The sequence below is a fragment of the Pleurodeles waltl genome, chromosome 10 (genome assembly GCF_031143425.1).
Source record: "Pleurodeles waltl isolate 20211129_DDA chromosome 10, aPleWal1.hap1.20221129, whole genome shotgun sequence".
NCBI lineage: Eukaryota > Metazoa > Chordata > Amphibia > Caudata > Salamandridae > Pleurodeles > Pleurodeles waltl.
The window spans coordinates 37,599,668-37,732,221 of NC_090449.1; the positions used below are offsets into that span (position 1 = coordinate 37,599,668).

Here is a 132,554-nt window from a genome sequence, read left to right on the forward strand (position 1 = left end):
CATAAAGTAGGGTCCACAGAAGTCACAAGGTTGGAAACCACTGCTCTAAGATGCTAGTGCCTTCTCTTGGTTTTAGTCTTACGCTACTAGCCTAAGGATCCGACTGCGCTCCTCTCTCTGTCTCTTTCTTCTGTCATGCGTTTGCTTCAGTTAGAGGTATGTCTTCGTTTGTTGGGAATGCGTGTGCAGTTATGCACTCTTTGCATCTTGAGTAGCTTTAGAGTTGATTCTGTACTCTGCTTACCCATCAGACAGTGATCCTAGGATCCAGGTGCCTCCCACAGCCTTCTCAGATACAGTGCTTTTCCTCTTCACTATGGGCCACATGTACAAATGTCAGGTTTTGCGACTCGCAAAATGCGGGTCTTAGCGTCTCACAATTTGCGAGTCACAAAACCTGATGTGCCACAGTGTCTCGGACACTTAGCGATTCCCAAATGGGTCAGCAAACCACCAAGTCTGTGACTGCTTTTTATATAAAGCAGTTTTTTGAAAATGCAAAAGGAAAACGGGATGTATTTCAAAAATTAAAATGAAATGTTTCAGTTTCATTTTTCAGAGTAGGCATTGGTCAGTGGGACCACTGCCTACTCTGAAAAAATGTTTGCACCCCTATTCACAAAGGGAAAGGGGTCTCTTGGGGACTCCTCCCCGTTTGTGAATGGGTAAACACCAGTTTGAAATTGGTGTTAACTGTGATTGTTTTGTGACCGCATTCACAGTCACAAAACAATCATACATACCACTGCCACCCACAATCAGGAAGGGACGCCACTGGCACGCCCTTTCCTAATTGCGACTCATAAACCTGTTTTTTACAACTCAATAAATAGATTACCGAATCGGAAAATAGCATTTTTACATATCAAAATGCTTTTGTCTGTGCGCAAACGGCCTGATTCTGTCCATTTGCGCACAGAAAAAAGCTTTGTACATCTGACCCTATATCTGAGGAAATGTGCATGCCAATACCTCTAGAGACAGGGCCTTTTCCTTCCACTCTCTCATTAAAACTAACAGTCAGTGCTATGGACGTATTCATGTACGGTCTTTGTAAAGTGTTCTGCTATCCTGCAGATAGGGTGTCCTGGCACGAAAGAGGATACTGAGGCAAAAAACCTTAAGGATAACAAATAACCTAGGTGGTGGAAGAGAAGAAAAGAGTTGGTTTCAGCTGATTCCTCATAGTGAGTACATTAGAAAGCAGAGATGTGGTGAGAGAGTGCCAGGCGTTGGCCATAAGCACTGGGAGGGATCTAACCCCTGGGCCTACTAGGTGTAGAAGTGTTTTAATTTATTAGAAATGAATGATTAATTTAGGGGCATTAGTTAACATCACTAGGCCACACATTTGCTGCATTACAAATCATTCACTTTTACTTAAGAACAAAAGTGGCTGTTTATTTTAGGTATAAGAGCTTTCTACGTGCATGACACTAAGAAATTAAGTGGAACTACAGTCTCACCCAGGGACTCTGTATAAAAATAATTTGTTCTGTTCTAGAAGGAAGAGGGATGGACGTCTCTTGTAACACTGTCAAGGCCACTCAAAACTTCTGGAGCTTTTCACTGTAATTAAATCAACGTATTGTTCATAATGTGTGAGCTCATCCTCATAATTAAGTATGCCCTACCATTACCAATGAGATTTAGTAGGAAGCAGGTGTTACATGGATAATTTGATTATTGTGATTGAAACATTGCTTCTATGTAAAATCATGTTATGAAAATCATTATAAAAGCATGTGCTATTTGGAGACGAGCCAAACTTTTGACTTCAGTCTTTTAGACATATCTATATATTTTGCTATGTGGTCATTGCTCTGAGACCTTTGACTTGAGATTTACTGCTCTGCCTTTAGAGCTGTTTGAGCTTTTCTTTTGAGGCAGACCTTATGTCAGTCTGTTTGCTAATCTATTTGATTTATTAACTGTGCTGCCTTCTGTAATAAAACTACATTTTTTAATAAACACACAAGGTGATAACTGTGAAAATCGTGTCACGTACATTTAATAACACCCTTGGACTTGGTCTTTGAGAGGCTTAGGTAGACCCATTCCCGCGAATGGCCCTTTTAATTTATTAATTATAGTATCAACCCCATCATTAGGGATGAATCTTGGCCAAATTAACTTTAGATGAGATTAGTAGATATCTGCTAGGAGTATACTGAAGAGGTTATTGATTAGGTAGGATGGAGAGGATCCATTAAGTACTTTGTGACAAAGATAGAAGGGTGAATATACAGGCACTTTTTATGAAATGCCACAGCACTATCGATTCCCACAGCACTCGCTTCAGCTCTACCCCAACCTTACAGCGCCTTAGGAGTTATCAGTGCAGTATTTGGCTACTGCATAGACTTCTTCAAAGCGCCTCTCAGAAAGCACTCCAAAGGCACAGTCTGTCCTGGAGAGATGGGCTGCCTACGTGAATGAATGAATGAATAATACGTATAAAGCACAAACATCTTCCCCAACAAGGGGCACTTGGCACTGAAAAGACTACAGTAATCAGGGAAAGGGATAAAGTAAATTTAAATAGCCAGGTCTTAAACATTGCTTTCTTCCTGAAAAAAACATAAGTAGGAAAAAAGTCTGAGAGAAGGAAGAACAGAATTCCAGATTTTAAGTTTTTATTAGAAAAAGATAGACCTCCGATGTGGCTTCCCCTGACGGTAGCAACCTACAAGACAGTGGCTCAAGATGAAGGAAGAGCACGAGCAGGCTTGTACATAGAGACCTTTATTCTAAGATAGATGTGGCCTTCACTCTTTGTTGCTCAATAGGCCAAGTTCAGGCCCGTATTTATACTTTTTGACGCTAAACTGCGCTAACGCAGTTTAGCGTCAAAAAGTTTAGCGCCGGCTAACGCCATTCTGAAGCGCCATGCGGGCGCCGTATTTATTGAATGGCGTTAGCCGGCGCTAGCAGACCGGCGCTGCCTGGTGTGTGTGGAAAAAAACCACGTACACCAGGCAGCGCCGGCGTTGGGGAAAATGGCGTTAGGGCGTCTTAAAATGGGGCAAGTCAGGTTGAGGCCTCAACCCAATTTGCGCCATTTTTAACGACGCCCAGACGCCATTTACATGACTCCTGTCTTAGTAAAGACAGGAGTCATGCCCCCTTGCCCAATGGCCATGCCCAGGGGACTTATGTCCCCTGGGCATGGTCATTGGGCATTGTGGCATGTAGGGGGGGCACAAATCAGGCCCCCCTATGCCAAAAAAAAATATTAAAAAAAATAATAATTATACTTACCTGAACTTACCTGAATGTCCCTGGGATGGGTCCCTCCATCCTTGGGTGTCCTCCTGGGGTGGGCAAGGGTGGCAGGGGGGGTCCCTGGGGGCATGGGAGGGCAGCTGTGGGCTCATTTTGAGCCCACAGGTCCCTTAACGCCTGCCCTGACCCAGGCGTTAAGAAGAGGCGCAAATGCGGGTTTTTTTGCCCCGCCCACTCCCGGGCGTGATTTTTGCCTGGGAGTATAAATACGACGCATTTGCGTCGCAGTCATTTTTTTAGACGGGAACGCCTACCTTGCATCTCATTAACGCAAGGAAGGCGTTCACGCAAAAAAATGACGCTCATTCCTCATACTTTGGCGCTAGACGCGTCTAACGCCAAAGTATAAATATGGCGTTAGTTTTGCGCCGAATTTGCGTCGAAAAAAACGACGCAAATTCGGCGCAAACAGAGTATAAATATGCCCCTCAATGTTTTAAAGGTGCATCTTTTTGATCCAGAAGCCCACGTAGGCTAGGAAGAAGATGACGAACAGGCATTCTCCAAGAAAGGTTGAATATCACTTGTGCAGCACCATCTTGAATGGCTTACAAACTATTTAAAAGGCAGATAAGAAGAGCAAGACATGAAGAAGTTGTACAGTCCAGACGGGAAGTAAAGAGTGGGCTGCGGTTTTCAAACTGACATGAGAAGATATGGAAGAACTTTGCAAACTTACTGCAACTAACCAAAGGACTTAAAAGCCACTGCAGAAACTCAAGGGGTGAAGGAGAGACTGGAAATAAATAGCATACCTAGGCCCATATTTATACTTTTTTAGCGCCGCATTTGGGTCATTTTTTGACGCAAAAGAGGCTCAAACTTACAAAATACAATTGTACTTTGTAAGTTTGCGCCGCTTTTGCGTAAAAAAATGACCCAAATGCGGCGCTAAAAATGTATAAATATGGGCCCTAGATTCCTAGTGTGAGAGGTAGGGATGGGATTTGGTCTTAACACTGAAGACCATCATTAGGAACACCAGCTGGAGATTTTAGAGCCACATAGCAGTGTAGGAAAGTTCCCCTTTTTGACATGATCACCCCCACTTTTTACAAAATATTTGATGCAATTTTTACCTAAAGTCCACTGTGTTCCTGCCAACCAGGTCCCCAGTGCCAGATCTCTTTCCCTAAAACTGTACAATTGTTCCCCAATTGGCAATACCTTTGCCCCCCCACATCCGCCCTCCCCGGTAAGTCCATAGTAAATGGTATCCCTGGTACCTCGTGCATGAGTACCAAAGAGGGTCCCCAAGGGCTACAACATGTATTGTGCCACCCCCAGGGGCCCCTCACCTAGCACACACAGACTGCCATTGCAGGCTGCGTATCTCCGTGCAGCTAAAAGTGAAAACATGGCATGGCACACTGCCTGTGCACCATGTCTCCTAACATTGAGTGCAATATATGTAAGGCAGCCTTATCGCAGGCCTTACAACCCTAAGACAGAGTGCATTATATTACATGTGGGAACATATCGGCATGAGCAGATGAGCCCCTGCTATGTGTTTGTTGATTCTTAGACATAGGGGCATATTTATACTATGTTTGCACCGGATTTGCGTAATTTTTTTTATGCAAATCCGCCGCAAGCTTAACTCCATATTTAGATTTTGACGCTAGACCCATCTAACGTCAAAATATTGGAGTTAACATAATTTTTTGCCTGCGGAAAACTACCTTGTGTCAATGAGATGCAAGGTAGGCGTTCCTGGGCAAAAAATGACTTTAAGGCCTTTGCGCCTTATTTATCCTCCCGTGCAAAAATCACGCATGGGAGGAGGAGGGCCTTAAATAATGGCGCTAAGCCTGCTTAAAGCCATTATTTAACGCCTTGGTCAAGGCAGGCGTTAGGAGACCTGTGGGCCATTTTCTATGGTCAGACATCATGGAAACAGCCCACAGGTGCCCTTCTCTGCACCCAGGGACACACCCCCCACCCCCACCCACACCTGGAGGACACCTAAGGATGGGGGGGACCCATCCCAGGTAAGTCCAGGTAAGTTTCTTTGGACTTGGGCCCCCCCTACATGGCACTGTGCCCAATGGCCATGCCCAGGGGACATATGCCACTTGGGCATGGCCATTGGTCAGGGGGGCATGACTCCTGTCTTCACTAAGACAGGAGTTATGTCCATGGGGGTTGTGCGTCAAAAAATGAAGCTAGTCATTTTTCTGACTCTAACCTGATTAGCTCCATTCTTTGACGCACAACCTGCTGTTTCCCCTACGCCTCTCCCACCCGGTTAGCGTCATTTATTTTGATGCTAATCGGGCCTTACCGCTGGCTAGCGTCATTCCTTAAATATGACACCCGGCTGGCGTCCAGGAATGGCGCTAGCCTGCGGTAAACTTTTTGACGCAAACCTGCGCTAACGCAGGTTTGCTCAAAAAGTATAAATCAGGGCCATAGTGAGTGAGCAGGGAAGCCCGTTTAAGTACATGTGCTGGACACTGGTCAATACGAGTTCCCCAGCTACATCATGGTGTCTCTGAGGATAAGGATCTTTAATACAAATATATTGTATTAATAAACCCTCACTGCCAGTGATGGATCTATTGATACATGCACCCAGAGGGCACCTTAGAGGTGCCCCATAAAAACATACCGACTACCCGTGTAGGGCTTGACTAGTTTGAGCCAGCCTGTCACCACCAGACACGAGTTTGATCCCCTAAGAAAAGAGCCTGTGCTCTCGGGCAGTCAATCTCTAAGCCTGCTCGGGAGAGTGGTGTTTTTAGCACCACATCCAAAAGGCAGGGGGCTTCAAAGAGGTCCACTACTCCTGTTATGAAGATCTGGCTTCACTCACACTCAGAGATGCTGACCACTGCTCCCCAGCCCATTTGGCACCTGGACCAGCGGGAAATTCCATACTCAGGGAGGTGTTTCCACTCCCTCAGGTCAGTCCCATCCCTAAGGTTAGCTGCCCAAGGTGAACATAACTTTTAGAAATCTGCCATCTTGGTGTTGGCAGATTTAGATCTGGGATAAGATTATGCCCCCTTCCCACAGGAAGTGGTCATACAGGGGGTGTAGACCAAGATCTGAGTATCGAATGCACAGTACATGCTACAGAAGGCAGAAGATCTAATCATAGCTGCCATTGGGATGATGCAGACATTAAACAGATTGAAACTGAGGGAAGATCCTTGTGGGGTACCTTCAGTGAAGCAGAAGTGCTCGAATAAAATGGTACAAAGTTAGCACGTTAGATTATTCAGTCAAGAAAGATTTGAGTCACCACAGAGCCAAACTAGAGGGAGTGGTATTCATGAGACATTGAATAAGTACAGAATGAAAGATTGTGTCAATGGCTGCAGGGAGATCAGGTAGGCCAGAGCAGCATATCCACCCTGGTCCAAGATAGTTCTGAGATCATCAACTACACCTAAGAGCACGACCTCTGTACAGTGAAGTGGTCTAAAACCAGATTGAGCCTCATCTTGAGAGTGATTAGCTTCCTAATGAGAGTTACCACATTTTCAATGAACTTGGTCTGGAGTGGCAATAAAGAGAGAGGCCTTAACTTAGAGAGGACACTAAGAACTGCAAAGGGTTTCTTGGGAAGAGGAATGACAAAAGCATGCTGTCAGCAAGCAGGGATTTCTGTCATGGTGGGTGACCTATTACAAATATCTGAAAGCTGCTCTAGCCCAAACAGGAACACCAGGTCATGGGAAACAGCCATTACAATGCGGCCATTACCACGCATTGACATTACAACGCAACAGTTACAACATGAGTGCATTACCATGCAGAACATTTACCACGCAGAATTTACAACGCATATGTCTTTACCACGCATGCCTTTACAATAAATGTAATTGTAAAGCCATAAATGGTAAAGGCATATGTTTTTTTAAAGTAAGTATTAGGTAAGTACATTTATATTAGGGAAATGTTCTTTTATAAAAGGTTTACGGTGGGCATTTTTAGGGTTTAGGTTGGGTTTGGGTTGTGTTTCAAATGTAAGTATTAGGTAAGTATTAAGCAAGTATATAAATATATACATATAGTTTATATATACATTGTTTATATATATATATATATATATATTAGAGAAATATTTGTTTAAAAGCGTTTACGGTTGGCATTATTAGGGTTTAAGGTGGGTATGGGTTTTTGGGCGTCCAAGGTAATTGTAAGGTTAATGGTGGGAATGGGTTTTTGGATAGCAAGGGTAACTTTAGGGTTTGGGTGGGTGTGGGTTTTTGGGTGGCAAGGGAAATTTTAGGGTTTAAGGTGGGTATGAGTTTTTGGGTGGCAAATGTGATTTTAGGGTTTAGGATGGTTTGGGGTTGAATAGTTGTGGGGGTTCTAAGGATATTTGTGTATATATATATATATATATATATATATATATATATATATATATATATATATATATATGTACATGTATATAAACACACACACACACATTCTTATGTATTTATGCATGTGTAAATATATATAAAGATAGATAGATAGATAGATAGATAGATAGATAGATAGATAGATAGATAGATAGATAGATAGATAGATAGATAGATTTTATAGTTACCTGTAAAATACTTGCATTTACTGGTGAAACCTTTACCACGGATAAGCCTTTACCATTCATGCTTTCATATTGAAATTCGTTGTGAAGGCATGCATGGTAAAGGTATGATCATTGTTAAAACATGCGTGGTAAAGGTTATGTGTGGTAATGGCATTTGCGTTGTAACCGCCGCTTTGTAACGGCATGCGTTACATCAGAATGCGTGGTTCCATCATAAAACCTCACATCATGTCTGAAAGAACACAAAAACAACTGCAAGCATATTTTCGCTGACACTCACCTGGCATTGCTTCCATTCTTGTTCCCTGGCAGATTTCAAATGATGATCCATTTACTAAGCAAGAACACAAAGAGTAAATTATGTCACAGTCAATCTGATCTTGAATTATCAGATATTGGGCCTGATTCTAACTTTGGAGGACGGTGTAAACCGTCCCAAAAGTGGCGGATATACCACCTACCGTATTACGAGTCCATTATATCCTATGGAACTCGTAATACGGTAGGTGGTATATCCGCCACTTTTGGGACGGTTTAACACCGTCCTCCAAAGTTAGAATCAGGCCCATTGTGTCTGGGAATAGTTAGAATGATTTTCCTGGTGGAAGATGTCCTAATTGCCTCAGAACTACTGTGGGGGAATTAAGGAAAACTTAGAAATGCTTCCAAAGTTAAAAAAGAGGTTGACGAAGTTGTGAGTTGAGAGACTGCAGAACTTTCGCACACCCCTAGTTCGGTGGTGATGGTACTGTGGAGCAGGTGCATTTGCAGTGGTGGAGAGCCATAGCCCTGAGCGCGAGAGGGGCTACTACTGAGTCCGTACCAAGGCTCAAAGTGGGCCTCACCTACCCTGATGTGGGTGGTTTACAGGGCTATTATTTCCTTCTGCTCCAACCCCCATATCTGCCATGGGACATCAGTGGCTGCATGTCCTGATAAGGGAGTGGAGACCTGTACTGTCCCCTGCACCATGAGCAAGCAGGAGTGGGCGCTGCTTGACTCACTCGCTAATTGAAACTAGGGCTCCACTCTCCCACCTACATGTGCACCTCTGTGCACAGGGACCTACCTCCCACATACAGCAGTCACCTCGCCTAGTAGACCCTCGCCTTCCTGTAGCGGTCATTCTGGAGCATACACAGTCTGTGTCGATGAAAGCCTCGCAGTAGGTACCACACCATTGCATCAGCTCTTTCCATTGACTTCCACTCTATATGGTCAAGGGCTCTTGCAGAGGGTTCAGCTCCTCAGTGATCACTGCCCCCTGACCTGGTACTTCAGTGGGCACAGGCCTCCTCTTCCGCCTTGTTCACTACCACCCCACAATAATACACGCACTATTACTGATTATGTATTTTGGCAGGGAACACTAAGATACCCAAGCACTCAAATAGTATTCCAAAAGTATTTGTAAGATCAAAGAGTAAGGATTCATAGATGATGAGTCCAATCAAGTGAGGTTTAATGAAACGTGGAAGATTCCATACACCAAATTGCAAATATCATCACCACAGCCGACACGTGTGACGCGTGTTCCGTCACCACCAGTTACTTTTTCAAGGCTAAAAGTATATAAAAATACAAATAGCAGTAATGGATTTCAAAAGGTTGATTCACAGTAAAGCTTCCAAGTCTGAAGTTATGAAGAAAACTCATAAAACTCATCAAGGAAAAATCATCTGCGACTGAGGCTGTATGAATGGTGTTTCCAGGAGTTATTGGATAGTCTAGGTAAGTAGAACGATGGCCAAGATAAGGACCATCTTCCAAGAACACGCGATCCCGATAACACAAAGTAAATCAGCGATGAGACCCTGATAAGTCCTTTCCTGTCTCTCCAAACAGTCAAAGCCATGCGGTGTCCAAAGTCATTGGCAGGTTTAGTGCCCTGAGGTCACCCTGGTCACCCGGGTCACCCGGGTCACCTGGCCACTAGCCACACTGCTGATGCGACCATGGTGCCAGGTGGAAGGAACTTCTCGGCTGGGTTTGACCTTTCACAAAGACATGGCGCCCTCGAGCTGCTCTTGTCCTTTCGCCACTGATGGCACCACTTAAGATGCCAGTGAAACCTTCTTGGTCAGCACCCCGGCCGCCTGTGTGCACGCTCGAGCGCTCTTGGCAGGGCCCAGCTGTGAGTCAGAAGCGAGGCACCGCAACAAAAACCAAGCCAGTGTGTCTCCAGAACTAGCCTCGTTAGCTGCTGAAGTGGAAAGCATCCTCCTTTCTCAGAATTCAGAGCACAACTGCATCTACCAGAACAATAGATTTTCTTTCAATTTGTGAGCGAGCTCTTCAAACTTGAATGAGTTTCATAGCAGGGGTTGGTAAAGAGATGCGACGCTAACCCTCTAGGGCATTACTTCTACCGTGTACTCAGAATATATATTTAATTTACATTAGGGATGCCTGTCACGTGCACCTCTCGGGTCCTGAAATGATTGGATCTATGCTTAACAACATCATAAAATAAAATGATGATCTGGTGGGGTCTGAGACGGAGTCTTTCCTCCCAGGTGGGAGCCTCTGGATGCTGAGGGGAAGGATGCTGGCCTCAGGCCTTTGCACCCCTAAACTGTGTGACCTGGGAATCAACAGCAAAATCCAAGAAAAGGTAGGATTCGGGAGAATTAGGGCTCTGTGCAGCGCCACTTTCCTTGTGCCCCTTAGCGCTCCCCTACAGCCACCATGTGTGTGCTGTATTTAAAATAGAGTGCAGGGTAGCGGGCAATAGTGTAATTTTTCATGATGCTATTGATGTACTCTGCGGGAGTAGTGCCAAAATATTGGCGCTCCTCCTGCAGAGTACATAGGGCTCCATTCTAAAGAATGGAAGGCCCCTTTTAATGCCTGCTCTTGAGCAGGTGTTAAAAGTGCCCTAAAAAATGGCTTAAGGAAATCTCATAAACTTCCTTACGCCATTTTTCCGGCTCCCCTAATGGGGGAACGCCCCTTTGCATTCATTATGCCTGGAGCAGGCATGATGTAGCGCAAAGGGTTACAGAGTGGCGCAATGCATGCATTGCACCACCCTGTAAATAAGGTGCGGGTATTTGAGCCTTGTTGGGTCACATTAACGTCAAAATCAATTATGCTAATGTGGTGCAAGGGGGCGCTAGGGCACTATAGATATGCCCCGTCGTTTTAACTCGTTATCTCGTATAAAAGCCCATAAAATGTCCGTTCTTGTTGGGAAGTACATGAGACTTGGCTGTGTGGCTGGAATCTTCTGGGGAGGTAAGGGGCGGATTCATCTTCTGGGGAGGGAAGGGAAGGGACAGCTAGCTGCCTGAAACAGGCTTGAATAAGGAGCCAGGTGGTCTTCACTGCTTTCATTGTTAGTTCTCCAAAAAAATATTTACAGGTATCATTTACATCTGATCTTTCTTTCACTAGTGTAAGGGCGCACACAACCACCAAGTTGAAATGTGTGTGGCCAGCTGGTAGGGGACAGTCCAGATTACAGGTAAAACTATCAGCCTCACCAGGTGAGGACATCCCACTAGAGAAGCGAGGAGGTGACTTACTTCCTAAATGCTGTTGAATGGAGCTGTAGCAATGTTGAGATGTTTGGCAGACGCCTCAAAGGAAATGGAAGAAGGAAAATAGTAGAAGGACAGTGTTGAGTGTATTTTGTGAGTCACTGTGAATGTGAGCAGTGGGTCCAACAATTATTACTTGTTTTCTTCCCTGTCGGGGAGATCCTGGGGTCTCCAAGCTGCGAAGTCAAAGGCCTATATCTATGAAAAATGGTGCAAGCGCAGTTGTGCGTCATTTAATTTAACACGAGCTAACGCCATCCATGCACCATATTTAAGAAATTACGCACGATGGTGCTAAAGAATGGCTAGCATTTCAAAAAAGAAGGTAGCCGGTGATGTATGGCATTGGGGGAAATGGCGCTAGTGGGTCAAAAATGATGATAGGCTGATCAGCTGCAAAATATCTGTCGCTAGTTAGCCTAGCGTCATTTTTTGATGCACAAGCAGCCAAAAAATTACTCCTGTCTAAGTATAGACAGGAGCCATTGCCACAACCCCAGTGCCCACCACAGGGGACCAGTTTCCCCAGGACAACCCCAACATACCCAGTGCCAGCCAGCGGGTCCCATGGAAGGGGCCCTCAGTTGCACACCACACTTACACACGTACACTTACCTGCCACTTACCTGTGATAGGCTCCCTCCTACTGTAGTGTCCCTATGGTGTGGGTGGTGGTGATGCTGGGGGTTGGGGTGGGCATTTTTGTGCCCATTCCATGGTGTTTCAGCACATTAACGCCTGGTCTGACCAGGCGTTAAATAATTACGCTAATCGGACTTAGCGCCATTATTTAGGTCCCGCCTTCTAGGTGTGCATTGTTTCAGCATCAGGAGTTAAAATGGCTCTGGGGGGCTAGGAAGGGAACGCCTACCTTGCATCTCGTTGTCACAATGAGACGCAAGGTGAAAATGGCGCTAACTCCAATATTTTGATGCTAGACGGGTCAAGAACAAGATGATTCGCTAAGTAAACAGATGGAGAACAGTACCTGAAGTAATGAGGGACCAACTCATGCACGTACGGAATTGTGGAATATTGACAGCATAGAACCCATAGCATTCTCAGAGTACTGTTCATCATTGGTCTTCACTTCAATTTGTCTGGAAGTTAAGCATTTGTGTAGATTTGCATGTTGTCACTAATCTATGTGTTGATAGGTGATTACTTACTAACATAAATTATTTCCACTTCTGGCAATGCAAGAACCTTTCCTGCCCAAGCTCTCCATCAGACATTATCAAATTCCTCTGCATTAAGACTCACATCATCTCACATCTTCTGTAACACACCAGGATTACGCATATGAAACTATGCTTTTCTGTTTAGCCCTTTGAAGATTGACAACAGGCTATGATGGTGATCCATAAAGGCATTTGTCAGTAAATTGTATTTGGTGGTAAAAACAAAGAACACACCATGGCCCATATTTATACTTTTTTGTGCCCCATTTGCGTCACTTTTTGACGCAAAAGCGGCACAAACTTACAAAATACAATTATATTTTGTACGTTTGTGCCGCTTTTGCGTCAAACAATTACGCAAATGCGGTGCAAAAAAGTATAAATATGGGCTTAAATACCATAATTTGATATTCAGCAAACTCGGAGACTAAGAAATTATGGCCCATATTTATACTTTTTTAGCACCTCATTTGCGTAATTTTTTGACGCAGAAGCGGCGCAAACTTACAAAATACAATTGTATGATGTAAGTTTGCGCCGCATTTGTGTCAAAAAGCGGCGCAAATGCGGCACTAAAAAGGTATAAATATGGGCCTATGTTCACAAAAAATCCAACATAACAGTAAATAATGTGACCCATGTTAGCCATGTCTATTTCGGAGAGGGAGAGGATTAAAAAACGCAACCACTAGTTTAGTCAAGGCAGAAAGTGAACCGGTGTGATCCTGCCTAGAGATGAGCAATATCTATTTGACTTTAGCACTTACCTCTGCCAACAAGATGAAAGTTATGTGGACATTACTGATAAGTGAATACTTTTTAGTGTGATGAAATATATCACAGTTCCTTCAAGTCTCTATAGAGGGATAGCTGTGAAGCACTAACCAGTGCTTAATTTGTAAATGAAAGAGTGCTGGTGCCCAAAGCTTCTTCGTAGAATTCCACCGCTGGTGCAACTAAACGTAGACCTCGATAATTCACTACCAGGCACTCCATGCACCTTCATCTGACTCTTGCATGTTCCTGCTTTCTTCCTTTGTGATGGTTTCTTCATCTTTCCCTTCCTATGTCTTTCTGATTTGTGTGTTTTTCCCTCTTTTGCTTTTGGAGAATATCTGATGTGGAAAAATAAGTGCCTGCTAAGGATGCACCACATTGGTCTATCTGAAACATTCCAGTGACCACTTCAGTCCCAACCTCATTAATTTCATAGCAGTAGGATAATCTCTAACATTCTGCCCAAACAACGGTGCCTCATTTTGTGATCTCGATAGACACAACTCAATGCTAAGCACGTAAGGTGTCTCCATAGTTTTGTGCTGTACATGGGCCTGATCTGCACATGTCCAATCACTAATCTTTGGGACAGCAGCTTTTCTTCAAAAGCGGTGGTTGAAAAGCTGACGCATGGACCATCACAAATGGTAGAGGTGACTCTACAAATGCTAATGTTGGTAGATACCTATGTCAAAATGACAATGCATTCTATTTGAGATAACATTTTGGTGATCGCGACAGACATCAAGTCCATTTAGTCAGTCATATGCAATTTTCAATTCAGGATGGATACAGCAGAGAAAAGAGTGATCACCTTGGAGGACCGCATGCAGTGCATTGACACTGGAAAGGATCTTGGGAGGAATGATGGTACTTGTGGCAGAAGTCCAAAGAAATGGCAGAAAGGAGTTGTGGAACTATGCCTGGTTCCAGGGCATTCCAGATTGACCGAAAACATATTATATGTGTTCCTTCGTCCAAAGTGTCCTACTGGAACCCATCGATCACCATCTAAACCCTCCATTAGAAGTCCAGAGGGTCCACTGGTATGCTCGAGGAATTCCAAATCTCAAAGCATACCAAGACCTGTGATAGCTTGTTTCCCTGCAACACCAGCAGAAGCGTCACACAATTACCATGGCTAAGAAAAAGATCAGCCCTCTCACCTAAAAGGCCACAGAATCATAGGGACAACTGATTTCTCCCAAGACACAACAATGAAACAGAAAAAAAAATTGTTGTCCCCTTGGCTTCATAAATGGTTCATCTGCTATGGTCTGCTAGAACTAACCATGATGTTGCTGACCAGGTCCGGAGATCTGGAACAATTCCTAGACAAGATAAACTCGTCGGCTATGGGCACCTCTAGACCTTTCATTTTAAGGAATGCAAGAACACCTCCAGTGGAGGCCAATACATGCCTCGCAAACTAGTAGCACCATCCCTATCTGCAATGTTGCAGATGTCAGAAAGAGAAAGAATGGAATCTGTCATAAAGCAGTGGATAGGCAGAAAAAAGCAGCGACAGATGGTCCTACGTGAGCTGGATAAGTCCAGGTCACCTTTGAAAACCTGAAATGCATCTCTGCTAATGATTATGCCAGGAACTAACACACTCATTTTACTTTGACAAGGCACTTGGAGAGACAGATCATTAGCCTTTCTGTAATGTCTAACATCTTTTCTAGAGTGGTACAGATCCCTGCTGTAGCTCATCCCACAATAATAAGCTGATTACACAGAAGGGCTACTGTTTTACTCTGCTCTCATGAGAGTGTGAAGGTTGGATGTGGGCTGTACTCGCCTGTTTAAGTTAAAGTTAGAGTTAAAGTCATAAGTATAGTCTCCAGGTGGATCATTTGCTACTAACGTTTGCCCACTTTTTATCACTTGTTGTCCTCTCTTTCTCCCTCCCTTCCCAGGTGCCCCTCTTCAAAGGTGTTTATTGACCCACGCTGGACACAGATACCCTTTAGGGGGTCCACAGCCATAGCAGCATTGCGCACCATGCTTTACCATATGTCCCTCAATATGGTATCCATAAATGATAATGGTATGGGACATAATGTGATAATTATCTTACCTGGCCACAATATCACTCTCTCCATGACTTAATCAGAGAAAATGAAAAGAGGCTGGGTGGGGAGAGTGATTCTCTTCAGTAAGACACCCCATTCACCTCGGACTGAATCACAACATTCCTCCTCTAAGTTTTGTGTGGTAGACATCCTCATCCAAACATCTCTACTGCATACAGTCTTGATAACCTGCCCTGATCCCTTAGGACGATACTTCTTAGTTAAGGTCAATGCTCGCCATTGTGACTACATCCTTGGACTACATCCCGGGCTTGTGCCACTCTGATTGCCCCTACATTCTCCTAACTATGGAGGAAATCCTCGGCGCATAACCCTTCTTGTTCTATCTGCAGATGACAGGGCACTTATAGGGGTGAAAACATGAAGAAGGAAATTGAGAAGGTTTTTCATAGCTCCCATAAGGCAAAGTGCCAGGTGGCGAAGGTCTACAGGGTGTGTTCTACACGATGACCAAAACACTGAGATCCCTAGTATTGTTCGAAGTGTTCAAACAGGATTAATCTTCATGAGAGATTTGTAGGGAGATCAACCAGGCTGTTATCAGCCTCAGTCCATAATCAGGCATAGACCCACTGTATCACATAGGACCATCCACTTATGAACTCTGATGTCATAAGTCTGGCTATGGTCCTGGCTAACAGCTTACGAAGAGTCATTCCAAGATCCATGACTTGCAGATGGTTTCGTGCCTTGACATGTGTTTAGAAACCACTTGTGACATTCGTCTGTGATTTAATGGGAGGTGAAAGATAAGCACAAAGATGCTGTGGCAGTATCATTGATGACGAAAAGGCATTTGACTGCATCGGGTGGCCTATCTCTTTCACACACTGGAAAGAGTAGGAGTAGGTCTCAACTTTCTGGCAACAGTGAGGTGGCTATAGGATGAGCTGATCGCCCTAATGGCCTAGAGAGATTTCTTGTTAGAAACCCTTTTCAAATGCCAGAGGACAAGATAGGTTTCCTCTTTATTCCTCTTCTTGTTGGAACCAATGATGGTGCCGACTAGACAATCTGAGGGGATGAAAGAAATAGACCCATTTACTGGTCACTCCAAGTTACTGCTATATGTACAGGAAATGCTAACCACAGACATAAGGGAACATCCATTCCTAATATGATAGCCCTTTAAGATTACTCTTCCTCAGTATATGGCTGTAGGATTAACTATGATACAGAGTACTGTGACTCGCTAAGAGTTATAACTAAATAGAAGTGGATGGGCTGGGTTTAAATGGCAGACCTCACAGCTGAAGTAACCTCGGAATCCTGGTCAATAGGGGGCTGGGTAACATAGCCATAAACAATCTTCAACACCCAATAAACACAATTTCTCACGATTTTGCTTCTCACAATTGTCATTATGGGATAGGCTGGTGGGAAAGAAGTTAAAATGGTGGCCGCTTAGAGGTACAAGTTATTCACTGGCCATGAGACCACCCACAATCCCTACCAAGGTATTGAAGTCTATAACTGTGAGAATTAGAAATTTCATGTGGGTGGAAGGAAACAGAGACTACCCCCCATCCAAGCAACATGAAGCCACTATGTCCCTAGGCTTGAGACATTCTGTTATGTACTCATAACACTTGGCTCACCAATAATCCCAATTTCCGCAGCTTGACCAAGATTGTAGAATTCCATCCTAATGGGAAACCATTGAACTGGTGTACATGGAATGTCTCCCTGGCTATCTGTGCCTGTGGTGAAAGAGAATGGATTCAGACCCACCTTTGCCTCCATTGGTCCATGCTATGATGGCATTACTGGGTACAGTGTACAAACGACTCAAGAAGAGTTGCCACATGCAATGTTGGGCCCACCTCATGAATAGATTTCATGATTCGAGGCATTACATTTAGGTGGCAAGAATGGGAGTCTCACGGCACACACACACAATGGATGACCACCTATAGGGAGACTTGATTAAAACATTTGAGGACCTTAGATGGGAATTTTTTTCTCACTCCAGCAGAGGGATGGAAACACCAGCAACTAACGCATTGCTCAATGGTAGATGTGGGAGAGGGCCGGATACTCCTCACGAGTTGCCAGGCCTTTCCTATTGTATGAAGTGGGAAAAAGCTAAGGGCCATATTTATACTTTTTGACGCACAACTGCGCCAACGCAGTTGTGCGTCAAAAATGTTACCGCCGGCTAACGCCATTCCAACGTGCATTATTTATGGAATGACGTTAGCCGGCGCTGCGGACTGGTACGTGTAAAAAAAAATGACTCACACCAGGCAGCGCCGGCGTATGGGAAAATGGGGGTTGTGCGTCCAAAAATGGTGCAAGTCAGGTCTGAGGCAAAAATCAGGCCTCACACCGGACTTGAGCCATTTGTTTTGACGGCCAACCTCCATTGACATGACTCCTGTCTTAGCAAAGACAGGAGTCATGCCCCCTTGCCCAATGGCCATGCCCAGGGGACTTATGTCCCCTGGGCATGGTCATTGGGCATAGTGGCTTGTAGGGGGGCCCAAATCAGGCCCCCCTATGCCACTTAAAAAAAACAGAAAAAAATACTTACCAGAACTTACCTTTCCTGCCCTGGGATGGGTCCCTCCATCCTTGGGTGTCCTCCTGGGGTGGGCAAGGGTGGCACGGGGTGTCCCTAGGGGCAGGGGAGGGCACCTCTGGGCTCCTTCCGAGCCCACAGGTCCCTCAACGCCTGGCCTGACCCAGGCGTTAAAAAACGCGCCCATCAGGCTGTGTGCCGTTTTTTAAGGCCCACCCCCTCCTGTGCATCAAAATGACGCCAGAGTATAAATAAGGCACACAGGCCTTAAAGTCATTTTTTGGAAGGGAACGCCTACCGTGCATATAATTAACGCAAGGCAGGTTCCCCCTTCCAAAAAATGACGCACATGGTGGGATTTTGACGTCCGCGGGGTCGGGCGTCAAAGTATAAACATGGGGCAGGGTTTGCGCCGAATGTGCATCAACATTTTTGACGCACATTCGGCGCAAGCAGAGTATAAATATGCCCCTAAAGGTTTTGTTTCTGGTCTTTACAATGTCGTAATTACTTACCTGCATTCCAAAGTGATGGAACAAAAAACCTGGCTCAGAGGGCAGAACAGATTTCAATTGAACTATACATCTGGAGAATCGGCTTTCTTATTCCACGCCCACATCAGAATTTTGATAGACGTGCATCTTAAATGTACATACTTTAAAATACTCCATTTCTGGCATTGGCCATCAGCCTAACATCACAGAGAGAAACTGTCTCATCTTCTCATCTATGCTGGAGGTGTGGTTCGGCGAATTGTGACATGCTCCATTTACTTTGGGGATGCCCAAGGCAGCCATCATACCGGAAGAAGGTTTATCAGTTCCTGCCGACCACAAATTACTGTTCCATTCAACCATCGACAAAGATAGCACTACTTAATGGCATTTCTGATTGGGTGGTGAGATCTCCCATCTGCACAAGTGGATGACCATATACCTATCAATCGCCAAGATCTGCATCCTAAAAACTTGGCGAACAGCTGGCAGACTAACACAAGCAGAATTGCTAAAGGGTCTTCCGCAACTTGGATCACATGAAGGTGCAATATACAGACTGAAGGACCAGGTGACACTATTTCCCCACGCATGGGTCCCTTGCATGGACTCTTGCCGCAGTCCCTGTACCTAGAAATGAATGCCATGTTATGTTTTGTCCTTCTTCCCACCCAAAGAGTGGCATCACGTGTTGTGGTTCCACATCCAGGGACCAGTGGTTAGATGCTGACAGAGCAGCGGATGAAGGATAGTCGGGTTAGTCACTTGTCCTCAGTGCTTTGACTCAAGTACTGATACACCACCATTCACCATGTGCTGACACACTTCCTTCTGTATCATGGGCCATATCCAGTCCTGACCGGCGACTGACCCATTTACTCTCTTCTCACCCCAGGACCACCACCCACCCCTGCCATCCTGTTTTTGACAAGTCTACTTTCCAGGCGGTTTTCCAAATCCAGATGGCTACTGAGCCTGCGCATTCCTTCTAAAAACCTGTACAGTACCAGGCAGACATATACACATGTACTAAGATTCCTAGATTGGATCCTTACAGGTTTGCGTTGATGCTATTAATCCTATTCATGACCCATCATTGCTGGTGAGCAGGACCACAGGGATTATGCAGCAAGAGAGAGACAAATTATGTGGCAGGATTAAGTAAATTAGGCAGCAAGAAGAGGCAAATTTTGCAGCATCATGTGGCACATTTTGTAATAGTATTTCTTCATTATTTTGTCATTTTGAAAGTTGTTAACATTGTCTATGCATTAGTTGCACTTCATTAGTATCAGTTTTGCACCTAAATATAGCAATAATCTATAGATAGATGACCAGTGTACCTTTGCAAAGGGCCTTCCACTGTGCAGGAACATGTGTTGCTGCGTTTTTAGTAACTTTTGAACTATTTGAGATAGAAACAAAACTTTCTTTTGTTAAAATTTGCAGATTATGTGGCAGGCGATGGATTAGGGGGCAAACGCGGCAAATCTACAATTATGCAAAAATCGCTGCACTATTGCATAATTTCAGTGGCCTTGATGGTGAGTGTACAAATGTGCATAATTCGGCACCCTGGTTATGTAAACACCAATAAGGAAACATTTTCTTAAAATGAAGTAAAAGGATCTGGGTTGAACTGCACATTGTTTATCCTGCTGGCGAGGATTTAGGATTGATCCACATAACTAGGCGAGAGGAAAAACTATTGAAGAACTACAGATGGAAATCTGTTAGAAGCATCTCCCTTTTGGCCTTCCAAGGTCCTCTAAGGAACAGGGGATAAATGGGAGGGACGTTTTGGGCTGCTGGACTCAGAGGGCGGTGCACCACCTTTGTGGTGAAGGAATGGGAGGCAGAGGCCTGCTGTCCTGGGAGGTGTGGGATGTTTTTCATGGGGTCAGGGTACTTCCTCAGACAGAGGGATGTACAGGGCATAGACAGTGAGGTTCTATTACCCATAAGTCAAGACTCAGGAGTCTTTGGTTTATATCACACTGTGGCAAGAGGTCGTGTGATTGTGTGGAGCATCTCAGTGTTAGATGAGGTTTACAACCCAATAAAATCCTAGCCTGACCTTTTAGATTTACATACTAGACCCGCCCACTGTTGTTCACGCATTGAGAATAAGGTTCCTCCTTTCCCTGACAAAAAGAACAATAATAGCCATCTTGACATCTGCTTGAGTCAATGCTAGACTGAGGACTTACTACAAAGGCTAGAGACGTCAGCATCTTGAATTGACATCCAGGGTGGGTGGAGTCTCCCGCTTAGGCCCTGATTTAAGGAGAACTAGTGCCACTTTAGCGCCACCTTAGTGTGATTTATTTTTATGCTTAGGCGGTGCTGAGGTGGCCTTTTCCCTGCGCCATATTTACAAAGTGGTGCAATGCATGCATTGGGCCACTTTCTAACCCTTTGCGCTACATTATGCCTGCGCCAGGCATAATGTATGCAAAGAGGGCATTCCCCCATCAGGAGGGCCGAAAAAATGGCACAAAGAAATCAAAGAGATTTCTTTGCATCATTTTTTCGTCTCTTTTAACGCCTGCTCAGAGGAGGCGCTAAAAGGAGGCTCCCATTATTCATGGTGGGCTTTGCAGGATTAGTGTCAACATTTTTTACGCTAATCCTGCAAAGCTTCAAACTAGCGTCAAAAATTTGGACGCTAGTTCCCTAACTACTGCCTTGGTGCACCATATCTTAGATACGGCTCAAACATGGTGGCGTTAGGGGAGCGCTAAGGGGCGCATGAAAAGTGGCTCTGCACTAGGTGTTGCACCACTTTTCTTAAATTTGGCCCTTAATGTGGTGCCTGTATGCAAATGGAACTATTACTTCTGGAGAAAACAATGGGACTTATTCACAACGGTAAATATGTACGTGTTGATTTACTACAGAAATCTCTCTAAGGAAAAAAAGGGACAATTGTTAATATTTGTTACTATTTTAAAAAGGTCAAAGTATCTTAATGTATATTATGAAAGGAAATTAATTTGAAATATTCATTATTAAACTAGAACTAATAAATTGAAATGTTACAACTCACAATGCGTTTCAAATAATTAATTTAAATATATACATTTGATTTATAAATAGTTGTAAATATTACAAAGTTCCCACCTCCAAACATTTTTATTTCATAAGTAACACATTTTGTTAAAATGTATGTGCTGAATTAGTTTAAATCATTTACAACTTTTTAAATAAAAGTTTAAATTAATTACTTTTTTAAATTATGTTCATTAATACATTTTAACATATAATTGTATCTAACTTTTAACACTAACATAATATATATATTTATTTAAATAATTATTTAATTAAACATTAGTTCCTATGGTGTGCATTTTATTTCCCTGCCTCCACTGTTTCTAAGGGAGTGTGTTGCCGTAACTGTGAGTGGCCAAGTGTGTTGCTTGAGGTACTCCAAGGCTAGGCTGGAGGACATTTGGGCCTGATTTATATGCCTTTAGGGTTGTGCAACTTTAAAAGTGCAGTTTGTGCATGGAATTGCTCCTATTGAGTGTGTGTTGTATTAGCATGTCCCTATCCAACACCCCTCCTTAAGTCTCTGTAAACCCTTTAAATTTAAGAAGCAAGTATTGCTAATTTACCAGTGACTCGATCTTATCACTCTGATATTAATTACAAAAAGGTTTTCCTACATATGTGGAGTCCCCATGCAGAAGACAGGAGAGGTGGAGCCCTCCAGTAGTAAGGCCCATATTTAACTCGGTTTGCGCTGAATTAGCATCATTTTTTTTTTACGCTAAGTCAGCGCAACCCTAACTACATATTTATAGTTTGCCACTAGATACGTCTAGCACCAAAGTTATGGAGTTAACGTATTTTTCTGGATGAGAAAACCTACCTTGCGTCAATGAGATGCAAGGTAGGCGTTCCCATCCAGAAAAGGACGATATGGCCTTTGAGCCATATTTATCCCCACATGCTAAAATCCAGCACGGGGGATGGGGGCCTTATTTAACGCCTGGGCATGGGCAGTTGTAAGGGGACCTGTAGGCATAGTTCCATGGTTAGAGACCCTGGAAATTGCCTACAGGTGCCCTTCCCTGGCCCCATGGACACCCCCACCCACCCCCACCAACACCAGGAGGACACCTAAGGATGGGGGACCCATCCCAGGTAAGTCCTGGTAAGTATATATATTTCTTTTCTCCAACACTGCTCGGGGGCACTGAGGCCCACATTTATACTTTTTGACGCACAACTGCGCCAACGCAGTTGTGCGTAAAAAATGTTACCGCCGGCTAACGCCATTCCAACGCGCCATGCGGGCGCCTTATTTATGGAATGACGTTAGCCGGCGCTGCGGACTGGTGTGCGTCCAAAAAAATGACTCACACCAGGCAGCGCCGGCGTATGGGAAAATGGGGGTTGTGCGTCAAAAAATGGGGCAAGTCAGGTCTGAGGCAAAATTCAGGCCTCAAACCGGATTTGTGCCATTTTTTTTTACGCCCAACCTCCATTGACATGACTCCTGTCTTAGCAAAGACAGGAGTCATGCCCCCTTGCCCAATGGCCATGCCCAGGGGACTTATGTCCCCTGGGCATGGTCATTGGGCATAGTGGCATGTAGGGGGGCCCAAATCAGGCCCCTCTATGCCACAAAAAAAAAAAAAACGAAAACAAATACTTACTCCAACTTACCTCAACTTCCCTGGGATGGTCCCTCCATCCTTGGGTGTCCTCCTGGGGTGGGCAAGGGTGGCAGGGGGTGTCCCTGGGGGCATGGGAGGGCACCTCTGGGCTCCTTCTGAGCCCACAGGTCCCTTAACGCCTGCCCTGACCTAGGCGTTAAAAAACGGCACCCATCAGGCTGTGCGCCGTAGGCCTGCCCCCTCCTGTGCGTCCAAATGATGTCAGAGTATAAATATGGGGCACAGGCCTTAAAGTCATTTTTTGGAAGGGAACGCCTACCTTGCATATAATTAACGCAAGGCTGGTTCCCCCTTCCAAAAAATGACGCACATGGTGGAATTTTGACGCCCGCGGGGTCGGACGTCAAAGTATAAATATGGGGCAGGGTTTGCGCCGATTGTGTGTCAAAAATGTTGACGCACATTCGGCGCAAACAGAGTATAAATATGCCCCTGACTTGGGGCTCCCTGCACGGCGCTGGCCCCAATGGCCCTGCCCAGGGGACATTTGTCCCCTGGGCAGGGCCATTGGAGTGGTGGGCATGGCTCATGTCTTTACTAAGACAGGAGCCATGTCCATGGGGTTTGTGCACCAGGAAATGACGCTATACTGCCTAGAGGCAATTTTCTGCCTCTGAACAGTGTAGCGCCATAACTCGGTGAACGAGCCCCGGTTTCCCCTACACCACCCCAGCCCTGTTAGCATCCTTTCCAAGGACGCTGACAGGGCTTTAGCGCCACTCCATAAATATGGCACTCGGCTGGCGTCTTGGAATGGCGCTAGCCGGCGCTATACTTTTTCATGCAAAACTGTGCTAACGCAGTTTGGCGTGACAAAGTATAAATCTGCCCCTGAGTTTGCAAATAGCATTATGTGGTACGTGAGCAGTACTATTGTAGTAATAATTTACATACTAGAAAGTGCAGTCTGTGAATCAGACCCTTTGGCTTTTTCCCTTTGAGGACTCAGGAAGTCCTGTGGCACCAATCTGAGAGAGACATAAACTTTACGGATTGAGAAGATGTCTTGTCCTGGTTAAATGACATCCCAGTCTGTGAAACCTGTTCATCATTTTCTCCTGAAACTATCATTCTAAGGAATGGGCATGAGTCTTTGGCATGGCCCACTGCATGTATGAAAGACTTGGGGACTTCTCAAGAGAAGAACCAATGGGGGAAAGCACAAGGAGTATGTGGTTACTTCTCAACAAGCATTTACTGTTAAAAGGCAACTTCTCTCAGCAGGGCTTATTGACACTCTAATTGGACAAGTGGAAGGCTATTTACTACCACATTCATCCAAGCCCTGCTGGGAAGTTTAGCTTCATTCTGAAGAATATTTTAAAAGGTACAATATTTTATTGTCCCTAGATGTATCCAACTATGTGCACTCCAGGTTCAATCTAATATGAACCCTACGTCCCAATGAGTTTAATTAGAAAGCTTTGCAATCCCTTAAGAATATTTGACATCTATCATTGCCTTCTGTTGAATGGGTATGTGCTATTTATTTCTATAGACGTAGTTATATTCGTTTTATAAATTTGGCCCTGAATATCCCCCTTTTCTAACCTTTTGGTATTTAGTTCATACTATTTTAAGCTTTCATTCTAAATTTGTTTAGATCTATGAGTTCCTTTTTTCTTAATGGTATTATTGGTTGATGCGTTGTGACTTAACGCGTCCCTGGCTTCTCTCTTGAGTAGTCTTTGTGTTCGGCCAAGCTATGAAAGGTGGTCCACACAGTGCCCTTAGGGTGCAAGAGGTATCCTTAGTGGGTCTCATCCAGTGGTGTGGGCCCATCCATCCTCCGCCACAGCTTCCCTAATGCTGACTGCTAAATTACATAAAATACATTTCATCCTGGTATTTTTTTTATTTTTTTATTTCATAGTTTTCCCTCTGATCCTGCCCATGCTCCCTGGGTGATGGTGAAGTTACACATGCTAAGAAAAACATATTTCAGTGTGCAGAGATGAGGATTACCCACCGGGATGAACAAAGATACAGAAGCATTGCTGTTGAAGTACACTATGGGAAAACAGATTTAATTGTAACAAAATACACATAACAGAATTAAAGGCTTACATCGATCCCGCTTGTTTTCAGCATTTGTCTGCTCTAAAAAGGCAGTACACCCAAAAGGCTAGTTAACTCCTCCATCTTTCCACATTCCCCAACTTGTACACTGAAGAAACTTAGATGCTTCTTCTAACTTTTAGTAACTTTTGCAAAATAACTTACAGATGAGCAGAACCTCACATGGTGATTGAGGGAACCCAAGGACATTGACATTGCAGGCCAAGTTTTTTTCTGGTTATAGATATTTTATCTTAGAATCAAAATAAAGATGAGATGTCTGGAAAGAGTCACATGACAGTGGCTCTAAAAGGCCAGTATGGCTAGGGTGGACACTGTCACGTGTCGCAATGAGCCCAACCTTATTGGCTTTTCACATGGCACGGGCATGCAAGGACTTCTTCTGACATGCCCTGGCTTTCCAGGATTAAGGCTACCAGCTCAACCATTGCAGCCTATGGCAGATCTAAAGAATATACCAACAAAACAAATCAAACTCACCTTTCAATTAGCAATTTTAAAACTTGCAAACAGCAGATAAAACCATTTACACCGACATTTTGTGGTGTATTTAGCGCAAAAAGCAAAGCTACAAATTGACATGGCAAAAGTAAGGATATTCTTCAAGAAACAACACAGACTGGCTGGAAAATGTGCTTAAATGTGAAAAAGTGGTGCACGACACCTTGAGCAATGGAATCCTTGCATTTATTGTGGAACAGGTGTGAACGCAGAACCTACAGCATATGGAATGGGCCGCACACTACTCATCGTGTCACATTTTCACTGCTGCCTCCATAAGACTCAAAGCATTACAAAATGAACATAAAAAAAATCAAATTCAGCCCCTTCTCCCCTGCTCACAGCTCCTTGTTTTACATCTTTACTGATTCAGGTGGCTGATAACATCACATGAAGTGTAATACATTCAATAACAAGAGCTTTCGTTCTTCTCCTGACCTATATATATAGAGAGATTTGTTATATATATATTTTATTTCCCACCCTCCCTTTAAAGAATAATTTGGATCAAGACCCTCTTCCTTCCTGACCCCATGTTACTCTGGCAGATACTTCAGGAGCTGCTCGGAGTACTCGGGGTCAGAGTAGCCGGCGAATCGCTTGCTTCGGGCAGGCTTGGTTGGCTCGTCGCCCATCTCGTCGGTCCTCTTCACGCGCTGCAGGCCTGCCTGGAGCTTGTAGGTGGCGTCTTGAAGGGCGGCGGCGTCGGCCAGCAGGGCTTCATCACCCTCCCCCAACCGCTTGACCCTTAGGAGATTGGCTTGGTCTGGGCGGTCTTCATCCAGGGAGCGCCGCACGCGCTTGGAGCTGCTTCGATACTCAGGCCGGATGTTGGAGAGGCCAAGGTCCCGCCTGGACAGGCGCTGGGGGCCTCCTGCCTCACTCATGCCAGTCAGGATGCGACCGACCAGGTATCTGTAAGGAGAAATGCAAGTCACATGGTCAAAATACTGAGGCTGCGGGTAATTTATGGATTTAAAGTAAGATCTATTCTACAAAAGCTTTACCGAACCGCTGATCATGCTGACCTCATACAGGGTATTCTCCAAAAATTCTTCTCCCATCCTATTTAGTCCCCTACATCTTGCCCCAGCCATTCCTATTACCATGATGGAGACTGTAGGATGCCCGGGCTAAAGGTATCCTTAACTACAAACAGTTCTCCATCCACTTTCATGCTGTGTAAGACTTAGGAGCTGATTATGAGTTTAGCGGATGGAAACATCCGTCCGCCAAACTGCGAAGAGGTTGCCGCAGTGCTGGAGACCTCCCTGCCAGCCCCATTAGGACTTTCCCACTGGGCTGCCCGGTGGAAACGAAGGTTTCCGCAAGTCAGCCCAGTGGGAAAGGTGCAGCAGCATTGCGCCAGCTCATAATAGAGCAGGCGGCAATGCTGCCACCCACAGGGGGCACCAGCACCCTCGAAATGTGCACTGTCTGCACCAGGCATAATGGCACAGCAGACAGTGCGCATTTCGAAGGTGCTGGGCAGGGGGACCCCTACACTGCCCATGCCAAGGGCATGGCCAGTGCAGGGGCCCCCTGTGGCCTCCTGCACATGTTTTCTGCCAGCCTTTTCATGGTGGTCAGTCCACCATGAAAAGGCTGGCAGAGAAGAAAGTAGTAACCAGCAGGATGGTGCTGAGTTCAGCGCCCCCCGGCTGATTACAACCAGGACCACCGTCAGCCCGTCGGGATCACTGATCCTGGCGGGGATGGTGGTAGGTAGGCAGGTCTGTCTGCCAACCTCGTAATGTGGCGGTCGGACCGCCACTGCCAGGGCGGTCCGACCGCCACGTCTCGTAATAAGGCCCTAAGATCTCTGATTTCAACTGGGGAATGTCTCAAGAATTGTCCCTTCAATGGAACCAGAGCTGACAGCTAAATAACATTAAGACATTTGTGTGCTTGAGCTCAGTTGTTCTCACAAGGAAACATAAATGTCCCCATCATTTTGATGTGGTTACATTTCTGGCAACCACCACATTTCTGTTGCCAGAATGGTCCCACGTACCACCAGGGATTTCTGTTTCTAAACGATTTAATATGTGTGATTGTCAAACATTAATCTCAAATCCCCTTCCAATGAACTGTGGTCCTCTAAGAACAAAGACAATTTCACTCCTTAAGTCTAAATAAGTTAAGCACCTGACCCTTCTCTTGATTCACCTGGCGGCAATTGGCAAACTAACAACTTCTTTAGTTAAGACAGGGCATGTACATTCTACACATGTCCCCTTTCTCAATCCCTTATAGATACCCATCAGAATGGTGGCTGTCCATGTGCATTCTGTACTTGAAGCTGGTTCTAACTGTTCTGGATCCCTTAGGGGGACAAGGTTCCTCATATGTGTATCCTACACAAGGCACCTTACCCTACCATTCTAGATTCTTTTTGATGATGGGGGACCGTGCGTGCACATCTCATGCTTGAACCCCATTCTAACTCTACTATATTAAACATCAGACCAGGGGACCTCACATGCACATTTTACACTTATGATTTTGTTCCTCCTTCTAGGTTCCTCCCTAACATACAAGCAAGCATGCACAATCTAGATTCCCCATGAGGACAGGGATCTGTAAATGTATATCCTGCATAAGGGTCTAGGCTCTGCCCCCTTCACACCCGCCAAGATGACTGGGGACCATGAATGCGCTTCCCATACTTTTGTCTGTCTAATCGTACTAGATGGGGCATCAGACCTTGGGACTGCGCGTATACAGTCCACACTTGTGTCTTCTCTCTACACCTTACATATCCTCCTTGGACTTTAAAGAGTGCTCTTAGAACTGGATCTAAGCCTTCCACATCCCACCTCAGAAGAGGGACACATGAGTATGCATCCTACACGTGGGCCCTGGCTCAATGCTGTTTAGCTCTTCTTGGAGGTCAGGATACCACACACCTGCAGGTCACACCAGGGGCCTGACACTACTTTATCTCAAAACCACATAGGAACAGGGGCCTGTGCACGCATGGCCTACACAAAGACTGACCGCATACCCCCGCTAGCTTCCCCGTGCGTTCAGGGGGTCCTTGCAATTGCATTCCACAGTTGGTCTTGCCTCTTCTAGTTCCCTTGTAAATATCTCTCTCTGTTCTGTCCTTCCTACCAACCAATGAGCACTTAAACCTCTGCCGGGGTAATGCCATTTTTATGTAAGCAGCATTAGTCCTGGGTTCTACTTTATTTCTTCTTTATCCATTTTCTCTTCTCTTCTTGAGGGAAATTGTTGCCGCAGAAAGCTACTGTTCAAGCCATCCCTGCAGTAGGAAGTTGTCAATCAACTAATACTCATAAAGTCTGGCTAGTTTTACATGATCACCTCCCTTGTCAACCATCTCCAGAGAATGAAAGGTTTGACACTTTTTATCAGGAACAAACAGGTGAAACCCATTAGGGACCATATGCATCTGAAGCTGGTATAAGGTTGCAGTTCCAGTTTTGAAGGCTTCCTCCTCCCTAGTAGGCTCACAGGTCAAACACTTAAAGGCACATTTAGGCTAAGCCTGATGAAACACGGATGTAATTTTATCCTCCTGGAGCCAGAGGATTTATTAAATCCAAGCACAATTTTAAGGTCTCTGTGGGATGGACATCCAATAGAAGAAAATGGTAAATTGGCCCAGGGTTAACCAACCTTCTCCGGAGACCAACCAAAGGAGGTCCAGGCAATAGCCAACATCTCTAGAAGGCTCTTTGCCGGTATCTGCTCACATATCTTACAGAGGATTCTGCAACATCTCCCGTCAACATCTGGGCTTCTGCAAGGCAGAGCCAAGTCCTTCAGAAACTGAAGCCGTCCTTTGCTCACAAGAAGCATGCAGCAATAAAAAAGGAACTGCAGTTAAAGGCAGACTGCTTGCCCTGCGCAGAAAAGTGGACCTGTATAAGTTGCGGTCGAAAATTGAGTATGCCGATACAATAATTTTTTCAATATACTTAATTTGCCTGCCTACGTAGATACTAATGTAATCCTTAGAAGCATAATTAATTTCATAAGGTTTCATTTTGGCCTGATTAAACCATACAAGAGGATGGGCACTTGAGCAGGCATTTATCTATTCCAAAGATTGCTCCCATTTTGTGATTTACATGAGAAGAGCAAATTGTAAATTCTGGGAGTATTTTAATCATGCTTCTGAAATGATAATTTGAGGAGTACTTTCATCTATGCTTCGAATTCAATTGTTTCAATGCACGGTGTGCTATTTATGTGCTGGAAGATTATAGATTTTGGGTCAGATTTATGGAAAGGGGCAGCACCACTTTTCCTGCCCCCCCCATCCCCCCACTGCCACCATGTGTGAAAATACGGCACACCATGGTGCAGGGTAGGCGGCAATAGCGTCATTCTATGTGATGCTATTGATGTACTCTGCAGGATTAGCGACAAAATGTAGGCGCTACCTCTGCAGAGTACTTAGGGGCCCATTCAAAATAATAAAAGCCCCTTTTTACCGCCTTTTAATGCCTGCTCATATATTTCCTTACGCCATTTTTGCAGCCCCCCCTAACGGGGGAACACCCCTCTTGCATACATTATGCCTGGCGCGGGCATAATGTGGCACAAGGGTTTACAATGTGGCACAATGCAAGCATTGCACCACTTTGCACATATGGTGCGTGGGAAATGCCACCTTAACACCACATTTGCATTGAAATAAATGCCGCAAATGTGTCTCAAGGTGGCGCTAGGGGCTCATAATTATGGCCCTACATGTTTTTGAACAGAATATGAACTATTAAGTTGAGTAAGTTAAGAATGACTTGAGTAGTCACTTAAACCAGCAAGTCTTTTCAGAACCTCTAGGTGGGTATTTTGAGTTTGGTGGGTGTGGGACATTCATCAAAAGTTGTTGGAAGTCTAGTCAGCCCTATTTAGAGTACACAGCCATGTATACTCTCTAATAGGGTGGACAGGACATCAATCAATCTGGAAATGTAGTTGGCAAATTGCAGGAGCACTAGATTTCCTAATTTAGGTAAGTAACCTGTGCATTTAATGATAATGTGGGTGAGTGATGCATTCCCTTAATGCTAATATGGGCAAGTAGCTACTGCTCTTAATGCCAACATGGTTAAGAGATGTATGCTCCTAATGCCAACGTCAACAAATTAACTCCTGCGGTTGATGGTAATGTCGATAAGTAATTCATGTTCTTCATGTTAACGTAGGTAACTCATGCTGTTAATGCTAATGTGGATTAGTAACTCATGGTGTTAATGTAGAAAAGTAACTCATGTTCTGGATAAGTAACTCACGCAGTTAGCACCTGTTTTTAATGCTAATATGGGTAAGTAACCTATGCTTGTAATGCAAATTAGTGTAAGTAACTCATGTTCTTAATGTTAATGTAAGTAAGCAACTCATGTCCATAATGCCACTTAGGCTGGGCCACTCGTGCTGTTAGGTAAAATGTGGGTGTGCCCATGCTGCAGTTAAACCCAATGATGATGGATCCCTCCTGCAGTTCATGCTAAAGATGGTGCATCCCTCTTTCTGTTAATGCCAATATAGGTCTCTCACATTGTTAATGCCAATGTAGGTGAATTTCCCACACGGTTTCTATGCACATATGCAGTATTTTTGTTGCAAACCTCACCAAAGGGAGGAGAGCACCATACAAGTCAAAGACAGAGATTCAATCAGAGACTGAATCTAGGCAGTTTCTTCGACCTGATAGGGAAGGTGATTGTAGCTAATCCACCTTTTCTGAATGGTCACACATAGGTTTTCACCTTTTTCTAGACCTATTTTTGCTGAAAACTCTGCACTTCACCCCCGGTAAACAGGAATAAGATGTCCGCGTTTCTCCCTTAAACATGGTGATATTGGCTTACACGTGATTTCCATGTTAACTTGCCTGTAAGTACCTAATGTATGGTGTAGGAAATACACACAGTATCTGGAAGTTAAATGCCACCTGTGGAGTGCAGCATAAATAGTGCCATTCACAGGGTTGGCTTGTAAAACATGGCTTTAGGCCTACCATTAGTAGCCTGACTGCATCAGCCTAAACCATTTTTGACTTGTGTGAAATCCTACTTTTAAATAGTAAGATGTCACACCTAAGTACACCTTTTTGCCCGCAAGGTAGGGTGTCTGATATTTAAAAGTGGAATATGTGCAACATTAACTTTGGCATGTTCCTCCAATGACTAGACTTCAAAAGCTATTCTCATTGGCAGGGCTATAGTTGAATCCTACATAATGTCAAAGAACAGCCTACACACTTTAATCTATATCTTTTGACAAGAAACATCTATAATAGCCATTCAAAGACTAGCAAGACTAGATTTCTAATAAATATTTTTTTAAAGTAGCTTTTAGTAAAGTACTTTTTCCCCTCCCTGAAAGGTTACCCCATTGGTTTGGGAGGAAACAAGTGTCACACCCATCCACTAGCTAGTGCCAACCATAAATAAGGCATCCCAGGACACTCTTCTTCACACATTGTGTTGATCAGCAGTAGAGCAGACGTGGACGTGCTGCCTGCGACCTGAGAAGAGCCCTGAATGACTAAACCTTGTCCCTCTTGTACACCGTGGACTCCAAGGGTCAGTTGGCTGATCTCCTTTGTAGCTACAGGGACACAACAAGCTGCAAGAGACCTTTTTCTTAAGTGGCCAGTAGTTGACCAGTACCAACTGTACCTAGACAGGACCATGCTGGTGGCCTCTGCTCAAGTGAGTCCTGGCCCCTAAGTTCTGTCCCTGAGGTCCTTGGAGCCTTAGAGGTGACCCAGAGGAGCTGCTACAGAAATCCTGAAACGTTGGGACTTAAACCATTTATGGACGTGCAAGACCTCCCAAGCCACCAGGCTGACCACACAACAGAGGTGTCCAAGTTTGATGTACCTTCTTTGGATATAACGTCAGGCATGGTCTTCTGGAAGATTTTGCACTTCATAAAAAAGGTGGGGTCAGAAGTTAAATCTTTGACAGTGACAAACCCACTTGCTGTATTCAACCCACACTCCATCTTGGTTGGCCTGAAATCACTCCTAGATCATAGCCTACTGCTTTCATAAGTTTTTACTTAAAACTTTAAAAATTCCTATCTACGGTTCCCCTTATATGATTTTTGTGATTTTGGTTCTGTTTTGTTTATTTCATTTTAACTTTAGTTTTCTAATTCAATTTGGGATTTTTATGGTTTGGTGTTTTACCTTTAATACTGTTTTGGTATTGCATCTATTATTTACACATTGCCCTAAGTTAAGCCTGTGTGGTCTGTACCACAACTACAAGGCTGTTGAGCCCAAGTTGCTTTAGTGTCTTTAGAGTTCACCCGGACAAGTTAATGTCATTAATCCTGAGATGGGCAACCCCCCTACCCCAAATAATAATCCACTTTTCCCAGTGAACTATTAATTTGTTGCAGTGTGTTGTTCTTTAAAGTCAATGCAGAAGGGTCCCTCTTGTGTGGATCCCCCTCACTGCTAATGCCATTCCAAGTAGGTACAGACAGCCCTTGCCGCTCGAGCTCGTGACCATTGTCGACTCTCTACTTTTCTAGCCTGATGCTGCTGGAATGGGAGCTACAATTCTGGAGAGGAGGGAAAACGCAGAGATCTGCCTTTGTGATCTCCAAGGTTGCAAAATAAGATGTACGACCCTGTTTGGCAAAGCCCTGGCTGTCTTCTTTCACCAGCAAGCTCAGGCAGCAGGGGCTGCTCCAACAATGAAGAGGATGAGGTCTGCAATACCTAGAGAGAACAAACATTCTGAAAGATTGATCTGCTTGTCTGATGAGCAAATGCTTTCCAGGTGTCACTGACAGATCTGGGGAGAGATAATAAAGTTTTGAGGTACCCTCCATAAAAAGTCCCATGAAGAATTTCTCTTATCAACTGAAGAGGGGATCGTGGCTGTTCGTCATTGAGTAAAGATGTGTAACTTCACAACTCCTATGAGAAGCAACATCATAACAGGTATGGTCTTGTTTGCCGTGTGCTTATAGGGAATATTTGTGTGATGCTAAGGAGTAAGGTGTAGTGTGAGTGGGATGTTGGGAGCAGTTGGTAAGCTAATAGAGGTTGGAGAGATCTGACCTAGAGACTTAATAAAACACTTATTAACAGTTTCCGGCACCGGATCTCAATTACAATAATCTCCTGTAATACGATGAATGGCCATACCTTCCAGTGAGCATCCGACTTCTGAAGCCACAGCTGCACCGCAACAACAGCCCGGGGTTGTGAGGATTGTAGGAGAGAGGTGCCTCAGAGCTGGGACACAACAGTCCAAGATGGGAGGTCCGGGTGGCCATTTTTAGAGTGGGCAGAGCCACCGGCCCCCAAGAAACAGAGCTATGCATCTGTGCGGAAGAGTCAGGAACTGAGAGTAACGAAGGCAGCAGTCTTGCAGCCTTCATCAGGCATGAAGAGTACATGAGTGATACAGGGTGATCTGGGCCTCCATCTTCACCAGCACCCATTCATGCAAAAGGTGGCAGCTGTATCAAATAGCAGAAGTAGTGGAATGTCCCAGTGTGGTGCCAGAATATAGTCAGAATAGCCGCTGAAAAAATATCCTTTCCTTAGGGCCTCATTACGAGACTGGTGGTCCAAGGACCGCCAGCCTCGGGGAGACGGTCGGACCACCGCAACTGTGGCGGTCCGACTGCAATCTTATAACCCTGGTGTGTGGACCCGCCAGGAGACCGCTGTTCCCGCCGGGAACATTTTTCCCAACGGGATGACGGCGGTCTGAGTTGCACTCAGCCAGAGCGGTGCTGAATTCAGCGCCACCTGGCTGATTTCAACTCACCTCACCGCCAGCTTTTCATGGCGGTTACCACGCCACGGAAAGGCTGGCAGTAAGGGTGTGTCGGGGGCACAGGGGTGGCCCCTGCCCGCACCCTCGGAATGCGCACTGTCTGCTTTGCAGGCAGAGCTCCTTCCGAGGGTGCTGTTTGATACGATATTGGCCTTGGCTCCCTTAAGGGAGCAAGGCCAATATCGTATCACTGTTACTGCCGGTCAGCCCTGCGGAACATGTATTACAATGTTCCCACAGGTCAGCCAAGGAGGAACATTGTAATACGCTCAAGGGGGACATCACCGCCATGGCAGTGGCGCCCTCCCCGCAGATTTGGTGTTGCCGTGGTGGGACCGCCAAAGTCGTAATCAGGTCCAAAATATTTTTTACAGAAATATTTCCCCATAGGAGTAAATAATAGAAAATCTACACCATGTCATATTTTTCTAAATTATATTTAGGGCACAATATTTGTACCAGACTATATTTCTGTGGATGATTTTCTGACATGCAACCACAGTTCCAGAATAAGGTTGGCCCACATCCAATATAATTCACTCCTAAACCATTTCCAGCACAATGAAACGTAAAGTCCACAGGCCACCTCGACTCTTATAAAGGAGAATTCCAGAACCAAAAGAGTGCCGAGATTCTGAAACCACTATGGGACCTCAGAAATGGTACATAGGAGCTAGAGAAATGCATATAGCATTGACTTCAACAGGCATACTGTGTATGTTTTACCAATGCTGGAAGTGCCTCCTGAATAGAAAAACAATGGAAGAACCAGACTACAGGATACCACATGCAATACAGAGTGCAACATTCCAAGCAGCACTACAGGGGACATCGATTGAACTACATAAAGACTGATACAACAGGGTTACCAGACAAACAGGGTGCCACATCCAGGCCAATTCCAGACCATTGGGTACCATGTCTAAACCATTGCCAGACAACAGGGTGCTACATCTCGAGCACTTCCACAGGCATACCAGAGAACAGAGTGCAACATCCAGACCAAAGTCATACGACTGGTGACCATGTCTTGCATTACTTTCCATTAGAGAGGTGTTAAATTGGTGAAGCTTTTGCGTTCTTGTGCATTCACCTATGGATTTAGCTGCATTCCCAGATTTACTAAAGCTATTAAACCTGGGAATGCATTGCAATGCTGCTCCTCCCTGAACCAGATGTAAATAGGAGAAATATATTTATGTCTCCTTGTTACTTCTTTCTTTGTGTGTTCTGCAGCATGCATAGAAAGAGGAAAATGCCTTTAAGGTATTCCTTGCTGCACAAAAACAATCCTGCCTGCAACACAGGTACCCTTGCACTATGCTGCATGGCCCAAGCAGTTCCACAGAAATACCAGGCTACATTAGATTAACCACATCCGAGCAAATACCACAGTAATAGTGCCACATCCAGACACATCCAATGCCCTAGGAGTATCTGCTTGCATTAATTTCAGCCACTGGTAATCTGGCTTGTTAGGCCTTATAAGTGATGTGCATCTTGAGTCCAATGCCAGTGTACACAATCTTAGGGAGACTCATGAAGACTGCTAAAAAGTGAATTTTTGAGTGGGTGACCTAATGTCAGCTAATGATAATTACTCTGGGCCACAGTACAGGCCTCAGGGTGCCCATCCAGTGCAATATTAAAGGACCAAAGGGTGCAACAACTAGGCCAATACCATACGACATGTTGCCACTACCAAGCACTTCCTGGGGAATAACAGACAATACTGGGAGAACCAAATCTTGAGTAATAGCGTACCTCCTCTATATCGCATGTGTTATATTGCATAAAAATTGTATCACTTCCATTGCATCAGTCTAACCACTACATTGTAGGGTTCTGCAGGGGAAGTATAGACAAGTAGATATGAAGTAGTAATAGCGATTATATATTTACCCTATGCTGCAGTGGTTATGTCAATGTAGCGGATGCAATATTATTGTATGTTGATATTAATAACATAGATCATGTATGATACTACCAAAGAAATACCACAGGAATACCAGACCACTGAGTGCCCACCAGAGAAGCACCAAACGAACGACTGCTACATCCAACCAATAACATTGGAATACCAAACCACAAGGTGCCACACCCAATCAATAACACAGCAATACTAAACCACAGGATGCCACGTCCAATCAATAACACAGGGATACCAGACAGAGGATGCCCACCAGATAAATACCAAACCAATCAGTGCCACATCCAAGGCAAGTATATTAGACCACAATAAAATACATGCAGACAAGCACCACAGGATTAGCAGACCACAGTGCTTACATACCATAAAATGAAACAGGAATACCAGATCATCGTGAGCTGCAACCAGTCCAATACCACATGAACATCAGTAGACAGGCTGTATTTGTGCACCAAGCAAGAAAGCATTTCTTACCAAGCAAAGTTAAAAAAATACAATACAACAGGGTGTTGCATCCTGACTAGTACTACAGAGATGCCAAAATAAAAGTTGCAATACCCTGATCAGCAATAGATGAACAACGATCAACCCCACAAGAATAGCAGACCACAGGGTGCCACATCCCAATCAATAACACAGAAATACCCAACAAAAGGATGCATCATCCTGAGCAACACCACAGTGATACCAGTCCAGAGGGTGCCACATCAGGTCAATGACACACGGATGCCAAACCACAGGGTGCCACATCCAAATCAATAGCACAGAAAACCCAACAAAAGGATGCAGCATCCTGAGCAACACCACAGGAATACCAGTCCACAGGGTGCCACATCCAGTCAATGACACAAGGATGCCAAACCACAGGGTGCCACATCCCAGTCAATAACCCAGAAATACCCAACAACAGGATGCAGCATCCTTAGCAACATTGTAAGAGTACCAGACCACAGGGCGCCACAGCATCCTGAGTAACACTGTAGGAATAGCAGTCCACTGTGGCCCACATCTAGTGTGAATACCCCAGGAATACAGCACCACTGCAAGAATATCAGACAACAGGATGCCACAGTCAATCAATAACACATACCAAACCACATGGTGAAACATCCTGACCAACACTACAGGAACACAAGTCCACATCTAGAGTCAATTCTAGAGGAATACAACAACATTACAGGAATACCAGAACACAGGGTGCCACGTCCCAATCCACAACACAGGAATACTAAACTACTGGGTATAATAACCTGAGCAACATCGGAGGGATACTAGACCACAGGGTTTTACATTCAATCAATTACGCAGGAATACAAAACATGCAACATCATTATCAACATAACGAATGCCAGACCACAGAGTGCCACATCCTGATCAATTACAAAGTAACGCCAATCAACATTGATTGAACCACACAATCAGGGCAGTAAAGTGGGAATACAAGACAACAGAGTTCTGCATCGGATCAGGGTCAGAGTCAATACTCTAGGAATGCCATGTGACAGTGCACTCCATCTAGAGTCAACACCACAGGGACACCAGCACAGAGTAGGCCACATCCAGAGTTAATATCACATGAAAGGCAGCACACAGGGTGTCACATCTAGAGACAATACCACATTAATCCCAGGCCACTATGTGTCATCGGTGTGGTAAACACCACAGGAATACTAGACCACAGTGTGCCACATGGATGACCAACACCACAGGGATAGTAGACCACAGTGTGCCACATGGATGGTCAACACCACAGGAATACCAGACCATAGTGTGCCACATCTAGGGTCAGAACAGCAGGAATGCAAGTGCACAATGTGCCACATCCAGAGTCAATACCACAGGAATAACAGTGTACAATATGCAATAGTCAGAGTCAATGCCACAGGAATACAATACAGCAAGAATACCAGTGTCACATCTTTAGTAAAAACATAGCAGTACTGGGCCACAGTGTTACATCCAATTCAATTTCACTTGATTTAAATGCTACTGTTGAATAAATAAAACACTTACAATCAACAATAGCACTGGGGTAAGAAAATCAATAGAATATGTTAATGAGTCATTAAAAGACTATTGTTCTTGAAATGTATCATTGAAATATCTCATACTATTTCTTACAAACAAGATCACGCAGAAAGGCAAAAAAACACATTAACTTTCTAGCTGTCAGGGGCCGTGGAGCCTGCAATTCCAGATGTTCCGTGAGCATAATGTGCTATGGTGAATTGTAAAAAATAAATTTGTTTAAAAGCCCATAAAAAGCTTTTTTTAGGCTATGCCCATGTAACATCACATCATGTCTCTGACAACTAGATCCTGAGAAGTGAATCTAAAAACACATTATTGACTTGTCTCTCAGTGCATCCATTGTGCCCATTCAGGGTGCTTACTGCACAGTGGCAACTTCAGTTAACACAGCCCACCACAATAAGCCAACAGCTGAACATTACTCCAGATTCAATGCGAGAGACGTGTTAGACCACAGTGAAATACAACCACAGAAGCATCAGGCTACACCGTGTCACAACCAGAGCTTAGCAAAGGAATAGCAAGTGTGAACCACGCCCAGGGCACTAATACTGGGACACTAGAGTGCAGCCCAGAGCTAAGCAGATGTATATTAGAGGCCATTTCAGTGGGACTACCACACCACGCGGAATCACTACCAAACCAACATCACAGAGAGCCGTATTATAGAGCACCATATCCACAGGTAATGCCATGGAGATACTGGACCAAGGCGTGTCAACATCCATAGCAATGCAGAGAAATAATAAATGTGAGAAGGACTCAAGCAAAGGAAAGCCACGGGATATCAGACCACTGTATGCCACACCCACAGGGATATCAGACCAATTCACACCACACCTGTAGGAATACTAGACCATTGTATGTCCCACCATCAGGAATACCAGACCACTGTGCACCACACCCACAGGAATAGCAGACCACTGTACGCCACACCAACAGGAATACCAGGCCACTGTATGTTACACCAACAGGAATACCAGGCCACTGTACGCCACACCAAAAGGAATACCAGACCACTGTACACCACACCCTCAGGAATACCAGACCACTGTATACCACACCCGCAGGAATACCGGACCACTGTACACCACACCTGCAGGAATAGCAGACCACTGTACGCCACACCAACAGGAATACCAGACCACTGTATGCCACACCCGCAGGGATACCAGACCACTGTGGGCCACACCAACAAGATTACCGGATCACTGTATACCACACATATAGGAACCAGACGACTGTATGTCACTGGATTCAGGAATACTAGACTTATGTACGCCACACCCACAGGAATACCAGACCACTGTACACCACACCAACAGGAATACCAGACCACTGTTCACCACACCTGAAGGAATAGCAGACACCGTACGCCACACCAACAGGAATACCAGACCACTGTGTGCTACACTAACAGGATTACTAGATCACTGTACGCTACACCCATAGGAATATCAGACCACTATGTGCCACACCAACAGGATTACCAGACCACTGTACACCACACCTATAGGAACCAGACCACTGTATGTCACTGGGTTCAGGAATACTAGACCACTGTACGCCACACCCACAGGAATACCAGACCACTGTATCCTCAGACACATTTGCTTTCTGAAATTAGGACCAATGGCTTGATTTGGAGAAATCGGTAAAGTATAATTCTCCAAGACTTACCGCCTTTGATGGACTGTCATCCAGATGTACTTGAGTTCTCAGTCCTTGCTGGTGTAACCACTGTGATTATTAAATTGGTGAATTTGTATTGAGCCACTATCATTTGAATGCAAATATTACTTTATGAGGAATGTTATTGAGCTTTATCAAAATGTGAAATGTTCAGAAATTAAGGAATGCTTGACTTGATTAGACCTTACTGGATATGAGCCCACACCTTCCCCACCCTCATCCCTGGTACCTCCCAATACAGGACACACTTTTTTTCTAAGCCAAACATCTGAGAGTTTGTCATATTCAATAACAAGTCACTCTGATGTGTACCTTAAGACTTCCTCATCCATTTGCCCATCTTCATCGTTGGGTTCTTCCAGGTCCATGCGAGAGGGTGAAGCTTCAAAGCCGCCTTCTTGTCGATATCTGTTGAGGAGGGCCTGGGCCATCTGCGCATTCAGCTGATTTCTAGAACTGGGGGCCTTGACCATGTTGGATGCCAGAGCCGTCTCGTCATAGTCAGGGTAGCCACCTGGGAAGCTATTCTCTGCCTTGGGTGCCCTGGACTGCCCCGCCAGCTGGTCATTGTAGCCTCTCGCCTGATTCATGTCGTTCCAGTAACGCAGTAGATTGGCCAGGTAGACCGCCTCCTTGTCCCTGCGCCTCCCCTCTTCCATCATCTGCTGCAGGGCTAGACGCTCCTCCTGCTCCCGTCCGCTTGGTGCCAGCCGCTCCATGCCTGCCTCTGTTCTGCCTGTACCACCTAGCCGCTCCAGTGCCTGGGCCAACCTCTCATCCTGCTGCAGGCCTGCCAGTCGTGCCAACATGGCCTCGCTCATCTCCGGGTAGTAGGCCTCATTGGTTCGCATCGCTTCTGCCGGTGGATAGGCCATCAACTCTGCCTCGTAGGGCAGGCTCATCTGGAGATCACGCCGGAAGCGCCGGGTGGCTCCCACATCTTCTTGGCCAGGACTCCGTGGCCCATTTCCCAAAGGCTGTGGAGCAGAAAGGAGACATTGTCTAAGAAATGGGCAAACAGGTACCATCTTTTTAAACAATACAAAATTTAAGGATCTGAGGTGTTAAGACAGTAACTTTTCAACAGTGGTCAGAACACAACTTAATAACTAAAGCCCTCACTATACGTGCCCCACTACATAGGGCTTTGTTTTCCAACTCCTGGAGTTACATTGGGTACTGGTAACTCCAGAGTGTAAGGAAATTCTAGCCCATTATGAGTTGGAGCCTAACTGTCCACTAAGAAATGTATTTCCATATAATTGATAATTGCAGCTCTAATACCTCTGATAATTCCTCATTTTGCTCCAAAAGTAAAGACAACCGCAATGTCCCGCAAATCCCAAGATTCTGATGGGAAAGGCTACTGCAGCTTCGAAGCACTGCCATCACATATTTGTGTATGTGTTAGTATTGTGTTGTTACATTTCTGAGTAGTGTTTCTTTTACCTCTTTCTCTTCATGTATTTCTGAATAAACAGTCCAACCTCTCACCCTGGGATGAACAACACCTTTGTTCATGAGTCATTATTGTTTGTTTGAAAACACAGTTGAAACAAAGTTATGGTTGTGAAACAAAATATAGCGCCTCCCCCCCAGAAAGAAGTGGCCAGATATTGTTAACTACACAACCCATATTTCACAACCCTGACTTGCACTCCTCGTGATATCACACGATATCACTGAAGACATCTCAAATTAAATCATTGATGACGTCAAAGATCAATATAGAGAAGAATATCTGTGGGTTTTTAAAGATCAGATTCATTCTGCCTTGTTCCTTCCACTAGATTTACCCCAGTATGCTTCTGCCTACATGCTACTCTGACTGGTTTCCGGATGAGACCTTATCCGGATTTGGGAGCTGAGAAAAGGACTTCTTGTGAACCCCCTGTGCTCTGTTCTGAAGCTTCCAGTCTTTGACAAGATCTATAAGCCAAATTGTAAATGTGGACCATGAAATGGGCAGAACATTTCAATATCACGTAATTCACAAAGGGAGCCAGAGACAGAACTAAACTGGTCGACACCCTGAATTGTAAAAAACAAAACTGGTTTTCTGGAGATCCATGATAAAGAGATTGAAGGAAAAACATATATAGAGCATTTGACGGGTGATTATTTGCCTTGTCTATGGTCCTTAATAAGACTGGTTTCACTTAAGCAGTAGCTTGGCCACTGGGCAGCACTTCCTGTCTGCGTTAATTTCAGGCCTGGGTAGCACTTCCTGTCTGCGTTGATTTCAGGCCTGGGTAGCACTTCCTGTCTGCGTTGATTTTAGGCCTGGGTAGCACTTCCTGTCTGCGTTGATTTCAGGCCTGGGTAGCACTTCCTGTCTGCTTTGATTTTAGGCCTGGGTAGCCCTTCCTGTCTGCGTTGATTTCAGGCCTGGGTAGCACTTCCTGTCTGCGTTGATTTCAGGCCTGGGTAGCACTTCCTGTCTGCTTTGATTTCAGGCCTGGGTAGCACTTCTTTCCTGATGTGGTTTCAGCACTGACGGTGCTCTCTGAGGTGTAGTTACAGCACTGCACGGTACACTTTGCCTGTCCTTTTCAGCACTGGACAGCGCAGCCCCTGGCTGGTGTAGATTCGGGCCTAGGCCGCACTTGCCGCCTGCGGTGAATTCAGCACTGACGGCTGTTATTCACTGTAGTAATTGCTTCACTCAACACCACTTCCTGAATGGAGTGATTTCAGCACCTCACAGCACTTTTTGCCTAGTGTTGATTTCAGCGATGGATGGATCCCTTGGAAGGAAACTAGTGTAAATGTAGAACTCGTCCGTACTTTCTGCCTAGTGTGATTTCAGCACGGCACTTCTTGCCTAGTGTTGATTTTACCACAGATAACGCTCCCCACTGCTGTGATTTTAGCACTGCACATGATTGCTTGGCTGGTGTGGTTGCAGCATGAGACAGCACTTCCTGGCGGGTGTGGATTCAGCACTGGACAGCGCACCTCCGTGTGGCTGTGGGTACAGCGCACTTCCTGGCGAGTGTGGATTCAGCACTGGACAGCGCACTCCCTGCCGGGTGTTGGTTAAGCAGTGGACAGCGCACTTCTAGGCAGGTGTGGATTGGACTCAGCACTGGACAGCGCACTTCCAGGCAGGTGTGGATTCAGCACTGGATAGCGCACTTCCAGGCGGGTGTTGGTTCAGCACTGGACACCGCATTTCCAGGCGGGTGTGGATTCAGCACTGGACAGCGCAGCTTGTGGATTCAGCACTGCACAGCGCACCTCGGGTGGAGGTGGATGCAGCGCACTTCCTGGCGAGTGTGGATTCGGTGTGGATTCAGCACTGGACAGCGCACTTCCTGCGGGTGTTGGTTAAGCAGTGGACAGCGCACTTCTAGGCAGGTGTGGATTGGATTCAGCACTGGACAGCGCACCTCCGGTGGATGTGGATGCAGCGCACTTCCTGGCGGGTGTGGATTCAGCACTAGACAGCGCACCTCCGGTCGGTGTGGATACAGCGCACTTCCTGGCGGGTGTGGATTCAGCACTGGACAGCGCACCTCCGGTGGGTGTGGATGCAGCGCACTTCCTGGCGGGTGTGGATTTAGCACTGGACAGCGCACCTCCGGTGGATGTGGATGCTGCGCACTTCCTGGCGGGTGTAGATTCAGCACTGGACAGCGCACCTCCGGTGGATGTGAATACACCGCACTTCCTAACGGGTGTGGATTCAGCACTAGACAGCGCACCTTGTGGATTCAGCACTGCACAGCGCACCTCCGGTGGATGTGGATGCAGCGCACTTCCTGGCGGGTGTGGATTCAGCACTGGACAGCGCACCTCCGGTGGATGTGGATACAGCGCACTTCCTGGCGGGTGTGGATTCAGCACTGCACAGCGCACCTTCGGGGGATGTGGATGCAGCGCACATCCTGGCGGGTGTGGATTCAGCACTGCACAGCGCACCTTCGGGGGATGTGGATGCAGCGCACTTCCTGGCGGGTGTGGATTCAGCACTGGACAGCGCACCTTCGGGGGATGTGGATGCAGCCCACTTCCTGGCGGGTGTGGATTCAGCACTGGACAGCGCTGTTCATACCTGCACAAACTGAAACTCGGTGCTTTTAGCGCCTCCATCAACAACCTTCCTCTTTTGTAAAAATGTGAATAAAATACTTATTTACGCTGGCCTCTCTGGCCACGGGAGGGCTGTTTGTTTTTTCTAACACTGCGCATTCGGTTGTTCGTCCCTGAACCGCTGCAGGGTTTTATTTTTCTCCGTATTTTGTTTATTTCTTCTTTCTCTGGGATTCATGTTTTTTTAATGTATAATACTGCACTATTCATTGGATCTGCAGAGCGTTCCCAGGCCACCTGGGGTTTCGCTTTATAAATTGTCAAATAAAACAAAATAAAAAAGAATACGCCTTGCGGGAAGTAACCGCACAAAGGCACGAGAACAAGGCAGGAGACGGAGCCTCCGGGGAAACAGGGCTCGGTCTGAAAGCAGATGGCAAACACGTGTGTTCGAAGTGTTGTGGGGTGTCACGTGCACAATGTCTTTGTGTTTTGCAAAAGGGGGTGTCGCTAGAGGTCGTTGTGTTTTGAAAAATGGGGTGTCACTAAAGGCCAAAACTGGCTTTTCTGTTAAATATCTCGTTCTTGCAGGAAGGTTAACGACGGGGTGGTGGGGGGGGCGGGCATCTCGCGAGCGCGACGCGTGCTCCTGGGGCTGCAGGGGGCGCTGTTTCTATGGTAACCATGGCCACTGCTGATGGGCAGGTTGTGTGCATAAAAGAATGATTTCCCTCATTAGCAGGCGATGTTAACCTGGAGGTGCTGGGCAGAGGACCGCGCTCATTAATGGGGACGTCACTGTTCTCTGTCTAATTTCGTTCGATTCCTTAACAAGCTAACTTGAGATGACTCTTCCCACAATGCTTTGCAGCAGGGGCAGACATGCCATCATTGCTGCTTCTGGATTTCTCCTTTTCAGAGAGGACGAATGGACTGTATCAGGGTCAGAGCTTGGCCGATGCACTTAGGACCAGATGCATGTAGTTTAATTTTTCTGAGTTGCTATTAGGATATCGCAATCTGTGATGTATGGCAGTGTGTTTGACACTGTTAGTGATTCATAGTGGGTCACCAATGGACCTTCTTCATCAATATTCATGAGGCAGGTTGCAATTTGCACCACGCACCTTGCACTTATGCTGCTGGCTGTGGAACTAGCAGCTCTCCATTTACGCAAGGCACATCTCACAAACTAAGCGTACCGCCATTGGCTCAAAGCATGGCCAGCAGGGGCGATTACCACGACAAACCAAAAAAACACCAGTGACATAAGAGCTTATTTTAAATCCAACTCTAGTGTTTCTTGGAAGCGAAGAAATAAGTTATCACACCACTTCGCAGAAGTTATGTCATCTGATTTTCCCCAGTATTTCCTCATTTGCCCCCAGATTTTCACACACAGATTTAATTTTGTTGATTTGAGCAGCTCAAATCTCTATGCAGAAATAAACAGACCCTTGGACTTCATAGTTTGATGGGGCCGGTCACACACACCTGCCGCTTATACAGCTCCGAAAGAGCAAGCACTTTTAATAAACAAATGAAAAACAAGGTATGTCCATTCTATGCACAAGTTCATGCCTGGTGAGACTCGGGGAGGGGGGGGCTAGTTTCTAGCCAAGGGGTGCTAGCTTGAAGGAAGCACTGATTGTGGCAGTTTGAGGCATGCTCTTTTAGACAGAGTCAGGGCATTTGCTGGAGTAGAAAGCATTCCCCCCATTAGAAGAACAAGGAACATCTGGATTTAATATTACCACACAGGAGACCTGTGGCATCTCTTAGACATGCCAAGCTTCCGTAAGCCTTTTGGTATTACCACACATTTGTATGAGTAACAAACCAATTAGAAAGATGCAGTGCTCCTTCTGTCTTCCCTACCCGCCCTCCCCTGATCAGCAAGCCCCCAGCTACAGCCTGCCCCCTCTAATTAATTGATAAAACAAAGCCAGCTGAGAGTGACAGTGCGGCACCACTAATGAGCGGCCGTGGGAGGCTGTGAGTCACACACTGCTTCTGGGTCATGAGGAAGGCCCCCTCTGCTGGTAGGTGGAGGAGGTGCACATTCGCTTCAGGGTTCTGAAAGACAGCAATGAGAGAAAACTAAACAAGACAAATAAATAACTTAATGGCAAATGACCATGGTTTTAAAAGTTTCCAATCTTTCAGAATTGTGGAGTTTAAGGAAGTTTGGGTTCCAAATGCTTTGGACTGCACTGAGAGGGCCCGGCCACCTACACCGACAGCTGGCATAAAGAACGCAGCTCGAAAAGCTAGGTAGGCAGGCCAAAGTGAATGTGCAGGCCTGTGCCAGATACAGTTGGACACCATGAACTCTAAAGCTTCAGAATAGACTGGTCTTGGGCAGCAGTCTGTTGCTCCTTTGACACTGCAAGCAAAGGGCGAGCAGTTCCTTACCCATGTCACAAAGTTGCTGCTGGCATTCAACTACCCCATGACTTTCACCCACTGCTGACAAATATTGGCAAAGAAAATAGGTGTTGCTTTTTAATCACAATGCAAGCCTGCCTATTGACTTTGCCAATGCTTGTTTCCATTCGCCATGTCCGCCCACAGTGGTGAAATTATGTTGGAATGAGGCACCATGGGGCAAATTTATGAGGCCCTTGTGCGCCACCACTGTGTCACTTTTTGTGATGCAATGGTGGCACAGACCTTGAAATGATATCTATGAGGTCACGCTAAGCAACTTTTCCACTCTTTGAATGGCTTTATAAATATGGAGTAAGGTAAGGCAGCGCAAATTGATGCGTTGCCTTACTCTGTGCAAGGGTGGCATTCCATGGGCATTGGGGTAGCTATTCCCATGCAACACCCATGGATTTTGAACCATCCCTAGGTTTGACAAGGACTTGTAAAACTGGGGATGCGCCAAAACCTTACACCTCCCCAGAGAGGAGGCGTAACAAGGAAAAATATTTTTTTTCTCCTCGTTTTTTTCCTCTTTCTATTTGTGCTGCAGAATGCAGCACACATAGGAAGAAACAGTCTCACAGGATTGTTTTTGTGCAGGAATGTGCACCTTCCAGCACAAAAACAATCCTGCACGCAACGCAGGCACCCTTGCACTATGGTGCAAAGGTACATGCATTGGCGGTGGGCAGCCCATTGTGCCCAAGCACAAGGAGAAAGGACAGGAATGCACCATATGCTATACAGTGCATGCCTGCCCTTTCCTTTTGATGCAGGGCTGCCCTGCGCCAAAAAGCCCATAGATATGGGCTTTTGTCAATAAGTGCGCTAACATTACACAGCAATGTTGAGTAAAACAACACAGCATGGTGAGACACTTCAAAGGACTCTTGGAGAGGATGTACCTGTTGGGTAACTGTTACCTGGCCGGAGGACCTGGGAAGACTGTCAAGTGAAGCTAGGAAGATAAACAAAAGAAGACTAGGTCCTAAATAGAGGATTTCAGTTCCACCACCACTTAAACTCATTCACTTTCCGTGTATCTAAAATGTCTTCAACTTAGAGAAGGGATAGAAGGGCGAGTAGCCTTTCCCTGCAGTCTTTAAGCCACATGGGGCCATATGTACGAACACTTTTTCCCATAGACACAGAATGGGGAAAAACCTTTGCTACATCTGGCCCATACTCTTTACCCCGCAGTCTTTACCATGCAGGTAGGTACCAATCAGGAAAATATATTTAATGGATTTTTACCTTTACCCCACATCCTTTACCATTTAAGGTTATGGCTTTTAAATAACATTTGTATGTTACTTAAAAAGTGGGATTAAGGTGTGGGTAAAGGTAAAGAAAATTAAGTGTGATTCTAGGGGTTAAAATTGGGTAGAGGTAAAAGAGAAGGTTTTTTAGTGATCAGGTGTCTAGCAGTAGAGGAAGGTAAGGGATTTCGCATGGTTCATACATGTGTAGAGGTAAAGGGTCACATTTACTTAGGGCTCAAGGGTGGGTAGAGGTAAAGGGAGGCAAGGAGATTTTAGGGTACAGGTAGGCAGAGATACAGGGGATAAGGCTTTTTAGGGTTCAGGGAAGGGTAAAGGGAGGTAGGGAAGATTAAAAAAGGGATGCTAAGGGAATTACCCCCAAAACAGAAAAAATTGTGTTTATGGGGTGACCACCCAAAAAAGTATATCTGCATATATCCTGTATTGTAAAGTCTGATACAAAAGCCCTGTGTTGTATTACAACACATTGCAAAGGTCAATGCATTGTAAAGCCTGCGTGGTAAAGGCATGAGGGGTAAAGATCCACTCTGTAACGTCTGATATTCGCCCAGATAGATGTATGGATGGAATCAAAATTGTACTTTTGATCACCAGGTCTATCAAATCTCTTAAAGTTAGGAGGGCATTTTCGGTCCTGGCCTCTAACGTTTGGACCCAGTTGCCTCTGGAGCTAAGGTAGACTCATTTTGTCTTTTAGTAAGAAGCTTAAAACGTAATTTGAAGTCAAAGCCTACCAGATCCCTGCTCTATTGACACTTTAGGGACATTTGGAAAGCTTCCATAGGAATGCATTACACCCAACGCTTATCATTGATTTTATGGTTTGTAACTCACATTTGCTTGCTTTATACTTGCTGGTTTTATTTGTTTAAGGCTGTTCAGCTTGAGTTCATCCCTTCCCTTGCGCAAGCCCTATTTACTGTATTTTTCGACCAGTACTGAATTTCTGTCTGTTAACAAGCCTTTAAATCTTGCAGGCCTCGAAAAATCTATTCACCCACTCACTATGGCGAGTCATATTTTATCATGTTGAGCTATTTTTAGGACCTACTCGCCCCTTCTGGCGAGTTGACAAAGAACAGGTGCTCTGTTCAGTCAGAAAGTTAAGGAGCAGTGGTTTTATCTTGTTTTCTTGTCATATTTGCTCTGTGTTCAGAGACCAAGGTAAAAAACTAGTTTGTCTTCTTACAATTAATTTTCCTTCTGACTGCAGAGTTCCACGATTTTGTAAGGTGAACTCTCTGACGTACTGTACTAAGAGTGTGAAATGAAAGGCTCTAAGGTTTCAGGTTTTTCCTAACATACAATATTTAAATAAATAATTCAACTGTACAAACATTTCTAAACACATTTCAGTAGTTGTGAAAGCCCTTTTTTTGTTTCTACTTTTGTGTGATGAAAAACATTTTTTCATAGGATGAAAACAAATCAGAACACTTTACTTGGTGATGTGCAACCCAAATTTCACAGATTCTTGTTAATACGCTATATAGTTTTATCAGTAAAGCTGCTTGTTAGTGGAAACGTTTTTGGACATTTCTTGGAAATGTACTGTCTGTAAATGATAGTGTGCTCCCTCATCATGCTTTAGCAATATATAGATAAAACAAGTGAGTGTTTAAAGATAAACTGATAAACAGTCCTGCCCTGATGGCAATGCCATTAGTATATTAAGAGGCAAGTCATGGATCATGTATCCCCTATAAGTGGGCTAGATTCTTATTATACATGGAGCAAACGTTTAGTCTATTTAATCAAAAAAAGTGTTTTTCTTGCACAGTAGGAATGCTGAATTTGAATATTTGAAGGTGTACTCATATGTGAGAAGGTGACTCTGTAAACTAAAATATTTGCATACGATCACTCAGTGTAAGATCTGTTTACTGATCAAGTACATTACAGGTAGGTCAAGTAGGCTATTCAGGTTATTCGACCTGCAGGTCTAGTACCATTTTTATGATTTTTCGAGGCCTGTATTGTTCAAATCTTATCACATTTGATGTGTAGTCAAAGAGAGACCTCAAATGACGGGCGCTGTCTTCCAGGGAGCTTGGTGTTTAATTTTCTTTTGTCTGACTTCAAATTGAGAGGATTTATATGATAATCATGCTTGCTACTCGGGTGTGTAATACAAATTTTACATTTACATTTCTATAAATGAACTATGCAGATATTTGAGAATATTGAAAGCACAAGTGAATCAAATTTTTATTGGTAATTCTGAAGTGTGGTGGAAACAAATATTTTAATATGATCAAAACAAACCAATACAGTATGGGCCTCATTACAACCTTAGCGGGCGACCTCCGCCGCCCGCCAAGGTTTAACCACCATGCGGCCGTACTCCCACCGTACCCATTTTGACATCCCCGCTGGGCCGGCGGGGATGTCGGCCGCAACATGGGAGCAGGTTCCTAATGGAGCCGGCGGTGTTGCAGCCGTGCGACGGGTGCAGCTGCACCCGTTACGCTTTTCTGCAGTGTGGGGCTGTGCCTGGGGGCCCCTGCACTGCCCATGCCTGGTGCATGGGCAGTGCAGGGGCCCCCAGGGGCCCCGCGACTCCCCTTCCCACCAGCCTTGACTGCCATGGACAGGCTGGCGGGAAGGGGACTCATAATCCCATGCAAGCAGCGATGTCCTGGAGGATTAAAACCGGTGGGACAGCCATAGCGGTAAACCACCGGTCCCGGCGGTGCGACCATAGTAGGCAAGATTGCACCGCCAGCCTATTGGCGGTGCAATCGCCAAAACAGCCGCCGGGGTTGTAATGAGGGCCTATGTGATTACATTTGCACGCATTATCATTTGTGTGCAGTACAACTGTATGTCTGTGTAAATGTAGTGGTCATTTCAATTGAAGATGTGTTTGCTTGTAATGGCTGTGCACTACCACACCATGCATACTCCACTCTTCTCTGCACCACTCCACACCACTGCACTCCTCTCTGCACCACTTCACAATAAGCCACTCCACACTGCTTCGCTGCCCTCTACTCTGCACCACTCCACTCTACATGACTTCACTCAATGCTTCTCTACTCTACACCAATCTACTCTATGCCAATGCACTCTACCCCATACTACTCTACTATGTACCACTGCACTTTTTCACCATTGCACTCTACGCCAATCCACTTTAATCTACTCTGCACCACTGCACTCTACAATGCTGCATTCTAAGACACTCTATACCACTGCATTTTGCGCCACTTCTTTCTACCCCACTTCATTCTACATCAATCGATTCCACTCTGCACCATTCCACTCTGTGCCTCTCCACTCTATGCCACTACAGTCTACCCTGTGCAACCCCACTCCACCCCACTGCACTCTAAGAAACTCTATTCTATGCCACTGCACTCTATGCAACTTCACTCTACACCAATGCACTCTACACCACTTTACTCAAAACCAATATACTCTTCACATCTGCACTCTGTCAATCTACTCTACACCACTGCACTGTACACCAATATACTCTTCTCAGCAACATTTTACTTTCGCCACTGCACTTATTGCCACTCTACACCGTTGCACTCTATGCCACTTTACTATGCACCACTCTATGCCACTGCACTCTACACTAATGTACTCTACGCCACTCTATTCTATACCACTGCACTCTATGCCACTGAACTCCACACCACAGCACTCTACACCACAGAACTCGGTGCCACTCTGCGCCACTGCACACTGCTCTGCACGACTCTACTCTATGCTACTCTACTGCACTCTATACCAGTGCCCTTTATGTTACTACACTCTATGCCAGTCCACTCTATGCCACTCTAACCTGCTGTGCACCACTGCACTATGACACTCACTCTACGCAACTTTACTCTACACCTCTTTACTTCACTCTGCACCACTCTGCTCTATGCCAGTGCACTCTACCCCACTCCACTATGTACCACTGCACTCTTCACTACTGCACCGCTGTACTCTGCACTACTTTACTCTATGGGAATGCACTCTATTCCACTGTACTCTATGCCACTTTACTCCACTCTCTGCCACTCTACCCTATACTGTTGCACTCTAAGCCACTGTAATCTACTCTACACCACTCTACTGTACATCACTGCACTCTACATCAAGGGACTCTATACCATTTTACTCAAAACCAATACACCATATGCCAATCTACTCTGCACCATTGTACTTTACGACACTTCACTCCACAATATTCCACTCTAGCACTCTACTCCATTAAACTCTACTCCACTCTATGCCACTCCAATCTACAACACTCTAGTCCACTTCAATGCACTTTATCACACTACTCGATTGTACCATGCTCTTTGAAACTCCTTCTACATCACTCCATGCCATTTTACTCCACTCTATTCTACAGCACACTACTCCACCCCACTGCTCCGATCTACGCCAGTCCACTCCAACTCCACTTCACTTTAAGCCACTCCACTTTGATACTCTATGCCACTTCACTCTATGGTACTCCATTCTATGCCACTCTACTCTCCCACACTACTCCACTCTATGACAATCTACTCTGCTCTATGTCACTCTACTGTACAACACTATACTCCACTCTACCCAATACCCTCTGCACCACTCCAAGGCACTCTATGCCACTCCACTCTACAACATTCCATTCCACTCCACTCTGACACTCTACTCCACTCTACATCACTCCACTCTACGCCCTTCAGTCTACGACACTCTACTTCCTCCACAACACTTTACACCACTCCATTCTGTGCCACTCTATGACACTTCACACCATGCCACTCAAATGTACTACACGCCACTCCACACCACCCTACACCACTCCACGTCACTCTACTCCACGATTCTCAATGCTACTCCATAACATGCTACTCTACTGCTCTTTATGACAACCTTTTCCACTTTCTTCTACCCCAGTAACTTTTAACCACACTGAACAGCAGCCAATCTGGTGCAGAACATGGCTAATACCTATTGGCAAAGCCAATAGCTTTTGCATAGGCGAGACCTATTGGCTTTGCCAATGCTTGTTTCTATTTCCTTCCCCTTCACAGATTCCTCTAGCACCATGAAACCCTTGGGTGAACGAAGCACGTTAGCAAGTTCTTTTAATGAATTGTGGCGTGGGAGTGGAGGTCTTTTTCTATGTCCGGTAAGTAAGACAGACATCTTTCTGAACCTGCGTCAATACCTTGAAATGTTTTCTACTTATGCAAGAATCTGAGAGCAGCTGAGACAGTCCACCAGAGCCTTAAAGCCTCCAGCCAGCCGGGCCACCCTCTTTGGAAGATGGCTACCAGTTCTCCAGTGGTTTTTAATTAGATTGAGTTGGAAAATCAATCATGGACCAGACCAAGTCTCAGCCAGAAGGTGCACCCCTCACATGGTACTTGCCTCAGGATGCAGCACCCCCTACATCCCCCGCGCCCAGTCACAGGCTGGTGACCCCTGTGTTCTCTCATCACCACCAGCCCCCCCAGTGAGGCCGGCTGAGCCCAGCCTGGAGGAAGCAGCTGCGCCGGCATAATTATTCAGTCGCTGCAGGAACATTGTGGCTCTGAGCCCTTCCCCCTGCGGCGTTCAGGCAATAAACCTGTAATTCAGATTATAAAGGGGAAAACAGAGAATGATTCAGTGAAAACAGCCCAGGCAAGCCACCGGCTGCTTCCTACACACCGCTCAAGGGGGGTCTCTCTCTCTCTATATCTCTCTCTCACACCCTCTCCATTCCTATCCATCTTTTTCTCTTACGTCCTCTCTCTCTTCTGCCCCTGTCTGTCCCTCTCCTTCTCTCATCCCTCATCTCTCCACCCCTCACGCTCTCCACTTCTCACATTCTCTGTCCCTCCCCTTCTCTAGAGATAATTATATGCTTTACGTTTGTCCCTCCTTAGGGCAGTTTTCTTACCGCCTTGGCCATCTACCCTGCTACGTGAATAATTGCACGTTTACCGATACGTTTGACTGCGAACAAACTTCTTTTTCCTTTTGTGGCTCTCCTTCACGCTCATTGCAGCCGTGGCACTTTGAATCGGCTTGCTTATGTCAACTGTTTTACTTTTACTTTTCAATTTATGTGGCAAGAAAAGTCCAGTTAGGAATTTACAACACTAATAGCTCTAACTTGAGCAAACGCGAGACCCATTGCATTGCAAGTACTTGTTGTCATTCCGACTAGAGATTGCGGGTTTGGTTAACATCAGTGTCCAGCCACCGACAGTGCAAGAAGACAACCAGGGCTTTAAGTGGGCCAGGTCCCCCTGTGTCTCAGACTCTTAGGGACCCGTTTCAATGTCAATTTTTAATTACTATCGGGCCCTGCATTCATGTCCTTAACTTTACTGGCAATTAACTGATTGATTTCGGAACAAATAATGCAAAAAACTTTAAGGTGTCACATGTTAGTGATTTAAGGCCAGATGTACATAGGGAATGGTTTGCGATTACCAAATAGTGAATTTTTGCAATTCGCTATTTGGTAATCGCAAACACCCAAGTACTAATCTGTGTTTCACACATTAAGTGAGTTCCAGTGGTTATCAAATAGTCCTACCTCATTAATATTCATAAGGTAGGTCTCACTTTGCGACCCACAGGGATGGTGGCCTGCTGGGGTCAGCAGACCACCATGTCTCTGTTTGCTTTTAAATAAAGCAATCTTTTTTTTTTAATGCAGCTCTTTTTCCTTAAAGGAAAACTGGATGTGTTTCAAAATGAAAAATGAAAAGCTTTCTTTCCATTTGTTAGGCGTAGGTAGTGGTCTGTGAGACCACTGCCTGCTCTTAAAAATGTTTTTCCAAACATTATCAGAGGCAAAGGGGTCCTTTGGGGACCCCTTCCCATTTGCAAATATGTTACCACCAACTTGAAGTTGGGGGTAAAATGCAAATGTTTTGCAGCCACATTTCAGTCGCAAAACATTCACACATACCACTGCAATTAGGTATAAAAAAGGGACCCGCTAAACACGCCCCTTCCTAGTACTGAATCGCAAACCCAATTTGTGATTCGGTAATAGATTACCAAATTCCAAGTCAAGCTTGGTACATCAAAAACTGTTTTTTTGCAGTCGCAAATGGCCCAATTCTGTGAATCGGACTGTTTGCGACCTCAAAAAAGCTTTGTACATCTGGCCCTTAGTTCCTTTTCATATCTCACATGTTTTATATAACCTTGCGCCAAAATACCAGTCGGGTGGCACATTATAGGGATCAGAAAAATTTAGTTTACATGTTTAAGGCACACCACTAATTATATGGGCCACACTCTTTTCAGAGACCCCCCCACATTTTTTGCATCCCACTTAAAGCTCTGGAGACTACACTCAGCTTTGTGGCTCTAGGAAAACTGGCTTTAGGTAGCAGATTTGCCCAGTGCTCAGTTTGTAAAGTATTAAATGTCTGGTCCGAAGTTTTTCTAAGAAGCTGCAGTCGGCATTACCGAAGGTCGGGTTGTCGAATACCAAAAAGTGACAAAGTGGCCAAAGAAAACATTGATTGGAATGTAGTCCCAAACAATTGCCAGTGGCTGAGATCAGTACAAGCTCGTCATCTCTGCTCAACATCGTACCTCTCCAGATGTGAACCTTGTAATAATTCTCACATGTGATGCTGTGGGAATTAAAAGGCGGAATTCTGGTCAGGGAGAAGCCTTGGAAATTTAGTTTGGCACTGGAATACGTGCGCTGCTCAGAAGCAACACCTATTCTCCTAACAACATACAGTAAGGTATCGAGAAGCTGCCTCCCATGCCCTGCAAGCTGGCAATGGCACAGGACAGTGAAAAGACTGAGGGTAGATTTAAGGAAAGTGGCGCTGAACCCAGTGCAGCGGCACTTTCCTTGCGCCCTTTAACGCCCACCTTCCGCCACCATGTGTGCGCTGTATGTAAGATACGGCGCACCATGGAGCAGGGTGGAAGGGGAGTAGAATCAACAACTTTTACGCTATTGCTGTACTGCTCAGGGTTTGCACCAAAATGTTGGCACTAACCCTGAACAGTACATAGAGGCCCACTGTAAACAATGGTGCGCCCCCTTGTAACGCCTGCTCTGAGCAGGCGATAAAAGTGCTGAAAAAAATGACGCAAAAAAGTCTCTTAGATTTCTTTGTGCCATTTTTTTGGGCCCCCCTAATGGGGGAATGCACTCTTTGCATACATCATGCATGGCGCATGCATAATGTAGCACAAAGAGTTAAAAAGTGGCGCAATGCATGCATTGCGCCACATTGTAAATTTGGCACCGAGAAAAGGCCACCTTACCGTCAGAGAAATTACACTAAGGTGGCGCTCGAGTGGTGCTAGCCCATCCTAAATCTGGGCCTCAGTAGGAGCGCTGAAATCCTACCCTCTGTAGGAGTTTTCAGCTCAGACATGTAATAAAGTCTTTTAACCGTCTCTCTAGGTAAATAATGCCAATACCATGTGACGCATGTTGGCATGTGTGAGTTAGCAGGTCAGTAGCTGCACAAGCAGAGGCTTTGCAACAGAGCGTAGGCATGATTTTGGCAAGGCGCTGGTCTAAGCAGCCCTGGATGCAAGTGTCTGAATGTCTGAGAATGGTGATGCCTAACCCATCCCCTCCCTCTTGATGACTTGTGCTGAGGAAGGTGTGCACTTCCCCTTTAAGAAGGCAGGCACTCCCCACACCCTCCCACGAAGACATAATAGTGGAAAGTATGTGTCACACCTGATCGATGGCAGATCAATGTCATTATCCTGTGCTGCCTGCTGCATGGCAGAACATAGGCTCCTGATTGAGAAATCCAGACATTGCTAGACAAAGCTTGCTAAAAGGCTCATGATTTCCACATGGTTATTTTTGTTTCATTGATTTGTACAACTCTTTATATAGCACAGACCTTTCACATGGACAACCAAACAGCCTACACATAGCCAATCGTGCTGGCGGGTGGAATTAGACTAGATAAGGCTTTTGGTGCAGTAGGGAGGCAGGGAGGAGGCCGGAGAGGTTGGATAGGATGCCTCTGTCTTACTGTATTAGGTCAACCTCAACAGGGTTAGGATATAGGTTCCACCAGACCAACAAATAATGGGCCAAATTGTGCCCTCACCCTGGAGGGAAGAAATTCAGGTGAATAGTTACGAATGGATTCTACATTAATTAGATAGTAGCCTTTTGAGTGTTGCACAACTAATGGATACTTATGGAGAACTTTGCAGCTGATTCATTGGCACCTTGTAATTGGATAGTAGCGCTGCCTGATGCTGCTTTTATTTCTACTCTGAATGTTTTTTTTCTTCTCACCATATGAATGTTCCAATATGCATGTCCCATTGTATTGCATCATCTTCTAGTATCTTCCTGCTGCGGAGCGAGTCCCCAGACCGCTGTCCGGTAGGTCATGGAATTGGTGCTCCATTTGTGGTGCATGGTTGGAGAAGGGGGTTGGTAGAGGCGTCTCCTAAGTGTTGTGCGTTTTGGGGTTTGAGGCCCCCAGGGTGCACTCCAGACTTGGTTTGTCAGTATGTAGCAGTGTCCTTTACAAAGAGCAGGAAGGGAAGGCATCTGAGGGGTAGCTTCACCTGCAGCCTGTGCAAACTAGCCGGACTGACAGGAAAATGCAACTGGATCCTGTCAACCATTTTTATTGGACAATTCGAATTCCACGCAGGTTCATTTCTAACACTCACACAACGTCGCTTTAACATTGGGGCATCCACTCAAACTCTAAAATAGGGGTGTAAATCACAAACAATGGCTTCCACCGTGCTTAATTTGTACCAGGAGTTGAGACCCATCTACACATATTTTTGGGGACCGGCACTATTCGAGTGTCAACCGCCATCCAATCCATCTAAGCAAGAAAACGCGTGCCTTGAAAATGTCCCCTGGCTTGAAAATGTCCCCTGCTTGCCTGTCCTTGACGCTTGGTCAGCCCAAGGCACTCACATTACTGGTGACTGACTGCCCACAGGGCGGAGTGGAGCTGTGTGGCGGGACATGCACGGTAGGGCGGCCCATCCATTGAGTTACTTTCACTTCTCAAGTAACTTGGTGCCTGTTTATGTGGCCAAGAGGCAACACCCAGTAGAGGCAGCCCCAGATCAGGGGAGCCTCACTCGAGAGCAGGGCAGGATTTTCCTGTCTGGAAGCTTCAGACTTCCTGGCACAAGCAGTAATGAGCCATTATTACAACTTGGTGAGAATTGTTATTCTGAAATTATTACAAGGTGAGTTGTAATAAAGTCTGAGCCCTCACAGCGTTTTGGTAGGCAAAGAAAATTACTTGCCGAGGGATACACAATTTGGTGAAATGGAAAGCCGGGATTAGAGCTCGGTGCACGGCTCACAAAGGAGCCAGGACTAAAAAGATGTTTCACTTCTGAAAAGTCACTGCTTGTCGGGCACTATTGTGAGATCTGCAGGAGCACCGTGGTGAACTCTGTTGTGGAACCCGCTGCCTTGGGGGCGCGAGCCTAATGGTGCATTTATTGCGTTTGATAAAATATTACTGCGCTGCTCCCGATGGACTTGATCATAAACAGTAAAATACACGGAGGCCTCATGTGCCGGCCTTGAATTCTATCAAATATGTTCTGCTGAATTAAGTGATGGCACCTGTTATTAATGGTGAGAGGCAGGGAAGGGGAGGTGGGAGAGAGAAGGGAGGTCCCCAGAGCTGCAGATGTAGAGTGAGAGAGTGGAGTAAAAGGATGGGTGGGTGTGAGGAAGAGGGGGTGGTTCAGGAGGATGGGGGGGTTATGGGTCACTGGAGGAGAGATGCGTTGTGAATGGGGCTAGATGTACAGCTGGGGGGGGAGAGAAGAGATGTGTCAGGCAGTGGAGAAGAGGCCTGCACCAGACTGAGGATGTAGGCAGAGGGCGCAGGAAGGTCACGTGTGGGCTACAAAGGCGGTGATGGGAGATGAGGTAACAGACGGGTCAAACAGAAAACTGGGATGTGGAGGTGGAAGGGACAAGGGGGGAGTAAAGAGGCGGTGAGGTATGAGAGGAGAAGAAAGGAGAGAATATCAGGGGAGTGTCGAAGGAGACAGAAAGGGGTGAAGAAAGAGGGTGGGGGAGGAGAGGTGCCCTTTAAAGAAAGGATGGGAGGGGAGCTAAAAAACACATGCGAGGGACATATGGAAATGGGCAACACAATTAAGAGAGGCGAGGAAAGAGGGAATGATGAAGAGATGAAGAAAAGGCAAAGTAAAACTGGAGCACAGAGCAAAGAGGTGCAAAGAGTCGATAATGCAGACGGAGGCATCACTGGTCTCCGTCCAATGATGCGCAGCACAATAAACACATAGCAGGCCCAGTGAAACAGGCTTTGGGTGTCCATGCAGGCAGCACCCGCGGTGGATCTGGGCGGTGGTCTCCTTAGTCTGGGCACCAGTACCTATAAATATATATATATATACATATATATTATTTTTTTACATATAAGCCTCAACCACTGCACACTATAAGGGTGACTCACTGCCACAACACTCCCTGCAACAGAAGCTAACATGCCCAGATCTTTCTACACTTTCGTCCCTTATTGCCCGCTCATCGGCTCGGTGCAACAATTATCAAAGCCCCAGGCAAAATTTGATTTTACTGTTCAGATGCATACTTTCCCTTTTGAGCAATGAGCCCAATTCACAAAAAAATGTAAAAAATACAGCTGGCGATTTACATCTCTGCCTGAGTGGACTTTTAAGTCTTTTTTCTATTCCCAAACATTCCCAGAAGTACACCAGGAAAGCTAAAGCAAGTGCAGATGTCCAGGTGTACTTATGGGATTATCACGTGACATCTCTCACGGGTTCAACCCCTAACATAGCTTCAAATTTCACACCGTGGACGGTCTGTTTCCCTTCCCATACTGGAAGGAGAGTTACCGCTGCTCTTGGCCAGATTAACCTTTTGACAATTTCCAGGTCAGGAAAGAGTCGGATTGTAGTTTGCGAATTTAGATGTTTCTGAGTATTCCCAGTGCTTAATTTGTAAATTAAGAGGTGCTGGTGCTCAAAGCCCTTCTCTTAAACAAGAAGCTGCTGTAATTAAATCTGCCAGCACTGAATACTGAGGTAGCGTAATCTTAAAGCCATCTCGGGCCTCTTCAATCCATTTACAGCCACCCATGCCCCTTCAGCTCATCCTGCAACCTTTTACTTTCTCCCTTTATGACACTTTTTAGTTTTTCCTTCTTCCCTCTTTCCCATACGTGTGTTTTGCTCGCACCAAATGCTTGAGGCAGAAGAATAAGCCCCGGCCCTCACAAATAAGTGCCGGTGCTCAGCACCAGAAACAACAAGCACAAATTAAGCACTGGGTGTTCCCAAACTTTCAAGGCAAACCACACCTTGGAAAGACCCCTTCAACATCTGGAGTTGGATTTAGCATTGCAGGTTTCCTCTGTGCTCATGGTGGAGAAATCTCAGCACTAAATGCAATTACACATGCCAGGATTCTTCCGTAAATTCCTAGGAGATGTAAGTTGTTTATGGCTGTACACATGGGGCCCAACATCTTTTCAGAGATTAGTTCTTGCAATTTGATATCCTTTTATAGGTATCTGTGGTGGCACCAATTATGGCCTTAAAAGTAGTTTCAGTCCTACCGCTCACTGTTTGATGCACGTTCTGCAATCCTGTTACCACCAACAAACTAGCCACAGAGGCCGTCTGCAGAGACTAAACACTTCTGTAAATGGTGAGCTGAGGCAGCTGTTTTATGGCGCAATTAGTGTTTGGATGCGGGAACATTGCTGCGCAAAGCCTTTCTCCCCGTGGCTTTCAGATAATAACTCAAAAATTCATAATATAAAAGGTGCATTGGGGACAAAACAAACATTGATTGAGGCAAATCATCAGCAAGGCTAGCATCTTTTTTTTTGCCAAATGGGTTTTCACCGTGTTTTTATCTCCCTGTACATATTAACAGAGAAGTGTAACATCGCCGGGACCTTCCAAGCTCGGCTGTCATGGCTGCACAGACTGGTCCTGCGTTGTTCCTGCGTTTGCGTATTATGAGCCCAGCGCAGACACATGGACATGCAGACACCAGCACATGCACGAGCGGGAGCACGCGCCGACATGACGTCGCGGACGCAACTAAATGGGAGCCGGAGCTCACGTGCTCAGAGCTTGGCTGATAACTTGGTGATTGGTGTCTTCATCTGCAAGGAAGGCTGCGGACCGGGCACGTGCCCTGCCTGCTGCCACGCGCCACTTCCACGTGAGAGCGCGTGGCGCGGCCTGACTAGCGCGTAGATCCAGGCACCCAGGCGCGCGACGGTCTTCACCACACTGGCCCTGCACCCGTGGCCACGAGACGCCGGTGCCACTCCGGGGCGGGCACAACCGAGAAGCCCAGCTTGCAGTTGAAACAAAAAAAAAATACGACGCATTGCAGATCTGTTGGATGGTGACGATGCTGCAACCCCCAGGACGAGCACGTAGCGTGGAAACAACTCAACTCCAGAATAATAAGTTCTCTGTGACATGCTGCACATTATACATGACCTAAAGCAATGCAGCTGGAAGAGACTGCAAAGTCACCACCCAGAAGACGTTTTAGGAATAGCATTGACGGCAGCGAGAGCGAACTCTTGCAAGACATTCCTATCAATGAACCGAAACAAAGGAGAGCAAACAATGCACCCACTCACAGATCTGTGGGGAGTTCCCCAAGGATGGAGTGCCTGGGCGATGGCCTGGCACTGCAGGGGGAAACTAATAATCCCACAGGCTTTGAAGAATAAGATAGTTCAATTGGCATCTGAGTGCCAGCGTGGACTGGCCACAACAAAAGCATGTGTAAGGGAGCAAGCATGGTTCCCTACAATGGGCATACTAGTCGAACACAATGCAACTGGGTGAAGACTGTGCCAAGCTACCAATGCCAAGCTACTAGTGCCAGGTGCCTGGATACCCCCTCGGGCGATTAGTGCAATATACAAATCAACATAACATAACAAGCTACGAAAACTGGATCCCGGCCTGCTCACTCATTCGCTAAATAGGAGTGAATAGGGCCTCAGTCGCTGCAGACTTTTGTCTACTACCGGATGGCAGGTATTTACTGGTATTCTTAGATGACTACCTTAAATACCAGGGTGACAGAAATTATATAATCCACAATAAATAAAACTGCAGTTGGAGAAAGTGGTCGCCGCTTCTGCAGTTCCAACATTTGTCAAGGAAGGCAACCACCCTCAGTTCAACGGGCAAGGCTTCCAACAGCATACTAGGGGTCAACCCTGACAGGAGTATTCCAACATGGCCGACAGCTAACAGTGACGTCAAATCCTATATCCGGACACTGAACAAAGAACTGATTGGAACAACAGAGGGCACTGAGTGGTTAATACACAACTTTCTGAGGATCTACAGGAAGAAGCCCCTCTGCACCACCCAACGCATCCTGACATCAATACTATTGGTGGTGTCTTCGGAGATGTCATCCTAGTGGCCCCTCAGTGGATCACTCAACACTTCGATTGAAATGCAAATCACCCGAGGAGATCAAACAATAACACATTGGTAAATCAAAAATCTTAGATCTAAATAGATTGAGATTTGTGTGTGAGATAATCCCATAAGAGAATACCATCCTGGAGGGAAATTCTGTGCTCCTTTTGAATGTGGCCATTGGACAGTGACTGCAATAAAGGGTTTCATGATGATAGTGGGTGTGGACATGCGTAGCCTATCTTATAAATGCCTGGACCATCCAGTAACGATGATACAATGCTGATGAAATTTGGTAACTCCCTCAGAAGGGGTGTATCAAGGTATTTATTGAGACCTCATCCTCGAGCTTCCCAAAGATCTCATCCTTGGACTTCCCAAAGAGTAAGGGTCCATGGCTCTTATTTAGAGATAAGTGGACTGGATACTCCTGCACAAATCTGGCAGATATCCTGTCCACTGTATTACAAGGGGGAGAGGATATTACATAACGGCCTGACCTGCCGACTTTGGAGGTTGGGGAACCAGGTTCAAGTCTCGGTGTCAGCTCAACCTCCTGTGATTCTGGGCAAATCACTTAGGGCCTGCTTTAGATCTCAGCAGAGGGAAATACTCCATCACAAATGGGATATCCCGTCCGCAGTATTACGATCCTATTATAGCCTATGGAGATAGTACCACATCAGACAGGATATCCGTCATGTTTGTGACAGAGTATTCCGTCCGCTGAGATCTAAATCAGGCGTTCAATTTCCCAGTGCCTTTAATTTAGCGCCTTGTGACACTCACAGGTGATTTTCAGTGCTTTACTTTACAAATCCAGGATTGATTTATTTATTACATGTGCAAACTAGCCTATGCTACTTGTAATATGGCAGGCGGGGTGTCTGTCAAGATTTCACAGGGTATCCTATCTGCCAAACTCTAAATATGGCCCTATGTGTGGTAAACATTTAAACAGCAATTAGAACTGCAGTTGATCATGTTGTTAAACACTGTCTTGAGAAGAGATGCAGTGTGCCACATTGCACAAACCCAAGCACTTGTGCATACACAGCAATACAGGCATGTTGTAGCAAAAAGAAAAACTGCGGAGCTGGAGTTCACAAGCTCATCCCCACCAAGTAACTTGGTGTCCTGTCTCTCAATTTGCCTGCCTTCCCAAGATGCTTGCCTGAGAACAAGGACATCCTTGACAAAGAATGGAGATCACAAGTGGACCCCCTCAAAATAATCTGCCAGCTCCTGTGACCAGTCCAGCAGATCACAAAGGAGAAACAGCAGAGCCAACGGCTGATGTGTTAAGCTACCCTTCCAAAATTGGCGACCCCGCCTGATGGAAAGCCTCCACTGGACTGAGGCAAACTTTCCTTTTTAAGAGAGCCCCTATAACAATACCACAGCCCATCACCCTCTGCCTAGTCCTAATGTGGCAAAGAGAGGAGCTGGTTCTGACTCCTAGAGTGAGAAGCTTCCCGTCAAACACTCTTGAGTGAGCAGACTTTGCAGAGATCTATAAACCAGCTGCCACTGCACAGTCTGATCCTCAGCTCAGCCACTGGACCATGAGATACAACTGTGGCACGTGACCTGTTGTGGTCAATATTTCAAGTGCTTTCTGAAGGTGTGAGAGTTGAAAGGCATGTGCCAGTTTCACTTCCTCTTCTTTCATGTGGAGCATGGACCAAGTACTGATTGCTTCAATTTGATTAGTGTCCTTCTGCTGCTCGTGCCGTGACTGAGGTATTATTTTTCTTTTTTTTACTTCTTCCAGTTGTGTTGCTGCTTCCCTCCCACCCCCAGATGTTCATTTGATTTTTAACTCCCACTTCTCACCCTCCCATTGACATGTGGCTTTTTCCCACCCACCTCCCTGGTGTCTGTGTTGCTTGTAATCCTCCCACCCCGTGGTCCATGTTGCTTGTAAGCCTCTCATTCCCCCTTTGTCTGTGTTGCTTTGCATATGTGAGACCTATTGGCTTTGCCAGTCCTGGTTCAGTTTTGTGTCACCCTGACCAAGGGCCTGCATCTATGATACATATAATCTTTCACGATCTATTAAAAACCTGACATTACTTGTAGGGAAGGGACTGCTTTAAGCACCCTGCTGAGATAGCCTGGTTGAGTTCACTGGCAGTCACCCACATCCATGGCATTTTATGAGCATGTGGTATAAGACTACTCGGCAGCTGTTATACAAACTTGTCTTTCTAGATGCCAAGTCATGAGGAGTCTGAATGGAATATTTGCAGTGAGCCAGACAACGGGAATGCTATTTGCCTACTCTTAATGACCTCTGTGGCTGCTTGTCCAGTGTTGCTTGCTTACCAATGTCACTCACATTTCAGGGAGCTCCTAATGGTCATTTGTCTTCCTGGCCAATGGTTGCTAATTCTTTAAAATACACATAGATTGGGCTTTGCCTCCTCCTAGAGAAGTATTACGTCCTTACTGCATGTTATTGGCTCTTTCGTGTAATATTCCTCCTTACAGCAAGAGTTTACAAAGGACTGTTTTACATCTCAAAAGTACACTGAATCATCACACATCTAATTGTTTTTCTCATAGATTAACTGGATAAAGAAAGCAAACTTTTTAAACATTTTCGCTGCAGCATGTGTTTTAACTATTTTAGGTAAAAGTCAAAGTGCAAGTCAGACCTATTGGCTTTACCAATGTTTTTCTTTATGAAGAGGGAGTGCAGCCCAGAGGGGATGGAAGGGATCCCAAGGCCTCTGAAACGCTCATAATCTTCCGGGACAGGAGCCAGTATTTTGTATTGATCCTTGTATCGATTTTGATATAACTTTGGACAGAGAAACACGGCTGTAAAGTTCGCAATGTTTCCCAAAGCTACTGACTCATTTGGACATTTCATTTCCTCCCAAAGATTTTTGTAACATTTTAGAGTGGAGTGACAGCCCAGGCCGTGCCCGCTTCTAATGCCACCCAGCCACCTCCTCTGGAAAATTCGATTGGGGACCTTTATTCAAATAAATCCTTCTTCGTTTCAGGACTGACCAATTGATGTACCTTTAGACTTTGGGGACCTTCATATCAAAATGGTGGTAAATTAATCCAGGAGGTAATTGTTTGCTGCCACAGTTGCAGCATTAATGGAGAGAATAACTGATGTCCATCTCTGGGGTCAGATCATGTTTGCTGTTCCAGTGCTTTATAATTTTGCACTGGTGTCGTCCAGGTTTATAGGATCCTTCAACCTACGATTGACTAACCAGAGCTAAATATCGTTTTTGGACTGTTTGGTTGAAGCAAATGTCATTAAGGCACTTATTGTTGGTGCAAATATCATTTCACAATTATGTGACCTGGTCCCATGTTCGGAGGTGGAGACTTTTAGGGTACATTTTCATGGCACAGCCTATGGCTAGTTGGTCCCCATTTCTTGGTAATGTTTCTATCTCTACCACATCACCTGTAGGGTTGTGTTTGGCCACCGCCCAATGCCACATTTAGGTCCAGCCACGGAATGTGCAAAGTTTTGCAACAGTACCTTGAGCTGTCCTCTACTAGTGATTGGAGGGGATCTGAGTACACAGAAGGGCCCAAGAGACAGAATGCACCCTCTAGCAAAACAGCTGTGGGGGGGGGGCCTGGGCCCACCAAGTCTGAATATAAGGTGGGATGCCCATCAGCTTTGGCCACTCTACCATGTGTACAGGTAAGGCACCGACGTGCCGGTGTCGCAGACATCATGTGCCACATGTCTGTGCCCTGGACATGCTTCTCTGCACAGTACATCTGCACTGGGCACCATCTGCAGGTGTTTCTGGTGTGGTGAAAACAACCACAGGGATCACAAGTCTGAGGACAGTGTGACAGTGAAATGGACAAAGGACAAGAGACGACTGCAAGGAGGGTCGGATGGAAGAGGTCTCTCGAAGGCCCAAACAGGTAGAACACTTCTTATGGAAGTGATACCCTCCACAACTGGAATTATAATCATAAATACATCTCTTGGACTATTTGGGGGAAAGTTGCACTTATGCCAAATATTTGAAAACTAGAGCTAGAATAGTAAATTTGCCTTCCCAGTGTTCACAAAAGTTCTGCTTCTAGCATCGTAGGCACACCGTTTCCTGCCAGTAAGCTGGACATTTAGATTTTTTTGCTCTGAGAAGTAAACATGTCAGAATTTTGCATTTTTTTCATGTTTTGCCACTTGTGGTTTATTTCCTTGGGTCTCTGGTATATAGAATTTGAAAAATAAGTCATTTTTTATGTTTGGCATTAGCCAGGACCTTTTACTTTTTAGTACCAATGTATATATAATGTACTCATTTATAGGGAGTTTCCAATGGTGTAACAAAGGCCCCATAGCCCCTGCGGTGCGGGGAGGGGCCTCGAACTCCAGGGGGGAGCAGGGGGATGGGGGAGGCCTCAACATAACACCTGGCCTTGGTGAGACCGCAGAGGGGGCCTCTCCATTTACTTTGCACAGGCCCCCTCCACTTTCATTACGCCACTGGGGCTTTCAGCCAGCCCCCTTCCTCTATCGGTCTGTTGTTGTGTCATTCACATTTACTTCAGGTCGATTTTGGCTATCTTCCCTGTGAGTGATGTGAGTGAGCCATACTGTGCTTTAACAACAAACAAATCCACACACGATCTTTATCATTGCCTTCAATAACTATAGCAAACTGTACTTTTTGATGCCAAAAAAAATACTTTTAGCCATTTTGTTATATTGGTGACGCCCTCGCAGTTCCTCCAACAATAAAGACTTGACAAAATAAGCAATGATAAAACCAAAAGGCTGGCAGACCACACCGGACCTACTGGCTTTGCCAATGCTTGTAGCATTAGGCTAGTGTTGCTCGTCATGGCTTTGACGTACTGCTGTGCTTGAGGGGTTACTCCATAAAGGTGGGGGACCGGAGTGAGACCAGTCATATCTCAACCAGACTTACATTCACTCATCCTTCAAATGGCTGACTATGTAAAAAGGACCCAATGCAAGCCAAATTCTTGTGTTAGAGAATATAACATTCTCCGGCCGTATTTATTACAATTCATAAACAAGACAAATGTTTTGTTTTCCATATACAAACCACAATAAGTACAGTACAGCATAGTGTTTGCATGGGTATATCTAATACATAAAATCTCCTAGCAATGACTTCATAGCTAATACATGACTACATGAAATTTCATATCAAAATAAGGAGCCATGATTGACCAATCATCAGCCCCTTGTGTTGCTGAATGATTCAATGGACTTAATTGACTTGGACCCAGGACAACACCCTGCTCGTCTCTCCATACGTTGTCTTCTACAAGGTGAACTCACTTGCACCCTCAAGAAATAGGGAGCTTGGGCCAGCATAACAGCTGTACCCCCAAACAACCATGCCAAATCTACCCAATACAGAGATTCCCCCTGGGACCCATTGGGAGGTAGGCCTTGGGCAACCGGGCCATACCTTGGTCCCCATGAGAGCCCACCATCCCCAGTATCCCCAGGGCCGTGTAATGGAGTACCCCGGCTGGCTATGGACAATTGCTGTAGCGGGTGTCCCCAGCCTTACATTAGTGGCCGCAGTACTCCAGTACTCCTGCCCTGGATTGAGCTACTTAAAAATCCAATTCCATCCTGAATTCGCCTACACATATTCTTGATGCCAAGGTTGTCTACCTCTTTCTAGTGGCCAAACATGACTCCTCCTTCGCCCCTACTGACCAGAAACAATGATCGAATATATGCCCAAGTGGACTTAACGCAGGGATGGGAGGGTGGGGAAAAGGAAGCACTCCGGTACTTGATCCGGCAAGGGCGACTTCACCAATCCGCAGGGGGACCTAGGCAGCGATGTATAACCTGGGCCACCTTGCCTGCTACTTAACCTATCCTGCCGCCCCCTTCCGACCGCCCAGGCGACCCCACCCGCGATGGGACAACCAATGGTTACTCCCGGTGGGAGAGAGGGAAATTCAAAAGGTGGCCACCGTTGGCCACTGTCCCTGATCGGTCCCATCTGGCCCACACCTGCCTCTGGCGCCTGCGACCTTGCGGCCCCTTATCCATATTGTCTTGAAGACACCTGACGCACACAGAGGTTGAAAGCTTGAAGAATCAGCTTTTAAGGCCTAGCCGAAGGAAATGTGGTTTTGTATTTTGCGTTTGTTCTAATTATGGCAGCTCTGGACTGCGAAGGATCGCCCTGCCAGACTGGGTCTGTTGACACTTGCCATTAAGATGCAACAGAGTGCTGTGAGGGATGCAGTGTTGACGTCAATGAATGAATAACTAGTGCTTAGTTTGTAAAAAAATAAATAAAAATAAGTGGCAGGGCCCTTGCCAGGAGGCCACTGCAGCTTGCACCAACCTTTGCGTAATATAGCCCTGTCACTGACAGTACCAACACAACCACTGGCCATCACACTGCTACCAGTGTGACAGTTCAGACTGTTCATGCCACCCAAACCTGTAAGAATGGCTTGGGCGACAGGTACTTCTTGTTTTTAATGTTTATTGAACTCATAACTGTTATGCTCATTTCCAAGCGGCACAAACAGCGCCACTATGGGGTTGACAAATAAGTGCTGGGCTGAGCACCGCAAGCAACTGGCTCAAATTAAGCATTGGTGTATACATTTTGTTGAAGGTACCTCAGTGTAATTTCTCTTCAAACTATAGTGAAGCACAGGTGAAATGGGGATTGGATGCCGGAGATTGGATGCAGAGGATGCGCAGACTTCATTTGTTGCTAAAAGCCATACAAGGGGGCTAGGGCTGCACGACCTTGTGTAGGTTTGTTACACACAATGACACTCTACGGCTTTGGCCCCTCACACTGACTCGGTCAGGAGCATGTGTGTTTGCTGTGTGCAGCTGCTGTGTACACTGTGTCCTCAATAAATCAGTCCTCAAACAAGGAAGGGTGTGTGATTGAACGCCAGCCCCCTCAGCACATAGTAAGGCGCATTACGCAGAGATAGACTTTACCTTAATTTCCTCATCTCGGTTACTTATTAACACCCATCTGTCGACACACACCTACACGAGCGGTGCTGCTGCCTGCATACACAAACACAGCTCCTGCAAGCTGTCAACCTACACACACATCACGTGAGCGCTCACGTGCGCATCTCCGAACAGGGCCGCGGTGTAGGCCTGCTGTGCATCTCCACAACACAGGGCCACGGTGTAAGCTTGCTGTGCATCTCCACAACACAAGGCCACGGTGTATGCCTGCTGTGCATCTCCACAACACAGGGCTACAGTGTACGCTTGCTGTGCATCTCCACAACACAGGGCCACGGTGTAAGCTTGCTGTGCATCTCCACAACACAAGGCCACGGTGTATGCCTGCTGTGCATCTCCACAACACAGGGCTACAGTGTACGCTTGCTGTGCATCTCCACAACACAGGGCCATGGTGTAGGCTTGCTGTGCATTTCCACAACACAGGGCCATGGTGTAGGCTTGCTGCGCATCTCCACAACACAGGGCCACGGTGTACACTTGCTGTGCATCTCCACAACACAGGGCCACGGTGTACACTTGCTGTGCATCTCCACAACAGGGCCACGGTGTATGCTTGCTGCGCATCTCCACAACACAGGGCCACGGTGTATGCCTGCTGTGCATCTCCACAACACAGGGCCACAGTGCATGCCTGCTGCTCATGTCCACAATAGGGCCACGGTGCATGCCTGCTGTGCATCTCCACAACACAGGGCCACGGTGTACGCTTGCTGTGCATCTCCACAACACAGGGCCACGGTGTACGCCTGCTGTGCATCTCCACAACACAGGGCCACGGTGTATGCCTGCTGCGCATCTCCACAACAGGGCCACAGTGTATGCCTGCCACGCATCTCCACAACAGGGCCACGGTGTATGCTTGCTGCGCATCTCCACAACACAGGGCCACGGTGTACACTTGCTGTGCATCTCCACAACACAAGGCCACGGTGTACGCTTGCTGTGCATCTCCACAACACAGGGCCACGGTGTATGCCTGCTGTGCATCTCCACAACACAGGACCACGGTATACGCCTGCTGCGCATCTCCACAACAGGGCCACGTGTATGCCTGCTGCGCATCTCCACAACACAGGGTCACGGTGTACACTTGCTGTGCATCTCCACAACAGGGCCACGGTGTATGCTTGCTGCGCATCTCCACAACACAGGGCCACGGTGTACACTTGCTGTGCATCTCCACAACACAAGGCCACGGTGTACGCTTGCTGTGTATCTCCACAACACAGGGCCACGGTGTATGCCTGCTGTGCATCTCCACAACACAGGGCCATGGTGTATGCCTGCTGTGCATCTCCACAACACAGGGCCACGGTGCGTGCCTGCTGCTCATCTCCACAATAGGGCCACGGTGCATGCCTGCTGTGCATCTCCACAACACAGGGCCACATGTACGCTTGCTGTGCGTCTCCACAACACAGGGCCACGGTGTACGCTTGCTGTGCATCTCCACAACACAGGGCCACGGTGTATGCTTGCTGTGCATCTCCACAACACAGGGCCATGGTGTATGCCTGCTGTGCATCTCCACAACACAGGGCCACAGTGCATGCCTGCTGCTCATCTCCACAATAGGGCCACGGTTCATGCCTGCTGCGCATCTCCACAACACAGGGTCATGGTGTACGCCTGCTGCGCATCTCCACAACACCGGGTCATGGTGTATGCCTGCTGCTCATCTCCACAACACAGGGCCATGGTGTATGCCTGCTGCTCATCTCCACAACACAGGGCCACGGTGTATGCCTGCTGTGCATCTCCACAACACAGGGTCACTGTGTACGCTTGCTGTGCATCTCCACAACACAGGGTCATGGTGTACGCCTGCTGCGCATCTCCACAACACAGGGTCATGGTGTACGCCTGCTGCGCATCTCCACAACACCGGGTCATGGTGTATGCCTGCTGCTCATCTCCACAACCCAGGGCCATGAGGTATGCCTGATGCTCATCTCCACAACACAGGGCCACGGTGTATGCCTGCTGTGCATCTCCACAACACAGGGTCATGGTGTACGCCTGCTGCGCATCTCCACAACACCGGGTCATGGTGTACGCCTGCCCCGGCCTGAGAGCTGTTGTGTCAGTGTACCTCAGTCCTGTAGGGAGGCTGCTAATGCCATCCCAGTGCCGAGGCCGAAGCACAGCTTTACCACTGCTTTGTAACTCACTCCTGCACTGCAACACAAGTGAGTCCAGCACTGAAACCCACACACAGCTCTGTGTCCGGTGTAAATCCACCCCACGCCTCTCAGTGCGGAGGCCAGTGCACCGCACAAACACAATTTTGCCTGTTTATCAACATCCATTGGACCAGGACCCCTCTGCACCGAGAGAGCAGAAATCCCCCCACAGGTCTGTCAGTGCACCTCGGACTTAACCGTGGCCACCACAGGCCACAGCTCAGGCGCCCGCTTACACTGGCTGTGAAGGGGCCTTGGTTTTCTTCTACAAGGAAAAAAACATTTTAGACCCTTCGACCCAGTCTGGCGTCCCCTTTTGGCGACTTGTAGTTGCACCGTACGGCTGCTGCCCGCAGTTACCATGATATGACATCACCACCGAGTGACAAAGCATTAAGAACAGCTCCCAGAGTCCCCTGTTGCAGCGCTACACTCCAGCCGCTTTATGGTGGCACCGGAGAGGGTTCCCCTGTTGCAGGGATTTACACCTGGGTGCCTCTGACCCGGAACATACCCCGGAGGGGCTGCACCGCGCCTGGTCGAGAGGCGTCAAGGCGCTGTACTTTCATCAGGGAGTAATCTCCGAGGGAGGTGCGGGTGGAGGTGAGGCTACGGCCGAGGCATTGTTGGGTGCTGTTTCAATGTTACGGGGGACACAGGCGTTTTCCACAGCTACCGGCGCCCCCACTTAATACATACACATTTATAATAGAAACGAACAAAGGGGCAGATAGAAGAAAACCCGAAGGCCCGGGGAGGACTCCTTTCGAATTATTACTGCAAAGATGGAGACCAAGCACTATGTAAAACAGGCTCATGTTATCCTTCGCGTGCACTGTTAGCCTGCGAGGCGATGTGAATCAATGAGACTGCTGTCAGTACACAGTGTTTAGCATTGTTAGCCTGCGAGGCGATGTAAATCAAAGAGACTCCTGTCAGTGCACTATGAGGAGATGCGAATCAATGAGACGGTTGTCAGTGCTCAGTGTTTAGCACTGATAGCCTGCAAAGCAATGAGATTCAATGATAATGCTGTCAGTGCTCAGTGTTTAGCACTGTTAGCCTGCGAGGCGGTATAAATCAATGAGACGGCTGTCAGTGTTCGGTATTTTGCACTGTTAGCCTGTGAGGAGAAGTGAATCATGAGATGGCTGTCAGTGCGCAGTGTTTAGCACCGTTAGCCTGTGGGGTGGTGTGAATAAATGAGACTGCTGTCAGTGTGCAGTGTTTAGCATTGTTAGCCTGCATGGCGATGTGAATCAATGAGACTGCATCAGTGCTCAGTGTTTAGCACTGTTAACCTGAAAGGCGATGCGAATCAATGAAATGGCTGCTAGTGCTCAATGTTTAGCACTGTTAGCCTGCAAAGCGATGTGATTCAATGATAATGCTGTCAGTGCTCAGTGTTTAGCACTGTTAGCCTGCGAGGCGGTGTAAATCAATGAGGCGGGTGTCAGTGTTCGGTGTTTAGCACTATTAGCCTGTGAGGAGATGTGAATCAAAGCGCTGTCAGTGTTCGGTGTTTAGCACTGTTAGCCTGTGAGGAGATGTGAATCAATGAGACGCTGTCAGGGCACAGCGTTTAGCACTGTTACCCTATGAGGCAATGCGATTCAATGAGACTGCTGTCAGTGCTCAGCGCTTGTAACTGCGGTCAGTGTGAGGGGGTGCCAGCAGTCGTCACAATGTGTTGTCTCAAAAGGGGCAGACCCCTTCTCCTGTAGGTTTGACAGCCCACATAGATCCTTGAGGCTGCACAGGCCACGGCGGCAGAAGCCTGTAGCAGGCATGGCGAGGGATTTGGGCCCAAAGAGAGTGCGTATACCCCAGGCCACCCTTCCCACATCAGGACTTCTTGCTTGGTAGCAGATTCCTAACAGACTCTGGGGTGTCCTCCTTAATGCCAGGGGCGTTGGCTGTTTACTGCAGCGCTGTGGAGCTGGTCGCATCCTGTGTTGCTATGGCAACCTGGCTGAACCGGAGGCTAAGTCTAGCACGATGCAGTGATGTTAGCAGGATGCTCCTATCTGGACAGCCTGAAGGGGCTTCTCGAGGGATGGGTGGTTGAGGTTCAAGTGGCCCCCAAATTCCGTTTCCTCATTGGTTTCTGCAGGTTCGGACCCCAAACCAGACAATTTACAAAATCTCTCAGTTCCTCTTTTAGAACTCGAAAATTCATTAAATCTATCCTTCTGTGAGTTACATCTTTTAATAATACACTTCATAGGTGGATCATGGAGCTCAAATTGAAACAAACAAAATGAGGATTGAAACAAGGCCGTGGAGTATTGGCATCTAGTTCATCTAGTTATGGGCCAGCAGCCTTAGTCACCAGAGACACATTTATGGATGGGAGGTCTGACCTCGAGCCACGGAGTGTAGGCTTAGCACATACCTTGGAGGTGGTATATTTACCCCTAAGCCCCCGATGACCTCCAGTCACCCAACCATTGACCATGTGTTTTGTGAGCTGCCTGTCCTGGTTCACGAGTTGGTTGGCCAGTAGGGTCTGTCATCAACGCGGTATCTCACAAGGGTCTCCTACAATTCTCCATCACTAGCCAGGCATCCAGCTAGGACACAGTTACTTGGGGTGCTACTAACCACTGGGCCGGCGAGGCCTCGGTCTTTTGGGGCGCAGATCCAGATTTCCTATATCATGGACTATGGGGATCCACGCCCGCATGCTGACACTCACAGACCATGACAATTGGGAGCCACATTTACGGGGATTTGGAGTAGGGCAGTGCAACAAGTCACCTTGCTTTCCCCTCCCTACGCCCTAAATGAAAGGGCAGGAATGCACCGTATTTATGCAATAAGGTGCAATCCTGCCCTTTCCCCCCGTGCTGGTGCTGTTTTGGCACCCCAGTGCCAAGGTAGACACCCTAGCACCACAGTGCAGGGCTGCCTCCTTTGCATGCCGGATTGTTTTTTGTGCAGGACGGGGCTCCTTCCTACACAAAAACAATCCCTAGAGGGTTGTCCTCTTTCCATGTGTGCTGCAGAATGCAGCACACATGGAAAGAGGAAAAATGGATTAAAAATACAATTTTTTTCTTCACGTTACGCCTCACCTTGTGAAGCGTAAGGTTTTGGGGCGTCCCCAGGTTTACGTAATTTTGTAAATCTGGAGCAGGAACAAAATCCATGGTTGTTCCATGAGAAAACCCACCACAGCACCCATGGAATGCCTCCATGGTGCAGGGTAAGGCAACGCAACGACCTGCACAGCCTTGCCTTACTCCATATCTAAAGGGCCATCAAAAGCCACTCTAAGTTTCTTTGCGTGGCCTGACAGATATGAGTTTGTAGTCTGCGCCGCGGGGCGTCGAATAAAGTGACACGATGGTGGTGCATGCCTCTCATAAATATTCCCCTGGGTGAGGGAAGATGAAAACAGACGCAGGGGACCAGTGAGCACCTCACAGCTCAGGACTCCGCCTCACACATCTATTCATCACTCAGAACTTCAGTCACTTCTTGTGAGCTTACAAGGCAGACTTCGATAGGCTCAGCGAGAAGTTGCTTGACTCTGATGTCATTGTTAATATTATTTTTACTTAGTAGTAAGATATTCGCACTAAAATACAAGTATAAATAATATGCGAAATACAGAATGATTCTGAAATGGTTACATATTATATGTAGTATAAAGTAACCGGCCTGAAAGGGCCTCCACACATCTCTTAGCATACAAAATCCAAGACTCTGTCAGATCCTATAAAACATGAAGTTAGATGCATCCTTCCACCCTGACTTTTTGTTGCATTTTATCTCTTATCGTCAGGTCTAGAGCAAGTGATCCCACTCAGAGCAGTCTCTGGTTCCAGAGCACTTTCTCGCCCTCTTCAGGCAGCATCAGGACAGACCAGCTCACCTGGCGTGGACAGGAAGCAACACTGCGCAAGAGATACAGGTGAACCCAGGAGAGCGGCAATGTTAAAGGACCACGTTTTAAACACTGACAAGAGTAGTAATGGTAGAATTCATCTAGACTGGGAGTGTGCAGCATAGGTCCACGTGGGGGTGCCCGGGCAGACATTCATGGCAGCCACTATGTAAATGAGCTCTATTTATAATCGTATGCAAATTTATCATAAGAGGATACCATGAAATTCTGGTATGGATGTGGTCGTTTACTGGGAACCTGACCTTCCTGGGTCTACTGGGGAACCTCTGAGCTAAAGCATTAATAGTGAATACAACCTTGCTCGGTATACAGGGTCCAAACAGATGTTCCAAAGTCAAGGTAAAGGGCAACGTTTTCATAAACCCCAAGAATGACCTTTAATGACCTCTAAAATGTCTGCCCCAGCAGACATGAAGACAGGACCGGTCTTGAAGCCCACGCGACATGCAGGAATCGGGCTACCCTGCCACATTTGGATACATTGTTCGGCAGGGCTGGGGCACCTGGACGAGCAGCGGACGGGTAACTCCATCACAACGGTGATCGATATCCCGTCTGCTGGATTCTAAATCTCATTATTTCCTATGGGAGTTTGATTTCGGCAGACAGGATATCTGTCGCAGTTGTGCCGGAACAACCCATCCACCAATATCTAAATGGGGCCCTTTGACACTACACAAGAGCCAGAAATGCACAATAGGGAGCAGGAAGAGTGCAGATATAAAGAGAGGAAAACATTCATGAGGGAAGAAAAGGAAGAGACAGAAAAGAACCAACAAAAGTCAGACACATGGGCATGAAGGGGCATATATATGGGGTTTTGGTGCAGGAGAGCACAGCAAGTCAGCTTGCTGACCTGCCATGCGTCACAGGGAAAGGGCATGAATGCTCTGTATCTATGGTATATAGCACACGCCTGTTCTTTTTTCCACACACCAGCACCCTTTTGGCTGCCTAGTGCCAACACAGTAACTCTTGCATCATGTCTGTGTGACATCCAGGATTGTTTTTGAACAGGAAGGGGCACCTTCCTGCATAAAAGCAATCCTGGAAGGCTTTTTCCTCTATGTATGCTGCAGAATGCACCACGCATAGAAAGAGGACAAAAACTAGGAGAAATAATGAGATTTCTCCTCGTTGTGCCCCCACGAGGAGGCGTAAAGTTTTGACGCATCCCGAGGTTCACACATCCTTGTAAATCTGGGGCAGCGTCAAAACCCATGGGTGTTGAGTGGGAACACCCACTAGAACGCCTCCCTGGCGCAGAGTGAGGCAACGCAGCTACTTGCCCAACCCTGTCTTACTCCATATCAGCGCGGCTTTGTGTTGCCTCATTGATCTGATTGAAAGGTTTGTGCCGCCATTCCGTCACACAAAGTGACACAACCGCGGTACAAAGGGGTCATAAATATGCATCAAAGTGTGGGGTGGGAAAGAAAGTGGCACGCACTGGAGTCACAAGTGTCTGTCTCAGTTTATGGCAACAGCAGCAAATTAAGTCTCATGGACAGTCTGTGGTTACCTGTGGTTACGAACAGTCCTCTGGGCTCTGTTCTCGATGCTCCCATACTCGGTATTTCTGCCTTTAGCACTGGGTTATACTTTGACTGTACTTACCCCACAAGACTGTATTTTTGGCACGGGTTACACTTGCCTCAGCGGTGCCTTTTGTTATATTGATTAGTTTTGTGCCTATATGGTCCTATGTTACAACGTAGTTCCCCAACTATTGCATTTCTTACATTATTTCACATTTGCCATTTTCACATAGTGCTACGTTATGGTAGATAGATCTTTCTTTGCTGTATCTGTAACTTGTTGTTTTGCACAAAAGGCTTCCGACTGAAACTGTTGGGGCCATTTCACACACGCGCTAAAGGGAGAAACAATAGCAGGCAAGCAGGGTCTTGTATCTGGGACTGGAAGTCCAAGGAATGGGCCGCTGGTCTAACGGAGGTCCTCTGGAGGTCACTGCAAGTGATGGAGTGGTCTCCTGACTTGTGGCTGGTGGTCACTGCAAGTAATGGAGAGGGCTCCTGGCTGGGGTCACTGCAAGTGATGGTATGGACTCCTGACTTGTGGCTGGGGGTTACTGCAAGTGATGGTATGGACTCCTGACTTGTGGCTGGGGGTCACTGCAAGTGATGGTATGGACTCCTGACTTGTGGCTGGGGTCACTGCAAGTAGTGGAGAGGGCTCCTGGCTGGGGTCACTGCAAGTGATGGTATGGACTCCTGACTTGTGGCTGGGGGTCACTGCAAGTGATGGTATGGACTCCTGACTTGTGGCTGGGGGTCACTGCAAGTGATGGTATGGACTCCTGACTTGTGGCTGGGGTCACTGCAAGTAATGGAGTGGGCTCCTGGCTGGGGTCACTGCAAGTGATGGTATGGACTCCTGACTTGTGGCTGGGGTCACTGTAAGTGATGGAGTGGTCTCCTGGCTTGTGGCTGGGGGTCACTGCAAGTAGTGGAGAGGGCTCCTGGCTGGGGTCACTGCAAGTGATGGTATGGACTCCTGACTTGTGGCTGGGGGTCACTGCAAGTGATGGTATGGACTCCTGACTTGTGGCTGGGGTCACTGCAAGTAATGGAGAGGGCTCCTGGCTGGGGGTCACTGCAAGTGATGGAGTGGACTTCTGACTCCTGGCTGGGGTCACTGCAAGTGATGGAGTGGTCTCCTGGCTTGTGGCTGGTGGTCACTGCAAGTAATGGAGTGGGCTCCTGGCTGGGGTCACTGCAAGTGATGGTATGGACTCCTGACTTGTGGCTGGGGTCACTGCAAGTGATGGTATGGACTCCTGACTTGTGGCTGGGGTCACTGCAAGTGATGGTATGGACTCCTGACTTGTGGCTGGGGGTCACTGCAAGTAGTGGAGTGGGCTCCTGGCTGGGGTCACTGCAAGTGATGGTTTGGACTCCTGACTTGTGGCTGGGGTCACTGCAAGTAGTGGAGTGGGCTCCTGGCTGGGGTCACTGCAAGTGATGGTTTGGACTCCTGACTTGTGGCTGGGGGTTACTGCATGTGATGGTATGGACTCCTGACTTGTGGCTGGTGGTCACTGCAAGTAATGGAGTGGGCTCCTGGCTGGGGTCACTGCAAGTGATGGTATGGACTCCTGACTTGTGGCTGGGGTCACTGCAAGTGATGGTATGGACTCCTGACTTGTGGCTGGGGTCACTGCAAGTGATGGTATGGACTCCCTGACTTGTGGCTGGGGGTCACTGCAAGTAGTGGAGTGGGCTCCTGGCTGGGGTCACTGCAAGTGATGGTTTGGACTCCTGACTTGTGGCTGGGGTCACTGCAAGTAGTGGAGTGGGCTCCTGGCTGGGGTCACTGCAAGTGATGGTTTGGACTCCTGACTTGTGGCTGGGGGTTACTGCATGTGATGGTATGGACTCCTGACTTGTGGCTGGTGGTCACTGCAAGTAATGGAGTGGGCTCCTGGCTGGGGTCACTGCAAGTGATGGTATGGACTCCTGACTTGTGGCTGGGGTCACTGCAAGTGATGGTATGGACTCCTGACTTGTGGCTGGGGTCACTGCAAATGATGGTATGGACTCCTGACTTGTGGCTGGGGGTCACTGCAAGTAGTGGAGTGGGCTCCTGGCTGGGGTCACTGCAAGTGATGGTTTGGACTCCTGACTTGTGGCTGGGGTCACTGCAAGTAGTGGAGTGGGCTCCTGGCTGGGGTCACTGCAAGTGATGGTTTGGACTCCTGACTTGTGGCTGGGGGTTACTGCATGTGATGGTATGGACTCCAGACTGAGGGCCACTGCATGCGATGGTCAGGACTATTGACTATTGGCCACTGCATGTGATAGTGTGGCCTCCTGACTCCTGACTAGGGGTCACTTCAAGGGATGGTGTGGACTCCAGACTCCTGGCTAGGGGTTGCTGAAAGTGATAGCGTGGACTCCACGCTCCTCTCTGGAGGGCACTACAAGTGATGGTGTGGACTCCTGACTCCTAGCTACGGGGGTCACTGCAAGTGATGGTGTGGGCTCCACGCTCCTCTCTGGAGGGCACTACAAGTGATGGAATGGACTCCTAACTCCTGGCTGGGGGGGTGTTACTGCGGGCGATAGTGTGGATTCTATAGGGGGTCCATGTGTACCTGTTCTGATTACCTCCTTTCATAAGGTCTGGGAGAAATCATCAATTTCTGGACAGTTCTTTGGTGAGTAAGTGTGACACTGTCCCAGGTTCATGAGTGCTGTTGCAAGCATCCCAACGTGTATTTTGACTCTGCAAAGGGTAGAGTCGGGGAGCGACCAAGAGTTACTTAGCAAGTGACATGTATGGCTCCAACCCGATCTAGGTTCCTCCTGGTCTTCTGAGTGAAATGGGGTGTAATAACAGGGGACTGATGGCGCTCAGGAAACTAATTGGCCAAATATCATATTAGGGGTTGCCTACACAAGGGAAAACACCCATCCCTTCAAGGTTCAAAAAAAGAACCCAATCAATACTTTAACATTGCGTGCGGCCCCCCTCCACTTCAAGTTTTTCTAGTCACAAATCAAGTCAGTCAAAAACTCAAGTGAGTAAAGTTCAAAAGAAACGCAATCTGAGATTCCACGCCAATCTGTATAAAGTCTTATCCAATCCAGAAGTTTATTGGACCAAATCTTCAGATTCACAGCATTTTTCATGGAAATACACTCCGAGCCAACACGTGTTTCGTCATGGGAAAGTTCAAAAGTCCCAATGACTTCTTCAGGGCTCACGTCCAAAGTCAAAAAAGATATTAGTAGACATGTAGAGTACTTCAAACGAAAAGTAATGTTCTTAATATGACTTATCCGTGCACCAACATATCTTGATTTTCATGTGCTCTGTACTTGCGAGCTGTAAATTTCAAATTTGTTAAGTTATGACCGATCCTGAAGCGATGTTTCCATGCTGCGGAAACGCTCCGTTCCTGGTCTTCTGACCTGTCTCTGCTGAACAAAGGCTGCAGAAAGCTAAAGAGGAAACACTTGTGGGTCTTCCAAAAATGCAGCCCCAAGGAAGGTCCAAGTATTCAGGGGCCCAGTACACAAGACACATTACACATGCATAGCAGAAGTAATCCCTATCGCTGCAAACATATGTTCAGCATGGCCAGGAGACACTGTTTCCTGGAGGTATGGTATGTGATTTATTTTCCTGAAGCATACATACCCCAAAGGTTGCAAGCTACTAAGAAGGGTCTGGAGGCAGCAGGAGGACAGCAACACACAAGTTCTCATGAGCTGTGCCTCACCTCCATGTTGTGTGTTGTTACATTGTGTGTACCTGCCTCTGACATTGTGTTGTTTACTTAATTGGTTATACTCACCCCAACTCTTGCATTTTGTGACATTTATCATACCTGTCCCTTGGTGCCATTTGTTACACTGAATGTACAGGTGCCCATTTGGTCCTATGCTTCACTGGTTGTATCTGCTCCAATACTTGCATTTATTCTTCCCACAGTGTGACTCATCCTTGAGTCACAAATACCCACTCATTGAGTCAACCACACAATGCTAGGTCTGCCCTGATGCAGGCTCATCTGTGTGGCTTCAAAGGGAAGCAGCAGCTGCTCTGGGATGCTAGTTAGCCACGCCCCCTGCTCAGAGGGTTTAGGTCAGGTGACCTCACCTGCTAATGATACCATTCATCCTTCACCTGTTGGCACTTTCTAGGCAGTGGCATTCAGAGCTGGTCCACTGGGGCCGAATGCATGCCAGGCTCCAAGGTAACCGCTCACATTTAATTAGCCCCTGTTTGGATTAATTATATGCAAATGCGTCTCATGTGGACAATCTGGAAATCTGGCATCCAAAGTGAAGCCTTCAGGGAAAGGACTGGGCGCACAGACACAGTCACATCCGGTAATGCCTTCCACAGCATCCAATGATGAGACTCACAGCTGGTTGTCATGACGACACACGTCTGTGACGTCACACCAATAACAGAGGTGGAGCTATTTGTATGTCAATGACACAACAATCTATCCCATGTGTGGAACCTACGCTCGGTTAGGGTGCAGTGGCCTCTAAGGGAAGCGCTTGGGCGTAGATTTGTACGGCTGTCCTTCAGTGCGTAGACGGTCATGGGTGGGATTCCTTTCCCATCGCAAATGACAGTAAAGGTGTTTTACCTTTATCTTTTTTCAAATCATTACTCAGCTTTTGAATTTCACTGTAGCCAGTGTTTACTAACGCACTATGCCCCCTCTATCAGGGATGAACACATCTGATTGTTGGACATCTTTGAGCGAAGTCTGTGTCAGGCTGAGAAAGGTATAATATTAATACATTGATGAGAAGTCATTCCTGGATTTTTCTGGAATTTAAACTATGAGAAAAATCACACACCAAGTGTACTAAAATACACTAAAAACAAGCACTGGCAAAACCAAACGGCCTGGCTTCCATTTTGAGCACTAATTAAAAAAATCTAAATAAAAATCTGCAGCAGTAAAAAAAAAATACAAATCCAGATGATATCTGTAGACAGTGCATCTCTGTGATAAAAAATGCATGTGCAGATTCAGAGCACTTTTGAGACGTAATATATCCCTTGATGGACTTCAGTGCAAGAGCATCATAAGAACATAAGAGAGAGAGAAGAATACACCAAACAACCAATAGCATGAGGTGAGAGAAAAATACAACTCTGGGCTGAGCCAATACCTCTCCATGTATCCTTTTAAAAATTGGTAACAATAGGACAGTTGCTTTGTCTAGCCAGACCTAAAAATACAGTGACTACTCGGGTTTGCATTACACAGATTGCATCGCTGCCAGAGTAATCTTGGACTGAAATGTCTACATTATATTAATAGAGCTGGAGTGATCTTGCATAATTTCCAGATTCCTGCTGCTATAGCATCGTACTAGTATAATTTTGCACCAATATTTTAGAATTATTTGGCCTGCTTTGCTGCAACTTTGCACCAAGGTTTATGAGATCTGCCATGTACAAAACGAACATTTTCAACAATTGACCTATGCAAAAAACATTTTAAACCAGTGAGTGAGTACAAATGCTAGTGTGCCTTACAGCAGGTAGCCTACCCCACCCCCCACACACACAATTCCCTTTCCTCACCATCACATTGACAATACATAGGCATATTTACACACACTCACTCTAGGCCATGATCTTGTTCTGGCAACCACATTTTTTTTAACTGTCATGAACCAAATGTTCTCCAGAGAGGGAGACTCATTGTGATTACTACACCAGAGGCTCTAACTCCATACATCAACCCTGATCCTACACCCACAGAAGGAACATATGACATACTGCTCACACTTTGGTCTACTGTTTGAATATGAAATGAAAAATCCTCCCAACAGGCCACCCCAGTCTCTCCACAGATTTCCAGGTTTTTACACTGGCCTAGAAACATAGGTCCGGAAGAGCAAAGCATACTTATAGTCGTATGATAGTAGGCTGCCCACCAGCAGCAGGGAAGCAGACACAGAGAAGAAATGCTCCCTGTGAGTAGGAGATGTAACTTCCCTGTGACTCACAGACATGTAGAATACACAGCATTGCCACCTCTCAGGAGCAGGCCTGGAGAGTAAAGGGTGGGGAGAAGAAGTTCTAGGCATTCACTTCCCAGTGTGAAAAGTTAGGGCTTGATGTAGTGTTGAGTGCTTCGTCCCAGGTGTGTTTCGACCTCCTGCACTTTTTCAAGGCTTTCATTTCAACTATAATGTATACATGGTTCTCCAGTAGCTCTGGTTCTGTGAAATCCTCTCGAGGGAGGCAAGTAAAAAGTGACTGTCAGTGTGAGTTCAAAGGGAGGTTTCCATGTTTGCCAAGAGCACAGAACAACAGTACTCACTGGTACACGTTCAGGATCTTGGTGTTCACTTGAGTGGCATCTTCCTGAACTTTATAGCTCATTCCAATGGGACACTGAATGCAAGAACTGTGTCTTCCCTGGTCTTTTTGGTGGTTAGACCTAGTGGCCCTGTTTGACTGAGAATGTTATCCCCAGCGGGTGTGAAGCAGTGGGGTTACTGTCGACCCAGTTGTCATGTAGTCGTGAGACCCATTCAACAAGAAATTTTAGAACATAGATCCTTAGTTACCAATGTCACGTGCTATCAACATTTACACTAATGTGTTTTGGACTTGCACTGACCTTACTGTTATACCAGCCTCACTTCGCAGGAATTTATAGTGACGGTCCCAGCGAGAACCACACATCCACTTGCAATTACAATTACAGCCTTGAAAAAGTCCAGGTGGACGAAACACATGTTGGCTGTCACATTTGTAGACTGAATTGAATATACTGAACAGTGATAAAATCAGGCAAAAAACGAATGGTGTGTATTTGGCACCTATGTATGAAAATATTTGCTATTTAAAGATATTGTCTTTGGTGTGCATCCAGCATGGTGACAGATTTGTATTTTGGTCAATTTATGGGATTAAGGAAATACCTGCTGACAACAAGGTGGTCTATATTGATTAGAATAAGTGCAATGTTTAACAGGTGTTCAAGTAAAATAGCCATTGTTACCAAGTTTGTCTTTCTTCTTGGTGGTAATACAAAAACATCAAATTAGAGGAAGTTTTACATCCACAGGAAAAATTCCCCAGAGCGGCTGAAAAATAAAATGGTAATAAAGTTTATTTATTATCATTTTATTTTTCAGCAACCCGTCCTGAACTGAGTGACAGAATGGAGCGAGGCAATTGCTGCTAAGTGAGAGCAGGGAGCTGTGCACTATGTTTAAAGTGCGCAAGTCTCTTTGGCCAGCCGTTTTGGGATGGGCAGCCTGAAATGCGCACTTTAAACTTCTTTGACTGAGCTGGGTTAGAGAAAGCACCGGCCTCCAGCACTCTTAAGAGTGCTGAAAGAGCCTGCTTCCTCCAATACTAATGTGTCTCTTATGCTGTTTAAAAGCATGAGAGCAGCACCAGGATCGGTTAGTATACTTTCCCGGGTCTGGAGCTTCACAGACAGAAGACACCAGAGTGAGGAGGACGCTGAGGCAAGTAAATAGGGAAAATGCCCTTTTTAGGGGCGCAAGCAAAGCACTCTGTCACTCTTCTAATCTCTCTTTAGGGGGATTTTAACCACGTGGCTTGCCTTTTAAAATCTGTTTGTTTTCATTTGTAAAAGGCATGCATACGTCATGCCTTTTCCGGTGCTTAGCCCTCCTCAAGAGCACCGGTAAACTACTGGAAACATACGTGGCTCCATGTTTTCCGTATGGTTTCTGGACTACTTTTTCTCTTTATTTTGCATCATGATCGTGCTCTTTTTTTTTTTTTCATTTAATGTGGCAAGAAAAGTCCGGTTAGAAGTTTACAACGCTAATAGCTCTAACAGGATGTAATGTGAGACCCGTTGCATTGCAAATGCTTGTTTTATTATGTTATTGCCGCCCGCCACTTTATAGATATGGCAGCCACCACTGCCTGATTTTCCACACCCAGATGAACACCACCTGAGGCAGTATGTACACGGGTGAGCAGGAAGCCCTGGCAGGTGACAGGAAGGGAGAGGGATGACTAGAAGAGAGAAGAATGCAGACAAAGCACAAATCATCACCTGCAAACATCCTGGAATAAAATAAGAGAGAGGACATGAAAATATAAAGAAAATAGGAGAGAGGGGAGATAAATATTTCAGAGATGAGTGGCAGTGGAAAAGAGGAAGAAGGTGGATGGGATACACATGGGAACAACAAGGGCAGAAATGGAAGCAGGAATGGAAGAGAAAGGAAAATCAAGGAAAGAGCAAAAACCATAAAAAAGGAAAGGAGAAGAAAGACAAATCAGGAAAACACAGGAATAAGAAGAAGAAGTTGGGGAGCGAGAGAATTGAAATGATGACAGGAAATGAGGGAAAGAAGGGCAACCCTGGGGAATATCAAGAAAAGAAGCAAGAACAGTGAGTGAAAAAAACAAAAAAGAGGAAATGCTTAGGAGAGCAAAGGGACGTTAAAGGACGGGAGAGAGTGTGGAAAGACAATGGAGGAAAGGAGAGAGCAAAGTGAATGAAAGAAAGAAGAAACCGACAGAAGGAAAGTAGAAGAACTGGAGAAAGGCAGAGGAAGGAGACAATTTATGAAAACCAGTGTGAGTGTGGAGGAAACATAGATACAAGATAGTGGGGTAGAAAGATAGTAAAGAGAAAATAGAGGAAAGCAAAGATGCAAGAGTGTAGGAAGTGGAAAAGAAAAAACTACAAAAGATTGAATGGAAAATAAATTAAATTGATAAACAGGAAAGAAAATAAGAGAGAAAAGAATGATGGGCAGCTAGACAATGGTAAAAAGCGAAGGGTAGAGAGTAGATGGAGTAAAGAACATGAAAGTACATGGAGAAAAACGAGTAAAATTAGAGTGAAATAAATTGGAGGGAAGAGATAAAGGGAAAGAAAAGAGATGCAGGTAGAGCCAAGAATGGAAAAAAAGTAGGTGAAAGAGGAGATGACGAGTAAAGATGGGACAAGAGGGTGCTTGAGGAAAGATCTGAAGGGGTGGGAGGAAAGACATGCTGTAAAAGCACAGAGGCAAGTGTGAGAGGGGAGGGTATACGGTGAAGGAAAGGTGAGAGTGAAGGAAGAGCGAGGAAAGAGATTAGTGAAAAGAGCACGTACAGTGCACTGAAGAGACAAACAAGAAAGATAGCAGTAAAAGAAAGAGAGAAAGGTAATGAAGAGCGAAGAGAGTGTGAAAGGGGAGAGAAGATGCATAATCGTGGAACGAGAATATAGGAAAAAAGAGAGGAAAGAACATGGAGGGCAACAGAAAATAAATGAGAAGAATAGGAGATGAAGCACCCACAATGGTGGAAAGAAGAGAAGAGAGCTAATGAGGAGGAGGATAAAAGGCACGAGGGTGGAAGAGGGGACTGGAGAGAATCAGAGGACGAGGGGAAAGAGGAAGAAAGAAACCAGAGAGGAAGAAGAGCGCGGGAAGGGGAAAGTGAATGAGTGTAGCGGTGGAATGGAATGCGAGCGTAGTGTGCATGTAGGAAATGTGAAGAGGTGGGCTGAAAGAGGAGAGGAAAGAGAATGAATGGAAGAAAGGGCATGGAAGAATGGAGGAAAGGACATGGAAGAATGGAGGACAGGACAAGGAAGAGTGGAGGAAAGGACAAGGAAGAGTGGAGGAAAGGACATGGAAGAGTGGAGGAAAGGACATGGAAGAATGGAGGAAAGGACATGGAAGAATGGAGGAAAGGGCATGGAAGCGTGGAGGAAAGGACATGGAAGAATGGAGGAAAGGACATGGAAGAATGGAGGACAGGACAAGGAAGAGTGGAGGAAAGGACAAGGAAGAGTGGAGGAAAGGACATGGAAGAATGGAGGAAAGGACAAGAAAGAATGGAGGACAGGACAAGAAAGAATGGAGGAACGGACAAGGAAGAGTGGAGGAAAGGACATGGAAGAGTGTAGAGAAAGTGGCAAAGAAAGCTGCGTCATAAAACAGGATGAAAGACGAAACAAGAAGAGAGGTTAGCAGAGGGAAAAACAAATGGAATAAGGATGGAGGAATTAGATCATGTGTGGATACAGAGGTCATTAAGGGTGACAAAGGAGGGGGGAGTGAAAGACGCGGGGGAGCAGAAGACTGAAGAGAAGGAAAACACTGAGACTGGGGGACAGTCAGGGGGAAGAGAGCAGCAGAGGGTGAGAGGTGAGAAAATGTAGAGATGGGAGCGAAGAGGACCTGAACCGAAAGTGGCATCAAAGAAGAGAGGATGAGGAAAGTGAGGAGGGAGACTTATGTTCCAAAGGGAGACAATTACAATATTTGGGAGGGGGGAATATATAAATGAGAGTGAGCTGGGGACGAATCAAATAGGGCAAGATCAGATGATCAGCCAGTGGGGGGGGGGGGCTGAGAAGAAACAAAGAGCAGCGGATGCTGGGTGAAGAGGAGAAAGGGGGACTGAGTAGAAGGACAAGTTATGATGATGGGGGGAGAAAGGAGGTCATTGATGGTAGAAGAGGGGGAGATGGTGGATGGGGACAAGAAAGGAGGGAAGAGCAGCAGGAGGGGTGATGGATGAGAAGCAGGGAGGGGGCTGCCAAGAAGGAATAGTAGGTGATGGTGGGTGAGTAACAAAAGGGTCAGAGAAGAAGAAAAGAAAGTGATAAATGGAGAAGAAAGAAGAGTTGGGGATGAGAGGGGGACAGAGAGGAAAGGAGGAGAGGGTGTGTAAAATGGAGGAAAGAGTTTAAGGAAGCAAGATGAGGGGATAATGAGAGAGGAGGGGGAGGAAGGAAGACACAGAAGGCACAAGCTTATGATGGATGAGCCCCGGAAAGCAAGGCAGAGAAAACAGATGACTACTGAGAAGAAGACATGAAGTCAGAGAATAAAGAGGCTGAAGGCATCGCAGGGGAAGGTAAAGGAGGCCAGGGCAGTAGAGAGGATGATGGATGAGGAGCAGGGAGGGGGCATCCAAGAAGGAACAGGAAGTGATGGTGAGTGAGTGAGAAAGGGGTCAGAGAAGAAGAAAAGAAAGTGATAAATGGAGAAGGGAGAAAGGTAGGCGAAGAGAGGAGGTGAGAGGAGAAGGGGAGGGCGTGTAAAATGGAGGAACGAGATTAGAGAAGAAAGAAGGGGGGTAATTAGTGGGGAGGGGGAGGAAGAAAGACACAGAAGACACAAGATGATGACTGATGAGCCACAGAAAGGAAGACAGAGAAGACAGAAGAGAAGCCGGTGGTTGGGGAGGAGAAGACATGAAGTCAGAGAATAAAGAGGCTGAAGGGAAGGAGGAGAGGGCGGTAGCAAGAGTGAGAGACCGGGATTCAGAAGAAAGATGGGGGAGATGAAGGGGGCGGGAGGACAAAGAAGTAACAGAAGGGGGAGTTGGAAGGGCTGGGGAGGAGGCTGTGGAGGTGAAGCTGTGAGAAGAACAGGAGAGGAGGTGACTGGGTGAGAAGACGTAAGAGAGAGGGAGGAGGGAATGAAGTGCAGCGGAGGGAGAGGGTGTGGAGGGAGAAGAGTCCATGGCAGAGGAGGTGGAGAGAGAAGAGTCCATGGCAGAGGAGGGACAGTGCTGGCGGGTGAGTGAGGCTAGAGTGAGGGCCAAGAAAGACGGGAGGAGGAGAAGCGAGGAGATGAGAACAGGGGGATAAGGAGTGAGTGATGCAGCAAAGAGAGGGGTAGAGAGTGAGTGACGAGGAGACAGACCATGTGAAGAGTAGCAGGGAAGAGGCAGAGGGGTGAAGGGTGAGTGCTTCAGAGGGCAGGAGGCAGTAGAAGATGAGGCAAAGGAGGGCGGGTGTCGCTGAAAGGGGGGGCAGGGGACACCGCAGAGGGTGAGGGAGGAGAAGGAGGGAGGAAGACGTGTAAACACGAGGGGAAAGGTGGGAGGGTGGGGGGAATAAGGAGGTGGAGGAAGAAGTGCGAGAGGGTAGGGCTGGGAAGGAGTAGGAGGGGTAGGGGAATTTAGGGGAGGAGATGGTTGGTGAAGGGTAGAAGATGGGAGGGAAAGCCATATGCCTATAGGGTGTGTAAAAGAGGGGGGAGAGAAGTGGAGGAGCGAGGAGTGGGAAAAGTGTGGTGGAGAGAAGAGGAATGGGTGAGGGTGGGAAACGAAAAGAGGAGGTATGAGAGGAAGGCAGTTTGGGGCAGTGAAGAAGAGAGGGGGAGAAGGAACATTGTGAGGGGAAATGAAGTGGAGCAGAGGAAGAGTGTGTTTTTAAACATTGTAGAGAGAAGTGCAGGTGAAGAAGGGGAAGTGTAAAAGGGTGGAAAAGATGAGGAGGTGGGTGGAAGAAGTCTACAACATGGGAAAGAAGGGGGGCGTGTAGAAGAGAGGAGGAAGAGATGAAGAAGTTAGTGGATGAAGTGTAGAACATGGGAAAGAAGGAAGGGGAGAAGTGTAGAGAGGAGGAAGAGATGAAGAGGTGAGTTTGAAAAGTGTAGAAAATGGGAAAGAAGGAAGGGGGGAATGTAGGAGAAGGTAGAAAGAGGTGGAGAGGTGAGTGGGAGAAGTGCAGAACATGGAAAAGAAGAGGAGGGGAAGAGATGAGGTAGTGAGTGGGAGAAGTGTAAAACATGAGTAGAACATGGGAAAGAAGGAAGGGGAAGAGTGTAGAAGAGGGGAGTAAGAGATGAACAAGTGAGTGGATGCAGTGTAGAACATGGGAAAGAAGGAAGAGGAGAAGTGTAGAGGAGGGGAGGAAGAGATGGAGAGGTGAGTGGGAGAAGTGCAGAACATGGAAAAATAGGATGGGGAGAGTAGAGGAGAGGAAGAGATGAAGAAGTGAGTGGGAGAAATGTAGAACATGTGAAAGAAGAAGGGGGAAAAGTATAGAAGAGGAGAGGAGGAGATGGAGAGGTGTGTGAAAGAAGTGTAGAAGAGACGAGGTGGGGGAGGCGGGCATGGTGGGAGATGGATGGAAGAGAGAAGGAAGAGGAGGTGGCCAGGTGGGAGAAGTGTAGAAGAGAAGAGGAAGGCAGTAAGGGTGAAGTGTAGAAGATTGGAGGAGAACAGGGTGGGAGAAGTGTAGTAGAGAGGAGGAAGAGCAAGTGTGCAGGGTGAGAGAAGTGTAGAAGAGACGAGAAGAGAAGAGGAAGAGGAGGCAGAGAGGGTGGGAGAAGTGTAGAAGAGAGGAGGAGGAGGGCAGGGTGAGAGAAGTGTAGAAGAGAGGAGGAAGAGGAGGCAGGCAGGGTGGGAGAAGTGTAGACGAGAGAAGGAAGAGGAGGCAGGTAGGGTGGGAGAAGTGTAGACGAGAGGAGGAAGAGGAGGCGGGCGAGAGAAGTGTAGAAGAGAGGAGGAAGAGGAGGTGGGCAGGGTGGGAGAAGTGTAGAAGAGAGGAGGAAGAGGAGGAGGGTATGGTGAGAGAAGTGCAGAAGAGAGGAGGAACAGGAGAACAGGGAGGGAGAAGTGTAATAGAGAGGAGGAAGAGCAGGCAGGCAGGGTGAGAGAATGTAGAAGAGACGAGAAGAGGAGGCAGAGAGGGTGGGAGAAGTGTAGAAGAGAGGTTGAAGGGGAGGAAATAGGAAGAGGTGAGTGGGAGAAGTGTAGAACATGGGAAAGAAGGAAGGGAAATAGTATAGAAGGGTAGAGGAGATGGAGAGGTGAGTGAAAGAAGTGAAGAAGAGGAGGAAGAGAGGCGGGTGAAAGATGTGTAGAAGAGTGGAGGAGGGCAGGGTGGGAGAGGTATAGAAGAGAGAGGGAAGAGGAGGAGAGCAGGTGGGGGAAGAGTAGACGAGAGGAGGAAGAAGGGGTGGGCAGGTTGGGAGAAGTGTAGATGAGAGGAGGAAGAGGAGGCGGGCGAGGGAAGTGTAGAAGAGAGGAGGAAGAGGATATGGGCAGGTTGGGAGAAGTGTAGAAGAGAGGAGGAAGAGGAGGAGATGGGTGAGAGAAGTGTAGAAGTAAGGAGGAAAAGGAGGCGGCGAGAGAAGTGTAGAAGAGAGGAGGAAGAGGAGGCGGCAGGTGAGAGAAGTGTAGAAAAGAGGAGGAAGAGGAGGAGGCGGATGAGAGAAGTGTAGAAAAGAGAAGGAAGAGGAGGTGGGTGGGAGAAGTGTAGGAGAGAGGAGGAATAGGAGGCAGGCAGGGTGGGAGAAGTGTAGAAGAGAGGAAGAAGAGGAGGCAGGTGAGAGAAATGTAGAAGAGGGGAGGAGGGCAGGGTGGGAGATGTGTAGAAGAGAGAAGGAGGAGGCGGGCAGGGTGAGAGAAGTGTGGAAGAGAGGAGGAAGAGGAGGTGGACAAGGTGGGAGAAGTGTAGAAGAGAGGAGGAACAGGAGGAGTCGGGTGAGAGAAGTGTAGAAAAGAGGAGGAGGTGGGAGGAGTATAGAAGAGAGGAGGAAGAGGAGACGGACGGGGGAAGTGTAGAAGAGAGGAGGAAGAGGAGGCAGGCAGGGTGGGAGAAGTATGGAAGAGATGAGGAAGAGGAGGTGGGCAGGGTGCGAGAAGTGTAGAAGAGGAGGAGTTGGTGAGAGAAGTGTAGAAAAGAGGAGGAGGTGGGTGGGAGAAGTGTAGAAGAGAGGAGGAAGAGGAGGTGGACAGAGTGGGAGAAGAGTAGAAGAGAGGAGGAAGAGGAGGCGGGCGAGAGAAGTGTAGAAGAGGGGAGATGGGGAAGGTGGGAGAAGTGTAGAAGAGAGGAGGAGTGCAGGGTGAGAGAAGTGTAGAAGAGAGAATAAAGTGAAGGAAGAAATGGAGAGGTGGTGGGAGAAGTGTAGAACATGGGAAAGAAGGAAGGGGAGTGTAGAGGAGAGGAAGAGATGAAGAAGTGAGTGGGAGAAGTGTTGAGCATGGGAAAGAAGGAAGGGGGAAAATATAGAAGAGGAGAGGAAGAGATGGAGAGGTGAGAGGGAGAAGTGTTGAACATGGGAAAGAAGGAAGGGAAAAAGTATAGAAGAGGAGAAGGGAAGAGATGGAGAGGTGAGTAGAAGAAGTGTAGAAGAGAGGAGGAAGACAGGGGGGTAGGGTGGGGGAAGTGTAGAAGAGAGGAGGAGGAGATGGATTGGAGAAGTGTAGAAGAGAGGCGGGAGAGGCGGGCAGGGCAGGAGAAGTGTAGAAGAGAGGAGGAAGAAGAGGGGTAGGGTGAGATAAACGTAGAAGAGCGGAGAAAGAGGAGGAGGGCAGAGTAGGAGAAGTGTAGAAGAGAGGAGGAAGAAGAGGAGGGTGGGAGAAGTGTGGAAGAGGAGAAGGGCAGGTTGGGAGAAGTGTAGAAGAGAGGAGGAAGAAGAGGGGTAGGGTGAGAGAAGCATAGAAGAGTGGAGAAAGAGGAGGAGGGCACAGCGTGAGAAGTGTAGAAGGGAGGAGGAAGAGGAAGAGGGTGGGAGAAGTGTAGACGGAGAAGGGAGAGGGGAAGTTTGGAAGAGAGGAAGGAGACAAGGATGGAGGGAGGTGAAGGGCAGAAAAAGCTGGACAGGCAGAGAGGAGGGAGATACGGACAAACACTGGTCGGATGAAGTTGAGTACAATGTCTAGAATGGGGAGAAGAGTGAGGACACCGGTGGGTTTCACTGAAATATAGTAACACATTAGAGGGGAGGGAGGGGATAAGAGCAGAGGGGGACAGGAGAGGAAAACAGGGAACGGAAAAGAAAGAAAACAAAGACCAGAAAATGAAGGAAGAATAAAGAGTGTGAAGAGAAAGGAGGAAAGGATTCAAGGATGGAGGGAAACAAGAAGCAATGGCGATATGAACAGAGAGAGGAATGAAAAATTATACTAAAGAAGAGGAGAAAAAAGTAGAAGGAAGGATGGAGTAGGGAAGAAGGAAAGAAGAGGCAGAGGGGAAGTAACACACGGAGGGGAGAACAAGGACTGGGAGAGTGGAAACAGAAATACAATGAAAAGAATGAAAAAGAAAAGAAGGAGGAAAGTCAATAGGAATATATAAGGATGGAGACAGCGGGAGAGGAGATGGATGGAGAAAGGATGCAAAGGAGGAAGGGGGGAAGAAGAACAGAGAAAGGTAGGAAGGAATAGAGAAAGCAAGATCAGGGGCAAAGGGTTCAGGTAAGAATAAATGAAAGATAGAGGAAAATAAGAAGTAATGAAAGATGACGAGAGGGCTACATTGGTGGTACTGGGGAAGGAAGGAATAAAAGATGAGGGAGACAGCAACATTATTGGAGAAGGCAGGAATAAAAGGAAAGAGAACAGCATCAAGGATGGCAGTGAAGGAAGGAAGAAATAAAACAAGGATGAGAGAAACATCAATGAAATGGGGAAAGAGTAAAAGAAGGAAGAGAGAGATAAATCGAGTTAATGAGAAAGGAAGGAATACAAGAAGGAAGAGAGGGCGACAGCAATGGAATAAGGAAGGAAAGAAGAAAGAAAGACTGCATCGAACAGGGGAATGAGGAAGAAAGAAAGAGACATGAAAGGAAGGAGGAAAGAAGGAAAGATGGAACGAAGGAAGGAAGGGAAGAGAGGGTGACATCAAGGGTAGGGGGAGGAGAAGGGACGGATGGAGAAATGGAGGAAGGAGGGAAGGAATAAAGGAAGGAGGGAGGGAAGGAAGAAAGGAAAGAAGCAATGAAGCAATGAAGGGAGGAAGGAAGGATGGAAATTAGGGAGAGAGGGCATCATCAAGGGTACGGGGTGGGGAAGGAGGAATGAAGGAAGAAAGGAAGGAAGCAATGAAGGGAGGAAGGAAGGAGGGAAGCAAGGAAGGAAGGATGGAAGGAAGGGGGGGAGGGGGACATCAAGGGTACGGGGAGGGAAGGGAAGGGAGGGAGGAATGAAGGAAGGAGGAAAGAAAGGAAGGAGGGAGGGAAGGAAGAAAGGAAGGAAGCAAGGAAGGGAGAAAGGGAGAGAGGGCAACAGCAAGGCTATGGGGAGGGAAGGGAGGAAGGAAGGATGGAAGGGGAAGGAAGAGAGGATGGAAGTGAGGGAGGAAGGATGGAAGGCAGGGAGGGAGAAAGAAAGGATGGAAGGGAGGGAGGGAGTAAGGATGGAAGGATGGAAGGAAGGACGGAAGGAATGATGGAAGGATGGAAGGGAGAGAGGGCAACATCAAGGGTACGGGGAGGGAAGGAGGGCAGTAGATGGAAGTAGGTGGGAGGAAGGGGGAAGAGGGTGCTTGCGAAGGGGAGGACGGGTGGAACGGCGCAGGGATGAAGAGGCTGGAGTCTCGGGCACACCCCGGCCCTGCGCGCCTCGGGGTCCAGTTATTCGCGTTGCATGAAAGTGACCCTGAGAGGTGCAGCACTGGTGGGGGAGGGCGTCCCCGGGCCCCTTACCTTGCAGGCGGCAGAGAGGACGCTGGCCAGGGCGGTGAGCAGCGCCAGGAGCAGAGCCGGGCCCATCATCCTGGAGGGAGTGAGGCTGCCCGGAGGGAGGACGGGAGCAGGCGAGGGATGCTGATGCTGCTGCGAGAGGGACTGAGCCGGGAGGGGGAGGGCACCAGCAGCAGCATCAGCAGCGGAGGGGGCGGGAGGGGGCGGGCACCAGCATCAGCAGCGGAGGGGGCGGGCTCTGCCGGCCCCGCCGCAGTGACAGCAGCAGGGGGGGCTGCTGATGCTCCAGCCCAGGCTGCTGGCACCGGTGGCGCAGGGACCGGGCCCAGCCCCCCCGGGACACCCATCTGTCTACTCCACGGACCAGATGTGACCTGGCGGCCGAGGCGCCGCTCTCTGCCCGAGTCACGGCTCCTGCACTAGTGCGCACCGTGTGATCCTGGCCAACGCTTCCCACCTCACTGCGCTCATTCGCACACACCTGGGAGCGCGTGGCGGAGGCCCATCCCTTTATTGTGACACACCTACGTGTTTATGCGCTGTGGCCACCCTTCTGGTTGTCCATTTCGCTAAATGCCATGATGTGTGTTTTTAACTTTGTATATCCCTGGCTGCCATCATTTACAAAAGTAATTTTCAAACATCACACGTTGTGTCAGAAAAGTGCCGGGACTCGACCAGGTGTTCAGTGCAGCGATGCAACACGACAAAGGACAGACACTGAATATAGGGACTGATGGGGGGCGGGGGAGCCTTTAATACTTCCACCACCCACGGTGTACGTACCACCCGAACCCCAACCTCCAGAGCTTCAAGCGTCTCCACCAGTTAGTGCTGCTGCCCCGCGGGGAGTGGTTGGGGCTCAGAATGTCATCACTAGAGGTTTCTGAAACAACACAAACACACAACTGCCTGTCACTGTGTCTACAGCACATCACACACACTATAGAATCAGGTTTGATGTCATTATTTTTTGTAGAGCGCACATTTAACAACATTTTCATGTTGGCGCTACGAATTAAAAGGACAACAAAAGGCCACACAGACCTCCTAAAAGACAAAACAAACGGGGAATTGGATTTAGCAGTTTAAACAGTTTTTAACACCTTCCTTCCCTGAATGGACAGTGTGACTGGCCGTCCTTCAGGTGCTAGGAAGGTTATTCCCTAGCAGACGAGCATTGTTTAAAGGGACGGTTTCAAGGGACCCGCAGACGTGGTCGAAGATGTGCAGGTGCTCTCGAGAAATCCAGATGTGGCACTGCAGGAAGTCACTGCGAGGCCACTGTACCTTGGAGCGGGGCCGCGTGACCCACAGCCACCAGTCATGTTCCACCCTGAGCGGGTCCAAACACAAGCCTACCTACGGTGACCCCGCCTCCGGGTCCTGCACCTTTCGGTCATAGCCTAATGCATTCTGGGTGTTGTAGTCTTCTTTTGCTTCCATTGAACTATTTAGAATCACACAACTGAAATCAATGATTTGTAGGTGAAAAGTTCAGGACTGGAGACAGTGTCATTAAAGTCTTGGAATGAGGTAGTCACCCTAAAGCAGTGGTCTCCAAGCTTTTTAATGAAGCGCCCCCCAAGTTGAAAAATAAAAATCTTTGGGCCCCTTCAGAATTTTTCACATTTATTTTATAAATATGGCAATGTTTAAATAGGTCTAGACAGGGAAGCGCTCCTCCTTTCTATCGATGCAGAGAAGGCATTTGATAGAGTCCATTGGCCTTATCTCTTTCAAGTGTTGGAGCGCTGTGGGTTGGGACCAGGGTTCAGGACCTGGGTTCAGTGCATTTATCTCTCGCCCAAGGCTGCGGTACGAGTCAATGGAACCCCGTCCTTGCCATTCTCGGTTGGTCGTGGAGCACGGCAGGTATGTCTGCTCTCCCCGCTGCTATTTGCGTTGTATATGGAACCCTTTGCGCAGTGCCTCTGTGATAACCCCCTAGTTAATGGCGTCAAATTTGGGGGCGAACATCACCTCATTAGTCTCTATGCGGATGATGTGATCCTTACCCTCGCGCAGGCCATGGTATCGCTTCCGGCTCTGATGGTAGCCCTGGAGGAGTTTGGGCAGGTCTCTGGATTCCGTGTGAAAATGCAGAAGTCGCAGGTCCTTGGCTTGTCCATCTCTCCCGACCATGCGGAACGTCTGAGGGCCCGATACCCCTTTATATGGTCGACTTCGTAGGTACCCTACTTGGGTATTGAACTGGGGACCTCTGCGGTAAAGACGGCGAGCGTGAACTATGCTAATTTAACTCGGGAGGTTCTGCGAGACCTTGGGAGCTGGGGGAAGCATAACCTCTCTTGGCTGGGCAGGGTGGCGGCAGTGAAAATGACTGTGCTTCCGCGCATACTCTATGTCTTTCAGGCACTTCCCCTGACTCCCCCGTCTCGCACGATAGCAACCCTACAGGCCACGATTTTAAAATTAATCTGGGATGGTCAGCCGGCGCGGATCCCGTGGAATGCTCTATACCGCCCTAGGGGGGAGGGGGGATTGGCTGTTCCCTGTCTGCTGTGGTATTTCCAGGCAGTCCAGCTGCGCTTTCTTTTGGAGTGGAGCAGGCCGCTTTCTGAGAAACATTGGTGTTTTATGGATCAGGCGGTGGTGGTGGCAGGGTCTCATATTTGGAAGGAGCCCTGGCTCCGATGTCGACACAGGGCGCATGGACTGTATTCCTCCCCGATCACGGGTGTGACGCTGCGTGTGTGGGATGCGGTGGAGAGACGGCAGGGGCTCACAACGTTTCCATCCCCTATGTCACCAATAGGTGAGAACCCTGACTTCCCACCAGGCCTACAGGTAGGGAGCTTCCGTCATTGTTATGATGGGGCTGTAAGAGGGTGGGGAGTCTTTTTGATGAGAATGGAGTGATCCCTTTTGATCAGATGCAGGAGACGTATCAATTGACTGAAGCGGATAGACTATTGTATTATCAAGTACAACACTGGGCCCTTATGCCTGCAAATAGGGCCTTGATAGATAGACCACTAACCCCGTTTGAGAGGTGGATATTCACAAAGAAGGATGATAAACTGGTGATATCGGAGCTCTATCGGTTCCTGCAGGGTGGGGGGCGACCGCCTAAGACTAGGGGTCAACGGAGGTGGGAGAAAGAGCTGGAGAGAGAGTTCACGAGGAGGAAAGGGACAATATTTATTATAGAATTCATCATACGGCCCATAGTGCTGCAGGGACAGAGACGCCATACAAGATAACTTCCTACTGTTACCTTACTCCAGCAAGAATAAATGCATGGGACCTGGCTAAGTCCGGCCTTTGCTGGAGGGGGTGCGGTAACACAGGCACATTGTTACATCTTCTTTGGCATTGCCCCAAACTACAGCGATATTGGACGAGTATATTAGATGACATTGATAAGGTGTTTCAAACAGAGATTCCTAGATTCCCCTCATATGTCTTGCTTGGCCTACCCAATCCTCTTACGTTCCCCTTCGCTCGTTGAAGGGACGACAGATGGCACTGGCTCTTAATGCTGCCCTGCAGACAATTCTTGCCCTATGGGGCTCAGATAGGTTGCCGACGTATAGGTCTTGGCTCCAGAAGTTGTGGTTTATTCTGGCGATGGAAAAGCTGACTTTGGCTTCCAAGCAGAGAGTAGGCGACATTTGTATGTTGTGGAGACCTTTCCTTCAGATCTTATCTACAGAATTTACTGAGCTGACGTGCCCAACATACTTAAGAGTTTTGGGGCTGACCCGAGAGGGTTAGTAGTATGACAAGGGCTAGGGCTATGAGGATGGCGGTGATGACCATATGAATAGAGCGGTGAAGGATTAAAATGAGAGGGAGGCGGAGCATGCAAGCGAAGAAGCACAAATGTTTTTTCCTTTTTATGTTCGTTTGGGTGTGAGCACTGTGAGATCCGGTTTGGAGTGCCCTCCGGTCCTGAGGTCAATATGAGCCATAATAGATTGGGGAGATGTTCCCCCTAATTGGAAGAATGGATATAGGTGTGTAACGATAAATGCATGTTCAGGGTCTAGTGGGCATGTCACTACTGAAATGGTTGGAGGATTATTACAGTGCTTTGTATTGTTCTTCATGTTTAAATGTCAATAAACAGATTTGATCCATAAATATGTCTAGACCTATTTAAACATTGCAGTTAAGTATTGTTACCTTTTTAAAATTGCAATAACATGCTTCTGCTTAAAACAAAGGCCTGATATCTGTATAATGCTTCTTTTGGCTAGAGTCGACACGCGCCCCCCCTGGGATCACTTGAGGCTCCCCTAGGGGGTCCCACCCCCCAGTTTGAAGACCTCTGCCCTAAAGGTACCTTTGGTTCTCTGCAGAAGGAGTGTCTTGGACCAGGTCATGAAGAAGGAACGGTTACCAAGAAATGCAACAGATTGCAAGACAAAGCTGTGCCTGAGACGACTCCTCTTTGTGCGGCTCACAGTGTGAGTGTGAAAGCAGCCTCGGTGCGTCCTGCCTGCCCACAGCTAGAAGGATGTCCTTGTGCCAGACATGCACCTTGGTGTAGCACTGCCTCGCTTCAAAGAGAAGTACAACAAACGGTCACCCTCCTGTCTGCATCGATGCGCACCACACACACGCATTCGCAGAATGCGCACTACACAAACGCATGCGCAGAATGCGCACTACACAAGGCTGTCCCCTGGCAACATGCACCACTTCACAGAACAGAGTACTTGACAACCCAAGACAGAAACATTCATCACGAACGGCCCAGAGGAGGGTGTGATATCATCTGCAGACAGGAAAATCCTAACCTGGGGCAGAGCTCGGAATTTATCAGGTGCGATAATTCGCACCTATTGCACAGTTTCCAACCCAATATTGGGGAATAACGTTGATCTTGGTGATTAGCAACCAGTCGCGCACACGTTTATGTGTCTATATCAATATATTCATGTAAAAAACAAGGTTACAAGGGCGTTATAATTAGGCTCACATCTTAAACATGCAAAACTATAGAAATTCACCTGTTATAGCTAGTTAGTGCAAGTAACTAAAACGCATGTCCTAAGGTAACTATAGCTTGTGTCCCCGCCTAAGCATAAGGCTTCAACTTAAAGGTATTCTGAAATAACAGGAAGTATCTGGTGGAGGCATGAGCTGAAATCAAGTCTAACTAGTCTTGGTAGTCAGCACCCCGACATTCAATAGCACAATCCCAGGGCTTCTGAGCAAAACCTTGGACCCCAGCACTTATTCTTTTAGAAGTTAAGCACTGGCCCAGCCCGTGCCCAGTTGTAAATGCCCTGCCCCCAGCACTATACCCCTCCACAGGGAAGAAGCCACAGCCACACAGCCGCTGCTGTGCCACACGTTCCACCCATCTCACTTGCGATAGCTAAATGGTTCTGTGTGTGCTGCAGTCATAGGAGCCACAGAATACACCTCCGTGCAATTGCTGTCTGGGCACTGGGGGGGGGGCGGGGTGCCGGGCTGCAAGCTACAGGAGCAGATTTGCCACTGTGCACGTTTCAGTCTATTGACTGCTGTAACCCACCCTGTGAAAATGAAACCAGTGGTAGGCCCAATGGCTGCCGCACTCTTAGCAGCTACTTGCTGCTGGGTAGAGGGCAGACAAGGCGCTAATGACTGTACACAATTCTGAGAGGTGGTTTCCCAGAATTCTCTTTGGTGGTGGGGTCAGCTATGGCTTGTGCATAACCTTGTTGCCTGCCTGTCCATCCATCCACTTGTCATGTCCAGCAATAAGCAACAAGATTCCCTCCCCAAGCGCCAATATCCCAGCGCTCCCTGGTGATGAGGAGTGGCAGTTTCCATGGCCGGGCAAGTGTTCTCAGTGGATCTGCCCATACAGGCAGATTACCAATAGTGCAGTGGAGAGTGCCAGTACCACAAACACCACCAGGAGAGGAGGTCACAGACAGACTCAGGTGCTAATTTTGACTTTGGCGGTCTTTTAGTAAGACCTCTGAAGCCGCAGGCGCCAAAAGACCACCATATTATGACATTGTGCTGATTTCCACCCGATGTTGGGGTTGAAATCAGACACCGTCGGCCTGGCCGACATCCTAAAAGAGACGGTTTCCACCGCCATCACTGCCACGCCACCAGGACTCTGCCCGCAGTATTACGACCTGTAATACGGTGCAGTGGTTTCCTGCACGGGGTGCAGTGCCTGCGATGGAAAGTGCAGGGATCCATCCCCTCCTGGACGGCCACCCCGCCGAAGTCTATTTCTCCCAATTTGTTGATTGCTTCATCTGCAGGTGCTGTTAATCAGAGAAGTTTTAAGGCCTGGGCAAAGGGGGTTCTGTTCCAGGACCCCAGCCTTTCAGGGGGGGCCCTGACAGATTCAGTTTTGTTCTTGTCCTGATGACCTTGATTAATTCCTAACAGTTTGATTTAAATACTGTGTTCTTTTCAGTTATTTTTAATGTGGGTGAGATGTTGGAGTCTATTAGAAACATTTGACAGAGAAATGTTTGTTTTTCAACACCATGCAACATCCATAAAAATAGTTTGTTTTAGATAAAAACAGGACCTCCCATATGTGAAATGATAGGGGGGTCATAAAGATTATTAGCAATATTATTAGAGAGCTCTGCTGAATTATAATATTGAAAACACACCTCACTGTCTGTGAATATTAGATGTAAATACAGTTTGAATATGGGCAGGTGTGTCTGTGCACCGTCAGTGACCTGGCCAAAGAGGGCATGAAAGAGCTGAAACTGAATGATTTATTCAAAACTGTTCGGAACAGGGGCCCACAAAATAAGTTTGGCCCAGATGTTGCTGCTGCTACTGCAGATCAGCAGCCAGGAGCATGAGGCCATCTCAAGCAACTCTTAGCACTGGCACTAACAGTTTAAGAAAACATAACAGACACATTAACATGGCATGATTGATTGTGGTTTTTGTAAACATCAAGGAATATGTTTTTAACCATCTCCACAAGTCATTGTCTGACTTAAAATGTTATGCAAGTAATGGACCTACTTTTGTACTTTTTTCTCCCTCACCTTTTTTGCAGTTACCCTCCCATTTTCTCATAGACATATTTGTTTGATGCCCATCAGTGCTTAATTTGAGCCGGAGCGGGACACCCGCACTTATTTTTGAGGGCCGGTATTTTTCTGCCTCAAGCATTTACTGCGAGCAAAAGACACATGGGAAAGGCAGAGGAAGAGAAAAATGAAAAAGTGTCACAAAGGGAGAAAAAAGAAAGCCAGGGAGTGCCTGTAAATGGATTAAAGAGGCCTGCAATGGCTTCAGGATTACGCTGTTTCAGTATTCCGTGCTCACACATTTAATTGCAGCAGCCACGTGTTTCAGAGGGTAGCTTTGGGCACCGGCACATTTTTATTTACAAATTAAGCACTGATGTCCATCTTTTCTTCTACCTCACCCTTTTTAGGGTTGAGCCTGCAAGTGCATGCGTTACCACATGCGTCTCCCTTGCGAGACACTGCTGTATACAGAAAAGGACTTGGAGCCCACCAATTGCTTGTCATTTGTTGTCTTCACATCAGTCTTCTTTACCTGCTCTGTAATTGGCCAGTGCAGCCAAAATGTCACTTACAATGCTTGCTGCGGAGGAGGGACCAAGCATAGATTAATTCAAGTTAATCTGTGCCCGTCCATTGCTCCCAACATAATTGATGTACTATTTCTTCACCCCACTGTCCCACCCTGCTGACCCATCCACAGCGCTTTCATGAACTTCAAATTGCTCTCCCCCAAGCCTCATTCTTGTTTGTCCCTCCACCCAATCACCCTCCTCCTGCTGTTGCTTGCTCCCTCCTGTGCTCCTGTAGCTGTTTGCTTTGTACCTGTCTCTTCATGGGTGTTGCTTGCTGCTTGCCTCTCCGCTTCTACTGCTTGCCCTTACCTCCACCCCTTCGTGTTTTTTTGTTTAATGTTAGTGCCAGCACTCCATAAGAGGGCATGTGTTTGAAAGCCTTCTCGCATCCGCTCACCTCCCGTTGTTGTTGGCTTCACCTCTTTACCCCTGCCCAGAACCTGGACTTCATCCACCAATGCACCCTCTGCGATGCATGCAAACCATCCCAGTAAGAACAAAAACCACTGAATCTGCTGGCACTCCTTATGCTCATCTGCAAAGCCTCTCCCACCCAGAGAGCTAGTGCTTGGAAGGGGCCCTCACCCATTGGGGGAGCCCCAAATATGCTCGGCTCGCCAGGCCTGGTTCTCAGTCGGTATAGGAGGAGGGGCGCATTGCACCCCGGCCGCCATCACCGCGCTCCTCCTGATTGGTGGTCACGGCTGCAGGTGAGGTCACACATGGGGCTAGAAAGGGCAGTGCTGAGGCTTAATTTGGTGTTTATGGCAAATAAGTGATTCTGAGTTTTAATCCCAGCAGTGCCTTAGACTGTTGGACAGTGTTTTCTTTGTGTGGGGCCAAGCTGCATTAATTGCTAGTGGGGGGATTGTTTGGTGCCAAGCTGCATTAATTCTTAGTAACCCATTACTTGCATGCATTGTTACATTGCGTTAGTAGTGTAGGTCAGTTTCTTGCACATTTGGTTTGCGGTCAGACTGCTAGTGGGGGGCTTGTTTGTGTTCTTTGGTATATACCAATACAAGTTCTCACGCCATGGCAGATATTGTGACTAGAGGGGAAAAGTGATCACGCACTGATGAATTACTTGAAGCTTTATTGCTGTGGATGGATGCCATGGACCAGGCCATAGCGGCATTGAGGGCCCACCCTGCTGGCTCTGGTGAGCAAGCAGTAAGACCAAGGTGAGCAAGCATGCCCCCTAAGGGAGTATTTCCCCGTCTCAAAGAGGGTTGGGGGGCAGGAGAAAGGCAGAGAGAGCAGGGTGGAATTGTCTGAGCTGGGGCAGTCAGTCTCAGTGCAAGCTGGTGTGAACTCAGATAGGTTGGTGGCGCCCATGATTCCTCAAGATCAGCAAGCGACACCTGCGTTAGTGGGCCCCCTTACCAGTGCTACGCCACAGGAGGTGGTGCGATCCGGACAGATCCCCATTCAGATAGCACCAGGGAGAGTGGTGATGCCAACCACGAATGGCTTGCCAGTAGTTCCCGCAGTAGCGGCCATTAACTGGAGTGTAGCGCAACATGACATAGTTGAGCATCTGGCATCCATAATACCCTGGTTCTTGGAGGTGGGAATGCTGTCTCCATCTTTAGTTAGTGGTCCACTAGCCGGGTCAAGTGGGGAAGATGTGATGGAGAAGGCGCAGCGATTGGTTTCCCATCTTCACACCTCAAAACGCGGTCAAGACTCCCAAGGGGGAGTGAGAAGTGATCGTGTGAAAGAGACCCATTCACCAGCGTTGGCTTGCCTGGCTGCACCAGCCATAGCTGCGCAACAGCCAGCCAAGGCATCAGCAGAGGCAAGCACTTCTGTGGCATCTTCGGTCAGTCAGTCAGCGGCTGATTCAGGTATGCGTCGCTTGTCCCCTCTTAGATCTTGGTGACATCCATTCTGAGCATAAGCATCTGGGGTTGCATGTGCCCATGGAGGTTAAAGAAAAGATCTGGAAAGGCGCGTACATTGACATTTCTGATTCACTGGTTGACAGACCAGAGACGGATGAGGTTAAACGTTGTAAGGAGTGTGCGCACTCAAGGGAGTGTGGGCATGGGCCTCACAAGAGGAAGGTAGAAGGGTCACTTAACAATTGGGTTAGAGCCTTCTCAATTTAAAAGTCCATCATTGCAGAGCGCTTCCATGATCAGGGAGCTCAGCTGCCCTGCTCTCAGAATAGGATTGTCGGTGCTCATGATGAGTACGGGGGTAGTGTTTGGAAGGACTATGATAGAGAGTTCAAAAGGATCAAGGCGAATAAGCCTAGTCTGGGGTGGGACCAAATTGATATAATAGCATGGCTACGGTTCACGAACCGGCCACATGGGAATGGGCTGCAGCCCTTTCGGGCAAGTTCAGGGGCTGCATCGGGTTCACCCAGAGGGAGTAGTGCAAGAAAGTGGCTTGCTGGGATTTCAACAGGCGCATGTGCACCCGTCCTGCGGGAACCTGCCGTTTTAAGCATTGCTATTCCTTCTGCGGTCAGTCCTCACATCCTGAGTCTAAGTGCTTTAAAAAATCCAGCGATAGAGGGAACAAGAAGCAAGAAGATTAATGGTTTTGATAGAGCTTTGATAGAGAGTAGTGATACAGTTGCCAGCAGTAGCCAACCCTCTAATTCAGTAGGATTTGTAGTTGGTGACTTGGTTTGTAACAGGGTCGGCACTCCTTCTCATTTTTTTACTAAAGCACACTCTCCTGTTCAGTTACTGGCTATCATCCCATGGCTTAATATATACCATACCATGGGGCCACACAAGATCTGTGTAAGGGGTTTAGGTATGGTTTCAGGATTCCAGCACAGAGCTACTCAGGATCCCCTCACTGTAAGTTTTCCCTGCGGGAAAATCCAGAGGTGGCTAGAACAAAGATTCTCAAAGAGTTAAGCTTGGGGCATATAGTAGGTCCATTTCCTAGGGCCCCTATGCAGGATTTTGTTTCTTCACCGTTAGCAGTTGTCCCTACGAAACAACCCGGAGAGTGCAGATTGATCCACAACCTGTCATCACCCAAAGGCCAATCCGTGAATGATGCGATAGATGGGGCTGTTTCTTCAGTAAAGTATGCTTCTTTAGATCAGGCAATTCAAATGCTGCGGGAGCTGGGACCTGGGGCATTGATGGCCAAATCAGACATTGAATCTGCCTTTAGGTTGCTACCGGTTCACCCGGATGATTTTAATCTGTTGGGTTTCCAGTTTGAGGGGCGGTTCTACTTTGACAAGTGCATGCCCATGGGCTGAGCAGTGTCGTGTTCCCATTTTGAAAAAATTAGCACTGTCCTAGAATGGGCTTTCCGGTGCAAAGCACAGCATCAGCGGGTACTGCATTACTTGGATGATTACCTATTTTTGGGTACTCCTCGGTCAGATCAGTGTGCAAATGCATTGGCCATTTTTAAGAGCCTGATGCATGAACTTGGGGTCCCGCTAGTGCATGACAAAACTGTAGGTCCCTGCACTACAATGGAATTTTGGGGGATTGAATTGGATTCTGTTGTGGGGGTGTCCAGGTTGCCAAGAGACAAAGTACTTGCCTTCTCCCAAGCACTCCGGACCTGTATGAGTGCAAAGAAAGTTACTCTTCATCAATTGCAGTGCTTGGTAGGGCAGCTCAATTTTGCCCTGCGTATCATTCCCATGGGGCGCCCTCTCTCCCAGTCCATTGCACAAGCCATGTCGGGCTTGAAGGTTAAGCAACATCACACCAGGCTCTCCAGTGAGACGAAGCAAGACATGAGAATTTGGGAAGCCTTTCTACGCGACTTTAATGGGATGGTCGTATGGCTGAGCCCACCCATGTCCAGTGAAGAGCTTGGCCTGTTTACTGACGCAGCAGGCAGTCATGGTTTTGGTGCCATATTTGGCTCAGCGTGGTGTGCACAGAGGTGGCCTGCAGATTGGGTGGAATCTGGACTGGAGGCCAACATTGGTTTCTTAGAGGTATTCCCTATTCTGGTGTCGCTATCAATTTGGCCTGACAGATTCTGTAATCAGTCGGTAATTTGGTCTGCCAATATGCCGGTTGTTGAGTGCATAAATCAGCAGGCGGAAAGGTGTAGAATGATTTAGAGAGTCTTAAAAAATGATTGTGTTACTGTGTCTCCAATTGAATGTGAATTTTAGAGCAAGACATGTGCCCAGAGTCTCAAACGATGCTGCTGATGCCCTCTCCCGTTTTAAGATGCAGATGTTCAAGTCCTATGTTGGATCTGGCTTTTTGACAGGGTCATCCCCAAACTTTTTGCCTTCCTCCTTCTCTTTTTCTGACCTCATTTTTGCTGGTTTTTAGATTCTGCGCACTTTACCACTGCTAACCAGTGCTAAAGTGCATATGCTCTCTCCCTTAAAACATGGTAACTTTGGATCATACCTGATTGGACTATTTAATTTACTTATAAGTCCCTGATAATGTGCACTACCTGTGCCTAGGGCCTGTAGATTAAATGCTACTAGTGGACCTGCAGCACTGGTTGTGCCACCCACTCAAGTAGCCCCTATACCTTGTCTCAGGCTTGCCATTGCAAGGCCTGTGTGTGCAGTTTCACTGCCACTTCGACTTAGCATTTAAAAGTACTTGCCAAGCCAAGAACTCCCCTTTTTCTACATATAAGTCACCTCTAATGTGTGCCCTAGGTAACCCCTAGAGCAGGGTGCTGTGTAGGTAAAAGGCAGGACATGTACCTGTGTAGTTATATGTCCTGGTAGTGTAAAACTCCTAAATTCGTTTTTACACTACTGTGAAGCCTGCTCCCTTCATAGGCTAACATTGGGGCTGCCCTCATACACTGTAAAAGTGACAGCTGCTGATCTGAAAGGAGCAGGAAGGTCATATTTAGTATGGCCAGAATGGTAATACAAAATCCTGCTGACTGGTGAAGTCGGATTTAATATTACTATTCTAGAAATGCCACTTTTAGAAAGTGAGCATTTCTTTGCACTTAAATCTTTCTGTGCCTTACAATCCACGTCTGGCTGGGCTTAGTTGACAGCTCCTTGTGCATTCACTCAGACACACCCCAAACACAGGGTACACAGCCTCACTTGCATACATCTGCATATTGAATGGGTCTTCCTGGGCTGGGAGGGTGGAGGGCCTGTTCTCACACAAAGGACTGCCACACCCCCTACTGGGACCCTGGCAGACAGGATTGAACTGAAAGGGGACCTGGTGCACTTCTTAGCCACTCTTTGAAGTCTCCCCCACTTCAAAGGCACATTTGGGTATAAAACAGGGCCTCTGCCCTACCTCATCAGACACTTGCTGGAAAAGAAACCTGAACCAGAAACTACATCCTGCCAAGAAGAACTGCCTGGCTGCTCAAAGGACTCACCTGTCTGCTTTCTACAAAGGACTGCTGCCTTGCTGTTGCCCTGCTGCCTTGCTGAACTCTTGTCTGGCTGTGAAAGTGCTCTCCAAGGGCTTGGATAGAGCTTGCCTCCTGTTCCTTGAAGTCTCAGGACCAAAAAGACTTCCCTCTTTTACTTGGACGCTCCATGCGCTGAAAATTTCGACGCACAGCTTGTTTCGCGGCGAGAAAAACGCCGCACTCCGACGCTGATCGACGCGACGCTCTTGGGACGATCGAAGATCCGACGCACGGCCTCGCAAGGACAACGCCGCCCGACCTCTAGAGGAGAAATCGACGCGACGCCTGCCGTGAGATCGTAATTTCAACGCGCAGCCCCGCAGATCGAAGTCTAGAGGAGAAATCGACGCGACGCCTGCCGTGAGATCGTAATTTCGACGCGCAGCCCCGCAGACCGACGCGCAGCCGGAGAACAAGCAGGAAAATCCACGCACAGACCCGGGACATCTGGTAATCCCCGCGATCCACAGAAAGAGACTGTCCGCGCGCCGGAAAACGACGCCGACTTCCCCGCGTGGAAAATAACGACGCAAGTCCGTGTGTGCTGGGGAGAAATCGACGCACGCACCCTTTTTCCACGCACCTCTTCCTTTGTGGCCCTCTGAGGAGATTTTACCACTCTAAACCAGGTACTTGTGCTTGAAAGAGACTTTGTTCATATTCTAAAGACTTAAGACACTTTATATCACTTTTCAGTGATATCTCTACAATTTCCCATTGCAACTTTATTCTTTTTGACCTACAATTATCCTGATAAATATTATATATTTTTCTAAACACTGTGTGGTGTATTTATGTGGTGCTATATGGTGGTATTGTATGATTTATTGCACAAATACTTTACACATTGCCTTCTAAGTTAAGCCTGACTGCTCGTGCCAAGCTACCAGAGGGTGGGCACAGGATAATCTTGGATTGTGTGTGACTTACCCTGACTAGAGTGAGGGCTTTTGCTTGGACAGGGGGTAACCTGACTGCCAACCAAAAACCCCATTTCTAACATTGGTGATCAGCGGTGAGGATAGGACTTGTATTTGTGCAGTGACATACAGTAGCTAAGTATTTCACTACCTACCCACAGTTGAAGGTCAACTTGGTTTTTATCTCTTTTTGAAAACCCAATTTTTTCCTGACAATTTTCAAAAACTAAATCCTCACTCAACATGTCTCTGACTGGGTCTCAGACAGGGGACTTTGACCTAGTCCAGTTGGATACATATACGGTCAAACAACTAAGAGGATTCTGCAGGGCATTGAGGGTACCCACCCAAGGGGCCTCCAGAAAGGAGGACTTTCAAGTGGCGCTGAGGGCCTGGACAGAAGCCCATTTAGAGGATGATGAGGAAGAAGAGCCAGAAAATGGCCCCTCAGAGGGATTTTCACTATCTGTGGATGGTGTTACCACTGCAATTGTGCCCCCTTCCAGACCAGGGAGCAGTGTCTCTGTGCAAAGCCTGACCGCAGAGGAAAGGAGAGAAGAAAGGGAGTTCCAATTGCAAATGGCAAAACTGAAAATTGAGGCTCAACAGGAGGAGAGAAGGGCAGAGAGAGAAGCCAAACAAGCTGAGGCTGAAAGAGCAGCCAAACAGATTGAAGCTGAAAGAACAGCCAAACAAGCAGAAGCTGAAAGAGCTTTGGCTGAAAAGAAACTATTGTTGGCTCATGAACTGAGTCTCAAGGAGCTGGAGATCAAGGCGAGACAGTCTGAATCCAGCAATAATGGTGGCAGCATACAGACAGGACCTGCTGGAGAAAAGAAGGTTTGTATACCCAAAAATATGGTGCCCAGTTTTGTGGTGGGAGATGACATAGATAAATGGTTAGCTGCTTATGAAGTTGCACTAAAGGGCTCATGAGGTTCCTGAAACGCAATGGGGGTAGCTATGTGGGGTTATGTGCCACCTTTGGAGAGGGACACACTTCTCACACTGGATAAACCTGATCAAAACACATACCCACTTCAGAAAGCCACTTTACTTGCCAAGTTTGGGCTGACCCCTGAGGGATACCGTCAGAGTTTCAGGGACAGCACCAAACAACACACACAAACATGGGTAGATTTCTTTGACTTTTCCAGTAAGGCACTGAATGGATGGGTGCGGGGCAACAAAGTAAATGACTGTAAAGGGTTATATGACTTGATTCTGAGAGAGCATATGCGTAATACTACTTTTACAGAGTTGCGCCAGCACTTAGTGGATAGTAAGCTGACTGATCCCAGGAAGCTTGCTGAGGAGGCGGACCTCTGGGCAAGCACCAGAGTGTCCAAAAAGGTATCTGGGAGTGACCCCGAGAAGGGTAGTTCCGGTTCCCCCCAACAAAGTGAGGGGGAGGTTAGAGATGACCCAGACGAGTCCCAGAGTAAGGGGGGAAGAAAGGGTTCCCATACCCCATCTGAGAAACAGGGTGGGGGTTCTGGTGGGCAGTGGCCCAAAGCATCCCATTCCCAATCCCGCTGCTTTGAGTGTTCCCAGATAGGACACAGGAAGGGGGACTCTGTCTGTCCAAAGAACTCACCCAGTATTGGGACCTCTACAGGGGTGGCCCATGTGGCCTTAGGGGAATGTAGTCCCCAGGGGCAGGTCGTAGACCATGCCTTCATCTCCTTTAGTGGGGAGGTGGACTCAGAGGGTAAACTGGTGATCCCTGAGGGTGGGAGTCGTCACTTCCACCAGGTGGGAGTGAATGGGATCCCAGTAACCGCTCTGAGAGACACAGGGGCTAGTCTTACCATGATTGTGGAGAGACTAGTATCACCAGAGCAGTACACCGGACAGGTGTGTAGAGTGACTCCAGCCATTGGGGAAGATTTCTTCCGCCCCATGGCCCGGGTGTCCCTAGAGTGGGGTGGGGAGGTGACCCAGAGGCAGGTCATAGTTAGTCCCCAGCTGCCCATTGGCTGCATTCTGGGGAATGAGTTTCCCTTAGTGTCAGGAGAGCTGAGAGGGCCGACCCCCAAGGGTGCCCTAACAGTTCAGATGTCTGGCAGTACCACTCCCCAGAGGAGGGTATGTAAGCCCAGATGGGGAGGCACGGGGAGGAAGGACTCACCCCTGTCCTCTGTTCAGCCTCAGGGTACAGACCCTGGGCTGAGGGACCAGTATCAGAGACCCCCCCCTGACCTGGTGAGAGTGGAGAAGGGGTGCAAGACCCCTGGGGTTACTACCCCCATTCTGGGATGCTACAGGAGTCCCTTGGGAGCTCCCTACCAGCCCCCCAGTTGGAGGAGAAGCTCAGCCAACGGCCCCCCTCAGGGTCTCCACCTAGCAGTGGATGGTCAGGGGCCTGGCTCATAACACTGACAGCTGTCAGTGGCATCTGTTGGTTTCTGTCCTTGTGGGCAGAGTTTTCCCTGGGTTGGGGACAGAAGTCAGACTCAAGGAATGGAATGGGCCACATCACTTTGTTGGCCATGGTGGTACTGTCTGCATACTGGGATGCATCTGTAAGCAAATTAAAGTTAGGAGCTGTACAGATGGGGTCCTCAGGTGATGAGAAGGGTTCCCCATGGGCCAGATCAGTGGCCCCAGAGAGTATAGACAAAGAAGCCTCACTGAGTTCAGAAAGGCGTAGAACTGGCGAGTGCCCCTGCAGTAGTGGGCCATTGTCCATGTTCTATTGCCTTAAGCAGGGAAGTCCATCAGAGTGTTGATTAGTCTACCCTGGCTTTAGGCTGGGAGGGGGTCATGTTGGACCTGGCTTTTTGACAGGGTCATCCCCAAACTTTTTGCCTTCCTCCTTCTCTTTTTCTGACCTCATTTTTGCTGGTTTTTAGATTCTGCGCACTTTACCACTGCTAACCAGTGCTAAAGTGCATATGCTCTCTCCCTTAAAACATGGTAACTTTGGATCATACCTGATTGGGCTATTTAATTTACTTATAAGTCCCTGATAATGTGCACTACCTGTGCCTAGGGCCTGTAGATTAAATGCTACTAGTGGACCTGCAGCACTGGTTGTGCCACCCACTTAAGTAGCTACCTTAACCTTGTCTCAGGCCTGCCATTGCAAGGCCTGTGTGTGCAGTTTCACTGCCACTTCGACTTGGCATTTAAAAGTACTTGCCAAGCCAAGAACTCCCCTTTTTCTACATATAAGTCACCTCTAATGTGTGCCCTAGGTAACCCCTAGAGCAGGGTGCTGTGTAGGTAAAAGGCAGGACATGTACCTGTGTAGTTATATGTCCTGGTAGTGTAAAACTCCTAAATTCGTTTTTACACTACTGTGAAGCCTGCTCCCTTCATAGGCTAACATTGGGGCTGCCCTCATACACTGTAAAAGTGACAGCTGCTGATCTGAAAGGAGCAGGAAGGTCATATTTAGTATGGCCAGAATGGTAATACAAAATCCTGCTGACTGGTGAAGTCGGATTTAATATTACTATTCTAGAAATGCCACTTTTAGAAAGTGAGCATTTCTTTGCACTTAAATCTTTCTGTGCCTTACAATCCACGTCTGGCTGGGCTTAGTTGACAGCTCCTTGTGCATTCACTCAGACACACCCCAAACACAGGGTACTCAGCCTCACTTGCATACATCTGCATATTGAATGGGTCTTCCTGGGCTGGGAGGGTGGAGGGCCTGCTCTCACACAAAGGACTGCCACACCCCATACTGGGACCCTGGCAGACAGGATTGAACTGAAAGGGGACCTGGTGCACTTCTTAGCCACTCTTTGAAGTCTCCCCCACTTCAAAGGCACATTTGGGTATAAAACAGGGCCTCTGCCCTACCTCATCAGACACTTGCTGGAGAAGAAACCTGAACCAGAAACTACATCCTGCCAAGAAGAACTGCCTGGCTGCTCAAAGGACTCACCTGTCTGCTTTCTACAAAGGACTGCTGCCTTGCTGTTGCCCTGCTGCCTTGCTGAACTCTTGTCTGGCTGTGAAAGTGCTCTCCAAGGGCTTGGATAGAGCTTGCCTCCTGTTCCTTGAAGTCTCAGGACCAAAAAGACTTCCCTCTTTTACTTGGACGCTCCGTGCGCCGAACATTTCGATGCACAGCCTGTTTCGCGGCGAGAAAAACGCCGCACTCCGACGCTGATCGACGCGACGCTCTTGGGACGATCGAAGATCCGACGCACGGCCTCGCAAGGACAACGCCGCCCGACCTCTAGAGGAGAAATCGACGCGACGCCTGCCGTGAGATCGTAATTTCAACGCGCAGCCCCACAGATCGAAGTCTAGAGGAGAAATCGACGCGACGCCTGCCGTGAGATCGTAATTTCGACGCGCACCCCCGCAGACCGACGCACAGCCGGAGAACAAGCAGGAAAATCCACGCACAGACCCGGGACATCTGGTAATCCCCGCGATCCACAGAAAGAGACTGTCCGCGCGCCGGAAAACGACGCCGACTTCCCCGCGTGGAAAATAACGACGCAAGTCCGTGTGTGCTGGGGAGAAATCGACGCACACACCCTTTTTCCACGCACCTCTTCCTTTGTGGCCCTCTGAGGAGATTTTACCACTCTAAACCAGGTACTTGTGCTTGAAAGAGACTTTGTTCATATTCTAAAGACTTAAGACACTTTATATCACTTTTCAGTGATATCTCTACAATTTCCCATTGCAACTTTATTCTTTTTGACCTACAATTATCCTGATAAATATTATATATTTTTCTAAACACTGTGTGGTGTATTTATGTGGTGCTATATGGTGGTATTGTATGATTTATTGCACAAATACTTTACACATTGCCTTCTAAGTTAAGCCTGACTGCTCGTGCCAAGCTACCAGAGGGTGGGCACAGGATAATCTTGGATTGTGTGTGACTTACCCTGACTAGAGTGAGGGCTTTTGCTTGGACAGGGGGTAACCTGACTGCCAACCAAAAACCCCATTTCTAACATCCTACCATCCACAAGCAGAGGAATGCTTGATGCCCTTTCCGGAGCATCTTTGGCGGATTGGTGCCCAAGACTGTCAGGCCCTGTTGCAGCCAGCTTAGCTCCAAAGACAGAAAAGGCTTATGAGAGGGGTGTGGTGGCATATGTTAATTACTTGTGTTATTGGGGCAGACCCTCTTGGGCAGACACTTCATCAGTTTTGTCTTTCCTGGAAATATTGAGGGGAAATGGGAGGTCGGTTGCATGTGCGAGGTGCCATACAGCCGCAATTTCCTTTTTGCCCAGTTGCATGGGATGCAGGATGCTACAAAATCTTTTCTGTTGAGGAAGGCCATTAAGGGATGAAAGCGCTTGCAGCGGGTCAAGTCTGATACTAGGCAACCCATTGGCTTAGGGAAGCTGGGTGCCATATTGGGGGTCCTTGATCAGATCTGTGCATCCCTGTGGGTGATCGCCCCGTTTAAAGCGGCCTTTACCTTAGCCTTCTATGGGGCCTTCAGATTGGGTGAATTGGTGGCCAGCAACAAGAAAGATGTAACAGGGGGGTTGCAGATGTGGGACCTTCACTGGTGGCGGGGTCTGGGTCCTTGGTGATCAATGTGCCTCATTCCAAAATGGACCAGGAAGGGAAGGGTAACCATGTACTGCTGCGTAGGTCCCAGGGCAATAGGTGCCATCCGGTTTCTAAATTAGAGGGTTTCTTAGCCTTGCGTCTTACTGGGCCGCGGGGTACTGTCTTTGTGCATGCTGACGGCTCACCCCTAACTAAATACCAGTTTACACAGATTCTCAAGCGCAGTCTGAGCACAGCAGGCTTTGACACATCTGAATTTGGGACTCATTCATTTAGGATCGGGGCAGCAACAGCCGCAGTGGCAATGGGTTTATCGGGTGCGGCTGTTCGACAAATTGGCAGGTGGTCCTCAAACTGCTACATGAGATATGTGAGGTTGCACATGCTATAAATACTGGTTATCTGCACCTTCCTTCTGTCTTGTCTTCTTCTTTAGTGGTCCGAGGTTCCCGGTTCACGCAGAAATACCAAGGGTTGCAGAGGTTTGGGTGATCGGCCACTCGTGTGTTCCTCATGCTGCTGAGTGGTATGTGAAGACTGGGTTTGCGTCACACTCGGCCCAAGCCGGACTCCATATGTTCTTTTTGGGGAGAGGAGGGTTGTGCCTCACGAAGCTGTGATTGGTTTTGGACTCAATGGTCCCGCGAGGTTCCCTTCAATCCGATGTCATCATAATGCATCTTGGGGGCAATGACTTGGTACCTCGGGGTCGACATCAGCTAGTAGTTTCTGACTTTGGCTGGCTGGCCAAAACATTTCCGCAAGCGGTACTTGCATGGTCAAACATCGTCCCCCGTTTGCAGTGGAGGACGGCATCTCAGTGAGAGCACTCAATGATTCGGTTCAGAGAATCAATGATAATATCACCATGTTGTTCAGGTCGCCAAGGCTGGCCATCATCCCACACGGATACGTACAAGGGGACGGTTTATTTCTCCAGAATAGGGTGCACCTTACTAAGATGGGGAACGGCATGTTGCTTGAGGATATTTTAGCATGGTTGGTCCATCGTCCACAGGGAAGAACGACTGCGGGTGGGGGGCCAGATAGTCGGTCTGCTGTGTTGGCCTGTGGCGGGGTGAGATCACGACTGGGGGGACAATTCGATGCCTTTTCATTACCACAGCAGGATGGTAAGGTAATTCAACCCTCCAGGAGGTGCTGGCGGGAAGGGAGAATGACAACAAGGGGTGCAGGGTTGCGAGCGGTCGCTGGCATCTGTTCCCTAGGGCCAACCACCCACGCATATGCAGAGACTTGAAGCTAGCACAGGCCCCTGGGGGGGTAGAGCACAAGAGTATGCGGGTGGAAGGGGTGGTTTACATGCAACTGGAAGTGTTTGGAGGAGGGGATGGAGCAATCCAATCCCATATGGAGATACTACCCCTGGTGCCTTAAAACCCAGAGGTTAAGGATGTGTGACAAACTAGGCAGTCCTGATCTCATCTGCAGTCATTGATATTTGATATTTGGGATGCACAGGAACTGATTTAGTCAGTTGCAGGAATTTTGATGTATTAGCGGACTTTGTTAAGGATAGGCATCTTGACAATGTGCATACTGTGTAAATAATATGGAGTTACTGCGTAAGGTTTTTTGTTGACAAATTATGTTTTATTAACTAAAAATACAGCCAGGAGTTTATGACTCCCAATTCCAATGAGTTGTCGTTGTTAAAGGTAAAGTATTGCCTTGCTGGGTGTGACATGGTGTGCGAAGGGGAGAGAGGTCTTATGGAGGCGAATGGAAAAGGGGGTTTCAGGCAACAGGCTTTGGCAATGCCAGCACATATGGAAGGGACTGGCACTTCTCAGCGCGAGGGCCCAGTCTACCGAATTCCTTACCTTGTAGCACCCTGACTCAACCCAGCGGTCTCACTCTGCACATATACATGCTAATCCACTCACTCATGCAAGGGAGCGCTCTGAGGCGAACCAGTCGACTGAGACACCCCATAAACATCTCCCCCATTCACTCACTCTTGCCACAGAGAACTTATGGTGAATCAGTTCACATCCTCATTCCACACACATCTCTGCTCATTCACTCACTCATGCGAGGGAGCGCCTTGAGGCGAAGCAGTCCATTGTCTCTCTCGGGAAGCCCTCCACCCCTCTTTTACCCATTCCTACAAGGGAGCACGTTCAGGAGAATCACTTCAGTACCTCGCCCCTCATACATTTCGTAAACCTTCTTTCATCTACCCTGGCCCAAAGGAGTTTATTTTACAACTTAATTTGCATGGACAATTCTTCACCCACTCGCTCCAGCGAGGGAGGGCACTGAGACATATCATCCACACAGTTAGGTAATACAAACATTTCCGAAATGCTCGCATTTCCTCTTCTGATGGGCACTTCATTTTTTCTGGGCGCTGCATGTGATAAATGGTTCTGTTTTTCATAAACCCATGGAGCAATCTCGCTGGGGCTGGAACACGTAATTCTCGGCCTAAACAAGAATCTCCACAGCAGCCACTCAGCCCACCGTGCTGCCATACTAGCTGTTCCCCACACAAAATGTACCATGTCACAAAGGGGCATATTTACAAGAAAGTGGCGCATCAGTCCCAATGCGCCACTTTTCTTGCATCGCCCCTGTCCCTCCTAGCAATACTATGGTTGCACCGTGATTACACCACGGCGCACCTTGGCGGTCGTTAGTCCAATAGCATCAACAATGTTGACGCCAGTGCAGCAAAGCACAGGGAGGCCCGTTGATTAAAATGCGCGCGCCATTTCAATGCCTGTTCTGAGCAGGCGTTACAAATTTCAGATAAAAATGGCGCAGTGAAATGTAAATTTCACTGCACCATTTATTTGAGCCTCTCTGCGGGGTAATGCCCCCCTTTCATACATTATATCTGACACAGGCATAATGTGGTGCAAGGATTTAGAAAATGGCGCAATGCAAGCTTTGTGTCACTTTGCGCGGGAGAAAGTCCTCCTCAATGCCGCCTTTGTGTGAAAAAAAACAATTACGGTAGGGCAGTGCAAGGTGGCGCTAGGGGCTTGTAAATATGCCCCAAAGGTCTTTCCTACTCCCTGTGATGTACCATGGAATTGGCTTAGCGGGTACTCCAGGCAACTACACCTGAGGTGGGGGCAGGGTGCCTGTGGCTTGTTTGTGTGCTAAGAGCACAAACCGCTCACCTCGCCCCTCCTCTCCTCAGCCATTGGTTGCTGGATCTCAGTTCATGGGCCGCTAATTTAATTATTGCATCTGCAGCGGCACGCCATCCCCCTCATGGGAAAATAACTAGGGTCACTTGCTGTGTAAGGGCAAGCTTGGCTGGGGTACTGCATACTTCACACCAGCATACACTTTATAATAAGCATTGGCAAAGCCAGTAGGTCTCGCCTGTGCCAGGTCTATTGGCTTTGGTCATTTTTTTTTTTAACCATAAAAATAAAAGTGCTACGACGGAGTCAGTGTTGCCTGTATCATAGCACATTTTCTGTTTTTTACTTTCAGCCATGTTGCACCACAGCTGTTGTGCTGTACAACATGGCTAAAGATACATTGAGAAAGCCAAGAGATCTTGCATAGGCGAGAGAAATCGGCTGTGCCAATGCTTGTTTGCTCATTGCCTCGTATCCTAGCTCACAGCCTATCGTTCTCCATCTTGCTTGGACACACATACGTCTGATTGTTCCTCACACGTTTGTTTCCTTTCGGGTTCCGGCTTGCTTGCGTGCTCTCTTTGAGTGTGTCCCTGGTGAGCCTCCTCCTGCCTTCCTCACACTGACCTCTGCACCCGTCTCGGTGACGTCAATGGGCCAGCCGGCAGTCCTTCTGTTCTTGTTACTGGGTCTTCTGAGGACGAGCAAGAGTAGAGATGACAAGTTGCCCAAATGTCACATTAAATCATCGGGACTCCTTGGCTCTTAAGCCAACAGCAGTTTGGACGTCCGAGCTTCCAAACCCATATTTAAAACGTTATATTGTGGAACTACAAGTCCCAGAATGCAAAGTGCTGTTGGTGAAAACGCTAGGACTGGCTGCAGGTTTCATATATAACACTGGCACATACGGCAATGATGTGAGACGGCTGGTGAATCCAGTCTATAATAAACCCTCATAATGCTTTATTGCGATATTTTGTCAGGGTGACCTCCTTGAAGATGGAAGGGGCAGCTATGGAAGAATATGTTGCAGAACATGCAAACCATGAACAAGGAAAAGGAAGGCCAGCTACTCCATGGACGGAGGAGCTCAGTTGAATTATTAGCGAATATCAGCTAGCAGCACTTAACACTCTTGCCACAGGTCTTCTCTGTCCCTCCTACTTCCCAAAGCTCCTTAGCGTTTCTTCCTGGTGTACTGGCACCCCCAGACACCGCTCGATGGTGCTTGGCAGCATCAGGGCGATCTCCCACTTAAGATCTGCTGTTAACCTCCATAACCAGTCTGCCTCCAGGAGACAGTCTCTGGGTGGAACCCAGGCCCCTGTCCCTCTGTGTTCCTGATTGGCTGATGGTGATACAGGGGCTTCTGAGCTGATGGTGTGAAGCACGAGCATTTCACCGTTGTTTGCCACTGGATCGGCTTTATTTGTTCAACACCTCTCACTGGTCACGTGTGCAGAGGCAGGAAATGCAACGCAGGCTGTCACAGGCTCTGACAGCCACTCACTGTGTGGTAAACTGGCCATGGCAGTCTGTGTTAGCACTGTCTGCTACTGAGAGAAAACCAGCAGCAATGCAGAACTTCTTACAATCTGCTGCTGCTCAAAACTTGTTCCCTCCCCCAAAGCACACCAGGCTGTGGATGGGTTGAGGATTCGCTCTGCAGCTCTCGTTGTCAACATAAACACTTTGCAACATCTTTGTCCATTACATATGTGCAGTACTTTAACACTACTTTGTCCAACTTCTCCATAAAAGTCTGGGGCCAACACTTTTGCCACTGCCCATTGCTTGGGTCAAATGTTGTTCCCGACCTCAGGTGGTGGATTACCTAGTACCTGGGGCCCTGAGCTTGCATAAACATGTATCTTGTCCCAGTGTAACATCACTCGTCCCCGTTCCTCAAACTTGTACGAGTTGGAATGGAAAGTTTGTTCTGGACAAAATACTTCCACCCATACATCAGGAGCCCAGAAGGTGTCTGACACAAAATGGAACCCTACTCACAAACCCTTCATCCCTTTGCTAATGATGCATAATTGAGGTAACAGCAGTCGGATCCTCATTCAGGAGGCAGGCCTTCACAAGATGTGACAAGAGGCGCTCTCTGGTATAACGGAGCCCACACCTGGCGCACTGGAGGCCATACTTGGCATATGGTGGCCATCCTTGTTGTGATGGTCACCAAGTCGGACACAATGTTAGCTCTGGAATCATAATGTTAAATCTTGGGTTAATGGGCGCTCCTTTGGCATTATAGGGCCATCCCTGGTGTAATGCTGATCTTGGGTTAATGGGCATTAATCTTGGCTCACTGTGGGTGTCCTTGGCATTCTTGTGCTCACCTCAGCACAATGCTGGCTTTGGGATAATGACGATCATGCTTGACATATTGCGAGCATCCTTGATCCTAAGGAGTCTACCCTTGATATAAGATTGAACCTCGTATAATGTATACTCAAAAACAAGAGAAACCCAATGATCACTAGGGACCTGGGGTGTCAGTTAAAGAAGAGAGCACAATGCTCCCTAATAACAACAGAATGTCATGGAAATCAAATAGTCAATTAGATAGTCATTATTTCCATAAGATATATTTTTACAAATTTTATCAGACGATAAATCACAATGTACAATGAGGTGCAAAACGGTCTGTGCTCGGTGCTCAGAAGAGACACCCTCAAGTGATAGAGAGAAATAGTTGTGCATCACAAAGCTTTCTTAATAGACGACCCAAAGAACAAGTTTAGATTCAGATTTCATTGGGTTCGTCCAATTAGTCGATGGCTTTTCGATCCCTATTGGTAACTGGATCATGGTCAGGACTTCTAATAACATGTACAAAAATAAGCATATACATCCAGGGGATACTAAAAAAAGGTTTCTATGATAAACTCTTTGTACATATGGCCCTGCAGTTTTTTAAATTAGGCTATACAACTGTGTCGGAAAGGACTGCCTTCTACGAGATCTCTAAAGTCAGCTCTCAGATGTCTCGGGGCGGATCCTCAAAGATCTGTAACCTGAACAGTAGCTCTGCATCCTTTCTGAGGCCTGAGTTTGGAAGACCAAGTCATATGGCTAGCTCTGCTATGACCTGAGGCTGCTGCCTCTGCAAGACTGTGGAAGCAGCTCTGCTTTGTAAGTCCAGAGTGTGTCAGATCTATTCAGCGTGAGCCTTAAATCTTTTGTCTGAGGTCTGAATCTATGAAATAAGGGATGGCGAGGGGTAGTGTTGCTGTGTGAAGCCTGAGATTGAGAGATTTGTGTGACCTGTGGCATTGCTTTAATGTCTAAGGCCCAGGCCTTTGAGATCTGAGTGACCTGAGGGACATGTATGGTGCTTCAAGCCTGAGCCTGGGAGCTCTGTGTACTCCGAGATACATCTCTGCTGTCTGAAGCCTGCACATAGCTGCCTAACCTCAGAGGTAGCTCTGCTGTCTTCAAGGAAGCTTGAATTGTGAACCTCCTGCATTTTAAAGTGATCACCCCCTTGCAGTGATTAATTGATGGTGTGCACATCATGCACCATAGAAGTGGTGGGTAATCACCCCCCCCCCCTTGCAGTGATTAATTGATGGTGTGCACATCATGCACCATAGAAGTGGTGGGTAATCACCCCCCCCCCCTTGCAGTGATTAATTCATGGTGTGCACATCATGCACCATAGAACTGGTGGGTGATCACCCCCCCTGCAGTGATTAATTCATGGTGTGCAGATCATGCACCATAGAAGTGGTGGTCGCTGCATCATGGCCCCAGCCTGGTCCCTCCTGCTGCAGGGCCTGATAACAAGTGCTGACCCTCCCCGAGTGCTCCTTGCCTCCTGCAGAGATTAGGTTTCCCTTTCATCCTGTGTAATCTCTGCCTGGCAGTTGTCAGGGGCTGCTCAGCCACAGAGCAGTGTTTGTGCTCTGCCGTGTATTTATAGATCGCCCATCCTTTCTCGCCCCAGAGGGACACTTTGGACTCAACCAGCAGATAAAGCCACTGTTCGCTGCTTTCTGTAACACTCAGGCCTCCTAAATCACGACCTGAGGCCTCCCAAAGCTACAGACAGGACCAGTGTGTCTGTCTGTCCAAGACCCCCTGTCTGATGACCTTTCCAGTTGTACAAGACCTTAGAGCTGTCCCGTAATTCTCTCTGCTTTGCGAGGCTTCGCAATAAACGCCTTTTACTAGCTTTTGAAATTTATATTACGTATATTTCTTTTTCATTTCTTTTCATTATTATTTCTAGGAAAAATACTTTTTTTCCTAGATATACATAATATATACGTACATATATCTATACATGTATACACAACACATATATATGTGTATATATATATATATATATGTGTGTGTGCGTGTGTATTTATATTCCCTGAAAAAAGGCTTGCGAGACGCTATAGTTAGGTGAAAATTTTAGTGGCAACGTAATGTTTAAAATTGAAAAAAAACACTCAAATTCACTGGTTATAGTTATCTCTAGTAACTATAATTCATGCCGTAAGGCGACTATAGCTTGTGCCCCACCACAAGCAGTCATCAAAGAGGTAATTTAAAATGTTGCAGTGATGATACCAATGATGTTATAGAATATGTCATGAGCGCTATAGTAATATGTGGGGTAATTAGCAACCCCATGCAGGCAAGCAACGCATGGCCAAAGGCCTTGTTAGAAAGCAAGATCTTGGTCCAGAATGCGTGCTTTTTGTGATTTGGTGTAAATCTGTTTAGTAGTTTTTGTGAAATTAAGGTCAATATTTATAAATGTATCACACCGCTGAGGATCCATGGAGCTGACAGATCTATAGATAAGATCTGATTGGCTGCCACCATATCAAGAAAGATGGCTCCCAATGTGATGACAGCCAATTTAGAACTTAAGGACTCAGTTCCCAGTCCTGAAAATAAATATAAAAAAATAAAAACATAAAAGGGGGCAGGGTAGAGATACACTGCAACATAATTTTCAGGGGAAGAGGCATGCAGGCCCCTCTTCCGAATTATCAGGCCCAGGGACCCCATTCCCCAGAGTCCATTACATTTTCAGGGAAGGAGTGCATTGGGGGGTCAAGCTCTGTGCCCAACCCCACACTGCACATGCTGATGGACATCTTACTTTGAGTTAAAAAACATAGAGTTTCACTGAAAAAAACAGGTGGAAGTGAAATTGTAGTTAGGAATTGTAATATGTTTTTTTACAGTAAACAACTTAAAAAATGTATAAATGCGAAGGTTAAAGGGATGTTATACTTGGTTGAAAATGTCAGTTAAAACATACCATTTTAAACTAAAAAAACACTGAAATTCACCAGTTGTAGCTATCTCAATTAACTATAACTCATGCCCTAAAGTAACTATAACTAGCACCCTCTCCATGCACTGCTAATTACCCCTTACAATACAACACTTATGACATGTTCTATGACATCATTGATAACATCACAGCAACATCTGAAATTACATCATTGATGACAACACTGTGCATGGAGGAGGCATGAGTTATAGTTAATTTAGGACACGACTGCCCATGAGTTGTCCTTTAGTAGGTCACTGTATTAGTATGTTTATTGTAGCTACTGTGCTAGACAGGAACTAAAGCATTTGTACTGGGACACTGGGGTTGGTGTGAGAACTGTAGGCATTGGTTAAAGCCCTATAGCATGTTGTAGAACTCTGTAGCTGAACTCCCACTACCTGAGGTCGTATTTCGTTTTGCTGATAGTCGGGTGAGGGGCGGTGCAGATGTAACACACTTGTAGCCCTAGAAAGTGTCTCTACAGTACCATAACTTCTGGTCACTTTGATGTTTCTTTATTGGCTCGTCTAGCTGAGCTTCTAGGTCCTTGTGGAGTCCCAGGTGGATCTGTCTGTTGAAACAGCCCCTACCTAGGCTTCAGTCAAATGGGCCAGGGTTTGTCATTGTGATCAGGTTGTGGCATCCTCAATAAGGTGTTTTTTATGGAACTCCATTATTCAACAACATGTTCACGGTGAATTATAAGCCAATCCCACCCAGTTAACAAAGACTTATTGTTCTGGTTCATGTCCTTGCCACGGTCCTGAATAGGCCGCACCTACATGGCATTGACTTTCCTGTGTAGCCCAGAAGGACACCACATAAAGATATTTGAACTAATAAATGCTACTACGGCACCACAGGCCTCATCTTTAGTTGGGGAGAGACATTTTTGGTATAATTTTCTCTTAAGAGCAGGCCGTTCATTATTCTGTTTTTGCCTTTGGCATTCGACCTTGAGATGGGTCTTTGGGCCTCTAAAATAATTTGATAAGACCGTACAGTTGGACATACAAAGAAAATTGAAAAATGTTGATTTCAGTCTATACAAGGTATTTGTTTCACTCTGCATAATAATGAGTGTCCCTAGAGATACCAAAATATTTTTTTTTATCTGTAAATAGTTTTTAAAAAAAGCCAGCAATTGAGTTTGGTATTCTCAATAACAAGTTATAAGTAATTAAACACTGACGTTAAATCCATCCCGCTAGAGCGCTCCTGTTGATTTCTGTTCTGATCAGGGGTTCAGCTCCTCTCCTACAAAACAACAGCTTCTTTTCTCTAAGCCACAAACTAGACTCCTTCAGGAATTAGATTTCATCTCTTTACAGGAGGACAGCAGGACCTGGCCGTATCCCTGGTAACCATCTCTGTGGTTTGATGCACAGTGTCCTCAAAGTGTTGATGAAGTAAAGGTTACTGGCTCAAAGGGACTAATTATTATTTTCTTATATGGATGCTGTAGGAAACCAAAGCCAACCAGAACACAAGCTTTTTTCAGAATTCAAACACTCCTCCAATTAGGATATTCTTGAGGTTCCAAGAGGTTCCCTCTCTTTCATGTGATGTTCCTGGAAATCCAGAGGCAGATGTGGTTCCAACCCATGCAGGGTAAGTTAGGATTCAACCCAGACATCCTCTGCTAAGTCACGCTAGAGCACAACACGTGGGAAGCAGTTTTAAGCACAGTACTATGGTGATGATTTAGGAGATGTACAAATGTACAGTCCACAGCATCGGTCCATGTCCATGTCCAGGGAGCCAAGGAACATAGATTAGGTGGACAGTTATGTCCACATGTGGACTAAGGCTTGCTGTAGGATATCTACTATTTTGTGAGCCGAATAAACTGGGTCCTCCAGCCACATCACTCACTCTGGACCCACTTACACCAAACATATCAATGAACTGCATACCCTACTCCGCATGACGTGTGGGAAGTGGGGGAGTTCAGGAATGAGGGTCTACGCAGACCTGCAGAGGTACAGGAGAGAAGGTGTGCATCCCTGCAATTATAACCAGCTGCCAACTATGTCTCACCTAGGGGGGGGGCATAACTAGTGTAATTCAGTGTGTAGAGAAATTGCATGGATTTACCTAAAATTTTTGCAAGGTTATGCATAATTACGCAAGAAGAGTTATTCTGCTTTTAGTGCTATTTCTCAATGCAAAAATGCCCCCTCACATTGCAAATGGGCGCGAGTATGCATTTTGCACTATTACATAGCGCTAAGTGCAACAGAACACAAATATTGAGCGCAAGCAGCCATTCGCGCTTTCTAAATGTGTTCTTGGGGGTAGGATTTTCCTCTTACTTACTCCCAGCAATTAACCCTATTTTTGTAGTGCAAAATACCACCCTTGTATCCAAAATGGGCTAAATAATGCATTTTCTGCTAAGAAATAGCACTAAGAAATAACACTAAATGTGCTCTTAGGGTTGGATTTCTCCCCAACTTAGTGCAGCATTTAATGCTGTTCTCTTAGTGCAAAATGCTCCCACATCCTCCTAAGAAATATTGCCAAATGCAGCAGGACACAAACAGCAAGCGGATGCTCGCAGTGGCTAAATGTGCTCTCGCAGAAGGATTGTGACACAGAATTACTGAAATTATTCCAGTTACTCCAGCGTAGGTAAAATGACGCCCGTGCCTAGCCTCGCCATCACCTGGTATGAGAAGGCACTAGTTACCCACAGCTCTAGGTGGGGTCATACTGTGGATGCACCAGGTGAATCAGTAGAGCCTGGATCCTACCGCCAAGAGTCAGACAAAATCATAGAGCACATGTGGTGCATTTAGGTTGTTGAGTTCAATGGAGGAAGTACTGTAAGCCACAAAATGATCCAATACAGGGGTAGCCCAAACAATGGGGTCTTGTGGCAAAACATCCATTGGCGACACAGGCTGTAGGCATTCGCCAGAACAGTAGTGTGTTCAAATGACGTACGTCACAGGGACTGTGGGAACAAACTCAGTTATTGAACAAAGTAAACAGTTTAGGAAAGCACTGAAAAAACACCACACCAATCCACAAAAACACTGAAAACAGGCAAATCTCTCTGTAGGTAAATACCAGTTGCCTGAAGGCTATTGCTTCATTTTTGGAAACCTCAGAATAAATCAGACCTTTCTTGCAGTATTCTTTACAATCCTCTGTACCCCGAGAAACTTCTGTTAAATGTACCTAATATTTATTTATATTGCACAGCATGTACATAGATCTTTAAAAATGATTCCATAAACAGTGGAGATAAAATCATAATAGTCTTGTTAAATATGCATAAATAATTGCATGGGAATCATGCTAAAATAATAATATAGTTAATTATGCATGAAAGTATGCTATAGCAATGGTGCAAGTGAAAGGTTTACATCAGTGAAGGGCATGTAACAAGGTTATGTACCAAGCTTATAAATGAAGATGATTATATTATTCCCTGGGCTTGATGCCACAGGGTGTTTTATGTTTCAACTTTGAGGTATCAATAGTGTTTCAGGCTTGTGTAATCGTTGGTTACGTGTCCTTCTTCAGGGATGCACTAACCATCAAGAAATATGATGATGTAGCAATCACCTTACATGGTTGAACTATCAGCCACTTTGGTGAATTACTGTAAAGACAATCCACACATCACTTTCTAGCATAGGAGAGTCTTTATCTACCTCTAAAGGATGAAGATCTATGTGGACCCCACCAGGAATCAAACCTTCGTAGGTGAAGTAATACAAATTCACAGGCTTTCACCTTGGACATTCAACACAAACGTTCGGTGTCACCTTCACAGCAGAACCGATGTGAGTAGGTTAATCTACAGGGTATATGTTGAGATTATTTAAGGAATGTATTAATTGTTCCTTGTGATTCTTAGGTCTTAAACTCCCACCTGCTGGATTACCTGTACACCTCGTGCCCTTAATGAAGAGGAATTCATGTGGTCATTTGTGGTTTGAAAACTTGCTGCAAATGCTAAGACATGAAAGACCTAGCAGAGTCAAATCCATGGTCTCTACCTCACCAGGGTAGCAGTGGGCCCTTCTGAGTGTTAGCGGCTGCACAATGAGATCTCAAACTCCACAGAAAACATAATTGCTACCAGACAAGAAGGATCGGAAGAAAGATGCACATTTATGGGTGAAAAGTCCCTAGTCCAACCCCTGCATCCTCTAGTACAGTGATACTCAAAGTACGGCCCGGGGCCGCATGCGGCCCTCTCGACCGTGACATGTGGCCCCCTGATGCACAGCAGCACTCTCCTGCTGTTTACACTAATAGATGCTAACAATAAAAAAAGATGTTAAAGAAACAGGCAAGCATTTATTTAAAGCATTATTAGTGTTAAAAAAAGAAGGTAACTGTTAAGTCCTGCATCATTTAACTTTAGTAGCATCTTCATTTTAAAGTAATCTTGCAGCAAAGTGCAAACATATGATAAAGTCTCAAAATTCAAACAGTGTATTTAATTAACATGCAGAACCTTTTCACTTCAGTACATCAGATTATATCAGCGGATTGAGAAGTATTACGTTAAAAGTGATAGTTTTCAAACATGAAGTTAGAAACATCAATTCTTCCCCCTACCCTGACAATGCCAACAGTGAAATGTGCCAAGTAGGTTGTTATGTGCACCCTTTGGGTGACCTGGGTTCCTAATATACAAGTAAAACATTATAGTTTTTTAAAATCAAACATAGGAGAAGTTTTTGTACAGCGGACCTCATGAAGTCATGTATTTTTTAGGTCCTGTTTATGTGATAATGAAGGGAAGAGAAATAAAACTATTGCCTAGTATCACACAATTTGGTAATGTGGGGAAGCCGGGAGTAATCCAAGGTTTTCTGGTTTCACATTGTGCAGTTCAGCAACTACATGTATATGCTTTGTTTCATCTACACCCACCTTACAACCAATGCCCCCCCAATGCACCCACCCCAACCACACCCCGCTGACATCAATGCGGCCCTCGGACACATAACAGACCACATCTTTTGGCCCCTGGGAAAATGTTTGTGAGTACCCATGCTCTAGTACGATTGAGGAATGCGTAAATATTTGCATGGAAAAGTGTCCTACCCTATCGACTTACTTCTGATACCACCAGCTCTGTGCGACCAACACAAGCTGTGCCTGCTATCATTAATATAAACCCACCTCAACCACTAGCATAAATAATTGCAATTATAGATACTTTTGGACCTGGCCCCGTTTACGGGGCCATCCCCTAATGTTTTGTCTTCACCCTCCAATTTTCTGAACCTGTTTTTATGGATTTTTAGGACTCTGCGCACTTTGCCACTGCCAACCAGTGCTAAAGTGTTTGTGTTCTGCCCTTTAAACATGTTAAAATTGTCTCACACACAATTGGCACATTTAATTTACTTGTAAGCCCCTAGTAAAGTTGTACTACATGTACCCAGGGACTGTAAATTAAATGCTACTAGTGTGCCTGCAGCACTAATTGTGCCACCCACCCAAGTAGACATGAAACATGTTTCAGGCCTGCCAATGCAGCCTGTGTGCACAGTTTTAAACTGCCATTTCCACATGGCAAAATAAATCTTTTGCCCGGTCTAAACCCTCCCTCTTAATACACATAAGTCATCCATATGGTGAGTCCTAAACAGCCATAGGGTAGGGTGCAGTGTATCTTAAAATTTGGGCATGCACTTTTACGTTTTACGTGTCCTGGTAGTGAAAAACTCATAAATTCATTTTTCACTACTGCAAGGCATGCCTCTCCCATAGGATAACATTGGGAAAACTTACTGCATGTAATAAGTGATAACTTTCAATTGGAAGCAGGTTGAATACCTAGTTTGGTGTCTAAAGAATTGTAATTTAAAACCCTATTTAATGTAAAGTCAGATTTTAGGTCACAAATCTGAAAATGCCCCTTTTAGAAAGTTGTCATTATCTTGTCCTTATCATTTGGTGTTTGTAGACTGGTTCGTGAGTCACATGATTAGATGTGGCTGGTCTTTTTATTTTGCTCCCAGACAGTGAGACAAAGGAGCATAGGTGTTAGCAGGATGGGCCATCTCTGACTTGATGATGGGGAGGAGCTGTCACCCACCATGCTAGCACATCACAAAGGCTTGCCTGAGCACTATCACAAAGTGTTTGACACTAGTCTATTCTGACCCCAGACAACCTAGGGCCAGGGCAGGGAGGCAGGATATTCCAAACTGCTCAGGGAGTGGAACCTTCAGAACCTACTCCTACTTCAAGGTGGGCACCAGATATAAGTAATGAACTCTTAAATCAACCGTTTAGTATACCTCTGGAGCAGTGAAAGACCCAGGGGGATTGCTATTCTGCTCTTCAAGAAAGAATGTTGCCCTGCTGCCTGAGTGAAGGACTGGACCTGCACCTTGAACTGAAGACCACTGGAGTGACTCCAAGGGCTAGCTAGGTGGCCTTCTGATCAGAGCCTCAGGGACAGAAAAAGCTCCAATCACCTTGAACCCAGCACCTGGACTCTGTCTACTGTGAGTCCTACCCCACAAGTGGTGCCACCCCTGACCTAGACCCTTGGAAGTGTGCCTGAAGGTGCTCTGACAACTCAGCTGTGGCTCTGTGTGCAGAAGCACTGCTTCAGAACTGCTGCTGCATGACACATCCCTCGACGCAGGACTTCACATCACCGCCCACAGTCTAACTGGAACCTCAGCTGTGTGATGCATCTTCAACATAGGACTTCGTATTGCAAAACTCACATAGACAGCATCCTCAATGATGCAGGACCTGTCATCGCAGTCTTGCATTCCTCAGAACTGTCACAGTGCGACGCATCATCAACCCAGGATCTCGCAACTCTCCACGACCAGGATTTAGATATTATGTTGAGCGGGCATAACCTAGTCCCTGTATCCGACCCTCACTGCTTTACAGTTGGCCTCAGCTTGTGACCATCTCGAGGTCTGGCAAAGCTTTGGTGCTTTGTGCTTCAAGGCACTGTTCTTACATAAAACTGTGAAATTGCATAAATTCTTTTGAACTGATTTGATTTTTGTCATTTTGGTCTCAAATAATTTATTCAATGTTATTCAATCTTTCTAAACTGGTGTGGTATTTTTCTTCTGTTGTTTTCACTTTACTTCTGTTTGAAGTACTGCATAAATACTATACATTTTGCCTCTAAGTTAATCTTGACTGCTTTTGCACCAAGCTACGAGATAGCTAATTACAGGATAATTTTGATTTGTGTGTGACTTCACCCTGACACAAATTGTAACTGAAGCATGAATAGGATTTCACCCTCCTCAGCCAGTAACCCAATTTCCTACGCATACCATCCTCCTAGCATATAGGGAGAGATACATATTTGATATGCAGATATGACAGATGTTTCTAATGCAATTTCAGATCATTTATGCATCACAACTACATGCCTTTGTTGATGGTAATTCCGGTGTTACATTCCTGGTGTCCTTTTTGATCAGGGGACCTTTGTCCTGGCAGTTCTAACATTTGTGATGGATAAGTTTTGGTACTATGCTTTCAATTCCTTTAAAATGAAATTTTACAGAATAGTTGTCATCATGATAACAATAACGCAATCATATAATAGTGAATTAATTGATTAATTACTAATGCATTTGGTAAAGGATGAAGAGCAACCAAGAGAACGAAATCAACACGATTTGCAAAACTGAGGAATTTCACTATCAAAACCATATGTGGTAGCAGCTCTTGTTTTGTACCCAGGAAGTGCAAAACTCTGTACTTGGATTGAGACTAGAGCTCTAAATAAAGCAACAATAAAAGGATACCAACTGCCTTTCTGAGTTATCAGAGCAACAAAACAGTCTTCAGATCTATTCTTTTAAATAATTAGGCCCAATGACTGTACAATCTAATACAACCAGGAGAAGAGGATGAATACAAACTGGATTGAAACATGTATCACCTGCTACGTATACTCTTCTCTGAAACAAAGTTGATGCTTTCCAGTACAGTTTAAAGAAGTTGTTGTATGAAATATCAATGTATTTGTAGTGTTGTGTACAGGCAACATCCTATTGTGTACTTCATTGTACTTACCAAATATCCAAAATGTCTCTTCCATGAAAGAGCAGTTGGTTTTCCTTCTTGTCACACCTGGAGGTATGAAAATGGATACCGGAAATAAAGAGGAATATTTGGGCTAGACTTAAATGAAAATGTCAAAAATGCCAAAGGTGCCCCGTGGCATGTGACACAGGGTAGATATAGTTTGGATCGTATTTCCATAGGAAATGCATCTTTATCTAATAACTTTGGCCCCATTTGACAGATCTCCACAAAACTTTCCAAAAAGTGCTACTTTTTGACTAATGTACACATGGAAAGTTTTGGGGTGATACGTCAAGCGGGGTGGAGATAATGGGGGGTCTCAAGACGCACTTTCCCCATTCATTTTTCCATAGGAACTTCAGACAGAGCAACAGCTTCAACCACTGAATGGATGTACACCAAAAAGCTAGCTCTTGGTCCAGAAAGAGTGCTTGTTGTGTAATTTAAAAATATCTTTATTGGCATTTTCAACATACATCACACTTCACATCGCCAATGCAAGGAAGGAGGTCAGCTCAACTGGCTGCTTTTTGTGTTTAGTGTATATCTGTTCAGTAGTTTTGAAGAAATTTAAGGTTAAAAACATTGTACATATCACGGCACAAAGGATCCGTGTTGCTAACAGATCTCATCCGGAGATTTGATGGGTTGCCACAACCTCAACCAGGAAGTGGTAGCTGCCATCTTTGGACTCAGGACTCCGCCTTGAGTCCTTAAAAAATAAAAGGGATTCAGGGTATGGATACCCTAATTCCCTAGGCCTTGTGGTGGGGTCCCAGAGAGATCCACAAATTCCAAGCTTCTTTTTAGAACCTCCAGGGTGTGCCAGACCCCGGGGTGGTGGCACATAATTGTTTTTTGACAGGGGGGTGGCCTGCTACCCAAAGCCTAACAAAGCCCCGGAGACCACATCCTCCAGGTAGCCATTTTAATAAATAAGAGAGGGGTGTGTGGGTCCCCTCCCCAAACCATTTTCTGCCCCCAGATCCCATCCCCGGGGCCCAATTTAATTAATAAGGGGAGGGGGCTGTGCCCTATCACCCAGTCTGTATCTTTTTTTAAAAGGGGAGTGTAAATACAATTAGCAGGAAAGACGGGCATGGGGCTCCCTTACCCGAGCCTTCTTGGACCCCAGGTGCACTATCACCTATGACCAAGTCATATTAGGCACTGGAGACCCAAACCCCCAGGGCCAAGCAATTAACTATGGGAGGGGGGCCCTGGGCCTTAAAAAGGACTTAGGGACCCCATCCTCCAGGCTGTCACATACACTAAAATGGAGGGGAGCTGTGCAAACCCCACCTCACTGAGCCTATAAAGGCCCTAGGGACCCCATCCCACAGGGCCTGCATACTTTCTGTGTCCGAGGGAGCCCACCCCTGGGACACGGGCCGGGCAATGTTTGTTCACTCCCACCTGGTGGGAGAATTTTTGAATCTCCCACCAAATGGGAGCAAACACAAAGGCCCATATTTATACTTTTTTTGCACCGCATTTGTGTCATTTTATGATGCAAAAGCGTCGCAAACTTACAAAATATAATTGTATTTTGTAAGTTTACGCCGCTTTTGCATCAAAAAGTGAGGCAAATGCGGTGCAAAAAAAGTATAAATATGGGCAAAAGTCTGCTCCCAGCTGGCTGAAGCTTTTAAAAATGCTCCTGCAGGCTAGGAGCAGACTTGTGATCTCTTTCTTTGCCCACACTGATGCAAGGAGGGAAACAGAACGTATTGCTCCCGTCCAGAGGGAGCAGCATAAGTGCAGGAAACAATGCCAGCTCCTGCACCATGTGTGAAGCCGTATGGGGTAGCAAGGCCCTGGGGCTCCCACTGCAGCCCCCAACTTTGTGCTTTGGGCACCCACCTTTAAATGATGCGAACTGTGGGGGAGGAGGGGCTCCAGGGGGCCAAATTAGGGTTCGGGGAGGGGCCCTCGTGGCCCCCTTGCACTTTAAAAAAAGATATGGTCCCGCTGGATGGGGTGTCCGATGCCTATAAAGGCTCGGAGGAGGGCGCAGGCTCCCACCCCTTTTATTCATATTTCAGCCCCAGGGGATGGAGTCCCCACTGACTAACTAGGCTCAGGGAGTGGGTCACATGCCCCGTTCCTATACTAATTACTTTGCCCCAGGGAATGGGATCACAGGGGTCTAATAAGGCTCAGTGGAGGAGGGCCACATGGCCCCCTCCTCTTTTTATTATATTTGGCCACAAGTGATAGTGTACCTGGGGCTCGGGAAGGGGGGCCCCATGATCCCCTTTTGTGTTTAGTTGTCTTTCCCCTCCCCTTTAAAAAAAGATACAGTCCCAGGTGATGGGGTCTCTGGGGCCTATAAAGTCTCGGGAAGGGGGGGCTTTTATTTATATTGTGGCCCCAGGGGATCGGGTACTTAGGCTGAGGAAGGTGGTTATTCACCCTCTCCCTTTATTAATTACTCAGCCCTGGGAGATGCAGTCCTGGGGCCGTGCGTCCACCTCTTTTAAAAGAAGGCACAGCCCCAGGAGTTGCGGTCGTCAGGGCCTAATAAGGCTCAGGGACCGGAACAGCGTGCCCCCTCCCCTTTTTTTTATATGTCATGAAGATGGGGTGCCTAGGGCCTAATTAGGCTCAAGGGAATGGGTTCCCCGGGATCCAAGAAGAATCGTGGAGTGGGGCCAACGC

General features: G+C 46.9%; 1 protein-coding gene across 1 annotated transcript; it reads right to left on the reverse strand.

Moving 5' to 3' along the window:
• Positions 1–25,130: 25,130 nt before the first annotated feature.
• On the reverse strand, positions 25,131–94,494 carry PCSK1N (proprotein convertase subtilisin/kexin type 1 inhibitor). Its single transcript, XM_069209606.1, has 3 exons — positions 94,077–94,494; positions 40,465–41,129; positions 25,131–26,625 (listed from the first exon to the last, which is right to left on the reverse strand). Exons 1-3 carry the CDS (start codon positions 94,143–94,145, stop codon positions 26,247–26,249), a joined length of 1,113 nt encoding a protein of 370 aa, XP_069065707.1. The 5' UTR covers positions 94,146–94,494; the 3' UTR covers positions 25,131–26,246.
• Between the last annotated feature and the right edge of the window lie 38,060 nt (positions 94,495–132,554).

Excerpts from the sequence above, each read along its gene's own strand:
- PCSK1N (XM_069209606.1), bottom strand. The coding sequence starts at position 94,145 with ATGATGGGCCCGGCTCTGCTCCTGGCGCTGCTCACCGCCCTGGCCAGC. Across the intron at positions 41,130-94,076 it reads TCCTCTCTGCCGCCTGCAAG|CCTTTGGGAAATGGGCCACG; the intron begins GTAAGGGGCCCG and ends TCTGCTCCACAG. Across the intron at positions 26,626-40,464 it reads ATGGATGAGGAAGTCTTAAG|ATACCTGGTCGGTCGCATCC; the intron begins GTACACATCAGA and ends TTCTCCTTACAG.